General features: G+C 31.8%; 9 protein-coding genes, 2 non-coding genes and 1 pseudogene across 21 annotated transcripts; 8 read left to right on the top strand and 4 right to left on the bottom strand.

Moving 5' to 3' along the window:
• Positions 1–2,121: 2,121 nt before the first annotated feature.
• Positions 2,122–11,242, top strand: LOC102614855 (DNA repair protein RAD5A). Its single transcript, XM_006484903.4, has 20 exons — positions 2,122–2,873; positions 3,113–3,246; positions 3,443–3,584; positions 3,794–3,847; positions 3,924–4,070; positions 4,159–4,310; positions 4,394–4,478; positions 4,575–4,847; positions 4,996–5,142; positions 5,241–5,396; positions 6,520–6,587; positions 7,310–7,432; positions 7,516–7,615; positions 7,715–7,827; positions 8,139–8,417; positions 8,566–8,766; positions 9,476–9,569; positions 9,656–9,727; positions 10,328–10,426; positions 10,675–11,242. The coding sequence occupies exons 1-20, from the start codon at positions 2,382–2,384 to the stop codon at positions 10,795–10,797; spliced, it is 3,054 nt and encodes a 1,017-aa protein (XP_006484966.1). The 5' UTR covers positions 2,122–2,381; the 3' UTR covers positions 10,798–11,242.
• A 308-nt stretch (positions 11,243–11,550) lies between these two features.
• LOC102615160 (uncharacterized) lies at positions 11,551–13,823 on the top strand. Its single transcript, XM_006484904.4, has 3 exons — positions 11,551–11,810; positions 11,918–12,036; positions 13,497–13,823. Exons 1-3 carry the CDS (start codon positions 11,717–11,719, stop codon positions 13,608–13,610), a joined length of 327 nt encoding a protein of 108 aa, XP_006484967.1. The 5' UTR covers positions 11,551–11,716; the 3' UTR covers positions 13,611–13,823.
• A 4,270-nt stretch (positions 13,824–18,093) lies between these two features.
• On the top strand, positions 18,094–21,594 carry LOC107177784 (AT-hook motif nuclear-localized protein 11-like). The gene is made up of 5 exons (XM_015532221.1): positions 18,094–18,340; positions 19,709–19,776; positions 19,867–19,998; positions 20,736–20,897; positions 21,268–21,594. The coding sequence occupies exons 1-5, from the start codon at positions 18,094–18,096 to the stop codon at positions 21,592–21,594; spliced, it is 936 nt and encodes a 311-aa protein (XP_015387707.1).
• Positions 21,595–21,797: 203 nt separating this feature from the next.
• On the bottom strand, positions 21,798–27,039 carry LOC102620655 (GABA transporter 1). Of its 3 annotated transcripts, none has more exons than XM_052433031.1 (7): positions 26,812–27,037; positions 24,350–24,580; positions 23,296–23,393; positions 22,953–23,139; positions 22,730–22,860; positions 22,425–22,658; positions 21,798–22,345 (listed from the first exon to the last, which is right to left on the bottom strand). In XM_052433031.1, the coding sequence occupies exons 1-7, from the start codon at positions 26,933–26,935 to the stop codon at positions 21,965–21,967; spliced, it is 1,386 nt and encodes a 461-aa protein (XP_052288991.1). In that variant the 5' UTR covers positions 26,936–27,037; the 3' UTR covers positions 21,798–21,964. The 3 variants fall into 3 exon arrangements, with proteins under 3 accessions (XP_052288991.1, XP_052288992.1, XP_052288993.1); XM_052433032.1 differs by having other exon boundaries at positions 24,350–24,398; positions 26,812–27,036; XM_052433033.1 differs by lacking the exon at positions 24,350–24,580 and having other exon boundaries at positions 26,812–27,039.
• A 4,714-nt stretch (positions 27,040–31,753) lies between these two features.
• On the top strand, positions 31,754–34,015 carry LOC102620932 (GDSL esterase/lipase At5g63170). The gene is made up of 5 exons (XM_006485088.4): positions 31,754–31,973; positions 32,707–32,837; positions 32,976–33,209; positions 33,395–33,650; positions 33,822–34,015. Exons 1-5 carry the CDS (start codon positions 31,754–31,756, stop codon positions 34,013–34,015), a joined length of 1,035 nt encoding a protein of 344 aa, XP_006485151.3.
• A 3,069-nt stretch (positions 34,016–37,084) lies between these two features.
• On the top strand, positions 37,085–41,878 carry LOC102615434 (uncharacterized). Of its 5 annotated transcripts, none has more exons than XR_008051319.1 (3): positions 37,085–37,200; positions 38,842–40,887; positions 41,558–41,878. XR_008051319.1 is itself a non-coding variant. In XM_006484905.4 (2 exons), the coding sequence occupies exon 2, from the start codon at positions 38,859–38,861 to the stop codon at positions 40,767–40,769; it is 1,911 nt and encodes a 636-aa protein (XP_006484968.1). In that variant the 5' UTR covers positions 37,085–37,200; positions 38,842–38,858; the 3' UTR covers positions 40,770–41,035. The 5 variants fall into 5 exon arrangements, 1 of the variants encoding a protein (XP_006484968.1); XR_371285.4 differs by having other exon boundaries at positions 41,548–41,878; XR_008051317.1 differs by having other exon boundaries at positions 37,092–37,200; positions 38,849–40,887; positions 41,548–41,878.
• An 8,059-nt stretch (positions 41,879–49,937) lies between these two features.
• LOC102616038 (glucomannan 4-beta-mannosyltransferase 2) lies at positions 49,938–55,106 on the top strand. Its single transcript, XM_006484907.3, has 9 exons — positions 49,938–50,657; positions 50,777–50,875; positions 50,987–51,239; positions 52,653–52,763; positions 53,056–53,192; positions 53,313–53,426; positions 53,514–53,713; positions 53,815–54,030; positions 54,481–55,106. The coding sequence occupies exons 1-9, from the start codon at positions 50,328–50,330 to the stop codon at positions 54,632–54,634; spliced, it is 1,614 nt and encodes a 537-aa protein (XP_006484970.1). The 5' UTR covers positions 49,938–50,327; the 3' UTR covers positions 54,635–55,106.
• Positions 55,107–65,440: 10,334 nt separating this feature from the next.
• Positions 65,441–65,512, top strand: TRNAG-UCC (transfer RNA glycine (anticodon UCC)). Its single transcript has one exon. It is a non-coding gene; the product is annotated as a tRNA-Gly (tRNA).
• A 452-nt stretch (positions 65,513–65,964) lies between these two features.
• Positions 65,965–66,048, bottom strand: TRNAL-UAA (transfer RNA leucine (anticodon UAA)). Its single transcript has one exon. It is a non-coding gene; the product is annotated as a tRNA-Leu (tRNA).
• Positions 66,049–67,067: 1,019 nt separating this feature from the next.
• Positions 67,068–70,102, top strand: LOC102616318 (splicing factor U2af small subunit B-like). Of its 4 annotated transcripts, none has more exons than XM_006484910.4 (6): positions 67,068–67,459; positions 67,740–67,826; positions 67,914–67,995; positions 68,177–68,303; positions 68,433–68,880; positions 69,831–70,102. In XM_006484910.4, exons 1-5 carry the CDS (start codon positions 67,223–67,225, stop codon positions 68,860–68,862), a joined length of 963 nt encoding a protein of 320 aa, XP_006484973.1. In that variant the 5' UTR covers positions 67,068–67,222; the 3' UTR covers positions 68,863–68,880; positions 69,831–70,102. The 4 variants fall into 4 exon arrangements, with proteins under 4 accessions (XP_006484973.1, XP_024956704.1, XP_006484971.1 ...); XM_025100936.2 differs by having other exon boundaries at positions 69,755–70,102; XM_006484908.4 differs by having other exon boundaries at positions 68,433–70,102.
• A 603-nt stretch (positions 70,103–70,705) lies between these two features.
• Positions 70,706–107,411, bottom strand: LOC102618548 (histone deacetylase HDT1-like). Of its 2 annotated transcripts, none has more exons than XM_006484917.4 (9): positions 107,365–107,411; positions 72,683–72,753; positions 72,349–72,571; positions 72,197–72,271; positions 71,900–72,063; positions 71,723–71,812; positions 71,534–71,615; positions 71,052–71,169; positions 70,706–70,964 (listed from the first exon to the last, which is right to left on the bottom strand). In XM_006484917.4, the coding sequence occupies exons 1-9, from the start codon at positions 107,375–107,377 to the stop codon at positions 70,904–70,906; spliced, it is 897 nt and encodes a 298-aa protein (XP_006484980.1). In that variant the 5' UTR covers positions 107,378–107,411; the 3' UTR covers positions 70,706–70,903. The 2 variants fall into 2 exon arrangements, with proteins under 2 accessions (XP_006484980.1, XP_006484979.1); XM_006484916.4 differs by lacking the exon at positions 107,365–107,411 and adding an exon at positions 73,372–73,538.
• On the bottom strand, positions 90,632–93,735 carry LOC102618263 (gamma-terpinene synthase, chloroplastic-like; annotated as a pseudogene).
• Positions 107,412–109,716: the final 2,305 nt, after the last annotated feature.

Here is a 109,716-nt window from a genome sequence, read left to right as displayed (position 1 = left end):
TTATTCATTTTCTTTTCTGTATTATTCCGTTTAAAAACAAAAACAAAGACCCTTAAATTATTCTTTTGAGGCTTTGTACTGTTAACGGTCTAGAGAGCGTCTTGCAAATACAGGCCCATTTCTGCTCGAGCTGTGCTTCTCGACTCGTCGTCAATTTGGAATCTAGCAGTCACCTGTTTTCATAAAATAAACCAACAAATTCTCAAACACAACCTTTTGACGTCTCTTTAGCTATTCACTGCAGTAACAAATCCGAACCCCATCATTTTGCGGATCTGACCTTTGACGGCAAGAAAAACACCCGCTATCAAAGCATAACAATATAAAAATTTCGAACCACCAAAGATTCGGGTGAATTAACCCTACAATAAATATAGATTTATGAAGACAAAAACAGTCACTACATGTTAGGGTGGTAAAAAGCTCTAATTAATAATAATATGTGGAGAAAAATGAGAGAAGACTAAATGAAAAATAAGAAAAAGATGAAAATTCTCACCCCTCGTCGACAAATTTAAAGAAAATGAAAAATTTTGATAGAAAACATTAAAGTGAAAAAAAAAACATGAATGGTTCTATAATTAATAAAAATCAATAAAATTTCATTAATAATATCTTTATGTATTCGGCACCCAATATTACACTACATTATAATAATGTATTGTATCAAATTAATATAATATTATGTTTGACCAAAATTAACTCTGTATTAGATCACATAAAATTACTGTTATAATACACCAAATGCCGCAAAAAAAAACTCCTGGGTGTCATAATTACGCCTCACTGCATTAGAAGGAGAAAAAAAGGAAAAAAAAGAAAATTGAAGAAGACGGAGGAGAAATGTCCACAACAAGAAGTAGATGTCCACAACCACCATCTCCGACGACGAAAGCGACCCTGCCGCCGCAGGCGCCGATTCCACCATAAAAAAAAAGCTATACAAGCGTCGGAAAATAGCCATATTCTTCGCATTTTGTGGCATCGGCCACCAAGGTATGCAAAAAGAACCCAGGTGCCAAAATCATCGAAGGCGATCTCGAAGACCCAATAATCAAAGCCACACAACTCTCCGGCAAATCACCCAAAGGGAACTTATAAGAAAAATGAAGAAAAAAGCAGAGGAAAAGAAAAAGACAGAAAAAAAGGAAACAAAGGCAAAGAAAAAGAACGAAAAAGAAAACAGAGGAAAAGAAAGGAAAAGCAAAAGAAAGAAAAAGTAATACAACAAAAAAAAGGCTTTTAAAGGAGAAAGATAGGAAAAAGGGTACTGGCAAATGTTGTTTTATTGGACGAAGGAGTATTACTTGGATTAGTTAGCGCAAACTATTTTGTTGGTCACTATATTACAATTATTTGATCCCTTATTATTTTGTAATTATCTTATGTCTTGTATTATTTTTATTTTATTAATTTTATATATTTTATTTATTTATTTATGTTGTAATATTATTTTATTAAATTATTTATTTTGATTTTTGTTTGACAAGTTATATATTTAGAAAATATTAAAAAAATAAATATTATTTGACAGACCATGAACTTCAATTTAGCGAAGAATTATGATGTTTTTAATATTTAAACTAAAAAAATTATATTAAATTTTTAAAATTTAAGATTTCTATATTTAATTTTTTTTAAATATTAATAAATATTATCTTTTAAATATATAATTTAAATTAACCACCAACAAATGATACAGTATAATACAATGTCAAATATAATATAACTAAAAAGCAATACAATATAATCCAAATATTATATAATATTATTATAATATAATATATTTATATTAAAATAATATTATACAATACCGTATAGCACCCACATGTAAAAACTATAATCGCAGCGCATCACCTATTTTTTGACGGGTCCAGCTATGTTGTAGCAGTAGTACGGTATTATTGTTGCTTTCAATCATTTGATTTTATTAATATAACTGTATAATTATAGATCCAATAATTAATTACAATTGTAATACCGTACCTCTGTTGCAACATAATTTTGCCCCTTTTTGATATTCTGTTCACATTTCACGTATAATTTTTTTGGCCCCTTTCGAAAAAAAAAAGAAAAAAAAATGGCGGGAATTAGACGCGCCACGGTAACAATCACTCACTCCCTCCCCCTTGATATTATTTAATTATTTCCACACCGCCGTTCCATTTTCAAAGTCCGGTCGCTCGTTCTCAAAGAAACCACCGCGCGCTAACATGCACCGCTGCTCTCCGTAGCACCGGGCCCCACACTTCCGTCGGAACTCTTTCTCTCTCATCACGCATTTACAAATTACAGTTTCCGCATACCCTAAACGCGCCGTTTCAATTGAATGCGCACACTGAATTTCAAATTAGGGTTAGGGTTTTGTTATTGTTAATCAAATGGGAACCAAAGTTACCGACGAAGTGTTGTCCACTGTCCGATCGGTCGTGGGCCCGGAATTCTCCAATATGGACATAATCAGGGCCCTACACATGGCCAATCACGACCCCGCTGCCGCCATCAACATCATCTTCGACACTCCCAATTTCAAAACCCCTGAGATTAAGCCATTGGCTGCAAGACGGAAGCTGATAATCAGTAAGGAAAACGAGATCCGTGCTTCTAGCGAAAATGGTACATTAGCTGAGGCCATTGCTGAAGGTTACAGTGAAGGGAGCGAGTGGTGGTTCGTGGGGTGGGGTGACGTGCCGGCAATGTCCACGAGTAAAGGGAGAAAATTGAGGCGTGGGGATGAAGTAACGTTCACATTCCCGTTGAAGAGTTTTAATAGTTTGAGTTCTAAGTTCCCAAGTAAGAGCTTTGTGAGGGCGAGGCAAGCAGTGGTGCCCTGTTCGGAGATCGTGAGATTTTCGACCAAGGATGCTGGAGAAGTAAGTGAATAGAATGTGAACCAAGATAAGAATTTGCCTTGAAGTTGGACTGTGTATGACATTTTCATGCTATTTGAAAAAAATGCTTGGCTAACTTTCTGTATTTCGATGTGAAAATAAAGTAATTTTTTAAAATGTTTGGTTGCCAAATGGGCTGTCTGCGGAGTTTGATGTAATTTGGAACAAAATATGTTTTGTTTGATTATTTATTGGGTAATGATTTTTTGGGGTTGTGACAGATTGGTCGAATACCTCATGAGTGGTCTCGGTGTTTATTACCATTGGTGAGGGACAAGAAGGTTGAAATTCTTGGGTGTTGCAAGTCTGCTCCTGAAGTTCTGGGCATTATGGATACCATTGTTTTGTCAATAAGGTATTGATTTTGAAGAGTTTATGCAAACGATAATTTATTTTCTGTTATTAGCATTTGTCAACAGACTAAATCAAGTGGCTGTGCTTTCACTTGAGCGTTTGATATATTTTTGCACTGTTTACTGATATAAGTGTTTTTTTCCCCTCTTTTGGAGTTGTGTAACATAGTTGATGAATTCGAATTTTTTTTCTCTCAGAGTGTATATCAATAGTTCTATGTTCCGTAAGCACCATGCAACCTCACTTAAGGCAGGTAGCAATTCAGCTGAGGATTCAGTTAGTCTTTGTCATCCTCTTCCAAATTTGTTCCGGTTGCTTGGCATAACTCCTTTCAAGAAGGTGATGATTTGCAATTTTGATTTCTGAGCCTTCTTATTGGGATTCTGTTCCTTTGATTGGATTATGCAGTTGCCTACGGCTAAATATGAATTATTGATTTGTAATGCTGTTGTGTTCTTTCTGGTGAAATAAAGATTTTTACGTAGTCGCTTTCTTATCTGAAAAATTCTAGCAAACTCTTTTATTCAGCATTGCTTGTTTGTCTTTAGGCAGAATTTACTCCTAGTGACCTGTACACAAGGAAACGACCTTTGGATTCAAAGGTATATACGAAACCCTCTTCCCCTTCAATTATGTTTTTTTAAAAATGGAGATTGGATCCTGATTTCACATCGACAGGATGGTTCTGGCCTTCATGCCTCGTTGTTACATGCCAACAAGTCTAAGGTTCAGTCTGCAAAAGTAAATGATGTTGACGATGTGGAGCCCATTTCAGATTCTGACGTTGACAATATTGTTGGCGTTGGATACAGCTCAGAGATAGAGGTATTATGATGTCTGAAAATGATGTTATAGTGTGGAATTGGAAATGCTTATGGCAGGTTTAATTACTTGTGAAATTTCTATGTTTTAGGAAATGGTGCCGCCGAGTACTCTTAAGTGTGAACTTCGTCCCTACCAAAAGCAGGCCCTTCATTGGATGGTCCAGTTGGAGAAGGGGCGATGCCTGGATGAGGCGGCAACAACTCTTCACCCATGTTGGGAGGCATACCGCCTATTAGATGAGTATGGTGAATTATCATTTTATTTAATTTGATATTATTTATTTATTATGTGATTAGATTTTTATTGGGTGTTCATGATTCTAGGAGGGAGCTTGTAGTTTATTTAAATGCATTTTCTGGCGAGGCTACGATAGAATTCCCAAGCACTCTTCAAATGGCCAGAGGAGGAGTAAGCCTTTAAATGCTCCAATTTTAACTGAAAATCAAATACCAACCTGTTATTGACATATTCTTACTATGTACTGACTTGACCATGCATTTGAAGATTCTGGCAGATGCAATGGGGCTCGGAAAGACTGTCATGACCATAGCACTCCTACTCACTCATTCACAAAGAGGTGGACTTTCAGGTATTCAGTCAGCAAGTCAGCCTTCTGATGGGGGCATTGAAGGCTACGATATTTCAGACCAATCGCCAAATCTCATGAAGAAAGAACCAAAATCTTTGAGCATTGATAAATTGATAAAGCAAGCTAATACACTTATAAATGGTGGCACTTTGATCATATGTCCTATGACTCTTCTGGGCCAGTGGAAGGTATTTGCTTTGCCATTTAGGTTACACACATTCTCTTGCACTGCTTGAAAGTGGGTAATTTAATGAGCTTAAAAAAATTTCTTCCTGTCCTTCATAGAGAGTTTCTATATTTCTTATATTCAGTCTGGAAATTTCTGTTTGTTATCAGGCTGAGATTGAAACTCATGCACAAGCTGGGTCTCTCTCTGTTCATGTTCATTATGGACAAACTAGACAAAGGGATGTGAATGTTTTAGCTCAGAGTGATGTTGTAATTACTACGTATGGAATACTATCCTCAGATTTCTCATCAGAGGTAGTTTGAAAAACTCTTGATTTACATCGCTGGAACTTTCTGACATCATTTTGGTGTTTGATCAAGGAATTGCTTATCATTACTTGTTCACTTTATAGAATTCCGAAGACTATGGTGGGCTTTACTCGGTTCAGTGGTTGAGAGTTGTTCTTGATGAGGCGCACACCATAAAATCATCTAAAAGCCAAGTTTCCATTGCTGCTGCTGCTCTTGTTGCTGATTACCGCTGGTGTCTCACAGGCACTCCTATTCAGGTATACAGACTCACTTTTGACTTGAAATTTTTATTCAACCTTTTTTTTTCACTTAAAAATTATTTTATTCTCTTATTTGGGCTTCTTTCCTCCTGTTAAAACCTAAATCAGATTGTTTACAAACGAATATCAATTTGCTGCAGTGTCAAGTCTTTTCTGAAAAGAGGAAACCGTTCTCTAACAATTTTTAGTTTTTTCTGCACATGGGGAGTAATTTGTTTACTATTGCATGAGAGTTCTTGTCCCTTTCCTCATCACTCTTCTAAAGCAGGAGTTTTCAGACCATCACCCTGTCAAGCTACTGATTGAATTCTCTGCCAGGCCCCCCTGTTTAAGGGAGGTGGCTTGGGCCATCTGACCAGTATTTTTTAATCTGACAGGAGATGCTATTCCTGAAGGAAATTTTCATCTTATTTTGCTTAAACACAAAGCCGGTTTACTTGATTAGTCCATGGGCCTCTTCCATATTTTAGATTATATCACTGAGTTTAATTGTTTGATGATTTCCTGATCTCTAAATGTTTTCTAAGTACAGTTTTTTATGTTTGAAGCATACTGTTATTTTCACTTAAAGTTCATTTACCTTATTTTGTTGTGCCCCATAATGCATTTGAGATTGGTTGCATAATCAGACTCTTTTATTCTAGATCGGGTTTTTTTTTTTTTTTAAAGAATTGAGTTTGGTCTTATAAAATATTGAACAACCTTGAGGGACAGTTGTTTTCTGCTTCAAGGGCTGGCCTCATGAAACTTGGTTTCTTATAGATGGACATTCCCGTGCATCTAGTGATAGCATTATGATGTTTCTATGTTTGCTTTTCCTTCATTTTTATTCTTTTATTCTTTTATATGTGGTGCTGATAATTGACATGCCTGTGTGCTTGTGGTTTCTGTATACAAGTTCACCTTTTAACTTGAGTCTTTGGAGTTTGGACTATATAGTTTGTCAGAAAGTCCGTGCCTTGTTTTTGATAATAAGTTGATTCTTTTCTCTTCTGCAAGTCATCTTTATGTTGACTGAGTGCTTTCATATTGAGGAAACCTATGTAAATTTTCATGTGGTATTAGATCTTTGACTTCATGGTCTTGTATATTTACTGATATGTAATATATCTTTTGACAGAACAACTTGGAGGACATTTACAGTCTTCTTCGGTTCTTAAGGGTGGAACCCTGGGGAAACTGGGCATGGTCAGTTTTGCTTCTCTTTTTGTGGAACACGTACAATACAAGCATTAGATTTAGAATATTGGCTTGCATAAACTTCATAGTTGCTTTTGCTCATTTTTTAAAAAATATTTACGCTTATGTATGGACTGTAATCAATTATTGCTCTTGGTGCTGTCTTTCAAATCATTTGAGGTTGTGGAGCTAATTCTTTTCTGTAGGCTGAGAGCTAAAACTATCCTACCGAGAGGAAAGGAAACTGGTATCAAAAGACTAAGTTTTGAGGGGGTTTTAGATGAAGTATTTCTAGGTCACTTTCTTGTTGATGCTGGATTTTTGGGGAATCTCAAATCACCTGAGCACAGTTGATAACTAGCATTTCTGGACTATACTTAAGAAATCTTGCCCTTCTTCTGTCCCACTCATAGTGGTGGTGTGTGTACGTGTCTTCGTACATACGTATTTCCTAAAAGCAGATCAAGTGATTGGTGTTGTGAACCATATTGCATGCAACATCTACTCATCCTCCACTGAACTACTGATCACACAAGTGGAAACCTTTTTTTTTTTTTAATCATTATTTGTTTATATTTTAAAATTTTGAACAGGTCTTCTGAGTATTGGATAATTTTTTATTCCACTTATAGGTCCTGTAGTTTTGCAGATTTTACTTTTACATTCCTATTTCTGTTTGAATTGACGTACCATGATTAAGATATGTCCGCTTTATGGTTCATTATGAATAGGTGGAATAAACTTATTCAAAAACCATATGAGGAAGGTGATGAGAGAGGTTTAAAGTTAGTTCAGTCTATTTTGAAGCCAATCATGTTAAGGAGAACAAAATCTAGCACTGATAGAGAAGGCAGGTGAGAGTGCAAGCTAAGTACACCATTAGCAATCCTATCTCAGCTTTTTGCATATTGTGAGCCTAACATTTTATTTGTCACAGGCCAATTCTAGTCCTCCCTCCGGCTGACATGCAGGTGATTTACTGTGAGCTCACAGAAGCTGAGAAAGACTTCTATGAGGCCCTCTTTAAAAGATCCAAGGTATTTTCTGTTTCAGGATTGAAGTTTATCTGTTTCTTTAAATTTCAATTTATCTTCTCAAATTATTTTATGCGTAACATTTTGATGGGATCTTTTCAGGTGAAATTTGACCAATTTGTTGAACAAGGACGGGTTCTTCATAATTATGCCTCTATATTGGAGTTACTTTTGCGTCTTCGCCAATGCTGTGATCATCCATTCCTTGTAATGAGGTATGGACCTTGGCTTTTCTCCTTTGTTTGTATGACATTTTTTTTTCAAGTAAATTAAATCAGCCCCTTGTTTCTTTATGATGGCGAACAATGTGATGTTTGTATGCAAAAGTGGATAGTTGCTTGAGCTACTTATTTGAGAGTTGTTTTATCGATTAGGTATTGAAAATGATTTTTTTTTTTACTTTTTCTTTTCCCGATCGTCAAATTTCAGAGACTAGGGCACTATAATGTAGTTCTTTACATATGTATCTTTATTAAAAGAGACCAACTATAAACTGATTAATGATGAATGGCTTTAATGCATCCAGTCGAGGTGATACTCAAGATTACTCAGATCTAAATAAGCTAGCCAAACGTTTCCTGAAAGGCAGCTCTAATGCCTTGGAAGGGGAAGACAAAGATGTGCCCTCACGGGCTTATGTACAAGAGGTTGTGGAGGAATTACAAAAAGGAGAACAGGGAGAGTGTCCGATATGCCTTGAAGCATTTGAGGATGCAGTGTTGACACCGTGTGCTCACCGATTATGCCGAGAATGCCTGTTGGGAAGTTGGAAAACTCCTACTTCTGGTTTATGCCCCGTCTGCAGGTATTTGTCAAGTATTTTAGTGTTCTAATTTTCTCCTATTTTTCTCATTTTCATATTAAAACTTGCATTTAGTTATTTGTGGGATTTTTTTACAATGAAACTTAATGGTCATACAAAACTCAGGTATTATGTTTTCACCTTGTTTCAGGAAGACCATCAGTAGGCAAGATCTTATTACGGCCCCAACTGGTAGTCGGTTCCAAGTTGATATTGAGAAGAACTGGGTGGAATCTACTAAAATTGCTGTTCTCTTGAAAGAACTGGAAAATTTATGCTTATCAGGTTCCAAGAGCATTTTATTTAGCCAGTGGACTGCCTTTTTGGACCTCTTACAAATCCCTCTTTCTCGGTAAATATATTTAGTGACTTAATTTTGGAGGAGAATATTTGTGAGCATACTATGATAATTCTTCTGTGCAAAAGACTTAAAAATTTGTATATGCTTTTTGCAAAACCTTAAAATCTGTGGGTACCTTATAGAAATATTGTCCCAACTTGTGGTACATCTGGGTTCCTGCTTTTCCAGTTTCATCATTTAGAGGCTAATCTAGCTATGTAGGATCTAAAGAATCAGCAGAATTTAATATTTAACACACTTAATTTGTTAGTCATACTAAAGATGCTTGTGCATCGCATTTTCTTCTTCATTTCCCCTTAATGGGAAGCTTTGGTCTTTTTACAATGGAATGCTTTTACTTTCTTTTGTATACTTGTGGACTGAGGCGGAGCTAGAACTCAGCAACTCCAGGGTGCCATGCTGTATAAAGCAACTCTTAAAGGGCCAAAACAATAAAAACAACATTTTGATGGCTAAATTTGAAGCCCCTCTGACCACCCTGTTGCTCTGCTTCTGCTTACCACTGTCATTGTAACATGATTCTTTGATTTTAGTGAATGTGTGCACTTCAGCGTGGGATAGTACTTTTAGCACGCCTTCTATCTTTTGTAGTTGTACGTATTTGTTTTCATTTTGCCCTAGACGAATATAAAAATTTTAATGTTTTTATTTTGTTATTAATATTCGTTTATTATCAATGTAATTATCATTTTCTGTTCAGGAATAACATTCCATTTCTTCGCCTGGATGGAACTCTAAATCAGCAACAACGAGAAAAAGTACTAAAACAATTTTCAGAAGATAACAACATCATGGTTAGCGACTCTTCTTTTTTGAAGGATTTTTTCAGTTTGGTTGATGGATTGAATTAATCATTTGATCTTGGAGCTTGGAACTTTAGGTATTGCTTATGTCATTAAAGGCTGGTGGTGTGGGAATTAACCTAACAGCAGCTTCCAATGCTTTTGTCTTGGTGAGTGCTACATTACAATTACCACTTTCTAATCTGGACTATTTTTGCCTGACAATATCAACAAAAAAGATTTGTCTAAGCCACTTCCTTTCTTTTTGTCCAAGTTTCTTTTCTTTTAGTCTAACTCACTTCACAGTGGGTAGAATTTTGGCTTGATGACAGATCTCCAGTTTTTGATTAGGCATTCAGTTCTCAAGCAATATATACTTAGATTTTCTGTTGTGTTCTATGATAATGTATCTGTAATTTTTTTGAAATGTAATGTTTCTGTATTTGAAATCATTGAAGGAGTGAGTTTTGCTTTGACAAGTTTGAGTTTTTTTTGTTGGGGGTGGGGGGGATTTAGAAATAACACTCATTTCATTTCAAGAAATTTAGTTGAGAACTTGTTTGGAACATTATCTTCTCATGTACTAAAAGTATATATTGCTTGAGGAATGAGTGCCTGTATGTTCTTAATGGTATGTTTATGGAGGGGCCAAGGAACACACCTGTGTCTTTTTTTTTACTTTTTGCCATTCTATTTCCATGCTCAACATGTTTCGATTTAACAACCTGGGTATATAATTTTGATGTACCAATATTTTGCATCTGTTGTAGGATCCATGGTGGAATCCGGCTGTGGAGGAGCAAGCTGTTATGCGTATTCATCGTATTGGACAAACTAAGAGGGTGACAATTAGACGGTTCATTGTCAAGGTACATTTTGTTTTTGACTATGTAAAAAAGTTGAGTGATACTATTGCTACTAAGATCTAAAATTTTTTGAGTAGAAATGTAGCTGCTTCCCTTTACCCGAAAAAAAAAAAAGGATAATCATTTTCTTATGGGTACGGCAGACTAAGATTAAATTCTTGGCTGCATAATAACCATTAGTGCATTTGTCCGATCCTTAGAAAAGTTTGATGATGCATTTTTTCTGCTTGTTTAAATGTTCTGGACAATAGGGAACGGTTGAAGAAAGAATGGAAGCAGTGCAAGCACGCAAGCACAGATTGATAGCTGGTGCATTGACTGATCAAGAAGTTAGATCTGCACGAATTGAGGAACTAAAGATGCTTTTTACTTGAGAAAAGGGAGATTAATTTTTTTCCCGGTTGTTTGTCATGGGTAATCATTTTATTGGCTTCCTAACTTATTTTGATGAAAGATATCTCCGGGTCAGGGGATTTTGAACGTGGCATTGGAGCTTGAGAAAAAAGAACAAACTCACAACCACAAATTTTAGTTCTCATGGAGGACATATTTGAAGCTGCGAGTGATTATATTGTTATGTAAGAGAGGGTGTTGAAAGGGAGGGGATTTTTGGGTGATTGGAAGGAGAAGTGTGGTAAATTTTGTAAATAACTATTGTATATGTTGAAGGGGGGTTAAGAGGAAGAGTAATTTTATTGTTGTTCCTTCTTGTACTGATAATTTATGTCAAATCATTTGGTCTGTTCCCTAGACCAAAAACCTAGTGTGCATTTATCAATTCAAGCATAAAATTCATTTATGCATGTTATACACTGTAAACCCAACAATTTTGAATATTCTCAGACCCAGAAAAGGGGAAAAAGAAAAAGGCTAAAAGGATTATTGTTTTTGTACAATTGATTCTTAAAACCAAAAAAAAAAAAAAGAGAAATTGATGCTAGGTCACTTGATGGTAATTTGGAGAAATATAATAATTTTAAAAAATAGCTGTATTTAATATGCAATTGAATATTTGTGTAAGATTTATCAGGAAACACGGGCAGCTGAAGGAATTGGTCAGCCTGAACCAAAATAAATAAATAATATGGTTTATTTAATTTTATTTTCTTTATAGTAATAAAAATGTGGTTTATTATAATATTAAAGAAAAATATTGTGATTTATTTATTTATTCTTCTAAATTTAGTTAAGTCACTCCGATTAAGCTCCAAAAGCCGCCAGTATTTATAAGAAAAGAGAAAGAGCTCTCTCTCCTTTAATTCTTTCTGGTTTCATCAAGATTTTGATTTTCCAATGACTTCATTAGATACGTCAGTGAAAGAATCGTCTGCTCCGCGGCGACGCTTGTCCTGCTCTACTTGTTTTGACGCCCTCTGGTTCTGCTATTGTCTGTTTTAGCTTTCCCTTTTTCTCTTTCTTGTTAATTTCATATAATTACTAAAAATGGGTTTTAATTAATTAGTTAATTAGTGTTGTTTAACTATGGGTGTGCAGCTCCGGTGCATCAGATGCAGCAGTATTATCGGCTTGGAGTTCTTGATAACTGTACTGCTAAATGGAGCGCTCTTGTTGACTGCTTAACGCTCAAGACCAAACCCTCCTCCCAAGTTGAGGTCTGTCTTCTAATTTTATTTGTATATAACACTACTTGTTCAATCTTTTGATTTAATGCTTTCATTGGAACTGTTAGATTGTTTGCTTGGTTGTAATTTTGTTGTTGAATTGAGAATTTTTTTAGCCTTATGTCAAGGTAATTGGGGACAATAGAACAAACTAGCATAAGCGCATTATAACCGTTTTACGGCATGATAAATAATGCTATCATGGGTGGCTGCTAATTCGGGTGACTATCCAAGTGAGAGACACTTTTATGCTTGTCCGTGTTATGAGTTAGGCATTGATGTCAAAATTGACATGTTTCTGGCATTCGCTTCAACAATGGTGTTTTCTTGCTATTTGTAGTCATAGGTCTGTGGTGATATGAGCTTATTTGTCCATCTGGAGTCTGAATGCATTGTTTAGTGTATGAAGTTTTGATAGTGGCCGGAAGTTTCATTCAAGGTGTGCTCTTACAACTCTTATAGCTTGATTGATCCTACATGTTGCATTTAGAGTCTATAGGTCTCCCCTTCCCAACCATTATATGGGTTACTTCAATTCATTTTCTTTCTGCAAGCATTAAGGAGGTGTCGCCCCCCCCCCCCCTTTCTGTCTTCTCCTTCTTTCTGACTCACTCGCCAGTGATTTGATCGTTATATCTGATTCATTCATTTGGTATGGGAGTTCTTCAAGGAGCAGCTTCTTAAAAAAATCCCGATCCAATCATAATGCACATCAATATGCTTGTGTTTCTAATGAAATGTTTGGATTCTTCTAGAGATTGGTGATATTTTGACTGTCAAAATGAAGAGAAAATCTCATTTGCTTGAGGCTCGCTTATTCTTGGAACTTTTCCTTTTTAAGACTTGATTGGTAGTTTCAACTTTCAATCACTTGTCTTCCATTGGTGTTGATCCTAACCATTAGTGTTGATCGTAACCATTGTTATTGATACTATCTTTGAAGATTTAAAATGCACAATCTTTTTGTTTATTGCTGGTGAAAATTTCTGTTGGACTACAATTGATGTTGTTCTTTTTATACTGACAGGTTTTCGCAGCCAAAAAAAAAAATTAGTACTGTTTATATATAAAAACATTATTTTGTTGTTGGGCAGTTTCTGCTTGATATTGATTCTTGACTACGCTTCATTATTGTGTTGTTTGGTTCATTGATAAGCAAGATCTATTTAATGCATGAAAAGTGGGAGAAGGTTGTTATTATTATGCGTGTTTGTGGTCTCTTTTTCCAGCACGTCCTCATTTTAGAATGGTAAAATGGGAACACGCAAATCCTGATTGAACATACACAATGACATTGTAACTGCCATTACATAAATCTCTCTTCAGAAGAGCTCATTTCTTTCAATTCTTTTACTACTAACAGCATTATCTTTGTTCCCTCAAATTATGACTTTAAATTACATTTTTGGCTAGTTCCTTTCCTACTGTCCTCTGAAAGTAATGAATTGCAGGAAATTCTGGAAACTCGCGAGAAGGCAAAACCCCACATTTGGACTTTTCGGACACCGGAGGAAGCCAATTCTCACTGGAAAAATCTATTTGGACATTTGGATGAAATGGAATGATGAATTTACAACTTCTACAACTTCATTAATCTGACTCTGTTCTTCAGATTTTATTCTATTGGATCCGGAAAATCGGAATCTTACAATTGATTGATGCCTACAGGGAGTGCACTAGTTCTAGTTGTTGAAAGAGTGATTCGTGATCCATTGCATAACCAAGTCAAATGTAATAATAATTTTTTTATAAAAAAATTGTTCTGTTTATCATGATTATTTTTGAAGTCTGATCTGTGTATATGCTAAAAGCTCACTAGCTTTGCCACAAAGATGGTCACACATCTTAACTATGCTCCAAATTCCATATCAAATTCTAAACACAGGCATATATTTTTAGATTTTATGCCAATTAGTTTGTCATATCCAGTTACTAGTATATAATGCATGTATTAGAAAAGATTGAACTATATTGAATAGGATTTTGCTATGTTACATTGAATGTACCATACAAAATCAACAAGAACCACACAATTATGTGGGTCCCACAATTTGTGTGGTTCTTGTTGGTTGTGTATGGTACATTCAATGTAACATAGGGGCTCCCGATTGAATATGGATTAATGAAATCCCCGTCTCTTTGAAGATCCTAAACGGGAATTAAGTGGGAACGGGATAGGGATTCATCCAATTGTTAACTGGTATACTCATTTCTGACACACCTTTTATTTTTCGTTCATATATTTTTATTAAAATAAATTTTAAATTTCTTGAATTAAAACTCTAGATGATTAAAACGATGATTTAAAGAAGTTGTTGGCTAGCATATTTGTTTGCGGATTAAAACAAATGCTTTCGTTGCCGGTACTTCAATTATCTAAATATTATTGCTACAACTTACAAGGGCCTTACCAGTTTGATTTTAAAGTTCATTATTCTGCTTTCAGGATGGCTTTTGATCTCTTTGTTGAAAACGATACAACATTTTGTAAAGTGAATATGACTGTTTTTTTTTTTTTTTTTTTTTTTAAATATAAGAAATATAAAGCGGGGAAGCGGGGATGGAGCGGGTGGAAAGCCCGTTTTTCCCGCCCCGGCTCGAAGAATTGTCGCAAAGGGCAGACCTATGTAGTGGCTAACGAGACTCTAGTCTGTAGGTCGAAAAGAATATTTCAAGAGAGACAAAGGTCTTTATTAAATTTAACCTTTTTTTCAAAAAATTATATTTTTGCCACATTATTATATAATTTTGCAATCTAGCCTCTTTAGGTTTGTAATTTTTCATTCTGGTCCATATTGAATCAAATCATATTATCATAATTTTAAAATTGGGTATGATAAGTGATACCCAATGAGCAGATCCCCCGTGGTTCCTTTTTCCTGGGACTATTTTTCATTGTTAGATATTGCCATTTTAAAGCTTATCTTTATTTCTTTTTTTTTATGTAATGGTGAGATGCTTATTGTTAAACGATTTTTTCATAATTAGCCAGTGATAAAATGATATTAATTATGAAAAATTAAGTCTAATTTTTTTAATTATTTTGGGTTCCTAAAGTGTACAATTTATTCATTTTTACCCGTATTGAATCAAATTTTGATTACGTACTGCAGCATTTCTTATCATAAAAAAATAAGTATCATCCCCGTCATGCACGGGTCAAATTAGGATTAGGATTCTCTCATGATATAATCTCTTTTAGAGCAAAAATATATGTGGGTGATTAGTATTTAATAAATAAATTAAATGAATAAATTAAATCCTACCCATGTGTTATTACTTAAAGACACATGACACAATATTTTTAAAAGTTCATGAGAGTTCAGATCAAAAGAGAATCTTTATCCGTCAAACTATTGTGGGTTCCTATCCTTGCGAGAATCTTTTTCATTCTTAGGAACTACCATTGTAAACTTTTTTTTAATGTTGTAATATACTCTTTAGTTGATTACAGTTAATAAAGTTCTTGTAATTAACTGGTGACAGACGATATTACTCATGAAAATTCATATTGCATACATGTTGCATTAATTATTTACAACAAAGATTATTTTTATTTTTACTAAAATTGTCACATTTTTACTTTTACTAAAATTGTCACCGAGTTTTGTTAAATCTTGTACAAAATCAAAGTCAATAATAACCATCAAGAGCATGGGCGTTAATTATATAAATTCAATATTAAGGTCTACAAATAACAATTTTAAAACTCTTAAAATTTTCCACAAAAATAGTCTTATGGTTACTTGGGTAGTAAAGAAAATTAATTTATTACCAAATAAAATCAAGATTATTTTATAGTCTGACACAATAAAATATTTATACTCAGTTATAATTATTAAGTCAGTAGTAATAGATGGCAATATGTATGAAAAGAACGATAAAAGAGAATCTCTCCAGTCTCCATTGCATGAGCAGCAACCAAATGATCTTTTCTCGTGGAAGAGGAAATTTTATATTCAGGTCTACAAACAACTCCTGTTTTGCATTCTTTCTCTTCAACTCTCGTGGAAGAGAGAATCAACACACTCAGAAGTTAAAAGGCAATTTTACCCAATAGTTGTTTGATAAATTACGAGCAATGCCAGGATCCTAACTTTAGAACCCAACTGATTTAGTATTTATCTATTTGATGATAGAATAATAATTTTACAAGCTAAAAGATCATCATTTAAATGGACAAGTGATATATAGTTGTTGGTTGATCTTATGATTAATTTATCAGCTTATTTTTGCAATCCTCAAGCCAAATGTAATCTCTGATTTCTTTAAAAGAAAGCATTCACCAGAAACTGCACCCTTAGAGTAAAGCCAATACGGAAGTAGAGCCTGTCATTTTTGCAATAGAGAAAACTCGAATCCCTGGTGCTGATCAAATAAAAGACATCTTCTGATGGACTGATGCCGCTGAAAATGAAGATATTAGTCCTGCTGCGTCTCCATAATCTGTTTATGATATGACTTGTAGGTTTGGCAAATCCATATAAAACCAAAGCTTATTGTCCGAATTGACTCGGGCATCCTTGTTACTAAGCTCTCTCTCCAAAACTCTCTCACTCTCATATTGTGAGATAAAGTACTGTCTACTTTTTTTTTTTCTTTTTCTTTTTTTAAGGAGAGGTACATGCAAACTGACTTAGGAATTAGATGGTCAAATAAACTCATTAAAGCTTGCTCGAATTATGATCAATTACATCTATTAAATTAGACCATTTTTCACATTCAGTTCAGTATACATATCAACTTTCTATTCACCATGATAAACCACTCCTTATAGATTTTTTTTTAAGTTACAATTAATATAGCATAATAAAATTCGTATTTCATTATAATGGATGTGAACGATTTTTAATTGTGAAGAACTTTTGATTTGTATATGTATTAGCATATTAGTATCTCATGATCAATACATAAATCACATACTTTAAAATTAAGTCATAAGAATGTAATAAAACATTTTTACTAAATTCAAAAAATGTTATAACATAAGTTTTTCTTAATTTTTTTAAAACTATCCTAGATCGAAAAAAAAGAAGGGAGTATTTACTTGGACTCTGACTTGTTATATATAGAAAATAAGGATTAAATGGGGTCGAATCCCTCACTCTTCTCACACTAAGGAAAGGTCCTCTCAATACTCTAACGCGCGCCCATACCGGATATAGACCGCACGAACAGAGCCTTTGTGGGCCCCTTTTCTAGCGAGAATCTTTTTCATTTCTATATTTTACCATTTTAAGTTTTATCTTTATTATTTTTATGCAACACTGAGTTGCTCACAGTTAAATGACCTTCTGTAATTAACCGGTGACAGATAAGATTAATTATGAAATATCAAATTGTACAATTGTCACAATAATGATTTACAATAAAGATTATTATTATTTTTCATATTTCCCACTTAATTTGTATTATTATTGTTTTTCATATTTCCCATTTAATTATTATTATTTTTTAATATTTCCAATGTAACTTTGTTAAATCTTTTATAAAAAAAAAATCTATGTGAAGAGCATGAACATTCATTATAAGAATTTCATATTTAGTTCAACAATTATATATTTTGACACTCTCAAAATTTTCCATTAAAAAGTTTATCACTCTATTAATAAAAATTTAATACCAAATAAAATCAAGATTACTTAAATTCTAAAAAAATAAGAACAATGATATATGTATCGAAAATAGTATAAAATCTAGCACAAAAGACCAAAAAAAGAAAATCATCTTTTAGTGAATTTTTTTTATCCTGAAATTAATTTTAATTTTATTTCTAGTAATATTGGTGTGCTATCTTTTGTGCGGCTTTTTGTGCACATATCATTATTGTTTTGCAAAAATAAAAAATTATATATATTATTCAAATTAGTGATAGATATGGCAATATGTATGAAAAGAACAAAAAAAGAGAGTTGCATGAGCACCAACCAAGTTGTCCTTTCTGTCACCTTTTGCATATAACAGTCCTCGGAGTTCAATACTTCTTCTTTGCAACTTTATCAAGAAACAAACAACTCCTCTCTTGCTCTATTCTCTTCATCGCGTCACATGGAAGAGAAAATCAACACAGCTTCTCAAAAGTCTCCGGTAAGCCGAGAGGTTTCTGATGAGGTGACGGTTTCAGAGAATGTCGGAGGATCATCTGCTACTGATAGTGAACCTATAATGACGAAAAGAAAGAGAGGCAGACCCAAAAAACAAGAAACTAATGATCATGGAGGCCATAATTCTTCAATGAAACGTCCTAGAGGACGACCAAAAGGTTCCGGGAAACTCCAGTCTTTGGCTACCATTGGTAAGCTTTAGCTTTGTATATATGGTGTAGTTAGCATAATATTCGCTTGTTTGCATATATATTTCTTATTGGAGTAAAATTTGATGATTGTAATGTGTTAGTGTTGTAATATTTTGGTGTTGTTTTGCTAGTTTATATTAGATGAATGCCATTTTTTATTTATTATTAGAAAAACAAAAACTACCGCAGCTGACTACCTCTTATTGTAATTAGTCATTGGTTTTTGTTGTCTCTACGAGTCAAATTTGGTACCATTAGAATTTTTGTCATTGGGTCTACATCACCATACAAAGATCACAGATGAAGGGGAGCTCGTTTCCCTTTTGTCATAAAATTGGTTGGGGATTGTCTGCTTTCGTAACTTGTCACTGTTAAACACCAATCCGCCATCAACTTTTGAAATATCTGAGCGGTTGTGTAGTTCAAACCGTCGCTATTTAATCCAATGAGTTTTGAAGGCGGCCGGTTTTGGTCTATTTCCTCTAAATAAGATCTCATTTGTAGGTGAAATTTGTATGGTTGCATATATACCCCAACAAAGATTCTAACGATACCAAATTCAAACACAAGTTATCGACAGCCGGAAAAGATGGTAAATTGAGTGCTGAGGTGGTGGGGCTCAACCTCGATAGAATCTGCCAAATGACAGAGGAGATAAGTCCTATAATTTTTTCCGATGTAGTGGGTCCCACTATAAAAATTGAAACCCACTTACGCATATACCGTAAAAGTTTTTCGTTGGAATAATACTTTTATTATTTATTAAATAAAAATTTTATTTTAATAAATTTTATTCCAACTTCCCTGACATGTATTTAACACGTCATTTAATGAACATTATTGTAAGATCAAACCATTACTAATGATTAATGAATATATAGTTAAGTTACTAGAACCTAGCATTTGACAATTACATAATTTTAAGTGACACATTAGTAATAATACAAATTATTATTATTTTCAATTATGTAATAAATAGTAGTTTTATTGAATTTGATAATGTTATCTAGTATGTATGTATCTGTGTGTGTGTGTGTGTCTGTGTGTGTGTATATATTTTTGAGTAGATGCCACGGCATATTGTCAAAATTCGAAACAACATAGATCATAAGATTCAGTTACATTATATTCACTACGTACTCACTAATTATACTGTAATAATTTGACTTGTATATATTATTCATACATGCATGGGTTTCTACTTTTGATCTAATCTGCTATATTCTTCGACCTTGTTTGATTATTTATTAATTTCTTTTGCTTTGTGCTGGTACTTAATGCTAAAAATTAACTAAAATGTAATATTTGTATTTCTTTGTTTTCTGATATGCAAGATTGCAAGTCTAAAACATTGATCATTTTGTGCAGGTGGAATCTTTGCGGCAACAGCTGGAGGAGACTTTTGCCCTTATGCTTTGTTCATAAACCCAGGGGAGGTATTAATTGCTTGTAATATTGAGATAGAGTTTTCCTTGGTCTATTTCATCGATTTGTACTCATTTTGCATGATTTTGTTCTAATTTCAGGATTTGGTTCGTACGATAATGTCATTTGCCACAATTCCTCGGAGAGCTGTCTGCATTCTTGCTGCTACTGGCACAGTTTCTAAAGCTCTCATGCGCCTATTTGGTTCTTCCACTGCTAAATGGGTTGATGAGGTACCATTTTTTACCCATCAATTCTACTTCTGCTATGCCATTGATTAGTTAAGTTATTCATAATTATGCAAGAAGACATGAAAAAGCTTAGAATTTGACAAATTTATTGATTATACTGCCTTTTTTGGTATTAAGAGTTATAGCTGTTATGAAAAAAAAAGTTGTAATTATGAAATAAAAATAAATAATATGTAGTAAATATAATTTTTAAATAATAATTTTGATAAAATTAATAAAATAATAATAATAAATTCTCATCACACAAGTATAAATTAAATCAACTTATCTTTCAAATTATAGTAGATAATGTTTACCACACACTTTAATGTTGTACCTTTTAAAATATAGTTGCCCAACCTCAATCCCAGACAAGACATATATCTCTATGTAAATTTTATACTTTGACCCTTCATTTTTGTTGTTTCATCATTATCGTCCCCATTGTCACACTAAAATCCTGATTCTGCCACTGTTTACTAGCGACCCTACAAGTTTGTTTAGAGGCATTAACTGAAATTCTAACTTAAAAGAGGATATCTTTCTCCACCACCAGGCGACACATAATAATTATAAGTCCATACCCATTTTCTAAATAAATGTAGCTTAAGATGTATCAAGCCCAATAAATTTATTAATTTGATCATATTCTAAAAATGTTGTAAATTGACCAGTCAATCAAAATTGATTCCATTGTTAAGCATGCATTTAGTTCCTTGGCTTGTCTTTCTTTGAAACAGGGAGGCTATCAAATTGTAACTCTATCTGGATTATATAGATATGATAAAGTGGACAAAAAACTAAAAGTGATAGGCCAGTCAAGCATTATGTTGGCTTCAGCTGATGGGAAAGTTTTTGGTGGTTCTGTTGCGGGTTCTATAATTGCAGAGTCCCGTATCCAGGTATGGCCTTTCTTCTCTTTTTGTTCCTGTAACTCTTAGAACTATTAAAATACTAAACCCTTTATGCTTGTGTTCTTTTACAAATAATATTCCTTGACTTTAGGCTTCGCTGTAGCTTAAAGTTATGGTCACTTTTATTTCACGACAGTAGTGGCTTTTAAACTATAGCACCTTAATATCAAATATCAAATGGAGCCTTAATATAGGTAAAAAATGCCAATATAGACTTCAAGAGAAGTATATAAGATGATAGGTGTTATGTTTGTGAATGGAAGATATCCTGTTTGAGTGTTTTGCATGAAATAAAGCTCCTGTTCGTGATTGGAAGCGTTTTGTTTAAATTTTTTAATGGTTTCTAATAATTTGTCAGCTTATTATTGCTACTTTCAAGCTAAATGTAATCTCGGATTTCCTTAAAAGAAAGCGCTCATCATCAGCAGCTGCGAGAGTTCCAGTGAAAAATAAGTCTAAAGTTGCAGCTGTTCACAATGAGAACTTCGCTGCTCCAGGAACTGTACCCTTCGAACAACAATCCCCTATAGCAGCAGTGCCTCTCAGTTTCGTTGCTGTAAATGAAAACCCTAGCACTCCTGCTTCTCCCCAAAGTTTTGACGAGAGTTATGCCTTGCAGGTTTGGCAACCCAGTTATGATCAAAACACATCTTCTGGTACTGCTGCTGATCAAAGTGAAAATTAGAGTCCTGCTTCTCCATGAAGTGTTTAATTGTGGATCTTTGAGACTTTGACAGTGGATTTTACCCTTTGCTGTTGCTGCTAATAAAAATGATGTTCATCTTGTTTTTGAGACATTTGCTTGATGTAAAAGCATATTATGTTTTTTGTTATTTCATTTTAAAAAATTCAGACTGCAATAAGCTGATGCATTGTTTTAATTGAGACGATATCGAATTGCTGCTGCCCTTTGTTACTTGATGGGTTTGCTGTTGCTGTATATTGAGGAATCTCACTATCTCAGAACTGTTATTTAGGTACACATGTATATATGTAGAATGATTGGCTCATAATGTATTAATGTGAGCCAATGGCCAGCTCGGCCTGATCAATGATCATACATTAGCAAACAACTGATAATTTTTGGCATCGAGGCCCATTTGTCTCGCTGCTGCAATAGCTGCTATGACTCCGATTGCTGAGAAAACAACTGCAATGCTGAGATTCAACCAAAATATGGGGCTCGATTTCGATGGTTTGAATGTCAAGTTGAAGAAAACCACAGGCAAGATGAAGTCCAGTGGAATGAAACCAAAAGCTCCAAGGACTGAATTTATGCCTCCAAAGAATGGAAGCATTGCTGCTACAAATGTGGCAATGATTACGGATAGTGACCGAGAAATGATCCTGGGGATCACATTTCGGAGAGAAAATTCTTTACTCAGTGGATCCGCAAAGGTTTTTTCAAGAACTTCATTTGTTGGCTGCAAGTAAACCTGTAAGAAACAAACAGGCAGATTTTGATCATTTTCCCTTCAAAGATGTTTACACAAATGTTCATTGACTAATTCTTACCGCAGCAATAGCTGATTGTTGTAAAATGACCAAGAAATTGGTCATGAAAAGGAACCATTTTGGTACCAAAGGCTTTCCATCATCCAAAAAGTTGCCAAGAATGAGGCCTTCAGATTGGTTGCCAAATGCCCAATACCCGGAAATTGCAACACTGAAGAAAGTTACACCAAGTACTGCGTAGCAAAAACATAGTCCCTTGAACATCTTCCCCTTTACTGGTGGTGCAATTGTTGCCTGCAACAAGGATAATTTTACGCATAAACTACGCTGCCCCAGCAAATGTTGGAAAGCTTACTGGTTCATACCTGAATTTCAGGAATGATACCATTTCCAAATGTTGTGGCAATGATACCAATGGCATTGAACATCCCGAAAACACGACTTTCGTTGTCGCCAAGAATAGAATAATCTTTGTTTGGCCCCTTTGAAGAATTTCCTGAGAAAAAAAATATATCGGTTGTAAGTTCACAATTTAAATTTGAATTATCTACATGATGCAAAGTGTTTGTAATTTAGCATGGTTCTTACCAACATAAATGGAGCCGGCAGTGGCACAGGCACTGTATGTGAGGCAAAGAGCCAAAGCTATCATGTTGATGTGCCTCAGTGAGTGAAATGATGGGATTTGAGCTAAGATCAAAATTAGACATCCGAATATGATCACAAATTCATACAACTTCATGGTACCGTCTGGGTGTGAGAGTAAGTAAATAGCCTGCCAAAAAACAAAGATTTTAATTAAAATCTCGATTTAAATAAACCTGAAACATTATACCTATAACTTGTTTGCCGAAAAATGGTTTGTAGTAAGTTATTTTGTTTTCTGTAACATAACAAAATTCTATGTGAAATTTGTATAATTTTACTGAACCTTCATGCATTGTCCTCCCAGAAGAACGCCTCCAACAACAGCACCATAGCAAACCATGAACTGGATTGGACCCACATAATATCGGCCCCAATTTGGCCCTGCAAATCCATTTTTATCAAATTAATCGGCATTTTGGATTCTTTAAGTACTACCACAAAGGTTCATACATACATAATCAGCGGCGGAATCAAAATTTTGATTCAACAGGTCAAAATGAAGAAATTAAAGGACGCCAAAATAATAATAATAATAATAATAAAAAGAGTAGGTAAACTATGCCACTACGTTGACTGAAATGTAAATTTTTCAAAGAATTGCGCTAAATTTCAATTAAAAGTTAGGACCTTGATTTTATTTCTTTTTTTTTTTTCTCAAAATCTAAGGGTCTGGCCCCAGACCCCTCAGACAACAACATTGATCCACTTGGCCGCCACCATGATAAATAATTAAATATTATCCAAAATATTGACTGGTCTACTCCTGCCTTTTATTTTCAAATCGGCAATCAATTAATGTCCCATTATCCCTAAAATTGGTACGAGTTTAGCAGTGGTTCATACAATTGCCAGCGCACACAATAACGTATGGTGTATGCAAACTATGCATAGCTAATCATTTAATTTCGTGACAATCACTTGAATTTGTTAGGACACTTGCCTACTTGCTACATTTACTGTGAAAATGACAAGGCTTACAAAATTTGAATTGTGCAATAAAGAATAGGACATCTAGTTAATTTGATTTCACTCGCTATTTAATCAACTTAATAAATATTGTCCCCACGGACAATTTTAAGTGTTTTGCTGGTGCACAACTTTGATATTCAATGCATGTTAAGACAGTTTGATCATACATATCACACATCTTATGAAGCATAATTGCACAAAGTGATGATTATGTAACATTTTGGAGATGAAGTTGAAACTACGAATCAATTAAACAGTACTATTCAGTAGGTAGTGATGTAGTTGATCAACCATAATGTTAGTTATGTTCTCCACTACATCATTACTCTTAAATGAATTGAAATTGGCAATTATAGTATAGAACTTACCCATGATGTCATGAGCCATGTCTCTAAAGCGAAGATGGCGATGACCCAACTGAGCATGGTGTTCGAGAACAAGAGAGATTGAATTGTAAGAATAGAAAGTTTCCAGAGCTGCAATGGCGAGACACAAAATTCCGGTTTCCCAACCGAGAAAAGTGAAAGCATACGGGAGACTAAGGAGAGGTGGACACACTATTGAATTTGTCAAGTGATACCCACAGTGTAGCCATGATCCTACATTAAGTTTTAGCAATATATTTATAGTTAACAAGTAAATATAAGATATATTGAGGGGGAAGTTAGTAATCACTCAAATAAGAAGGGGGATGTGAGAGATTTTTCTATATTCTATTCCAAGTGAAATGGTACCTCTCCTTACATGTAAATTATGAAATTTATGATCATTCAATAAATGGGTAATTTTTAAAAACCTCCCCTGAGGTTTGGGCTTGTTGCAAGTAGATGGCGAGAATTGATTTATTTGTAATAAACACCCTACCGTCAGTTAAGTTTAACATTGACCGTTAGTTGACCGTGCAAAGACAATATTACCCTTAACAATAGTTTATAAACGAAAATAACTATAAAAAAACCAAAATTATTAGCTATTTTACACTTTTTAAATTATTGATATTTTCTTAAAGTTCTTATAAAAAATTAAAATTAAAAAATTAAAAAATCCTCTTTAAATTATTGATATTTCCTTAAAATTCCTACAAGAAAGATAAAATTAAAAATTTAAAAATGAAATAGTCATAATCTTTACCTATGATATTGTAAATTTTTAGAATTGACAAGGATAAAATTGTCAAAAAATAGGGTTTGTGCTTTTTGCACCAATAATTTTAGTTTTTTTTTAGTTATTTTCGTTTACAAACTATTGTTAAGGGTAATATTGTCTTTGCATGGTCAACTAACGGTCAATGTTAAACTTAACTGACGGTAGGGGGTTTTTTACAAATAAATCAATTCTCGCCATCTACTTGCAACAAACCCAAACCTCAGGGGAGGTTTTTAAAAATTACCCTTCAATAAATAGATAATACCTCAGTGCTTGAAATATAATGAATATTGAGATGTTATTTAAAGCCATACATTATCTACTTTATTTTATATTGGTCAATGGAATCAAAAGATTACGCAACTGTGAATTCGTATTTTATTTTATTTTATGTTTCTTTTTTTTTTTTGTGAAAGCCATTCGGTATCCGGCAACAGTATTGGGTCCCGACTAATCTGAATTCGGGGTATAGTCACAGTTAAGGCTCTTTACCCCTCCCAAATGGCGTGTTTAGTGGGGGATTGAACCTGAGAGCTCTTCCCACAAACTCAGCATGCGCTGTCAACTGAACCACAACCATTTGATATATTTTATGTTTCTTTTGCCCTTTATGTTATCTTATGTTTTGAATTTCTACAGTTTAATCAGCAAAAGAATCAACTTAATTAGTGTATTCAACACAAGGAAATGTCAACGTTTACGCAAGAAAAACAATTAATAAAATTGCTTAAATGGTTAGATTAGTTGGGAGCCGGCTGCACACGCAGTATATATATATATATAGATTAGAGAGAGAGAGAGAGAGAGAGAGACAGAGTTGTGTTAGGTGTGATGTTTGCAAAAAAAAAAATTATATGCGGAATAAAGTTAAAAGATTAAAAAGTACCAACTCACGGGATCCCCTATCTTACATGCATGTAAGATACATGCCTCTCACATGAATAGTGTGTGGGTCCCACATATATACTATTCATGTGAGAGGCATGAATCTTACATGCATGTAAGATAGAGTTTGCCCCAACTCTAATATACTAAAAGAAAAAAAAAAAAAAGTGCATTGAAATTCATATTTTTCTTGTATTTTAAATCTGTTCGTTTTAATTTTATGGTATATATATAAAGTAATTATACAAATTCTTTTGGTATAATATATATTTGTTCATTTGAAATGCGGATTTGAACTAGGCAGGTTTCTGGTTAAAATATCTAATTTAAATTTATATTAAAATGCGCAGACGGCATTCACGGTGGAGAACGACTATATGACAAATTAAAGAGTTGAAATAAAGATTGAAATAATTGATGAGGGCGGATATTTTTGGTTGTGTATAATTGTACGTATTAATCATTCTCAAACTTTAACGAATTTTGCGCTACCTAGAAATTATGAAAAATTGGGTTTAAAAAACAGTGAACATCACTGTTGAAACATACGATACACGTGGATCAAAACAAAAGAAAGATTTCGACGGTCGTGATGATAATCATGTCAAAAGTTTTTAAGTTGTATATTATTGCTTAATAAGGAGTAAAAAGAGAAGATGATGAATATGCATAAACAGAACACAAACAGAAACACACACGAGATCATTTTGATAGTGTATAAATGAAGAAAAAATATCTATAGAATAAATTAAAGAGTATTAATTTTACATATGTAGGGTTCATATGCTAATGTTATTACCTTTGGATTTAAGAACAAAGAGGGCACCAGCATCAAGTTCTTTTTGAGCTTCATCTTGATGGCGAATCTTTGCAATATCTTTTCCTCCATCAACTGCTACTGAACTTGGACTCACTGTGCTCATCTCTCTACCTCTATTTTATTTCTTCTCTCTCCGTCTCTCTCTCTCTCTCTCTCTTTTTTTTTTTTTTTTTGAAAAGCTCTCTCTCTCTCTTTAAATAGAAACATCAAACAAGAAAAATAAAAGATGGATTTGAATTGCTATTTAATAACTAGTTGTCCAATTTAGTGCCCATTCTTTTGATGACGGTGATGTCCATTCTTTTGACTCTTTTCAGAGAAATCATTATTAGGGAAAGTAGACCATAATGCCCCTAACCATTTTTCATTGGTTTCTGGTCTTTTCATTAATTCTTACACATCGACGACATGCATCTTTAAGCTCAAATGATAGAACAAAATTGTCTCTTCCAACAGCTGTTACAAGCAGCTAAAGATTTTATGATCATACGTATTAATAATGGTATACAAGTAAAATTTAATTATTTTTATATTTAATTCAATAACTATTATTTACTATTGTTGAAAGGAAAAATGTAAACATTTGAGCGCTTATAAGACCATGAAAACATGTTGTCTCAGTAAAAAACTTAATAAATCAATTAAATACAGCTACATAAAAACATAAGAGCACGTGCATTATACCATAAAAGCACGTGAGCATGAGAGCATGAAACTATAAAAGCATGCTAGCTCAGTAGGAAACTGAAAAAGTCAATTAAGCATAACTACATAAAAGTATGAGAGAATATGAACATGAGACTATGAAAGCATGGTAGCTAAGCTTAAAAAGTCAACAAAGCACAATTACATAATAGCATGTGCATGAGATTATGAGAGCACGCGGGAATGAGAGCATGTGAGCTTGAAAACACAAGAGCATGGAGTCAAATAAGCAGGACTACTGGATAACATGATTACAAAAAAAAAACATAGCTAAGCATGATAGAACTTAATTAGTGAAAATAAATATAAATACAAGAGAGTGCAATTGTAAAAGAGCACAATTGTGGGAGATTGGTTTAATTAAAAAAAAAAGCCCAGATAGTAAATCCAATAGCTAGGGTCCAGTAATTGGACGTGTTATCTGAGCCTTGAAGAAGAATTTAGAAGCTCATAAAGCAAAAGCATGTTTAAGAAAAAATATTCAATAGTGAAAATCAATCTTTCCATACTTATGGATGGAGGCCCAGTGTCAAATCATATAAATTTTCTGCCTCTCATTTTTTATATCATTTCATTATTTAATTTTTTAGTTGACCAAAAATCAGTGTCAACAACTATCTTATAATATACTAAAAAAAAATTCAAATGATGAGAAGATTGTATTCACATTTTCAAATAATCACTAACAATTATACTATTTTAATGAAATTATCCCACAAAATTATAAGATGATACTGAGCAACAATATGATATTTTTATAATATCAAATCAACTTTTTTTCTAATATAAAAGTAAACATTTTCAATACTTTAAGATAGCGTTTACTTTTTAGATTGGAGTGAGAATCACGAGGAGTGAAAATACTAGGATTGAGAGTGCAGAGTGGGAGTGGGAGTAGGTTGTTTACTTACACTAGAATGGAAGCATGGAATGGAAATCAGAATCTAATTTATGTGTTTACTTTATCTTGGATTGGGAGTAAATAGTTTCAAATTATAATTTTATCCTTATTTAAAGAATTATAATTTTTAATTACAAATTTAATAAAAAATATATTTAATGAATAAATATTTATTTTATTATATTTGTAAATTTATAATAATTATTAATATTCTTAATTATGAACATCACAATTTTTTATTAATTTTAATATAAAATGAAACATTATTTTATTTTATTTAATATAATTATATTAAATTTATTATTATATAAAATAATAATATAATATTATTTAGTACAAAATTAATATTTTCTTAGAATAAACTATTTACTATTATTAATTATTAATATTAAATAAATATAATAATATTATATTTATTAATTCTCTATTAATATAATAATATTATTTTTAAATAATTTTAACTTAGAATCAATGCAAATTATTATTTAGTTAAATATAATAATATTATTCAAATAAATATAATATTATTTATTTTATTTTATTAATTATAAAACATTAAATTGAATTAAATTTAAAAAAAAAAGGTAGAAGAGGGAGAGGTGGGAGTGGATTCCCACTCCTACTCCCCAGTCCAAAAATGGGTGGGGCCCACGGAATGAGATTCTCAATCCCTCCCAAATTTTGTGAAGTAAACACTGGAGTGGGAAGAATCTGCACTCCTCATTCCCACTCCAAAAAATAAACACAGCATAAATGCAGCCAGAACTACTATTGGGATTGAATCAAGCTAAATAGTAAAAAAATTTCTTCTTAAAGCAAATTTAGCAAACGAATGGACATGAGCATTATAAGATCTAGGAGTGTATCAAACTTTAATTTTTGAAAGTCTTTTTTTCTTTTGACTTTGGATTTACGAAATAGGTAAAAACTTGTTTAGTCTTATATTATGAGATTAGTGCTCGTTTAGTCCTTATATTTTTAAAATACCTTAAAACATCCTGCCATTAAACTTTTGATACCCATGTCGTTACTTTTTGTTTCTTTTGGCTTGCATTTACAATATTATCCCTTCACAATAATGTTTCCTTTTTTATTGGACATTATAAAAGGAAAAAATTAAATTAATAATTTAACCCTAAAATAAAATATAAACAAAAATAATGTATATTAATTCTTGTGGAAGCCGCATATGTCCAAAAAATTAATATTATAAAAAATTACCATTTTTTGGACATTTAATAAAAAAATAATATATTAACTTATCAACAGAGTGTTCCACAAAAATTAATTATTTTTTGGGGTTAAATTGATAATTTAATTTTTCTTTTTATTAATGTAAAAAAAAAGAAACATAATTGTAAGAGGGTAATATTATAAAAGCATGCCAAAAATAACAAAAAATAATGGAAGGGGTGTCAATAATTTAACAGTAGAGATATTTTAAAGAAGTTTTAAATATAGGAATTAACTGGAAACTAATCTCAAAATACAAAGGCTAAACGAGCTTTTATCTTTTATGAAATTATCCAAAAAATTTATCTTCTATTGTCCTTTGTGTTGTTTACTAAATCAGCCACTTCTTGGCAATCTGTCTCAATGATCGAAGAAGATATTAGTGCCTCTTTTGCCACCTGTAATCCCCACTCTATGTCTTTTTCTTCTACATAACTGACATTTCTCCTTACTTGAGTCTTCCCGATACCAATTACCACCTTATCATTTGAATCTTTTATAGTAGCTTCCAAACCTATCATTTGATCTTCAATACTGATATCTACATCAACATTGATTTTGAATTTTTGGGAGGAGGGATCCACTTTTGTTGCTTCTCATTTCTGGCATTGACAATGTCACTTATAAAGTTACATTAAAAGATCTAGGATTAAAATATTTTACAAGAATAATGTCACTCTTTATGTACCTGCAGATACTATTACTAACACACAAGCATCCAGAAATCTTCTACAATAATATATGATATTCTATTCTGATTCACGTAGTTGTTGTTCGACATTTAAAAATAAGGAAATTGTCAATTTCTTTCTTACTAAAATCAATATATACAACTAATTTCCTAACTATTTTTATAGTATCCAATGTTAGTAAATTGTTGGGTGGTGCAGACACGCAGCTAAAGTAAAATTGGTAGAAACAATAAAGAACAAGCACAATAGAGGACACCAGAAATTACGTGGTTCGGCTTTTAGCCTACATCCACGGGCGAAGACAGAAGGAAATATTTTACTAGTGAAAAGGAGTTACAAGTATTGTAGTATTTTAGCTCACTTTCCAAAAACCCCAATACACCCAAACTCTCTCAATCACTGTAATAAGAGCTTATAAATGCAAGCTCTTGAATTCTCTCTCGACTCCCTAAATTGCTCTCTGAATAATGGAATGAATAAGCTCTTCATTTGCACTTGTATTTATAGCAAAATGATGGCCAAGAAAGTCAAAGCTGTGGGTATCAAAACTTCTTCAAAACCGTGTTCATCAAAGTTTGGTGGGTGAAAACCGTGTTCAATTTTCAAAGCCATGTGCCACCATTATTTGTTTATGCAAAGCTTCTAGATGCAGTCGATTGACATCCAATAACTCCTCTAACATAAAAAATCTCTAACATAAAAGAAAAGAATGGTAAATGATTCATTTGCTTGATATTTGATCACAGAAATATAAAATATAAATTTATTATAAAAAATAATTTTTTTTTAGTATTTAAATTTTTTATTTTAATTTCAGTTTATATGATCGGTTTAATTAAAACCTGAATATCATCTTAATTCTTAAACATTCGTATAAAAATTATCACCATTAACTAATCTGTACAAATAGTGGATTAAAACTTTGTAACTATCATATGATAGTCACAATCACAATCTGTTGTGTAACGGCTATGCAATAAAGAAAAATTAACTTATCAAAAGGGGAAAAAAAATCAAAAGACCAGTAAAAGAAATTTAACAGAAACTACGCGTGTGTGTGTAATTATATAATTATCATTCAGTTTTGATGGAGATTGAGTTTGCTTTACCTAATTGGAATAAAAATAAATTTCCGAAGAATTAAGTATAGAGTTTGAAACATTAAAACGAATTAAAGTATTTAGAACCCATCGAGGACCCTCGATTGGTAATCAAGAACAAGAAAAAGCCAAAATTAAATACAAGTTTGAACAACCGTTTAGTCGAGAAACGGATTTTTAGAGGCCATGCAACATCATGTATATATGTGCATGTGTGTGTGTGTGTGTTTATGTATAAATTTAAAAACATGTCTTCGGCTACTTATAAAATTTTGTTGCCAATTTCTATAATGGTTTTGTGGATGTGTTGCATAAAGGCATCTAGAGAGCTACAGGAAAATGAAGAAATTCCAGCACTTATGGCGTTTGGAGATTCAATCCTTGATACAGGCAACAACAACGATCTGATTTCAGTAGTAAAGTGTAATTTCCCTCCATACGGAATGGATTTCATTGGTGGAAAACCTACAGGAAGATTTTGCGATGGCAAAGTTCTTACTGATTTAATAGGTATGTGATCAAAAGCTCGCCTATTTATACATGATGCTGGTATTTTCCAATTGATTGTATATACAGTATCCTTATTACACTGTGACATTCATTATTTATTCATATGGCATCAGTTTGTAAGAGTAGAATTATTTAATCAAATTTCAAGGTAACTTGTTGATTTTTTTTTACAACATTTGTGAGTATAGAAGATAAGGAAAGTTAATTAATACCTAAAATTTGAATTAGAATCCTCTTATGGTTTGAGGTTCATGAACTTTTAAAGATTCTGAACAACATGTCTTTTAATTTTGCTCTAAAAAGATAATAAAATCATGAAACTATTTTCATCAAAAAATTTAGAGCTCTAATTTTCTTTGAAATTTCCATAAAACTATCTCTAAAGAAACTATTTTCATCAAATCAAGAAGACATTGAATAACCGACATAAAAGTATATTTCCTAGAAACTCAAAAGCAAGCAGGGATAGGGACAGAACCTTGTCGAGTCCTGGGAGGCAAAAGTAACACTAAGATATCTTTGGGGTTTTAGTGAAATTTAACCCGTTTAGTGTGAATGTTATGTTTGCCCCCTCAAATTTCTAATTTTATGTTTTGGCCTTCATAATTTTATTGTTTTCATCACCGCCCTCGCCGAACCAAATTAAATCCTGGCACCAGCAGTCCAGCACTGCTGCATAGGAAGGCCTCAAATAGTATTTTATCATAGTTTAATCTCCCTGTCTTCTCTACAGCTGAAGGCTTAGGAATTAAAGAGACAGTGCCGGCTTATCTAGACCCAAATCTGCAAAGTAAAGATCTCCCAACCGGCGTATGTTTTGCTTCAGGTGGCTCAGGATTGGACACCTTAACATCCAGTTTAACGGTGCATATAAACTTTAATTCCAGTTTATTTGTATCTTTCTTTACAATTTAATGTCCCAATTGTTATGTGTCTCATTTTTGCTAAATTTTAAATTTTTTTCCCCTAATTTTTCGAATGTTACCAAAAAATGATGATCAGTCAGTAATATCGATGTCTGATCAATTGAAAAACTTCAAAGAGTACATAGGAAAGCTTAAAGGGGTTGTGGGAGAAGAGGGCGCAAACAAAACCATATCCAACAGCTTGTTTCTATTGTCAGCAGGGAATAACGACATTGCAATAATCTATTTAGACACTCCTTCAAGAGCTTTCCAATACGACGTTCCTACTTACACTTCTCTGTTAGTTAGCTGGACTTCCACTTTCATTAAGGTAAGAATCATGCTGTTATATATCCTTTTGTTTGCATCGACATATTGGATTCAGCATTTTACCCTCTACTCAACGTTGAAAAGACAATACCTACCTAGGTTTTCGTTGCATTGTAACTGTCGTACGTTATTTAGGGGTCAAGCAGTTGATATTTTCAGTACTATATTATGCAAATTTCTTTGAAGGATTTATATGGGCTCGGAGTACGAAAAATTGGTGTTTTGAGTACATTGCCACTGGGTTGTTTACCGATAATAAGAACTCTACATGGGGGGCCAATGAGGTTTTGTGGAGATAACGCTAACAGAGCAGCACAGTTATTCAACTCCAAGCTGTTGGCTGAGGTAAACAGTCTCAACAGCTCCCTTCCCCAAGCTAAGATTGTCTACGTTGATGTCTACAACCCTTTGCTTGATCTCATCAAGAATCCAGTGAAATCAGGTAAATCATTGTACATGCAGAGTTTGTATATCAAGTGATAATGTGATAATCTTATAAAACTTATTAATACTTGATATGTCAGATGTCACGTCATTTACAAAATAAATAAAGTGTCATTTACATGTTGCGGCACTTCGGCGAACGCAAGTTTAACTAACATTTATTTTCCAGGCTTCAGAGTTCCAGATAGATCATGTTGCGGCACTGGATTATTTGAGGCAGTGATACTTTGTAACCAGCTAACTCCCTTCACATGTGATAATGTTTCAGAATTTGTATTTTGGGACTCTGCCCATCCCTCAGAAAGAGCATACAGGATCATGGCCCCTCCAATTCTTCAAGATTTGAAGAAAACCTTTTCGTAAATCCTAGTTTCCAATTACTGGCCAGTCCCAAGTTTGAGTTCTAGTAATAATTTATTTATTAGAGATTAATTATATAATTATTTAAGATTTCCTCTTGTTATTGATGATTATTATAGGTACATGTATCACTTTTTAAGAAAGTAAAATTTCTCATTTAGAAATAAAAAGTAACAGAATACTAAAAATATAATCATGGCTATATCAATCTTCTCAACAAACATAGGGCTTGTTTGCTAAATGTCTAAGTTCAAATTTTATTTATTTTGGATTCTTTTTTAACATTTGTATGTTTTTTTTTTTTTTTTGTAACTTATATCTGATTTTTACTTATTCACATCTGAATAGAAAAAATAAATTTTTGTAATTTTTACCTAACCGAAAAAAAAAAAAGATTTGAATGGGAAGTAAATATTATATATCTCGAAAATATCTCTATTAGATATAAAACTATAATATAAAATATCTTTATAGTATTTCCTAAACTATAAAACTTAATCTTCTTTTTTGACTTACTAAGATATATATGTCAAATAACCACATTCAAGATATTTTTTATTAATAAAAACAAACAAATGTTGTTTATATTCAAATATTAAAAAAAAAAACAAATACATCTTGTTCAAACTCATTTAAACTTCAGATAAATTTATACTTAGTCAGATTTCAAATAAAAAATAAATACTACCACAATCTTGTAGTAAAATAATTAATGAAAGAAAATAAAAGTAGAGAGTAACTTATCAATAAAGAGTGCTCAGATTATTTTCATAGAGATTGATTTATTATAAAAAAGATCGATTAATAAACATGCTAGAAAAAAGAAGAAAATTCTAGTCTTATATAAAAAATAAAGCCCTCTTGGAAGTTCTCCCTAGCTCAATAATTTTTTTAATTATTTTATTTTATTATTTAATTTAATTGTAACTCAATACCGTCTCCACTCTTTTGAGTGTTAATTCGAACTCACATGCATTTTTATGAGTGAAATAAATTCTAACAGTAATTGTTTGCAAAATTATACCTCCCAAACAATAATTGTTTGTAAAATTATATCACTCAAACCCAGTATAATATTGGTGCGGCAAAAGCCACAACCAAACAATCCGGTAATAAAAAGGATTTCTCTATGATGCTGTATGAGTTTTTACAATATTAATATGGGATTGTTATGAACTTTTAAATTTAACTTTTTTAATCTCTACCATTTATTTAGTATAATTGATAAAATTAGTTAGTTAAAGAATAACAAGTAACCTTTAGGTAGTAAGTTAATATATATATTTTTTATTTTAATTAATTGATAAAAGAAAATTTGTATTATGTTAGGATAAAAATCCCATAATTAATAATGGGATCATTGGATATAAATATTAAAATCTTGACCATTAATTTAATTTTAATGGATAAGTAATTATGTAACTAGTAATTTGCAAGTTGTGGTATTTCTTCATACTTTAAATTATTTTTGATCCAATCAATTCATAAATATTTTTTAAGTCATCAACAAAATGAAAATTTTTTTTTAAAATTATTATGTACTACCTATAATTTTACAATTTCATATTTTTTTAGTTTTACATTTAGTATTAGAAAAATATATACATCAAAATAAATGTAATTAACAGGTAATGTTATTTCAATAATACTTTATATAACATTATTCTTTGAGGCCTTATAATAATTTGTATTGTATGAATTCAATTATAAAATTATTAATACTTAAACAATAATGATCATAGAAGGTATAGTAATTAATTATTTGATCAATGTTTTATTAATGATACTATGAGCAACAACAAAGTAGAAATATTTTATTTAACAACTATAATTGAAAAAAATATATATGCGTATATAACCACATGATGGCTTTGGTATATACTTTTAGAGTTAGGTTTTTTTAACTTAAATTTTTAACATAAAATGTAAATTATTAACTTCATGCAGTTCAATGATACTATCATAAAAAGTTTTTTTGACTTTCGCTATTAACCATTAGATTGTGAGAGATTAATAGCTCAAATTTTGTATCAAAATTTAAGTTAAAAATCCCAAACCATGTTTTTATAATGAAAATGTAAAATATTTAAAGAAATTTTTTCTTATTCTTTTCCATGTAAATATTAATAGAGGTAATATTTTATTTATTACTACCATTAATTATCATAATAAGAAGAGCAATGACTCTTAGTACCATAAAATTTTACAATTACAATAAAAGAATATCAATAAAAAAAATTCTGTCATGATTCATAAACTAAAGCTAATTATGAATATGTTATATTTAACTTTTATGAAATTAATAAAGGGATATTTAAACAGAAAATGAAAATATATATGATCGTGAAACTTAGATTTTATAAAGTTTGGATAATTTTCTACTATGTAAAAATATTTTGTAACATAAATCATAATTTCATGGAATAAGTATGCTAAATGGGTGTTAAAAACTATACATACCTTATGATCCACTATACAATGGTCCTTGATAGTATACTAAATAATGGGTATTTTATGCGATATTAAATTTACTAAAGTATGAGTGATCAATTATTTTTTAGATTACAAACAATCTTACCCATGAGTTTATTGAAGTAATTTATGATATTTACTTAAATATATGATCTTATGTTGTTTATTGGTGTTACACCGTATATAAATTTTATAATTACAACTTATTTATTTGATTTGTGTTAGATAATCTATTAGATATTATATCTTATACTTAGTAGTAATAGATTTTTAAACATTTATGTTAAAAAAAAATATCACATTACAAATGGCAAAGAGGAATGAAAAGTGATTTTTAAATAAAACATACCATTCAAGTGAAATTGTTTCAAACTCCAAGGTGGTAAGAGCTATTTTACAAAAATTCTCCATTTTTTCACTCCTTAACAAAGCGATTACAATTATTTGTAAATTATTTAAATACAAATATCATGTACCATTGATTAAATCTAATATTACATTATTGAAATATTATTAATGCTGTAAATAAATTACAGCATTATAGAGGGACCCTAATAAAAAAGACCGAAAGTCGGACTCTCCAAAAAAAAAAAAAAAAAAAACGAATCGGTACAGTCTGTACGCTGAAGTTTCAAGTTTCTTTTAACATAACAAGCGAAAGAAACGCGGGTTTCGACGAGCACAATCTCAAAGCCTTGGCAAAATCCCGCCACAAGGTAAATAATTTCAATCACTTAATGTTATTTAGCTCCTCATCTTTTTCAAACAATCCCATGTCAATATTTATCCATTCGCCAATCTTGTTATTTCTGGAAATATTAATTAAAATTATGTGAAAATTAGTAAGGGGTTCTAAGAAGTGATTAAAAAATTGGAGAATTTTCTGGAATTTATACTGTGTTTTTGAATTTTGGAGATTGAATTAGAATCTGGGTACTGATGATCGAACACAAAAATAATGTTAAAAGTAACATGGGATAAATTAATCAGGATTTTGCTTAACCTGTGGGTAGTCATGGAAATTAATTTTAATATTTGAAATAACTTTTAATCAATTTAATTTTTTTCCCCTTGTTGTTATCTTAGCAACATGTCACCTTTAGAACAAGAAAGAAGTGTCAAGTGCATAGAGAATCGTAAGAAAAGAAGTGTTATGTGTATAAAGGATCATACGAGCAAAGATAGATTGTAGATTTTATGTTTTAACTAATGTGTTGACTGGAGTAAAAGATGAAGGGGTGTTTTATGTGATGATCTAGTCGTATGCTACGAAAACATTTGTTCAATGCAAATGCAAAAGAGAAGAGATTGATTCAACTTTCAGGATACTTAGAAGGATAAGACAGGGTGAAGTGAGAATCAAACTAGTTGGTTTTGAGTTGTGTCAAACTGACAAGTATGAGAATTTGAAGAGAAACATGAGCATTGGAAAAGAGAAGGTGACACCTAGCATTAACGGATGGATGATGGTACATGCAATTTTGTGTTTCCTTCTGTTCTTCGGAGAGAGAAGAATTTTCTGTTCTTGTATATTTTAAGAAGAGTAAAACAGAAAACCTTTTAAAACTGTTCTCGGACAGAGATAAATGCTCAATTACAAAGTCAGATCATATTTGACTCAACACATGCTATGGCTCATATAACTTAAGAAGTGTCAGTGTTCTAGTATGTGCTCTGTGATGTGTCTGTTGAGATTCCCTCTACTCTGTAATTTGATGACAGGTTGCTATATTTGCCGTAGTAATCATGTGTTCTTGAGAAATTAAGCATATGGAAATTACTTGTCATTACACTTGTGATACTAGGAAGCTAATTGTGATACCCTATGAGAAGTTGGAAGATCAGTTAGGATACAAATCACCAAACTTCTAGTTCATGCTCCTTTTACTGCTTTATGCTTCAAGCTGAGTACAAGGTCTTGCTTGAGAAAGAGTTACAGAGTTCTTTACTTTTTATGGTAAATGTTTTTTTAATCTAGATATAAGCTTATTGGGTCAGAAAGGCCTGGACTACATTGATTGCATTATGCGTAACTAACTGTTCTTTCTCTAATTCTCCCCATGTTTTCCTCTCTTTACGATTTCCTCCTTCTGTATATTATTGGTTTATTATTTTATCTGTCAACTCTATTCATTACTTCTATTTGTATCCAAATCGATGGAAACTTTTTGGGAAATTGTTGTATGGCATAGTAGCTTTATGTTGCAGAAAAAGTGATTTCATTTCCAAGGGGTATCATCCCTTTTAACAGAGCTCTAAATGCTTCTGCTATAGTCCATATCTTGATTGCTGTACCATTCTTTGGTAGGAAGGATATTAACAGATGTCTCTTGCCCTTTTTTTTTCAATTCAAATAGTAATCAGGCTCTGGATCATGCCATCAGAATCTGATAAATGGGGATGGGAACACGTTAGTGTGTTTGGTGGGTTTGAGCGAGGAAGTGGTACTAAGAGGTGGAAATGCAACCACTGCAATCTACGATATAATGGATCTTATTCTCGTGTTAGAGCTCACCTTCTGGGTTTCTCAGGTGTTGGGGTCAAAAGCTGTCCTGCAATAGACAGGTCTATGAGAGAAACATTCCAGATCCTTGAAGAGGAACGCATTGCTCGGAAAAAGAAAAGGACTTCTGGGATTGCAAAGCATGGTAAACGCATTAGGGCATGCCAGTCAAGCATTGTATCAAAAGCCATATCTAAAGAAGATGTTGATGAGATGGTAGCTAGATTTTTCTATGCTGCTGGACTGAATGTCAATGTTGTCAACTCTCCTTACTTTCTGGAAATGGTGAGATCAATTGCTGCTTTTGGCCATGGATATGATCTCCCATCGCTAGAAAATCTGTCCGACTCATTTTTAAGTAAAGAGAAAGGAAAGATTGAGAAATTCATCGCTTCAGTCAGGGAATCTTGGCCTCACACAGGATGTACAATATTGTGTGTCAGTAGCTTAGATGGTAGACTTGGCTGCTTCCCCACTGGTATATTTGTCTCAAGTCCAAGGGGACTTGTCTTCTTGAAAGCATTAGATTTAGATGATACTGATGAGGCAGAGAATTTGTTCATTACTGTTCTCAGTGATGCAATTCTGGAAGTTGGGCCTAAAAATGTACTTCAAATAATCTCACATTTAGGTCACGCTTGTAAATCTTATGAATCCCTTGTCTTGTCCAAGTTCCCTCATATATTTTTGTCTCCTTGTACTTTACAATCTATCCACATGTTCATGGAAGAAATAGCTAGCCTTGAGTGGATAAAATCTACCGTATTGTGTGCTAAGAGGATTGAGCAGCACATAATGTATTACCAGCATGCCTATCCATGTCTTTTTCCTCATAATCTAAAAGAGAGCTCTGACCAAGTTTCCACAAAAATTGCACCTTCATACTGCTTTGTCCAGAGGATTATTGAGCTAAAGCAAGTACTTCAGGAGGCAGTTGTTAGTGAAGAGTTTAAGCAATGGAAGCTTAGTATGCCAGGGGACCATGGAATTGTTGAATCTGCTATTTTAGGTGATGATTTTTGGGGCAAGGCTCATTTGTTCTTGCAGTTATGTGAGCCTTTTGTGAGATTACTGGCTACATTTGATATTGATAAATCTGTCATGGGTGCTGTATATGATTGGCGGTTTCAGGCACTCGAGGCTGTTAGAATGAAAGGAATTGATGCCACTGCATTGAATCAGTTGGAAGTTCTGACAGAAAACAGATGGGATGCATTATTTTCTCCTCTTCATGCTGCTGGTTATATACTAAACCCTAGATATTTCGGAAGAGGTCAAAACAAGGATAAAACTGTAATGCGGGGTTGGAAATCTACTCTAGAAAGATACGAGTCTGACAGTGCAACCAGGCGGATTCTTAGAGAGCAGCTCAGCTCTTACTGGCGACTAGAGGGATCGCTGGGAGAGGAAGATGCTGTTGATTTTAGAGACAAAATGGAACCAGTTGCATGGTGGGAAAACTTTGGTTTTGAAATTTCGCATTTGCAGACACTAGCCATAAAGGTTCTGAGTCAGGTTTCAAGTGTTGCAATATGTCAAGAAATCTGGCAAGATAATGATTTCCCATGTCGAGAAGCAGCCAACAGGTCTGGTGTGGAAAGGCCTGAAGATCTTATTTTTGTTCGAAACAATCTCAGACTGCATAACCAGAGAAATGTGAATTTAAGTTCCCCATCTAGCCAAAGAAATATGTATTTTGGCTATCCGTCAGGAGTAAAGACATGGGATAATATGCATCTTGATCAAACAATGGAGATTGTAAATATCCATGACAAATTGTGATGAAGCATGTGCCACTTGTATACTTATTTTATAGTTGCTAGTCTTAGATATTCTTGGGTGATTTAGCGCCCAATGTATCATGTTCGTCAGGGATGGTTTTCTGCAGAAAGATTTCCAGGTTGGTCTTGTTTTTTATGATACGTTGTGTACATTATTATGATATATGTTACTGTGCCTGTGATGTTTATGCCTTCAAGATGCTAGGAAATCACATAGAGTTTCATTGTAAGTATGATTATAACTATCCATTCTTCTTGTTCTTCACACATTGAGTTGTTCTGTATTTTATCACTTCAAACAAGTGCTGAAACATGTTTCTTTCATTCGAAGCATCATGATAACATTATTTGCATATGAATCAGTCATTATAGAAGAAAAAGGTAAGACGTAAAACATTGAGAAAAGTAATAATAAAAAAACATTGGTAACATCCTGAATCTTACAGTACAGGCAAAGGTTTATTTCTTTATTTTTGTTTAGTTGGGTTAGATGATGTAAAAGCTTTTGTAGGACCTGGGAAAGATATTATAATCCATGCATGGGGAAAAGCTTCATCAATTATTTGCGGTATCATGGTTTTCACGGGCTTGCAATTATAGCAGTGGCTTTTCGATTACTTAGCTGAGACAGCAAGATTAAGTGTGTTATGTACTTGTGTTGAGTCCATAAGCATAAATGAAAACTATCAACGTAGTTGCAGCGGTTAATTATGATTTGATTATGAATTATGTATGATGCATACATTTCCTTTTCCAACAGAGGGTTTATTTATTTTTAGGAGCCAACAGTGTCTTGATGGTGGAAAAGCCTTATTAGTGGGAGGCCCGGCTTCGCTTTCAAAGATCAAAGTGGGGTATTTTCTTGGCTGATTTGATGATTCTGCTCCTCCAATTCTAAAATATATCTGACACGATGGCTTTGATGTGATTTTCGGGTTTCGCCACTTGTCTTTTTCATTCAATATCTTGATAAACTGTTTTATTAAAGAAATCTGTCGGTGCAAACGCAATTTGTGCAAATGCTGGTGAACTTCGTTGTTTGTTTATGAGATTCAAAATCTGATTCTGTATGTTCAAAGGGTCCGACCGTGGCACCCACCCTCATAGCCAGTGCATGGACGTTTCGTTAGAAGAAATGAAAAGAAAATCAATAATGGCATGTCTTGTTAGAAGAAACGAGAAGAAAGAAGAGAAGAGGAAATGAAAAAGGAAGAAAAAAAAATAGAAGAACAGATGATTTGAAGTAAATAATGAAATTGGAATTGATCTTTTCTTTACTCTTATTTTCTCTTGTCCTCTTTTATTTTCATTCCTCTTCTCTTTCTTTTTTTTTTTTTCAACTAAACATGCATTAAAAGTTTACAAAATCCGATTAATTATCTAATGGTTCTAAAGCTGTAGAATACGATATCTCTAGAGTAATTATAGTCATAACTTTGTGCATTATTAGATGATAAAAAAATCTGACCATTTGATGGTGCTCAAATCAGGGATACGATGCCCTTAGGTACCGCAATCACAACCCTGATTAAATCCATCAAATCTCAATTGAAAAGAATAATTTAATTAATTAAATTAAAAAAAAAACATATACTTTATTTAATTGGTGTATTAAAAACGTACTTCACCACGATGGTGCCCTTAGCATAAATCATGGAGGGGCCAAAATCGTACAAGCAAAATTTGCTGTTTATAATAGACAATTTAGCAGATTACAAGAGCAGAGGCATCTACTTTACTTGGTATTTAAGAAAAGTTAATTAAAACCTTGGAAACCGTAGATGGTCAAGCCTTATGAGCGGAAAATGAAATTGGGAAGATGAGAAAAGTGGTCGTACAAAGTAACAAAAGCAGCAAAGAGATGCAGAATTTAGGAACATAAATTCAGGATTCAAGGATTATGCATTATATCATGCTCTTTTAATGAATGTGAAGCATGCAATCAAAATATTATGCACTATATACTTTCAAAAGAAATTGAGCCATTATTATATAGTCAATCATGTAAATGAAAAAGAAAAATGGGAAATGATAGGAACATACACTAATATATAGCAGACAAAGCGAACATGGACCGAAAAGAAAAAAAGATAAAAAAAAAAAAAGGGCTTGAATTTTCAAAAGAGGATGCGTAGTTGGGTTTTTTTAGAGCAATATTTTCAACAACTGTATCTAAAGATGTAGCATATCTTTCTTTTCACTCTAATTTTTTCTCCCTCTTTTTTTTTTTTTTAATGTTAATAAAGAATATCATTTCCAAACAATAGAATCAAAATTAACTCTACTGTATAAAAAAATGTCATTACAAGTATCAACCATAGATATTCAGTCTGGATTACCGCATTTTATATTGCTGAAGGCCAAGAATTTCGTATTTTACTAAAGCTAACATTCAAACTTGACAAAAATTTCACATATCAAAGCCATTCTTATTTTTCAATATGTATACTCACAAGTAGTTACACATATAATTAAAAGTCCTACTAGTTGTCGAGTCCACTTCTATACCTCAAGTTTTTCAATTGAGTATGTTAATGGACTTCTCTTAATTAAGTGCTTGTTGGTATATATTTATGTCTAACATTAGATCATAGAATAGAATATTAATTAAGAGGAGGGTGGCATTTCTATTTCGCTCATTTTCCTAATACCTAAAGAATAGAAGTCTTATATAAAGGAACAAACAAGATTGAAAATATATTTTGTGATAAAACTGTCTCTTATAGATGATCCCAAGCTTTAAACCTACAATAATTAATCTATCAAATCAAATAAGAACAAGTGTGAGAGAATCTGCATCAGCAGCCCATGGCATCACCACCAAACACACACACACACACACACACATACACAAACACAAACACCCACTAAGCAAATTGAGACTACCAATAATATTAATTTGTTATTGATTTTGCTTTGTATACAATGATGTTTTAACAACACCCGTTATTCCTCTAATAAACAAGTAATGATATTAACAAAACCATAATGTTTTATCATTTCAACATAGCTCAATCAAAGATTCTTAGACCTTAATTTGCTCCTAGTAGAAGACAAACCATCTTTACAAAATTTCCCTTTTAATAAGCCTTGCGTCTAGGCTTCGCATGATTATTATGAATTCATGATATAGTAAAAAAGGCAAACCAAATAGGAAGTAAATAAATAAATAAAAGCAATAAGGAATAAGCACAAAAAAGTCATCTAATTATTATTATTTTTTATTTTACATAATCTTCATTTGAAATGTCAAACAAGCTACAAGTGAGGGATTATTGCGAAAAATGTGGAACAAGAACTGACTAGATCATTAACACTTTTGTAAAAATCTAGAAGTCAGAGAACAGATTTCCAACAATTGTTTTTTTTTTTTAATTAATAGATTCTTCTGAAAAAGAAAGAATTAAAAAGAAAAAACCTCCGTCACTGCCTCGGATAATTGTTGTGTAAATTTATATTTTCAAATAATATAATTATCATTATTATAGACAGAGTTATTGATTTCAGCAGCGTAGCAATCTCAACACTGAATGAAATTTATGGCATAAACCCATTTCTGATGATCAGGTCAACCAACTGCAAGACTTTGTTGGACCACAAACAACCTTTCAATTCATTAATCTTTATATATAGCTTAATAAATAAACAAAATCTATAATTCGTCTCAAATTCCCACATGGATTTCAAGATAATTTATCTCATGAAGAAACTGCATTAATTATTTGAAACATTTTTCCTATTATACAAAAGACATCTTGAATCTTGAAGATACAATATAATTTCTTTGTTTTTTTTTTCTACAGAACAAATTGCTTGAAGACATTTCCACACACACACTTTGCTACCAAATGGCCCACACTCCAAGTAATAAGGAATGAATTGTTACGTGATATTTTTCTCTTTCTCGTTTTTTAATTTATTTTCCGTTTCTTACAAATTAAATAAACGTCGGCAAAGTTTGTTCACCAAGCCCTCTCCAGCGCTCACTTTTCATGCATGATGACTCCATGATATGTGACAAAAATGTGTTAGTGTTTCTTTTTCGCAAGATTTTAATATGATTTTTAAAGAAAAAGTTGCTGCTTTTAGCCTTTTACTTTGACCACAAACACTTTTCCTTTTTCCATTGAATTTTTTTTTTTTTTGTTAATTATATTAGGGTTAGTGAAATTAAGACGTCGCACAAGAAACAAAATCCAAAATCAAAAGAAGAATCCAAAGGGTTGAATAATCGAAGTATCGAACCCTGGATAATTAAAAAATGCACAGTGTCGGTTGGGAAGCGTCTCCCTAGACTTGTTCAGACGAACAAAGTTAATGGTGGCATGTCAAGTAAATATCATATATGATAAAATAGCCATGAATAGAAGCTTCACCACACCAGTATCTAATTTCTGTATATATCTTTAACTTTTTTAACTAGGGTTTTGTGTCAATTATTTATCTTTGTTTTATTCTGTGAAAGCTTAAAGCTCAACTACTGTTTGTTTTTCTTTTGAGTTTTGGCTCAAAAAGTTTCTTTAAAACGAGCTTCATTAATTATCTCATATATATGTAGCATGAATTATTTACCAGGGGAAGAAAATTTTCTAATTATTGTGTTCTACAAAGTATGTGCGTAAGAGGGAAAAAAAATGATAATAATAACGAAGAGGAAGAGACTGGAGAAGAAAAGAAGAGAATTATTATAAAAGGCTCTAGGGCTCCACAACCCACAACTGAAAATGGTAGGTCACCATTGGTAACTTTTGTTATAGGCGGTAATAGAGTTAGTTCTTGAGTATATAGAAGCCAATAATATAAGATAAGTGTTAGTCTGGTTAGGTTAGCTTTAATTTGTTTATTAAACTAACTCAATATATATATACTTAATTAACCAAAACACTATTTCAAAATACCTGTTAATATTTTGCAATATGCTTCAATTTAGTTTTAAATAAGTTGAATCTATAAATCAAATTTGAACAGACGTTATCCAATTTGGATCATTGTATATAAAGTAAATTGTAGCAATATAATGTTGTTTTGAAGGTACTAATTTAAGCCTGCACTTGAAATATGCAAATCCCTATCTAAATTGGATAATAATTACAAGTTTGAATTATTAACTTCAAGAATTATTATGAGATCGAAATATTTTAACAACGTTTTATATACAAGTTTTGAATTCAATACATATAACATAATAGATATATGTTTACATTTTTCCACATAATTTATCATTCTTCCATGATTGGGTAATGATCTTTATACTTACTCTTTAAATCTCATATATAAAAAATCAATTTCAAGTGTGGCGATTCTTATTTTTTTCTTAATGTACACACACGTTAAAACTGTGCAATTTGATAATGTATTTATATTGACTCTATTAAATCGCACGATTTAATTGTGTGTTCTTATGAAAAAAAAAATAAAGATAAGGGTGTCTGTATTAAATAATAAACTAGGTAAATTGAGCTAGTCTAGAATTAAGTGAACAATGACCCCAAAATTAGGCAAAATGACAGACATGAGCCATACATCGAGGAATGGGCATGCTTGTAGGTTAATAAAAAGGTAAAAAAGAATAGCTTTCACATTAACGACACATGCAGACATTACTGAACCAAACCCTTAAAATAAAAATTCATGTCATTAAAGCTCTACACATGATTTAGTAACAATTCCAATGGGCTGTATCCATTGCTTTTACCAAATGAAATACTTCTTATTGCAATGCGTACTTGAATGGGTTATTATTATTACGCCATCATCAATTTGTCAAAGAATTGCTTATCAATTTTATTCTTTTTATTTAGTACTTACTCTACAAGTCATATTCTTTTAAAGTAATGCCACTTGCATTTGTCATACGATTGCATTTTAGGAATGAATTAAAATTGATAGCTATGCCTTAATCTCAAAAAGAGTAACAATAACAACAATAGTAAAAAATTTGCAAGAGATGATGAAGATGCCATAATGATATAATTAAAACAATCAATGAACAAAATATCATCTATTTCTTAATCAACTCTTCTTCATTTACACTTTTTGGTTTGCTATATTAATATTAGATCCGAATCATTTCTTTATTTTTCTTCTCTCATCTATTCTTTATTTTTTAAAATCTTATGACACATGACTTCAGTTAAATTGTGTGGCTCAAATATTTATTTAAAATAAAATATTATGCTGTATTTTTTTAGTATACTCCCTCAACACTTGAGTGATTCAAATCATCAACCCTAAGGATAAAATAAATAGGTGTCCACCAACTCAATAAAATAATTGTTAGCCACTACATTCATATTATTTTTTTATTTCTTGAATTTAAAATATTGCTGTGAGTTTAATGTAATTAAGTAATTAAATTAAAAGAAAATGTGACCGACGGATTTGACAAATATCACGTGTCATTAAATCGTTAGAAATCAAGGATATGTAGGAAAAAGAAAATAGGGGGGAGTATCTAATTCTTTGTGTGTGTGTGTGTGTGTGTGTGTGTGTATAGTATAAAAACTAAAGTGATACCAAAGTTTTGATTGGATTAAATAAAAGTGAATGTAAATTAAAAAAAAAAAAATTCAGGGCATGTGTCAATTATGCAATAGTGTCGCATCTGTTTTTATCCATTATCTGTGATATTACTTAAAACCATAACCCACATAATAATAAATATAATATAAAAAGTATGCACAGGATTGCATTAATGATAGGAATACAAACTTGTTTAATTATTTTTCGTTGTTAGAAATAATTAATAGAGCTATCTCCTTTGTGAAGATCTTTTTGTGATTTCCATGTAGAAGAAAAAATTAATAGGATTTGGTTGGAGGAGACAGAGTGTGGCTCACACTGCTCTAGGCTTAAAATACGCCACATAGTCCCCCCCATAATTTCTCATTGTAATAGCGATTCTCATGGTTTATACATGCACTTCCTAATTAATTAATTAATCAAACTTCACGTGTCATTTTTTTTTTCATTTCATAAATAATAAAAGTACCACAAAGTAGTCAAATTTTTGGACTCTAAAAACCTCCATAATTAGAATTTGTAGTCGGGTTCATGACTATTAAACGCCTCGAGTAGTGGCATCGCCTGCGGAGTGATTGGATGTAATACAGACAAAAGGCTTGAGAGCTGTTTCATCCGTTGATTATGTTCAGCTTCAGCGTCACTTCACGAGTATATATATGAAAATGAGAGAACATTTAAATTGATGGTTGTTGATAAGGGTTGATGATGTTGGACGGATTGTAAATTCAAAAGGTCAATTTGCACAGAACAACTATAGACAGAATTTTAAGTGCATCTCAATTGCAGTATTATATTGTCCACCAATTTTGATCTCGCAGTAGACACTTCGTTATCTCATTTTTTTACAAAATTTTTTAATCCTGATTTCTCAATAGAAAGAGTAAAATTTCTCTTAATTTGGAGAACTGAGAAAGTATATATATATTTTATTGAAACAAATTTTTAAACTGGACTTCAAATGCAATAATTCATAAATTCGATATAGTGACACGTCTACTAATACATTCAACTAGTCATTTTCGAGAGAAAAAAATGAAAATAAAATGATATAAAATATTCATAATTCCGTGTGTTAACACGATTTCATAATTTGCAGTTTTTCTTACCTTATTAATGCAAAGTCTGTAAATTATAGATCTGTCAAAATTGCATGCCCCTTATTTGGAAAGAAATGTTTATTACGGAAACATCTTATCTCTGGCTTGATTCATTAATGCTTCTTCAATCTTTAATATGGGAAATAATTAATCCTGCAAAAGATTTATTTGCCATTATTGGCTTCATTATATTTAAATCTGCTCTTATCCTTGTTTAGAAGAATAATTAATACAAAAATAAACTTTTCTTGTGAATTTAACCATCCAACTACCACTTCACACAACATGAACATTTTATTTTTGTGTCCTCTTCCTTTTCCACTGGTTTACTACCATTCCGTCCCACACCGTGAACCAATTCTTTCTTAATAAATTTAGTCAATTTGGAATCTTTCATTTTCATAGCCAATTTTTAAAAAAAAAAGAACAAAAAATGAAAATAAAATTTAATTTGCTTTCACAACAAAGAATTATACAGTTATATACAAAGACACAAGTTCAAGTAATCTCGTGATATCCAATGCACATTTTATTTACAATCACGTTTTGTATAAAGATTGTCAAGTCACCATTTAAATCTGAGAATTTTATATAAGAATAGATGCAATGTAAATTGATTAAGACAAAAGTGATGCTAACAATTTTAAAATATTTTAAAAACAATAAAAGTGTATGTGTATTTATCCAAATTAGATTTAAAAAAAAAAACTATTTTTAAGGTCACATACTACATCATAATATATAACTCAAAATAATATATATGTAAGTTTTTATCTAGCACAAATGTACCCATCTTTTTAACATTAAGAAAAGAACAAAAAATATTACGAATAAGAGAGCATGTTTTACTTAATTTTTAATTATATTCGTAATTTTTAAAGTCCAGTGTTTTTGTGTGTGTGTGTGTGTGTATATATATATTTTTTTTTCAAAGAATAAAGAAGCAAGAAGAATGCTAACAAGGTTTTGCTTTATTGAAAGGTTTATGAGGGAAGTTATGTAACAATTTCTAACATGATTCTTGCCTCATGTTGAAGGAGAACTCTTTATCTTTAGATCCTATTAACTCCTTCCACATGTGTACTTTTTCAGCTTTTAGGTACAAAGCAGTTAATGGAACAACCCTGAAAGTGAAAGTCATGTTTTTGGCTTCTTTTACTCTTTTTTTTTTAACATTTTTTTTATTTATTACAGCACCCCAGATCATAAAATTTTACTCATCACATTACTCAATCATAACTTCACAACCCGCCACCTCATCATTTTTACACAGAGTTAAAAAAAAAAAAATCATTTCAATGGAATCACTTGTCACTTCAGTAACTCTCCACTGGCCATGTGAGCAGACAGCAGAGCCTTCAACAAACACTTAAGACAGTTGAAAACGGAGGCACAGTTAAATTTACGGGCTTCTGTATTTTTTATTTTTTTTAATGGGCACCCAAAAAAAACAAAAAAACAAAAAAGGGAATTATTAGTGTTTAAAAAAAGAGAGAGGAGAGACCAAAGCTGACTATAAAATGACCTCTGTTTTCTCTCTCCATTGTTTATCATCAATTTCTCTTTCTTTCATAAAATCACAACCCTCTCCTCTTTCTTCTTTCTCTCCCTCCATTATGCCTCAATACTGCTCTGTCTCTGCTTCATTTTGGTAGAGGGAAAAAAAAAAAAAGAGCAAGTATTGGCTAAAAAACCAGAAAGTAAAGATCTTTCTGTTCTTCCCTTAACTAGGACAAAAAAAAGGAGAGAAAGAGAGAAAGTCTTTTAATTTGCGTTTTAATTTTCGCCCATTGTGTTCAAGTTTCCATGTAAAAGCCAAGATTTGTTCCAATTCAATCACATTGTGAAAAATTTTCCTTCTTGTTTCTTGTTTTTTATCCAGCATTAGCCAAAAAAAATCTCTTTATCGCCTCCCCTGTTTTGCTCTGTTAGAGAAAATGGCTCAAATTTCACCAAAATTTTTCATACCAGAGTCATTCCAAGTGTCAAGAGAGGACATTGCAGGACAAATTGGTTTGATTTGGGAACTACTCAAAGCCCCATTGATAGTCCCTTTGCTTAAACTCGGGGTCTACATTTGCTTGGCCATGTCACTCATGCTCTTCATGGAAAGGGTTTACATGGGCATTGTTATAATCCTTGTTAAGCTGTTTTGGCAAAAACCTGAGAAGCGTTACAATTGGCAGCCTATTGAAGACGATGTCGAATTGGGCAGCTCTAATTTCCCCGTTGTTCTTATTCAAATCCCAATGTTCAATGAAAAAGAGGTCTCAGTCTCACTATTATTCTCACTCTTGTTTAATTTGCTCTGTTTTTGTTTTCTCGTGTCTTTCATTTCAGCATCTAATACAAGTTTGTTTGCTTTTTTCTTTTTTTTTTGTAACAGGTTTACAAAATCTCCATTGGAGCAGCTTGCGGACTCTCTTGGCCGTCCGATCGTCTCGTGATCCAAGTCCTTGACGATTCAACTGACCCTGCCATCAAGGTAGTATACACCACCCCACCCTCCAATAATGTGTACATATTTTAATTTAGCTCCAGAAAAATTCAACTTTTTCATCATTCCGGTCCAATTTTTATGTGTTCGTGCTTGTAGCAAATGGTGGAGCAAGAGTGCCAAAGATGGGCGGCCAAAGGCATTAACATAAGGTACCAAATCAGAGAGAATCGCACGGGATACAAAGCTGGTGCTCTCAAAGAAGGGCTCAAAAGAAGCTATGTTAAACATTGTGAATACGTGGCCATTTTCGACGCCGATTTCCGGCCGGAGCCCGATTATCTCCGACGTGCCATTCCTTACTTAGTCCAAAACTCTGACATTGCCCTTGTTCAAGCTCGCTGGAGATTCGGTAAGCTAAAATTTAATTTAATGTAAAATTGTGTATTATGTGTTATCACTTATTCCAAAAATACTCGTTAAGAAAGACTCTCTGAATAAAATATTTTATATTATATTATCATTATTAAGCCCTTAATTACTAATTAGGCAACTTAAATGGCCTCATTATGTTGATCTCAATCTCTCAAAAATGAAGAAAGTGTCGGTGGCGTTTGCCTTGGTTTTCATTTTTGTATTAAAATTAGAAAATATATACACTTTTGTTACGGTTAGTACTGGTAAAATAGTAAATTAGTAATTATTGGTTCAGTTTTCGTCGGCGGATTCGGTTGCAAAACTGCTCGGAGTGAGAAGGGGTCCACTGGAAACCCACCAATCACGGCGTGGGTACCACTATCACCCTTTGTCTCATATTGGACCATCTTGATTGCGACACTTGTCTATCATCTCCGCCGTACGCACGCCACAGCTCACACCCGAACCCACTTCAATTATAAAAAAATAAAAGAGATTAGGAAAACAACTATCCTAGCAAAACCCCACGACAAAAAAATGTGATTAGGTGATGAATTATTATTAATTGATTAAACTTATGGATTTAGACATAATTTTTTATTTAATTGCCTACTAAATCCTATAGATAACTGCCTTAATTTCCCCTTTTTTTTTGCTAATAGAAAATCCGATAAATTTCGGACCTACAGATAAGAGTATAAATTGTTTTTTTATTTTATTTGCTTTCCTATTTTAGGGTCAGTAGTACTATAATATACTATTTGAAATGACGCCAATGACCTAACATTTGGCCCCGAAGTTGGTAATTATGTTCACCGGAGTATTAGATAGCATGGGGTAGTTTTGTCTTTCCGCGCAAAAGAACAAGAATGGCTGTTTTGTTCTTGTTATAGGAAGCTATCGGGCACCCGGATTGTACGGATCTTAATTCTTCTGTCAAACAGTTGGGTGCAATTACGCATGGGCTAACTTTTTGGCGCATTGAAAAATGGAGGATAAACCTGTCATTTAATACCATGACAATGTGGGACCCAATTGAAGAAAAAGTGTTAAAATGAGCGTAGGAGTTGCTAGTAGCATACTAGCATATGCTGAAAGGTGGGGACCACGCTGTAGTTACCGACACTTATTAGATTTACTTGGATAAAATATAAAAGAAAATAAAAATTGAAAAAATAAAACCAAGTCCGTTACATTTTATAATCAAACTCCCTCGTGCTCCCTTTGACGTGGCAGATTTTTATTTGAGTCACGTGAGGACAAGAAAAGTAAATGGCTCTTTGTGTGTGTGTGTGTGTGTGTATTTTGTCACATTGTGGTACATATATTTGCTGTCCAATTTTGTATAACATTTTATATTAATTGGATTTAAATTTTATGTTAATTAAGATGATGTGGGTTTTTGCAGTAAATTCAGATGAATGCTTGTTGACAAGAATGCAAGAGATGTCATTGGATTACCATTTTAAAGTGGAGCAAGAAGTGGGATCAGCAACTCATGCTTTCTTTGGCTTCAATGGTAAGCAGCCAGCTTGCCATCATTTTTAATCTCAATTGGGTCAATTTGAACCCCTTTAGTTATCCCGGTAATGCAATGTGTATTGCTCAACTACATCATGATTAATGGATAATCACAATCATGGTTTATGCCTTGTGTTACAAGCAAAATAAGCTTGAAAAATTTCGCAATGAATGCTGCAGCACTTAAAGTTCAAACAACTTTACGGCCAACTTCTACTGTCGAAGAAGTTGCTAAATCAACTTTGTGGTCAACTTTATGTTGTAATTTTTGTACAATGAACCAAATGCAGGAACTGCTGGTGTATGGAGAATTGCTGCTATCAATGAGGCAGGTGGCTGGAAGGATCGAACTACAGTGGAGGACATGGACCTTGCTGTTCGAGCTAGTCTCAAGGGATGGAAATTTGTGTACCTCGGTGATCTCCAGGTATGCTTAAAGCTTCCAATATGTACACGTACATTACACATTATGTGTATATTTTGCCATTGCTTTATTTCATTTTTATCCACCTTAGTTACTTAATTTAGCAATTATGCTTTTTAACAGGTGAAAAGTGAACTTCCTAGTACTTTCAAAGCTTTCCGATTCCAGCAGCACCGATGGTCTTGTGGTCCTGCCAATTTATTCAGGAAAATGGTGATGGAGATTATTAGAAATAAGGTTAGTCAGTTCAACATGTAAATATATGATTTTGTTATTTCAAATACTCTTAACATTGTTCTGTTCTGTTTTGATATTCTGCTGCAGAAAGTTAAATTCTGGAAGAAAGTTTATGTTATCTACAGTTTCTTCTTTGTCCGGAAGATAATTGCCCATATGGTCACATTTTCCTTCTATTGCGTCGTGCTTCCGCTAACCATTCTGGTTCCTGAAGTTCAAGTTCCAATCTGGGGAGCTGTTTATATTCCTTCCATAATCACCATTCTAAACTCAGTTGGAACTCCAAGGTCTGTTTTGCCAATCAATGGTTATTTCAATTTATTATCTTCTTCCAATTATACAATAATTGTGTATTAACAAATAATTTCTTATGTTATTACACCTTCAGGTCTATTCACCTATTGTTTTACTGGATTCTTTTTGAGAATGTGATGTCTTTGCATCGAACCAAGGCCACATTTATTGGTCTGCTCGAAGCTGGAAGGGCCAATGAATGGGTTGTCACCGAAAAACTTGGAGATGCTCTCAAGAATAAGGCAGCTGATGCGAAGAACAAAACAAATACCAAAGCTCCCAAAAAACCTAAAATCAAATTTGCTGACAGGTAAGACTTCATTTTTATATTCACTATTCATATTATTTGCATAATGACAAAATAGCCACACGTCCAATTTCTCATGTTATTGTATTATATTTGCTAGTTTAACCAAATCCCACAAGCCCTTTAAATAAATAATGAATTGGTGTAGTTATGCATCCTCTATCATAGCCGTTGAGATTCTTTGAAGCTTTATATTAAATATTAGAAGCAACAAAGGGCCAGATGTTATAACTGATTCAGATTTCTTTGTTCTTTCAGTTGCTTGTAGACAAGTTTCCTGCCCCTACCTAATCCATATAATTATTAAAGTTGCGTAGTCAAGGATTTATATTGTGGATCCAAAGATGATATTTTATTCTAATAGAAGACCACTTTTTCCTTTTTAATGGCTTAAATGATTTTTCAACCTTCCTGCATCTAACTTTATCCATTCACATGCATTTTCATTGACAGAATGCATACTTTGGAGCTGGGATTTGGAGTGTTCCTCTTCTTCTGCGGATGCTATGATTTTGTCCATGGGAAGAACAATTACTTCATATACCTCTTCCTCCAAACAATTACCTTCTTGATCGCAGGATTTGGCTACATTGGCACCATTGTCTAATGCTAGCATCCCTAAGTTACATAGATATAACACCGGCACAAGCCTCTCTGAGTTTGTCGTGCCATTTTCATTCAAATATATAAATAGATATAAGTCAGGTTCTGTGAGCAACATTAGACTGCAATTCTTACATTTCCAGCTGGTTCAAACAAAAATAGGTCATTCAACAAGCTTGGCACACAAGTCATCACTCAAGTGAAACCAAGAAGTAACCGAAGGAAAAAAAAAAAACATAAAGCATTTGGTTTAGGCAAAAAGGAGGGATGATAATGTTATTTTATTTGAATAGATTGCTTGTAATTGTGAGAGTTTGTTCTTTTTTTTCACTTTGGCATTTTTCCCTTTTCCCCCCCTTGGGTTCCCCATTGTTTAGTTTCCTTAGTTTTGAGGACAATAAGTTATGGATTGAAGGGTGAACTTGTAATCAAGTTTAATTTATCAATTTCCAATTTTTATGTTCTTCTTTGTCCTAGATTCTGATATCTTCATGAGTATAAACTGAATGAGATTGAAGGGATTTACTGACTGTTAAAAGAAAATTCATTGTAGACCCTTTTTACTGAAAATCTATCTTCATTATTCCAAGTTTAATGACAACTGCTTCATTATTCATGTGACATTCAACTACTCTAGACTTTTCATCAATAAAATAAGCTCATTACTTTTTGCCTTTAATTGGCTATATACTAAGCAAAACATAATCATAACCATTGTCCTTAAAAGGAAGATCATTGTATGCTTATAAACAAGCATTAACTCTCATCATTCTTGGTCTTTTCTATTACAATTTCATGTTAACTTTGGACATAAGGGAACATCTTCATGTTTCCTTTTCATGCTCTGTCCCAATCATTTTATAGACTGTGATATGAACTATGCTTTGGCATTTTGTCATTTCCATCCAATCTGGAGTCCTAGCTTACTGCTGTTTGTGTCATTTGTTCTTACTTTTTCGTCGTTACAAAGTAATTGCATGCTTCTATTTTAAAGATTTTTTTAACTTCCAGAAGGTTATATTTAATGATGGTTCCTTCAAGTAGAAGTCTCATTATCTGTCTAAAACTTTTTCTATTACCCTAAACAAATGAGAAACGGAAAGAGAGACATAGGCAACAATGTATTACAATCTCCAATGGGGAAACAGTACATATTATATAGGGTGCAATTATTTTGCTTGATTGCTATGGGAAGGACAAGAAATTTTTTAACTTTATTTTAATGCAAATGTCCATAGATTATGGAAACTTTCCAATCAAGTTAGGCTAGTTACCCAAAAAAAAAAAAAAGAGCAGAAACAGTGGGCTCATATAAAAAACTATTGGCCACTCATCGTGGAGGGAATGAGTTTGAGTCCATTCGTTATTCATCTTTCTTTTTAAAATATTTATTTGAAGGCGTGGGATAGATCTTATTTGTATTGTGTATATATTTCTGAGGTATACTCAATAAACTCTCGACTAAAATTTCAGTAGATGGTATTACAAGTTAAAGAGAAAGTCGGTAGCTACTGTGCATACTCTGCCTTTTGTTTGTGCTCTCTTTCTTTTGGTTCTCAGAGGCACATGCCTGCAGTGACCAACTGAAAAATAGAAAACTAAAGGTATAAAATTGGGCAAAATGAAGATGGATGCACGTTAGCAAAACCAAACAAAAAAAAAACGAGAAAAGAATGCATTGTACATCTTTGACAAGCTGGCCTTGTTTACCACAAAGCATGAACCATGATCAGTCTTTCCATGGCAATAATGTTCATGAGAACCCACCGACGGGTGGCGCTGGCCTGGCCCTCTCCATTTATGCACGTTTCAATTTTTCAGAAGACTTGTAACCATAAACCAAGTTGCTGCTATCAAAAAAACAGAAAATGAAAAAAGTTATGAATAAAAAACACAGAAACCAATCTTGCCAGGTTGTATAAATGCACCTTTCCAATAATGATAGGAAAAATTTTATGCTTGATTGAGACAAGCAGAGCAGAGCCTTCATTGTGCTGCACCCACTCCTCAAGCAACCCTAACAGGAACCCCAATTCTTAAGCAGATTTTTTTTCATATGTGCATGGGGTGAAAAAAATTAGCTGGCCAAAACACGGATCATCTAATTGGCAGGGGTTAAAGTCACCCATGTGTATAAAACCCCTTTTTTTTAATACGTATTTGGAATTAAATTTAATATTGCGCAACTTTATAGACAATGTCATCACAGAATTGGCCTAAAAGACTTCAATATGTTATTTATTGTAAATACGAGTAAAATTTCCAATAAATCTTGATTTATACGGACCAAATCTCCTTTCTAGTTCCATTTCATATTACTATAAAACTTGACATTGGATTATTTTAAGCTGGGATTATGATTTTTATAAGGGTTAGATTATTAAAAATGGGCTTTGTACATTGAAAGGATAAGACTGACAGAAAAGTTACAACTAATCTTGTAAGACAATGTTCTGGGATTTTTTTTTTTTTTCTTTTTCAAACATGATATGTTTGAGCATTTAGGGTTACTTAACTAACCAATAAAAAAAAAATCAAAAGTAAACATTTGTACTTAAACCTTCATTTAAACTTTAGGGACAATGAGCATGCGAGGTTGCTTGATTCTTGAATGTTAGTATGTTAACAATATTAAAATCCCAAAAGTGGTGATGCTTCTGGTCGTCGGTCCACACTTTTAATCTGCAGAGTCTGCCACAGCCATATTGATTTCTGCCAAGAGGCACATGCAGTGTGTCATGAGAGGCCTTTCCTTTGGCATTGTCTTTGTTTCTTTAACCACATGATGCAGATGGTAACGTGGGGTTCATTTGAACCAAGCACGCACAATTTTCTGCCGCGTAATTTGGGGAAATTTCGACTGCACTTTGCTTGCTCCTCCTATCTGACAAGTGAGCAATTCCAGGCTAGATTTTTCAAACAGTAATTATGTGCAATACATCGATTAGGAGTATATGTATAATTGCTTTGTTTTTGGGTGAGATATGTGAACTGCAACATAATTATAGCTTTATTTGGTATCGTGGTGCTGAAAAAAAAAATAATTATAATTATCAAATAAAGTTAATAATATATATTAATAAATAATATTTTTAGATAATAAACATATTATAATTTTTTTGTCATATAAGTGGTATATCAAATGAACATACATTTCAAGTATAATAATTAGTATTTATTAAACATTTTAATGATATAGTTTTTATTCAACAAATTGCTGAACCTCAATATTGAATAGGGCTTAAGTTTCTTTTGGAGTTCTGATAGATTTTTTATTAACATAATCAGATATTAAATAATAATTTGGTGAAAGAGATATTTTATGTATCTAAATAATTGATTGATAAAATTGTAAATATGATATTTTATGAAAATTTTAAAATATTGAATAGTGAATACGTTTGAAATTCTTAAAATTTCCCTTTCATATCTGAAAGCCAAGGTCAATTTTGTCCATTAAATCATTAATCTCTGTGGAAAAACTTTTAGAGTGCTGATTTCATTGTCCTATTTTTTTTTTTTGAAAATATTGTCCTCGTTAATTGATGGGGAGAATTAAAACATCCGACCACTTCATTTTCTGGATAATTGATTGAACAGGCAACCCCTAACTGTGGTTGATATCGCAAAATTAAGCTTAAATGGAACAAAAACATGTCCGTTGCAAATTTTTTTTTACTATAAAATAGATTTTGTAGATTTTTTTGACTATATAAGCCCATACGTCAACAAATTATTGACGTATATTATTTTTTCCGAACTATAAAAAGGAATACGTTGATTCACTTATCAATTTTTTTAATAACAAAAATAATAAAAAATTTAATAAGAAAATAAGTATTTTTTAATATTTTTTAATAATTCTTAGATTTTTATTTTACCATACATAATCTTTTCCATTGTCTACATGTTTTCGATAGAGATATATACGTCATGTCATGATTCATATATTTTTCAGGTCACAAATTTACATAATCTAAATTGATAATCACTAGGGGTTTGGTCAGTTAAAACCGAATGGTTAAGAAACTATGAACATATCGATTTTTTATTTTGAATTGACTAAACTAAAAATCGATCGGTTCAGTGTTAAAATTAAAAAAAATTCTCAATATTTATACACATAATAATTTTTCTCTTAGTATTTTTCACAAAACATGAATGAGTAGTGATTATAATTGAATTGGATTAAAAAAATCAAGTTTAGGTTAAAAAAAGTTTAAAAATTTCACTAATTTATTAAAAAAAAAATTAAATTTCATGAACCAATTCATATAAAATTGAATCACCAAACGGAAGTTAGAAATCAAACCGAATTGAACCAAAATAATTTGGTTCGATTCCTAAGTTCGGTTCATAAATTGAACTGATTAGTCCATTTTGGTTCAATTTTTGGGCAAGATTGAATCTGACTGGTTTATGCCCACCCTAAATTAATCACCGTGATCGATAAATTAATGCTTTTGCTTTTTCTATGATGGATAAATTTTTCCTAGTAGTTCTTAAAGTTTGGGCTAATTATTCAGTTAGTCCATAAGAAATAAAAAAAAAAAAGTATATGAACTACAAAATATCGATAAAAATATATGAATTATTGTGAATTATGCATTTTGCGTCACAATTTTTTTTAATATATATATGCACAGCATGTCACACTTTTGTTTTTGTTTTTGTTTTTTTTTTAAGGGAACATGCCGTATTAAATTTCTTCATAAATCCTTGTGCATTAATTTTTGAAGAAAATGGCAAAAAAATCTAACAGTAATACAATGATAATAAAAATAACTATAAAATTATATAGTATTATTTTTTAATTAATTTTTTACTTTATACTATAAAACCATATAATTTTACTTTTTTTTTTGTTACCATTAAATCAAACCCTTCAATTCAAATATCATCACTCGATTCTTAGAACAGTTAGTTTGGCATTTTGTAATGCCATGGCGGCTCTTATTCTTTGTAGATTTTCGTTGAAGCCAAACGAAGCATATATAATTCGAGGGCTGATTTGACAGATTACTGCCCCATTTGTTGGGCTAATATAAGGTCCGAACGGCAACACATATGGACCAATTATTTTCTTATCTATAATATTTTATACAAAAGCTGCCACGCACTTTGCTTTTTATTTTTTATTTTTTGTTACCTCACTGTGGATAACTCGTTTGCATGTGTGGCTTCTAATTAATTTGGCTTAACTTCATGCCTTCACTGCTTAATTGAATTCATCTTAATTAATTTCTCTTGGCTTATTATACCAAATTTCTAGTTGACCTGCAATCTAATTTAGTGCATATGATTTTCATCTCAATTGATGTATGACAAATGACGTGACAAAATTTTCATATTTCACATAACTATTTATCACGTAATATTCTACAATGAATTTCTACATGTAATGGAATGATGGACCCTCAACTTCCAATTCAATCGCGCAATCTTTAAAATAAATTAATATCCAACTTGCGTAGAAATTACCATTTCATGTTAATGTCTCTTATTGTGAAGTTTGAAATCTTAATAGAAGATTACTTTTTTCTTCTCTCTCTCTCTTCTATTTTTTTTATGGTAGTTTAGAAGCCTATCAAAACTGTTAAGAAGGAGAGATAGGGATTGAAAATCCCTAGTTGCAAGGCAACATTCAAGTCCACAAAAGAGACATAGTGATCAGCTCATTTATTCTTTACTAAAGCATTAAGATTGAGAAATGAATGGAGGAAGTTGGCCAAATTCTGAATTGAAAACTATTGAACCGCCGAAAAGTTGACGAAAATAGAATAAAGTCCCTTATTAGTGCCCTAACATTAGTAACAAACGTTACAGATAGCAAAGATATTATAAGTTTTTTATCATATAAATAGTAAATCAAATCAATATAATTTATAAATTACATAAATTAATATTTATTAAATATTTTAGTATTATAATTTTTCTCGACAGTTGCTTAACCTCAATACTAAACAGTATGTATAGATTTTTTAAATTCTAAATATTAGTAAAATAATCAAATATTAAATAATAGTTTGGTGAAAGAGATATTGAAAGCATCTTTTGATATCATGTGTCTCTCACATGCTTATGGGAACAAACAGACGGAAGACAATTATTTGAGGGAGTATAATTGGTTGGTTGAGCTGTCTTCTCATATTTTGTTTTTGAGCCACCAATTAATTTTGGAATTATATGCATCTTTGTTGTTGTTGTTGTTGTTTTTTTTTTTTTTCTAGCTTTCGTTCTTACTTAAAGACCCATCAAATCTAACGTTGATGCATCGGGTTCTCTCTCTCACTGCCCGTATTCTGGGAACCCAAAGGCCCCATGCTTCTTAAACATGGAGTATTCTCAATCTCATCATCCTTTGTTTTGTAATACTCCACACAGAATCTTGATTCTATTATTTCTATGATTTCATAGTTAGGGTTCTGTTAGAACCATAATCAGATAACTTTCGATATAGCACAGCTCTTACAATTGAGCTCATAATAGATTTAATTTACTTTAATGTAATTTTAATGGAAATGAACTTACACCATGCACTTGGGGAATCATATCCAAGTCGCGAAAGAATTTTAGAATATATAAGAAATAATACAATTAGTGAATCCATATATGCCTTGTATAATTAAATTTGATTTTTTAAAATAAATGCACACATATTATAATATTATTTATTTATTGTATGATTAACGTATCACTTCTGTTATATTTTAGAATTTGTTCGGTAAGAGAAACAAACCATAAGCCAATGATGTTAAGTATTATTACATCTTAAATTGAGCGCTAGGGAGTCTCAAGCTTGAATCAGGCTATTGCAAGATCTAAATTAGTTAGCTCGTGTAAGAAATAAGAATATAATGATGCTTACACTAAGATGAAGATCTCTTTTTTGCCACTAAAAATATATAAATAATAACATATTAGAAAATAAGATTATAGAATTTTTCATATAAAAAATAACGAAGCATTCATTAACTAGGATGGCTTAATAGCTAGTTCCATGATTTATAAAAATTTAACAGAATTTCATTCCCAAATACGCACGCACTCCAGATAAACAGATGAACTGCAAGTTAAGGGTTTGTGGGCTTAGGCCTCATTTATCACTTTTATTGGGCTTTCATCAGAACAAAGCTGTGCGACAGTACCTTGTATCGGGATATTATTATTTTTAAAATAATTATGATTTATTTAATATAATTTCAGAAATAATAATATAGATAAAATTTATTCATAAATTTGATTTGAATATTTCATAGTTGTTAATAATAATATAACTTTATAAAAAATCTTATGATTTGGACCGAGGTTTAATTTGATAGATTAAAATAATTAGTCATAAGGATATTTCAGGGTCTCATAAAAATCAAGCCACTGTTATATGGCAGAAGATTCTCAAAATATTCTCTCAATTGAAACTTTTTTCACACTACCCTTGATGCCCTCAACTCACCTATTTATAGGGCAAGCCAAGCCCAAAATATTAAATTTGGTTGGTTTTAAAAAAATAATTTATTTCGTGTTTATCAAAATTGGTGTGCTTAAAAATAATAATAATTTGATAAAATCAAATTATTTTAATATAAATAATTTGCTTTGTCGAAATTGGTTGGCAGTATTTTATTGCCACCATTTGACCATGTTTAGGCTGTAAGAATAGGCACTGCCTCTAAATGTCTTGAACAACTACTCTTACTAAATTACACATTTTCTTTACATGTTTTTTATCCGACAATGGCTGGCGCGAACTCTAAAAATCATGTAACACATCTTGTACTTGATCCTTATGTGTTGAATTGAGTTATTTTCCATAATATCAATTTTTAGGTAATAACAATCCCATTATCAAACTCCTACTGCTAGTTGATTTATAATGCAGGTGAATGCTCATTTTAGAGGCTTAACCGGTGAAAACCTAACCTTAATTAAGGAAAGCATGTACTTGCTAAATACTAAAAAAACCTTAGCCCTTAGCTCTTCGTATAAGATTTGTGAATATCACGAGAATCTCGAATCTACATTGTAAAAGAATTGATATGTTGTTACCTTTTAAAGATAAATTATTAAAGATTTTCAGGTATCCTTGGCCTTTAAACAATCAATTTTAACGTGAATGAGCTACAATGTGTATTAAATAGTTTATCGTTATTATTTTTTACTTGGTAGGTTCTATAGTGTAGGCAAGTATGAAAGATTCACTATACAAGTGGCTAAGCATATGGGCTTTGTTAAAGCCTTTAAATTTACCAAAAAATTGGGTTTCTCCAGTCGAGTGAGCTTTTTTACATCCCAAAAATTCTTATAACACTCATTTTAAATTTTATTTCTTCAAATACTTCAATTTGATTATAAAATATTATCCATGTATTAAAATCAACTATTTAGCTATAAAATTTTACTCTAAAAAGAATGTTTCTTTTAAGTTTTTATTCATAAAATTCGTAGAATCTTTAAATTATTTTTTATATTAATAATTTTTATCTTCATAATTCTAAATTCTTATAGTTTTTTTAAATAAATGTTTTTCTAATTAATTTTAAAATATAAATATAAATTATGAAATTGGATAGGATGGGTGTAATTTTTTTTAAAGAATATTTTATTTAAGTCTTTAAATGAATTTCTACAGAAAATAAAAAATAAATTATTTCATCTTTAGTTATTTAAGTAATTTTTATTAAAAATGGGTTTTATAACGAATTTTAAAGGGTGTCAAAAGCCCTATTCTCTGGACTACCCTGTATTAAGAGTAGTGATATGAGTCCTTCTGTTGGCACACCTCTAAATTTCTCAAGAAACCCATTTTCTTGCCCCAAATTAATTGACAAATGCAAGGTTTCTTCTTCCACTCCTAGTAAACTCTGTCCCTCCAGCTTTATTTGTCTTAATGTGAAGTTTGAAATCTTAACAAAAGAAAAAGAAAGTTAATTGTTTCCTCTTCCTACTAATTTTTACAAAAGTTACTTGTTATTATAGTTAACAAACTTGTTTAGCGAATAAATAAGAGAATGCCACGTGTCCAGGGAATGAGCAAAGTAACATAAGAAATCGTCAAGGAGAAGCTAGCTTACCCCAGGTATACCGCTAGATGATTGAAATGGTACGCGAGATACACCATATAAAGGCAAAAAGGTTAGAGAAAATAACCAAGAATGTCAATGCTTAGGGAGTTATTATTGCCCAAAAAAGAATGAGTAAATCTTTTGGACAAAATAAAGAATCAGTTAAAAAAATATTTTGTTGAAAAAAAAGGGATAGTAGGTTACCACGCCTATAAAAAAAGACAAAAAAAAGGAGCCTGGTAGGGTAGTTGGGACCACTCATCCTATAATGTCACACTTACACCTATTAAGCAGCCTTTGTAGAGACATGCAGCCTTTGTAGAGACATGTAGGACCACTGCCTACATCTAACACATGTATGTGTGGACAAACCATGAAAATGACCTCAAACTTATTCTCCAAGCATACTCCAAAAGACAGAAATAGTTATGAGCAAAAAGACATAAATTTCCTTGTCATAGTAGCAAAGAATGCCAACGAAAATGGACCAGGTAGTAAGATAGCCAAGGACCCAAGGGTACTGCATAAAAAGATGCTTAAGTTCTATTTTTCTCACTCATCACAAAAAATGCACACACAAAAGGATTGAGGCCTTTTTCAGCCTCCAACCACCATTGTTAATACAAGTTTTGTTTTTAAAAACTTTTGTTTGTGTCTTTTCTTCGCTCCAAAATCTTATTAAAACAAAGCCTATTAAAGTTGTAAGAGGGAGAGATTTGGGATTGACACTGTGTAGTTGCAACGCAACTTTCGAGTCCATAAAAGAGACATACTGATAAACTTTTCTCAATCTTAATGCTACAACATAGAATAAATAAACTTTGTGATTTCCCGACTCAGTGTAGGGGAGCATCGCGTGTTGTTTCAACGTTCAAATCCATTACATTAAAGTCCATGATAGCAATTAGCATTTTATTAAATTTTGATTTTATTATAGGATCGACTGTAAGGCTCGCCGAGCTTAGCCCATGCATCGGCGGGGTTGCGAACCCAATGGCCCGTGCTTCTGACTTCTAAAACGTGGGGTCTCAATCTCAGCCCTTTGTTTTGTAAATATTCCCCAGCATCTATATTCTATATTTCTATGCTTATTAAATTCTTATTAAGTTCTCTATTTAAGTTTTCATTTTAAATGACACAGCATTCGTTATTTTTGTAAGTTATTAAAATTTAACAAAACTCCATTCAAAAGATAAATAAAAATCATATGAATTTTTTTGGAATAAAGTAAATATACTCAAGAAGTATATTGCTTATGTAAAGGATTTGGGGGCAAAGGCCTTGGATCGTTTCCACATTAAATTGGGGTTAGTCAGAATAAAGTTGTGTGCATGACAAGCCTCGATGGCATTGCTGCATTCGTTACTGAAAGTTACTGAAAAACGAGGGAAATTTAAAGCAGTAAGAAGCAGATATTGATTGTTTGTAAATACATTTTTTTTTTTGGGAACAATAGTTTGTAGAATTTAAAGGTGGGTTAATAATAAAAATTATTTTTGAGCGTTGTGAGGGAACAAATATAATAAATAGAATATGCTTTTACTAGTTGAGGACAATTTTGGAGGTTAAAGGGTGTATCCAATACAAAAAATTAATTTTTAGATTTTATTAAATGGATATGTAGACCTTTATTTGCAGCCAACATTTATTCACCACTCATAATAAAAGCTCTAGTTTTAATTTTAGGTTGAATTTTGAGCGTTCTTTTTTTCTGTCTTAAAGTTTAGCAAAATTAAACAGGACACCCAGCGTTTGTAGTCCAACGGTTAGGATAATTGCCTTCCAAGCAATAGACCCGGGTTCGACTCCCGGCAAACGCATTTGTTTTATTCCTTTCAAAATTATGGCGGACTCTTAAGATATTTGAGATTGTTTTTGGAGATTAAAAATGATTTTGAGAATTTAAAAATTTATTTTTGATAAAATCATTCAATTTTATAGTACATTTTTAAAAATATAAAAAGGAATAACTTTTTAAAATCTTATTTTAAGGATCTATTTTATATCTCATATAATTTAATATTTGTTCTAAAAATCTTAAATTATTCACATTCAATTAGAAAATAAAATTATTAAACTTAAAAAAATTATTATTATTACTAATTATATTGAGATAACAAACTTAATTATCAATTATTATTTATACACAATAAAAAAATTATATATAAATAATTTTAAAGGAAACGGGATAACTATTTCTAATTCTAAAGGGGACAGGTTTGATGTATATGAAAAACATATGCGGCGAAGTGAAATTAAGTTAATTCACCCCTGGTGGCTGTGGGGTTCGAACCCACGCGCACTTAATGTGCAGAAGATCTTAAGTCTTCCCCCTTAACCTCTCGGGCAAACCACCATGCATTGACCAAATGTTCTAGTCAATATATTAACCTTTTGAAGAAAAATTTACTTTTTAAGAAAATAATTTATTAAGTTTTTTTTTTCATTTTAAATATTGGCCTACCTTCTAAATTTTTATGATATGGGTTCATAATTTAGGACTTCGTTATGTTGTAACTGTGGTACCGTGCTACAGTTACAATCAACCATCGGATCCACTTGAATGGAGGGTGTAATAGTGGATCTAATGGCTGGTTGCAACTGTGGTACGGTACCACAGTTGCAACATAGCCGGACCCCATAATTTATACAGATTCTTTTGAATACACTTTCATCTTTTTTTTTTTTTGAGAAGAAGCTTTCGTCTAAATTAATATTGAACTTCCAAACCATACTAATTTTTATTAGGAAAATTATCATTTTACTATCAAAGTTATTCTGACATATCATATCAGTACCATGATTTGCCGAAAAGTGCATTTTACTACCAAATATTTGTGCCGTTATCAATTCACTACTATTCCATTAAAAAAATGTTAATGTTTAACAGAAATTGAATTGAAAGTTAATTTTACCCCTTAAATAATAATTTTACCTGTTGTAATTTAAGCATCATATGTCAGAATAATTTTGGTAGTAAAATGATAATTCCCCTAAAAATTTGGTAGTAAAATGATAATTTATCTATCAAATTAATAGACAATTTTACTCTTATAATTAGAAATATCTTTGATACCCTTATGACATTAGTAAATTTTTAACGTTTTTAATGGTATAATAGTGAATTGATAATGACGCAAATATTTAATAATAAAATACACTTTTCGACAAACCATAATACTGACATGATATGTCAGAATAACTTTGGTAGTAAATGATAATATCCCTTTTTATTATCATCTCTCCCATATTCATATTTTAAAAAATAAGGATATAATATAAAAGGTCAGGGATTTCAATGATAATTTCTTTTAAAAAAATATTTTCTCGCAGGGACGAAGCGTCTAGAACTATTAGATCCTCGAAACAGCTTCTCTTAAATTAGCATCACAACTCTTAAAGCACTTTCCTCTTCATAGCGGAGAAGCCAAAACCACTGCTCCCTTCTTTTCACTACATTCCTCCAAACCCCACGTAAAAAAACGCTGTCGTATTTGTGAATTTGGAGAGATTATATTTCGAAGCCTGCGATGGCGGAGCACTTGGCGTCGATTTTCGGGACCGAGAAAGACAGGGTAAACTGTCCGTTTTACTTCAAGATCGGCGCGTGCAGACACGGCGACCGATGCTCGCGTCTCCACACGAAGCCGAGTGTCAGCCCCACGCTCTTGCTTTCGAACATGTATCAGCGGCTCGATATGATCACCCCCGGCGTCGACGCGCAGGGCAACCCGCTTGACCCGCGCAAGATCCAAGAACACTTTGAGGTATTATCGCCGTAATTAAATTTTGAAAATTAAATAATTAACGTGGAGTTAAAATTTAGTGCTTGTAATTATCTGGAGGTAAATATTTGTTTAAAAATTAGTTAGGTTCGTTATATCGTTGGCTGGATTCTCTCGATGGATGCTTTTAGTGATTTATTTGTTAGCTTTTTGGAATGATTTTATGAATATAGTTATTTTTTTTTCAAAAAAAATAAATTATGAGCTTTGCTTCTCTTAATTGTCATCATGACATGTAAGCGTTTTTCATATGAAATGGTAGGATTTTTATGAAGATTTGTTTGAGGAACTGAACAAATATGGTGAAATTGAGAGCCTGAACGTCTGTGACAACCTAGCTGATCATATGGCAAGCTTGTCTTCTTCCTCCCTTTTTGGTCTATTTTCTCAGTAACCTCTTATTTTGTATGTAACATTTAATCAAATCTTTATGCAGGTCGGTAATGTTTATGTGCAGTTTAGGGAGGAAGAACAAGCTGCCAGAGCACTTAAAAGTCTAAGTGGGAGATTTTATGCTGGTAAGACTTCCATCTTCTGATTTTTTTAATTTCTTGGTGTTGTGTGAGATATTAAAGAATAAGTTACGCTTTGAGTTTGACCGATGATGTTGTAATTGGTCAATGTTTGTTAATGTGGTGAATGCTTTGCCTCGTTTCTTTTATATTTTTCTTACTTTGGTATGACCATCAATAATGATAGGGCGTCCTATTATTGTTGACTTCTCTCCTGTAACGGACTTTAGAGAAGCTACCTGTAGACAATATGAGGAGAATACATGCAATCGTGGTGGGTACTGCAATTTTATGCACCTAAAAAGGATTAGCAGGTAACAGCAAAAACATTTCTTATTGGTTTTTTCATGCTAGCAGGAAAAATGGTTTGGAATGATATGAGCTGAAATATATATATATATATATTTTAAATCCAATCTCCATTTTATTTTCATTGTTGTTAGGGATTTGAGGCGCCAGCTATTTGGTAGATATAGACGAAGACATAGCCGTAGCAGAAGCAGAAGTCCTTACAGGCAGCGCAGCCATGAAGACCGCTCTCACAGTGGGAACGGTAGAAGGTATGATGACAGGGACAAGTATTATGAAAGTCGAAGCAGGAGGCACAGGAGCACAAGCCCTAGCCACCGAAGAGGGAGAAGTAGAAGCCCTGGTGGACGGCGGTATCACAGCCCTGTCAGGGAAGGCAGTGAGGAGAGACGTGCCAAAATTGAGCAGTGGAACAGGGAAAGGGAACAGCAAGAAGAAGCTTATAAAGGAAATACAGATGGTGGCAACAATGACCAGGGAATCAACAATGATGGGCTTATGCAAAATGGTAACGGATATCATAGTTATAAGCAGCAACCGGAGCAAGGAGGCAATGAATACTGATTCTTTCTCTAGTATCCGGTTCGTTTTCTCTCTTCTGTATGTTGTATGGTTAGGATACTTGGCTTTCTTCTTTAATCAATTTACATTTCGGTGGAGATTGCCCATTCAATAAATATAGTTTACAGCCATTTTCAACTATGCAGGTCAAATTCTGTGATGTGGCATGTGAATTAGGTGTAGGTGTGTGTGTTTTTGGTCTTTCTAACTGGTTCAAAACTGCTTGAATTGTGTGCTTGACTGCATGTTGGCTTTGCAAAATGCATTGATTTCCACTGTTATACATCAATGGAATATAACATAGAACAGACTCTACATTTCCATCATCTCAAGTTTTCTATGCTAGCTGCCAGTTTTATTTTCTTTCTTGGGTTATCCTTACCAAAGTCTGTGAAAACTTTAAATGAACAGATTGAGATTATTTCAGTAGCTATTTGAATTTTCTGTTAATTGACCAACTTTATTACTGTTATTATTTTTGTTTTCACTTTTTCGAAATAGTCATACCAGAGTTCGTAGGTATTAATTTCTTCACCTTTAATAGTAAAGGGAATTAGTAGCAATTGGACATTTCATAAAATGCAGAACATTGGCCTGTCTATTTTTTTCTCGAGTGGGTTTCTAGTTATGATATTTGTTGCTAGTGCAATTTGTGTGTGGAAATCTGTTGTGCTTTTAGAGTGTGTGTTTGTTTGCATGTGTTTTTGTATGAATTTTGCAGTCAGGGACTCTGTGACTGCTGCACATCCAGAGTAGCAAATGCTGAAAATTTCATGCTTCTGAGTTGGGTTTTGTTTTCTTCACACTTACCTCTTTTTGTTTTTTCCCCTCTCTCCCCTCTCTCTAAATCATAAATGAAAATTAGCACTGTTCTTACACATTGTGAGTTTTGCAGGTTCAGGTACCCTGCGTCTAAGGAACCAGCTGTTTTTCTTTCTTTAATTGCAGCTTATGATGAAATTTGTTTACAGGTTTGCTGGTGCAGTATCAGATGTTCGAAGATGGTTTCTTGCACATGTTATGGGAGGGCATCTTCGGACTTCCTGAGTTACTTTTGCAACCTGAACATCAGTGTCGTGTTTCCTTGGTGTTGCTAGGGTTTTGGTTGTATCTCTCAAGCTATAACTTACGGCAGCAATAACTTTGTTTGTTCTTCTCTTTCCCTTGTAATTGATAAATGTCCTTGGATTGTGGAAAACATTGGTGAGAAATGCTCTTAAATTGTTGAAAATCTATTCTATTATCAGCACTCTTGTGATCGGTAAATTTTTTCACTCCAATTTGAGCCTTCATCATTCTTATGCTTGATAATTATCATATAAGTTGATTTTTTAGAGCCTATGTGAATTCCAAACATGTTGAGAAGTAATTCTCACATAAGTTGATTTTTTTGAGTCTATATGAATTCCAAACATGACCCAAATCTGAAGAGGCAAATGCAAAACTTTTGCACCTGCATAGGACCCACAACCTCGCTTATCGTCGTTTATAAAATACTTTAAAGGATTATGATTCATAACCTGCGATTTGTTCTGCAAGTTTATCAGAAAGTGAAAAGTATATTGCCAATTGATAACACGAATGTTTGCAATTGTGTAGTGCGAAAGTCACTTAAATTTTCCTCAATTATATTAAAAATCACTAATTTACTAAATACTCGATGTTAAATCCACATTAACAGCCCAAATCAGCTAAGCTAGATAAAGCTTATTTGACAATCCAAACTCAAACATGTACCAAGACCTTGCGGTTACCGCCCATCTTTCGAATGAAAATGTAACATAAGAGCTCAGAAAGACGAACAAAGATAAGGTATATAGCATCATCACACATTTGACATTAGAAATCAAGAGAAAGCAAGTTTAAATATAAATTCACTAAAAGCAAGACATCCATAACAATAGTAGAAAGCGCTGCAGTACTAGCTCATTCACTTTCTGTCAAAAGCCTAACATAAACATTAACACATAGCTCTCCATATGTGCTCGCAAAAATAAACATGCCACAGCAACCGGCAGCAGAGCATGTTATAACATGAACCCCTCTATTTTGCAGAATGCTTAGCCTTTGTATGAGACTGTAGAGCATTCTCGGAGTTAAATGTCCTGTTCATATACATGCATACAGCAAGTCAGTCAAACAGATATAACAGTTTTATAAGTTTCAATTCAAAGCACTGTCAAGGAACATACTTGCTGCAGGATGAACATGAGACTTGTCCCCCAGATTTCGGAGTCTGTGCCTTCGCATTAGGTGTTTTTACACCCTTTGACGGATGAGGAGTAGCAACATGAACTCCCTTCTTACCATCTATACAAGAAAAATCAAGTTTGTCAACACAGTAATAAAGAATCTCAGTGAATGCTTCTGGAAAGCAAGAAAAACAGCAACTCAAATATGGCCACAGCAAATTATGTCCTAAATGAAGGGAAATTATGAGTTTGCCATAGGAATCAAAGAACATCATTTCAAACTCCATCATAATCCAACAGAATTAAAAACTGCAAAAAATTATAAAGTACAGGACCATCACAGGAAAAGCATGATATCTATGACATATATAACAAACAACAGAAGATGCCAATGTCACCACAACCCATCCAATCCATTTCAAGCGATAAACAAACAGTAATAACCATTTGCAAAAAGAAACATCATGTAGCTAGAAAATTACCAGACATGGGAGTTTTTGCCTTCTTTGCAGGAGCGGGAGTTTTTGTTGCAGATTCAGTGGGTCTCTTCTTCCCTACTTCAGGCTTTAAAAAAGAATACAACAAATTCATGTCAAGACAGAAGCAGGCTTATATTTCCAAAATCTGAAGATCAAAGAGCCTTAAATGTTAACCATAGTGCATGCATCTACCTTCTTAGGTGTCTCCTCATCTTCATCTGAGTCTTCATCATCTTCTGAATCATCCTCATCGTCATCGTCAGAATCATCCTCACCAGAAATCTAGTCAAGTAAAAAAATGCCATTAAATTTTCTGAGAACAAGGGATACTGATTAAAAGACATTTCACACCAAGAAAGTGATAGTTACCGCATCAGAATCATCTCCATCAACCATCTCATCATCTGAATCATCTGATTCATCGTCACCATCTTCTTCAGGTTTCACATCCTTAATTGGCTTTGCAGGCTTAGCAGCCAGGTTAGCCTTGGGAGTAGCCACCTTTGCTTTCTCAGCCTTTTGCCCAGCTTTTCCTGAAAAAAAAAAATAGTTAGCCAGAAACAATCAACAAAACATTCACATATACAATTGATAACATAAAGTAAATAGATATATATATATATCTAAAAATCATTCTGTGCAAGAAAGCATAGAAACAGCATTTACCGTTCTCTGCTACAGCAGTAATGGAAGGAAGCTCCTCTTGCTCTTCTTCATCAGAGTCCCCCATATCAAATTCATCTGTGAATATAAACATTTTCAGTAAAACTTAAGCAATCAAGGAAAAAAGCAAACATTCTAGTAGTCACAAGACTCACCTGAACTATCCATAGGCAAAGGGGTCTGGTAACCACAAAAGTAGATACTCCCGTTCTTCCAGTTGTGAGAAAGCTCAAACTCTTTCTCAAAAACTAGATCAAAAGATAATTGAGGGATATTATCAGGGATAAGTGTTCCAAGGACAAGCTTCTTGTCACCAAACTTCACAAAGAGGGGGACAGAATCGTGTCCTTTCTCTTTCTTTGACTCACCAAGTGATGCCTGCACAAGAAGCAGGGTTCAATACATCTCGCAAAATAAACAAACAACTATCAATTGCTTTAAAGCATATTTTCAACTCAACAATAACAAAACTACAAAAAGTTTTAAAACCTGTGAAAGATGGATGATATTGTCAAAGTTAGGTTTCACTTTAAGAGGCTGCCCAGCCTTAACTTCAACACCTAGAACAACAAAAAGAAAAGACAACCCATTGTCAGTGTATGCATTATCATCACAGAAGCTTATGCTAAATGACTAAATAATGCTATTGCTAAGTGGATTGGCAAACTTGAATAAATAGCAGCACAATGCTACAAGAACAACTTTGAAGACAATCTCTATCGAGAACCTAAGAAAAAATTTGAATCTAGTCAAAAGCAAAATGCAGCAAAACAAAAACATTAAAGAAAACAAAGACAATAAACAGACAAAGAAATCCACCAATATCGAAACCACAAGTTCAATAACTTTAACCAGAACTTATTACATAGCACAGGCTTAGTGTTCGTATTTAATGAAAATAATGAAACATAAACCCCTTATAAGCAACTAATAATCAAACTAACAAATGAGCAGAGGTGATGCGTCTTTACTGTGTCTAGTAAAACTTGTAACTAAAAAAAAAAAGAAAAAAGAAAAATCTTTTTGAGATATTTTATGGATCCAAACATAACAACACACATATACAAAACACACACTTAATATAAACAAGAAGACAAAAATCACGAAAATAGAAACAGAGACAACAAAATACAAGCTAAAGAAAAACAAAAAAGAGAAGGTGAGTGAGTGAAGCTTACCCCAAAACTCCATCGAAGATAACTGACGGGATACGTGTGTTAGAGTGAAGAGAGTAAGATAGAGAAAGCTAGGGTTTTAGCGAGAGTTAACGAAAGAGGCGTAAGCAAGAGGGCTTTGGAGGGAATTTATAAGGACCCTGCCGCCGATTTTTGCGATCTTTAGGGTTTTTGCTTTTTCCCTATTCCTTTTTTGTTTTTTACCCTTCATAAGTTTAGGGTTTCTCGTTTAGTGGGCCTGGGCTTGTTTTGGGCTAAATTTGTAGAAATCATGGGGTCTTCTCATTGGGGTTTTGGCAAACGAGTGGTGTTATTGGCACCCCTTTGTAATCCTCATTAAACCCCTTCTAAAGGTATTTTTTTTTTTAAAATGCACTTAATTTCTTCATAATTTTTTTTTCTCTTTTATCTTTATCATTCTATCTCGTCTTCTCAGTAGCTGAGTTCCTCTTTCTTCTTGCATCATCGGCTCTCTCAGGTGACAAATTTATATTTTAATATAAGTAGGGTTAAAAATTCTCATTTGAATCTCTAATGTGCCTGAGTTTCTCTATAATCATCGTCTTTGTTGCTTGTTTTCTTTAAAAAATAAACCCCTATATGGTTTCTTTATTTAATTTCTCAAAATTTTAAAATAGTTTAAGGGTCTTCACTCTCCTAAATAAGAAAATATTTAGTTGATCAATAAAATTAAGGAAATTAACCCAGCTTGTGTAAGAGTCAAAACTAAATTTCAGAGAAAGTCATTGAAATCCTTCTATGTGAATCATCATGACCCCAAACTCTTGATTTCCTTATTCTTATGGGAATGCTAAAGGAATAACGATTTTGAAAATAAATATGATTATGAGAAGAAATATGCAAGATTAAGGATTAGCAAGCCTTTTGCTATTATTATTTTTTTCATATACAAGTTTCATAGTTAAGGAAAGAAATATCTAATGGGAATAGTTTTTGTAGTGGGAGAAAGATTGTGGGTACGTTTGTAATTGAGATTAGACAGTTATAACTTAAAAGTTACAGCACTAAAGTGTTTAGTAAACACTAATTGTTATACCTTGAAAGCTATGTTGATATGATTTTTCACTTGTATAATGAAAAATCTATTATATTTTTAATAATTTCATCCAAATTATTATTTAAAATTTATATTTATTATATATTACTAACTTTTATTTCATAGTTATAATTTTTTTTCCACAGCAGCTGTACCTTAAAAGGTACAACACCTCAATCCCAAACGAACCCTGAATGTGTAAACAGTAAGAATTTATTTTTAATTAAGGGTAAAAAAATAAAAATAGATTAAAAAATGGAGTTTTACAGGAGTTATACAGGGGTGCCAGTAGCACCACTTTGTAAAATTGTAATGACAAATTTCAACCCTATTCGACGGCATGGATTCGAGTATGTTCGTTGACCCTTCACTTTCCTCTCTTGATAAAAAATTGGGTAGAGGTAGCCATCTCTACTGCTAGTTTGTGGGTAAGGCAGGCCCTCTAATATTTGTAAGATCAAAAATCTAAACTTGTCATAATAGAACTAATCTAAATTAGTTCTAGCAGATGTCTGTTGTAAATATCACTATACCTATGATTATATGTGCTGCACTTCTCAAATCCCAATAAATATCCTAATTTATACAAGAGTCATCTTACAGTGCAGGGTTGTATTTTATACAACCGCTACCAAAAACTTGAACAACCGGTATTTTACCGGTTGTTCGTTAAATAATTTTTAAAATTTTTTTAATGCTTAAAAAAATTATAAAATGAAAAAAATCATGAAATTTTTAAATCATAAGATAAACATTAATTAAATGAGAAAAATATTTAAAATTTTTTTAAACATAATTAAATGTTAAACAATTATAAAATAATAATATTCTAATTCTTTTGGTTAAATATCAATTTAATAGGTGGATGTTTCAAGTTTATTATGCATGTCCCAAAATTTTGGTTAGTCTTTCTCATTTATTGGTTCATTTATTTCAACTTTTTAGTCCACTAGTTTTGTGTTTAATTTTCCTACTAAATTTGTTAAATACTAATATTTTGGGTTAAATTACAAATAAATTTCAGTTCTCACAGGACGAGTTCTTAATTTTGGTTAAACTTTTTTCCTTATTGGTACATGATTTTCAACTAACAATTTTACTAATTTTGTGTTGATTGTTCTCATTATCTAGATAAGATGCAATTATTTGGGTCAAGTACCAAATTACTTTGTAGCATTTAATTTCTGGTTGGATTTGCATCAAATTTTGGTTAAACTTTCTGAATTATACGTTAATATATTTCAAGTTTTCAGTCCATTAGTTTTGCATTTATTGTTTTTACTAAAATCGTTAAAAATCAATACTTTTAATTAAATTCCAAGTAAATTTTATTTCTTGTCGGATTAGTTCTTGGTTTTGGTTAAACTTTCTCTATTATGGGTTCATGTATTTCAACTAATAATTCCAGTAATTTTGTGTTGAATGTTCTTATTATTTAGATAAGATTCTAATAATTTGGGTTAGAAACCAATTTTACTTTGTAAAATTTTATTTTTGGTTGGATTGATTCCTGATTTTGGTTAATCTTTCGTAACTATAGGTTTATATGTTTCAATTTTTTAGTCCACTAGTTTTGTGCTTAGTGTTCTCACTGAAATCATTAAACACCAATATTTTAGGTTAAATTCAAGTATATTTCATTTCTCGTTGAATAATTTTCTTGGTTTTGGTTGAACTTTCTCCTATAAGGGTTCATATATTTCAACTAATAATTCCACTAGTTTTGTGTTAAGTGTTCCTATTATCTAGTTAAGATTTCAATAGTATGGGTTAAATACTAAAGTTACTTATAAATTTTTATTTTTGGTTGGATTAGTCCCCAATTTTGGTTAATCTTTCTCAATTATAGGTTTATATGTTTCAACTTTTCATTCCACGAGTTTTTAGTTTAATATTCCTATTAAATTCATTAAGTATTAATATTTTGGGTTAAATTACAAGTAAATTTCATTTCTTATTGGATGAGCCCCTACTTTTAGTTAAACTTTCTCCCTTATTGGTACATGACTTTCAACTAATGATGGCTGAGGGGTCGTGTTGGCACAAAATCGGCCCACTCGAGTTTGTGGGCCGTGTCCACTTTTTTTATAAGGGCCCGACACGGCCCACGGCATGAGAAAGATTAACCAAAATTGGGGACTAATCCAACCAAAAATAAAAATTTATAAGTAACTTTAGTATTTAACCCATACTATTAAAATCTTAACTAGATAATAGGAACACTTAACACAAAACTAGTAGAATTATTAGTTGAAATATATGAACCCTTATAGGAAAAAAAAGAAAAAAAATAGAGGAACCCTTAACGTGCTATTTTAGGCACGTTAGACATGTGGGTTTAAAGAAAAAAAAAGATTGGTGAGCTTTTTTTGGGCACGGCCCACGGCATGAGCTTACATGCCTAACGTGTTTTTTTCAACCACACGTGCCTGACGTGTTTTTTTAAGCTCACCAGCCTAATAATAATAATAATAATAATAATAATAATAATAATTTCATAGATCATAGTAATGATTAATGAAAAATAAAATTACAATCCTACAATAACAATTACACCTAATTTTATTTGAACTACTAATATTATAATTGCACTTGAACTCCATTGAACAAAAATGCAAATTTTAATTTATCATAAAAATATTTTGTTCATAATTTTATTTTTTTTGTGCATAAATATGAAAAATATTTCATTCACAAATGAAACATATCTCCATTAACTATTCACTAAGTTATGATTTCATAAATCAAATATTAATGTCGCAAAATTTTTTATTTATCATTTATAAAATCGTGAAATTTATTTATCCATTTAATAAATTGTAAATATAAAAATTAGAATATTTATTTAAACTAGAACTTAAATTAATTTTTAAAAGCCTATACTAAAAAAAATATATTAAAAAATTTAATTGCAAGATATTTGTAAATTCATGATATTTTATATTTATTTTTCATTAAAAAATTTTATTTTGATATATTTTGGCCCACGTGCTATTGATGGCTCATGAGCCGCGTGCTTAGCCCACCAATGAAGCGTGCTTATTACGTGCCTATTCACGTGCCGTGCTTTGGCCCATCTCTAATTGTGCCGTACTTTTAAGGCCCGACACGACCCATATGCATGTTGTGCCATGCCTCGTGCCCTACTGAAACGTACTCGTGTCGTGCCGTGCTGTAGGACATGCGCCGTGCCTCGTGCCGTCCGGCCCATTAGCCATCTCTACTTTCGCAAATCGACGAACAAATGAGAAATTCACTTCTCCTATAGACAGAGTTAATGCCAGAAGCTCCTCAATAATGAGACCAAAGTCATTAGGGCCTGAAAAACCCTCAGTCAAAGTTTGAAAAACTTGAAGGTAATCCATCTCAACAACAACACATGGGAACTGTAATTTTTTTAACCAGCTAAGAGCCTCCCGAATGCCAAAAGCTTCTGCCTCTCTTGCACTGAACGTTCCAGGTCTGCCAACACACCTTGCTGCCAAAAAACAGCCATCTGAGTTACGAAGAACACAACCCAGCCCAAACCTTCTCTGTAATTCAAAAATGGCTGCATCTACATTGCACTTAACCCAGCCAAACTTAGGTCTTTCCCAGCTCACAACCCCATGAGCCAACCTATGCACATCATCATCAACATAATACACTTGCTTTTTGGCTATTTGCCATTGATATAGAAACTGCCCAGCAGAATTTAAAACCTGTTGGACAAAGCCAAACTTGTCGTTCCAGATTATGTCATTTCGATGGATCTATATTCGCCAGCAAATCATCATAGCTATATTGCAATCCTCCCTGCGGCAGCGAGTAAAAATATGCTCAAGCCACCCCAAAAAAGAAGCACAATAGCCAACAAAACCAACAGGAGAAGAAAACCAACATGACTTAGCAAAACTGCATTCTATCAATGCGTGCAGGACAAACTCCTCATTAGCACTACACACAGCACAAGTAGATGTAATCTCCACTCTTCTAGAGATTAAGTTAACTGCAGTAGGCAACATATTCTTTGTAGCCTGCCCTCCAAATAAAATTCTTAACCTCGCTAGGAATATTCAATCTCCACAGTTTCCGCCACACACCAGCAAATAAATTATGTGCAATAGGATTTAATAATTTGTAACAGCTCCTCACCGTATAGCAACCGCGAGGATCGGCCATCCAGTACCATAAATCATTATCCTGTCGGGAGCTAAGGGGAATTTGTAAAATCAACTCATTATCCCTTATATTAAAGATATCCGATACAACATCATAATCCAAAATCTGTTGATTAGGCACCATTAAACCACTTACAGGAGCTGCAGCAAGCTCCTCAGTGAGAGTTGTAGAAACAAACCCATCATTGATATCAGGAAGCCAATGATCATTGCCGATGGAGATATTATGCCAATTACCAACCTGCAGTCTACAACCATGCACCACCACATCCTTAAAAGCTAAAATAGAACGCCACACAAAGCTGGGGTTGTGCCTCAAAGATGCTTGAAGAACAAATTTTCGAGGATAATAACAAGCTTTAAGAACTTTAGCCATAAGCGAATCAAGGTGGGTTAATAAGTTCCAAATTTGTTTTCCTAGCATCGCAATATTGAACGAGTGAATCTGTTTAAAACCAAGACTTCCACTCCCCTTTGGGTTGCACAAATGCTTCCATTTCATCCAATTAATTCCTTCCCCCCTGGTGATTTGTTGCACCACTAATACGAGTTCATCATCCCCTCCAAATCTCTACACAACTTCTTTGGCAACAGATAAAGACCCATAGCATAATTAGGCATTGTTAAGGCAACCATCTTCAATAAGATCTCCTTTCCAGCTCGAGATAACATATTCGAACTCCAGCCTTGAACTCTCTGCCAGACCCTATCCCGAATATATTGGAACACCTCTTTTTTCTTCCTGCCAATGTAAGATGGGAGTCCAAGATATGCTCCATGATTAGTGGTAGCATAAACCTCCAGACGTTCGCACAACTGTTGAATATTGGAATCAAACATATTAACACTAAACGAAATTGATGACTTGTTAAAGTTAACCACCTGGCCAGAGGCTTGAGCATACACTGTCAACAAATTCTTAATTAACAAAACTTCATTGTATGTTGCCTTAAAGAAAAGAAAACTATCATAAAAAAAACAAATGAGATACCGTGGGAGCCCTTCTTGCAACTCGAACCCCATGTAGCAAGCCAAGTCTTTCATGTCTTCTAATCAAAGCACTTAAGCCTTCCGCACAAAGAATAAATAAGCACGAAGATAATGTATCTCCTTGGCGGAGACCTCCACAAGGAACAATTGGCCCAACTTCTTTACCCTCTCGGATCACACAATAGCGGACTGTAGACACGCAAAGCATAATCAAGTTCACCCATTTGACATCAAACCCCAATTTGAGCATCATCGCTTGAAGGAAATTCCACTCCATCCTGTCGTATGCCTTGGACATATCGATTTTCAGAGCAGCAACTCCATGCTTTCCTTGCCTCTTCCGCTTTAGGAAATGCATGATTTCGGCTGAGAGTATTATACTATCCGTGATGGCTCTGCCCGGGACAAAGGCACTTTGAGAATATGAGATAATCAAATCAAGAACTGGTTTCATACGGTTAACTAGCATTTTAGATATAATTTTATAAAGCACATTACATAATGCAATTGGCCTCATATCTGATACAAGTTCTGGCTTTGGTTTCTTCGGAATCAACACAATAGACGTGTCATTCAAGCCCGCTGGTGTTGTGAAAAATTTTAATATACTCATAAGCGCACAAATGTAGAAATAGAATAGTAGTAACGAGGTCGATCCCACATAAATTGTTATAAATTGAAAAGTCTAATTTAAATATAAAATTAACATTAATTCTAACCTAGTTGAGCAAATTGAGTTTTAAGAAAAATTAAACTAAGAAAATAATTAAAACAAAGGAGAATTCAATAAGATAAAAACTACCAAGGTTTCATAATCCACCACTATTCAACTAGTAATTATCTAATAATTAATTAATCCCCAATTTTAGAGTGACAACTCGAAATCAATCTATGTCATCTCATGAATATAACAATTAAGCTCAATTAAATTTAATCTAATGTAGGTTCTTTTTCTGCTTAATAGTATGATATCTAAGTATTCTATGTGAACATATTGAATAACAAAGAGTCAAAGTTTTCCTAAGCACTCTATGTAAACAATTTAATGAAAAACATAAAATCAAAGAGAATCATGTATAAACTTTATAAATCCAAGCATAGATTTAATCGAACATTAATCCTAACAATCAACAATGCATGACAAAATTGATGAAAAGATTTTAATAACATCCAATTAATCATGTGAAATAAAAACCATAATCATCAAAAAATATACATAGGGAATTAAATAAAAATAAAAATTATTTCATTGAATATGGTTTCATCCTTAACCCCAGTATAAGAAAATTAACTAGACATACTTGAATTGGGAGCAACAAAATAAATAAATTCAGCCATGGGAAGCCGAATTGCTGCTGCTATTTTTCTCCTCTGCCTGAATTGCGTCTGCATTCTTTCTTCCTCTATAGCGACTGCTCCCTTCTACAAAAGCCAAAAGCTTGCTTTTATATTATTCAAAGTGGGCCACCGTCCTTTTAATTCTAAAGCCAAAAGGCTTGGGCTTTTCCTTGATTTGCTCTCACACGTGATCACCCTTAGAATTGCTTTAGGATTCATTTTCCAATTATGAAAGCCTAGTGCGGGTCGCTTTAAATTGCTTTCCAAATATTACAATGCCATACACGTGCAACTTAACTAAGCTAAAGCCAATGTTATGCTTAAATTCTTCTTTACGTGCTGGATCAATTAATTTACTAGCTTTGGTTTCCTCGGCTTCACTTCCACATGCGTGTATGTCTAATTGTTTCTGAAATCAATTAATTAACGCTTCTGAAATTGAGCTCCCTTATGTCCTTTTTTATCCATAATCTCCAATTAATCCCCTATTCAATAAAATAATTTAATTAATTAAAAATAACAAATAAAAATAACTAGCAATTATATAATAAATGGTAAAATATGTATATAAATTATGCACATCAGCTGGAAAGGAACACTCATTAATAAATTGAAGGCAAGCCAAACTAACATCCTCACCAACAATGTGCTAGAACCTTTGGTAAAATGCTGAATTCATACCATCTAGACCAGGAGACTTGTCAGGATGCATATCAAAGAGTGCTTCCTTAACTTCCGTGGCAGAAAATGGTTGCAACAACATCGAGTTCTGCTCATTTGTAACTCGAGTTTCCACACATTGAATAACCTCTACACTATTACTCCCATCATATTGAAATAGGCTTTGAAAGTAATCAACAATTAGATCATCAACCTCATCCGATTTGGTACACCAAACCCCTTGCTTGTTTCGAAGGTTCCCAAAAGAGTTCTGTCTTTTCCGCGTTGAAGCAGAGGCATGAAAAAAACGAGTATTCTTGTCCCCTTTTTTCGGCCAAATCGATTTTGCTCACTGCTTCCAAAACACTTCATTCGCTGTGTAACAGCTCATTATAGCGATTTCTTGCCTTTGTGAACTCAGCCACACCCTCACAATCATGATGGCCCCTTAACACAGCCAATTGCTTTCTACACTCCAGCATACACTTATGAAAATCTCGGGCTAAATGACCTCCCCACTCCATCAATGCAGACCCACAAATCATAATTTTTTGCTAAATTGAGCTACTAGTAGGAGAAAACCAGTTGTCTCGAACAACATCACAACAATCAGCTTCACGCAACCAAACGTTTTCAAAATAAAATCTTTTTTGTCTCGAAGAAGGTACTTTCATATTAGGATCCAAAAGAATGAGAAGATTATCTGAGCAAGTAGATTCCAAGCTGTAGACTTTTACCTTACTGAATTACTTAAGACATGCCTCCAATGCAAATGCAGCCATTCTTCAACCCAATTATCAATTCCTCTACCTCTTTCTCAAGTAAACTGATAACCCATTACCCCAAGATCAAACAAATGGCAGTCAGCAATAGCGGTCTGGAATCACACCAGCTTCTAATTTGGGTGCGTAATTCTCCCCCGCTTCTTAGTGGTCGCCAGTAAGTCATTAAAATCGCCAATGCAGACCCACGACAGAGAAGAAGAGATAGAGAGTAACCGAAGCAAGTCCCACGATTCTCGGCGCCGGCTGGACTCAGGATAGCCATAGAATCCGGTCAACCTCGACTTTCCCAACCCATGCACTTCAACCTCAGAATCAATGAAATTATTCGCAAACTTTAAGATATCAACATTGCTAGGAGCTTTCCACAATAGTGTGAGACCACCACTTCGGCCCACTCTCTCAACCACAAAAAGCCCATCGTAGCCCAATTGAATTTTAATCCTCTCTAACTTACTTTTACTACATAAAGTCTCAATAAGAAAAATGAACGAAGGTTTCTTGCTACTAATCAAATCTGCAAGCATCCAAACTGTCCGTGGTTGGCCAAGCCCACGACAATTCCAGCTCAAGGTACTCATTGCTTTCAGTGAGCCTGGATTACAGGTCCTACTGCTGGTCCATTTTTTGACACCACTTGATTTTCCGCAAATTGAGTTGATTCTTCCCTAACATTACCCACATTAATTAGGAGCCCATCCTGTGATCTCCTCCTTTTAGCCTCATTGACTATAAACCCAATTTCCATTTCTTCCACAGATTCCTTGTCCCCGCTAATATGAGCTGGCTCCTCTGTTGACTTGCCTTTGAAATTATTCCCCTTTAGATTCTTCTCACCACTATCCTTAAACGGTACCATGATCCTCATATTTTTGCCAACAAACATGGTACTTGACACGACAACTCCGGATATGGTGGCATTAGCCGAATCAATAGTCATGGCAACTGCTTGATTCATGGAGTTTCCATCTTCACATGCTGACTGTTTTGGCGACATCGATCGCAGCCACCGCTCACAAGAATTCATTATAGCTCTCCTACTCAGAGCTTTCAACCAATGTCCATAAGGCTTCTCTATGCCACCATTCGGGAAGTCATACACCTTTGGACATTGTTTTTTAGTATGTCCCAGTAACCCACATATGAAACAGAAAATATTCAGCCGCTCATATTTGAAATCAATTCAAACCCAGTCACCTCATTCTTTCTTCATCTTCATTCTTTTTTTTAAGAGGTTTTCGCACATCGATAGTCACGTAGATTCTCATGTGTTTCTCCAAATGCCCATCAAATTATTCTCATCATATTCCACAAAAATGCCTATGTAGTTTCCAATGTCTTTTAAAATTTTCTCCGACATGAAACCGATGGGTGGATTATATACTTGAATCCAAAATGAGGTGAAGAAGAGTGGGATATTTTGTGGTTGCTCATTCTCTTCCAATCGTTTAATAAGTAAAATGTGTTGATCGAATGTCCAAGGGCCCGATTCCACCACCCGTTTAACATCAATCTCATGAAAGAATTGAAATAGAAAAAGCGTGGGGAATAAATCTCTGATACAAACCCCCTTACCAGGATGCCACAATAAAGTCATGGTATGTTTCATAGCAGCAAAATTAATCACTTTACCTGTGAGGAAACAACCGACCAAACAGAAGCGGGAATTAATTCTCCCCTTACCCTCATTCACCTCCTCATCAGCTGCCACAATTAAGCCACTTTCCTCCTCCTCCTCAATAGATATATTCGCAGCCCCTCTATTGATATCATGCTCCAATATGTCGTCAATAGTAGCCATCGTGAGAATGAAAAAGAAAAGAAGAATAGGAACCAGATGCGAAAAAGTCACAAAGAACTTGTCATACAGACAAGACAATTAAACTTGTCCTAGAGAAAAGAAAAATAAGTTGTATCATAGGTCTCGATAGACAACTCATTAGGTTAATATAGATCAGATTGTGAAGTTTACAATTCATTGTGAAGTTTGCAAATTCAATCATTATGGTGCCTTATCAGAACGAGAATTTTTGGGATTATGGTGCGACATTAAACTGCTCATAATAGGTAATCACATGCCGAAGAATAAAAAGATAATTTGTTCAATCTTTGTATCTAGTGAATTGAATATTCTTATTATATATGTGAGATTTTAATAAATTAGGTTAGATATCAAATTTACTTTTATAAAATAGGTTAGATACCAAATTTACTTTTATATTTAGTTAGATTAGTCCCATATTTTAGTTAAACTTCCTCACATATGGGTTCAAATGTTTAGTTAATTAGTTTACTACTTTTGTGTTTTAAGTTCTTCTTATTTCAGTAAATATCAACTTACTATAATATATTAAAAATTCATTATTGTAACCCCTATTCAATTTTCTATAAACTACAATCAACATTGTAAGGTACAAAAATTAGGAACTTACCTAATCTAATTTTGTTGGAACATTTTTTTTTTCTCTTTTTGATCTTCTTGACTTCTTGAGATTTCTTAAACTCAACTTATTTATACTTAATCTTTTGATCATTATAGACATGTCTATTTTATTATTTCAAATTAATTGTACTCATTTTCTTTCCGAAATAAATTCTTTGATTTCTCATCACATCAACCAAAATTTCATTTTTAACAATTGCATATGCAATTTGCACAGCTCAAATTTTTATTTTTCAAATGTTTATGATAATGCAAATTATTTATTTATTATATGATTTTCCCAGTAACAATGAAAATTAATTTTATATTGAAATTTTAAGATTTACAAATTAGTATTTATTTTAAATCCAATTCGGGTGAGTCATCATTTAATTTGTCTTTAATTAATGATTTAAGCACAGTAAATGCAATTCAAAGGGAACACTATTTTGTGAAAAACAAAACACATTAGGAAATCAATGCAATCAAGAAAAAAAAAGAAAACATATTAAAACATTAATTATCATGAAAACATGGGAGTTTACATGATCAATTTCCCAAATCTTGAGGGTGTAGATATCCCTTTTCCCTAAATTATTTAATTCTAGGTGTTGCACTAAAATTATAGTTGTCTAGTTACATTGTTAATTTAGTTAAGGGTACAATACAATGTCAACAACAACTATTTTCATAAAACCTAACAAAATTACGCTTTATATTATTAAAATTTTATTTTTTATAAAATTGTCCCTTGTTGACTTGAACGAATGGTTTTCAATTGAGGTCAAAAAAATAAAATTAGATTATACACACTTTAGAAAAACACATTCAGTTAGACTACATATGTAAACATTATTAAAACTTTTATTATCATAAAAAAAATATCGTATGCACTATACACACATCTCATAAAAATATATAATATCGTAAAAATATCATAAGTTGAATTTAGTTTAATCCTAGTAATAATGACTATAATAACAGTTGTTAACAATATGAAAAAATGAAGATTATCTCCTATTGTTTAGAGAAATTAAAATCCCTCTCGTGTTTTGAAATAGATCCAAATTCCCCTGCAGTTATAACAATGTTAGCTTTATGTATCATTGCACTATTCTACACATAGTCTTGATGTTAGCCATAAAATTTAAATATTTTTAGAATATAAATAAAGTGAAATGACTTATATAGCCCTAATGATTAAACAAATTTAATAATAAATTATAAATTATGGAGAAAAATTACTTCACACACACACACACACACACACAGTGGTCATATACCCAAATGTTATTCCAATTTAAATGGGTAATTTACAACTATTAGGAATATTTATGACATTTCCTTACCTGTAATTTTTGTCTATAATTTACAATTCATTATAAAACAAAAAATTTATCATTAAAGGTATATAAATTATTTCATTTGATTTGTATTTTCAAAAATATTTAAATTCTATGGCTAACATTAAGATTAGAGTAGAATAGTAAAATGATATATAAAGCTAACTTTGTTATAACTTTAAGGGATTTAGGCATACCTTAAAATATAAGGAAGTAGTAGAAAGTAATTCCCATTTCCCCTTAACTACCATTAACTATAGTACTAGTAATAACACAAGATCAAATATGTTACATGCAATAATTTAATAATGCAGCAAAAATAAAAAATAAACAAAGTATGGAATAATTTAATTAATTTATGATAAATTTGTATGAAGCAATTTGTGTAAGAGAATCTTTGTGTGTATAATCCAAATATCAAATATATGGTACATTATATATGCCTTGTATACAATACAAATTTATACCATTAATATTAGTCACTAGTACAACTAATATTGAAAATAACAATATTTGATGATTAATTAAGATATTTGGTACTCTGAATAGTTATAATTTTTTGAAAACTATTCAATAGTTAGATGGAAAATAAGAAAAAAAAATTGATCTACACTAATATAAATATTATTCTCATTAATACAGACATTACATATATAAAGTAAATATTTTTAGCCGTAAGAAAATGCAAATTTTTCATGTCAATTTGGGGTATTTGACATTTTCTTAATTTAAATTGATAATTTTGATATTTAGATAAAATTGGTGTAGCTGTGTGATAATTGCTCCTAATATTTGCCAGTTCCCAAGCCGGTTTCACGCGTAAAATATAGAAGCCGTTGGATTGCTTATAAAAGAAATCCAACGGGTAAGCAATTTTAAAATAAAAAATAAAAACAGCTATATGGCATGCAATGGATGTATTATAAGCGGATCCATTATACAATCTCAAGTGAGGTAACATTTATTTATTGAATGGTAAAATAAAGTGATAAGCAATTCCAAAAGTCATGTAAATTATCATTTAACTAGGAAATGGAATCGCACTTCATGCGGCTTTAAAAAAAAAAATAGTATTATCTTTTTTTATTACTTTGCACTTGATGAAATTGATAAAAAATATGAATTATTTTTTTTAAAGATGACGCAGTCTTATAAAACTAATGTTATTTATGAAAGTTAATTATTTTTTTATTAACATTAAAAATATATATTAATGTGAATTATTTTTTTATTAACATTAAAAATATATATTAATGTGTATAGTTAAATATATACAACCTTTTCATCAATAAAAATTATGTTCACACTAATCAACTCTCTATTTTTCTTGGTATTAACATACTCCCACATCTTACAAAGCCTAACCTTTATCATCCAACTATCTTTATCATTATTTAACTCATGAAGAAAAGAGTACTCCATGAAGCACACAATACTAAAAATTTAAATAAGTCAAAAAATAAAAACACAAGAACATTTCTAAAGAGGATATTGGTTAAATAATAAAAAAAATCCAAACATAAAAAATCTTAAATGCTTAATATTTATAGAGTTTGAAGAAGGCAAAAGACACTGAATAAAAGGTTGCATAATTAAATATGGGATTATGACATTAAAATTAAGTCCTAGTAGCATTGGTGAGGAAAGATGAATGAACCTTCCTTCCTATATTAATTAGTTGATGTATTTTAAACCACTAAAGTTTAGTTGTTGGCTTAATAAAATAAATGAATGTTTCAAAACTTATAATTAATTTATTATTAATGGTTACATATTGTTGAATTTAAATAGAAAGAGGAAGAGATATGTAATTTTTTGTAATTTATTAATTATTTTCTATTTTTAATATTTTGTAATGTAATTATTTTTTAATCTCAACCAATATATTAGACAATAGAAAATATAAAAAAGATGAGAAATAATAATGCCACAAATCTTAACTACTTAATATTTATAGAGTTTGAAGAAGCCAAAAGCCACTAAACAAAAGGTTGCATAATTAAATATGAGATTATAGCATTAAAATTAGACCCTAATGGCATTGTTGAGGGAAGATGAAAGAACATTCCTTCCTATATTAATTAATTAATATATTTAAGCCACTAAAATTTAATTGTTGGCATAATAAAATAAATAAATATTTCAAGATTTATAATTAATTTTTATTAATGGTTATATATTATTGAATTTAAATAGAAAGAGGAAGAAACATGTAATCTTTTATAATCTAATAATTATTTTTTATTTTTAATATTTTGTAATGTAATTATTTTTTTAATATCAACCAATTTATTAGATAATAGAGAATACAAGAAGATGAGAAATAGTGATGCCACATCACCTTCTCTAGTCCCAACTTTATATATATATATATATATAGATAGATAGATATAGATAGATAGATATAGATTTTTAATATTTTGTAATGTAATTATTTTTTAATCTCAACCAATATATTAGATAATAGAGAATAAAAAAAAGATGAGAAATAATGATGACACAAATCTTAAATATTTAATATTTATGGAGTTTGAAGAAGCCAAAAGGCACTAAACAAAAGATTGAATGAGTAAATATGGGATTATGACATTAAAATTAGGCTCTAATGGCATTGTTGAAAGAAAATGAAGGAACCTTCCTTCCTATATTAATTAGTTGATGTATTTTAAGCCACTAAAATTTAATTGTTGGTATAATAAAATAAATGAATGTTTCAAGACTTATAATTAATTATTATTAATGGTTACATATTGTTGAATTTAAATAGAAAGAGGAAAAGACATTTAATCATTTATAATCTAATAATTATTTTCTATTTTAATATTTTATAATGTAATTAGTTTTTAATATCAACAAATTTATTAGATAATAAAGAATATGAAATGATGAGAAATGGTGATGCCACATCACCTCTTATAATCTCAACTTTATATATATATATAGATTTGTTATGGTTGGATCACTGATTAGCTAATCCAATCACCGCAGGACATAGCTTAATCATATAATTGAAGATTTAGAATGTTTATTGACTCAATCTACAAGATACAACACTCAAAAACACGAATCAAGACCAAGAATAGTGAAATGGAAACAATTGACACAAGATTATTTATATTAGTGTTCTAGGTTTCTTGAAACAAAACACACAAGTTTCCTGCCACTCAAAGCTGTGCTACTATTAGGAAAGCAATCGTGATGATCATGTACTCCATTGTTTGTAATAATCATTGGATCTACTTTCTTTTTTGACATTGAATATTTATACATATTGTAATTTTGCTAGTGTATATACTTGACTTTCTTTGTAATCAATGTATAAATAATATAGCTTCTTGAGTGTTCACATCATTGAAAGCCATTCAATATTTCTTTGTCTCAATTCTCTTTCTCTAGATTTTACAGTTACCAATGGCACGCATACAAAGGGAGCTATCCACCTAATACAATCACTTTCTAAAATTAGTATAGACACATATATACATATATATATAATTATTTTTAAGTGCTAGTGCCTATAATTTTTTTAATATAGACACGTTCTTAAACAGTGTAATTTAAGAGATTTATTTTTTAATGAATTATAAAATCGTGTGGTTTAAAAAAAGTTAAAAACTAACTCTTTTAAAATCCATCGTTTAAAAACATGTCCCATGAAAAAAATAAAAGCATCTGCACTAGAAAAATGCTATATATACATATACATATATATAATCATTTTTAGTTGTGGGCACCTACATTTTTTTTTTTTAATGTGGGCATGCTAACAGTTTAAGAGAGTTAAAAACTAACTCTCTTCAACTGCAGAGCTTAAAACCATGACTGCATGAAGAAAACAATAAGAGAGTACCCGCACTAGAGGAATATACACACACACACACACAACTTGGCTTATGGTCACGCTTATGGTCACTGGTGTAACAACATACCAACATCTTTTGTTATTTAAATAACTCGGGGATTCTAACTCTGACTTCTTTCATTGTAGTTAAGCTTGGGAGCTAGCTAGCCAGATTTGTAGCCACAGCAAATTAATGACACCCTTGTTACATGTAGGCAGATAAACGAAACTACTAATTAATTTGGTCTTGGTCTAATTAAAGAATATGAATTGACAGAAAATTAAGGCACGTGTAGTATTTAAAATGATGACCACCAAATCAACAAAAAAAGATTCGGAGAAAATTCACCCAAGGGATAAAGAATGTTGATTGATCGTTATCGAGTTATATATATCGTCAAGCAGATTGAACTAAGCTTCTGCCTTTCCCTTCTAAAAAAAATTGAATAATGAAGGAAACGATTTAGGACGTATTTTGAATAACAAAAGTAAGGGCATTTAAAATTTTAGAGCATATTGGTCCTCAAGAAATTATATTTGGACATTTCTATCAAATGACAAAAATTTGGTATGTAGACAATATTTCTAGAGATATATTATTTTTGAATGAGAAATACTAAAGGGATTAAAGGATATATATTATTTTATTGAATTATTATTAACAGGAGCATCATCATGTTTTTCTTTTATTGAGGGCTTATTTAGGTATAATTAATTAAGCAATGGGCTCAAAAAATAAGGACAAAACACGAGCTTTAGTAATTTCTTGAGCACTGCCTCGGTGACCACCTCCAAATTGGTACATGCATTCAGACATCCTCGCCAAATTCATTGCAATCCCAACAAAAACGTCGGAAACGAAATGTGGGTTTCCAAATCGTTTATATGTTCACGAGCCTCTCCCTCTGAAACTCCAGCTTCATGCATGTGACATTGAATTGATTTATGAACATCTCCCCTCTTCAGCTCATCCTAATAATTAATTCAGTCAAACTTATTATACTAAAAATAAGAATATAATTGTGTTCTCAGCATATTTTCCATAGCACAATTAATATTAAAAAGTAATTAATTGTACCAATGATGTTCCCAAATCGTCTGCAAATCTTAGAATCACCGATGACCAACGAATTATATTGGGATAATCTTTCACGAATTCCACGCCCTCCTTTGTTATTGGATTTGCTGTAAAAGTGTATGCATGTACTAGAATTACAGTTGCTCCTATTGAAATCCAAGCATTTTTCATGTATTCTTGGAGAGTCGGCATGTAGCCGCTGTTGTACCACTTTGCCTCTACTAAATATGCTTTACATATATCTGCCCACTGAAAGTTTTATTTTTATATATCGAATACATTAATATTATATTAGATAATATCTAATACAAAAACACAAACTAAAGCAGTTAAAGGGAAAATAATTCCCAACCACCTCAAGAATATTAAAAGTATAATTAGCCGCCGCAAGTTTCTAATATATCTCTACACCATCTCAGATTTTAGTTTAATGTCAGCCAACCACATTTTTCCATTAACTCTGTTAGCTATTGTTAAATAATCTAAGTTAAATGACTAATTTACCCCTAAAATGAAAACATGTGATGAAATCGGAGGGCAAAATAATCTTTTATCTTAGATTGTTTTGAAAGTAGATGGTTGATATAAAATTAAAGCTTCAAATGATGTGGAGATAATACCAGATACTCATCGTAGCTATTCACATTTTTAGTATTCTTAAAGTGATTGAAAAATAATCCCCCTTAATTAAAATAAAAGGCTTTATTTTCTAGTATCACTTTCTTAAGATAAGAAATGAGAATGTCAACTCCTTGATCCCTAAGAACATCAAAAGTCATTTCATTTATGGAATTGCGGAGAGCATGAAAGCACAACTTCATATAGTGTGGAAGTTGCTCAACTGCAGTAGCGTCCCATCTAACAATGTAAAAAATTAAATTATGAGAGATGTATAAATATATAAATTCATGGGTAATGATCTAATGAACGACGTGCTCATCTTATGTTGGTTGACATTGCCTCATAATTTTTCTCTGAATAATCCACAACTTTAGTACTATTAATTAGGAATAACAAAATTATATCGTGTGTCCAAGTACTTATTATATGATCAGTACTAGTGCTCACTGTATCATGTTTCATAAACAATCACACGGATATAAATAACTATAAATAAAAGTAACCTCTCAACTGCATCAGTAAATATCTCAAGTTCTTCCAAAGTCCCGTAGACATCATAAACATCATCGATTGCTGTAATTAAGGCATTAACCATTGTAGACATCCGTCTAAAATATCCAAACTGAGGTTCGAATTTCTCCCCCACCGACCAGAAGAAATTCTCCACTATTCTGTCTCTTACAAAATTCAAATTCTCCCCACCAAGTCCTGTTTTCTTCCACCACCTGAACACATAATTAATTAGCATTAAATTAATTAAGTTACACATATGCATTCTCAGTTAAACTTAATCATTGTTAAGTGTGGGTGTCTGCCTTTTTACAACACCGTAAAGAGACTGTAAATGAACTTTTCAATGATATAAATGCTTTTTGTAATATTATAGAAAGTAAATCCGTATTTTATGAGAAGGAATCCAATGAGACTACATATCTAAATCCTTACCTTGACGCATATTTGAGATTCTCTTGGTGTACTGCTTGCACAATATTAAAGTCGACTTTAGCAAGCTCGAGCAAGATAGGGTTCATGTCTGGTCCATTTTCGTATACATCGATGAACCACCTTGCCTCCAGTCTTAGCATCCTCCAATGTAGTGGAAGTTCCAAAGCATGATTCACTAATGTACAAAGATGTTCATCATCATTTTTATTACTATCATGCTTGATTACCCATTCTTTGAGATATGCGGTGGTAAAACTTGTAGCATCACGAAAGATACTGCTTTCTTCTTCTACCAGGAGCTATGCAGCTTCATACAGAGCTAACATTCCTTTGCCGTCGTCACTGTGGCCTGATGACTTGAAGCGCCCCTTCTCATCCATGAAACGTGAAAAAGTTTCTACAAGTACATGTACATACATGTGCATGCATGCATGTATGCATTTCATGGATGAGAAGGGGAGCTTCAAGTCATCAAGCCACAGTGCTATGGCTAAGTATCATTGCACGAAATTGCGTGAATGCGTACCTTTTACAGGTGTATTTTAACCATATTGCCTTAGGACTCTAAATTTGAGTGCTGTGGCATATAAACTTTTATTAGTATTCTTGTTGTGTATCCTATCCAAAGTTCGTTTTATTTCATCCTCAAGTGATAGGATACTCCAAGTCTGTGCAGATTATCGATGAGCTCAAGTTGATGTAAAGGATCCAAATCCACCACTTTATCATCCTGCTGTAGCATCGCGCTTACTTGCTCCTTCGGCTTTTCCAATTGTTTGGCATACGATTCTCCCTGCATGGTAAATCAAATCAAATAATATGTTACTTAATTAGTCACATATATATTTAAACTAACTGCAGACAAATTAAACTAGTTAATTTATTATGTACCTTATATTTACTGTCAAGTGATTGAATATAATCAAAACTCCAAATGGTTGGCCCGTAATCGGCAGATCGCCTAATAATGGTTTGATCAGCAGGCTTAATAGGAGTGGTGGATGCAGCCATGTGATATTGGACTCGAGTAATAGGAGGAACAAAGCCATTAACTTTGCTTGATAATGGTAATGATAATCTGGTGAAATTGCATGCAGCAGGTAGTGAAGAGAGCAGATTAAGAACCATGACTTAGAATATAATTTCAAGGATTCTATATATGAAGCTTATGTTACATGGGATTCTAGTCCTTACTTCATTGCTATATTTATAGACGACCCTGGAGAGAGTCCAGAATACTGTACGTAAGTTCGATGGAATATTAATTGGTGCGGCAATATTACAAACTTGATTCCGTACAAAATTATTACAAAAGAACGAAAAGATGAAAATGAAACAAGACAACTCACTGACTTGTTTAGGAGCAATTCACTTCATTGCTAAATAATTAAGTGATACAAAATTGAAAAATCGAGCCCAAACCATAGGGAACAATATTGAGGACAGGCGATCGATTTATTTTCAAACTCATCCATTGAATATGTATAATATAATATATTATATAATTGACTATTATTTTATATTGGAAAGGGACAATTTCTATTAGTGGGAATTATTAAATAATATTGGGTTGTAAATTTTACAAATGTGTATGTATGTGCCGCACGCACACACATAATAAATTATTAAATAATAATTATGTTGGTTTTATTAAATAATATTATCTCTCTTATATAAAGAGGTCATCACTTAAAAGTACTTATAAACAAGATAAATGAGAATATATGTATATTGGAGGAGGAATATAACATGGGAGATTGTCACTTTCCCCCTACAATAATCAACATATATCATTTATCCCCTTACTGTTTTTATAATGGCCAAAACCCCCATGACAGCATAAGTTTACAATATTACCCTTATTTTTAACTTCTCTTTTATTTACATTTATTATAAATTAAATAAATTACATGAATAGAAACTAAATAAAAAAAATTCAATATTAAAAACAAGAAATATATGTTTTGATATGAGTAAAAATTAAGGGTAAAAGCTCGTATAGTCCCTATATTTTAAAGTTAGTGCCCGTTTAGTCCCTATATTTTTAAACATACCTCAAACCATCCTTACCATTAAATTATTGACACTCTTGCCATTATATTTTGTTCCTTTTAACTTATTTTTACAATATTACCTTATTATTATAATTTTTTAGACATTATTAAAAAGAAAAAAATTACCAGTTTAACACAAAAAAATAAAAAAAATAAAAAAAAATATTAATTTTTGTGGAACACTCTCTTGAGTTAAAATATTAATTTTTCTAAAAAAATTGATAAAGTAATTTTTTACAATATTAATTTTTTAGACATACGTGAGCTTCCACAAAAATTACTATATACCTTTTTTTATTTTATTTTTGAGTTTAATTTGATAATCTAATTTTTTATTAATATAAAAAAATTATTATAAGAGTGTAATATTGTAAAAACAAGTTAAAAAGAATAAAAAATAATGGCATGAGTGTCAATATTTAGTAGCAAAGACATTTTGAGGTGTTTTTAAAAATATATGGACTAAATGGACACTAACCTTATAATATAGGGACTAAACAAGATTTTACTCAAAAATTAATAATAAATTTTTTTTGTAATTATTTATTTTGTGAACATTTTCTTATAATAAACATTTTGTAATATTTTAAAATTAAATGTAAAAATTATAGGCAAAATATTTTATTATTTATCTTATAATAAATTTTTATTTGTCATTCAAGTTTTCTTATAATATTTTTTTTATCATTTTATAAAAAATTTCTTATATATTTATTATAAGAAAATTTTCACAAAATAAATAAGTACAAAAAAAATTATTATTAAATTTTTTGCTCATATCAAAACATATATTTCTTGTTGTTAATGCTTAATTTTTTATTGAGTTTCTATTTATGTGATTTATTTAATTTATAATAAATATAAATAAAACAGTAGTTGAAAATAAGGGTAATACTGCAAACTTATACTATCAGGGGGATTTTTGGCCATTAAAAAAATAGTAGGGGGAAAAATGATATATGTTGATTACTGTGGGGGGGAAATTAACAATCTCCCGATATAATATATTCCAAGCCTTTTCTCTTACTCTCTTTTCTTTCTCTCTCTAATTATTTATTTGCTATCGTATTACTCCTAATCTCTAATTTAAGCATCAGATGATCTACGTGAGTAACACTCTCGTGGTCCCTAATGAGTTATTCTTTTTGTAGGATTACAATCACCGACCTCGTCGCTCTCAACAATGGCAATCCTTAGGACATCAATCTCTCTCACAGCCAATTCCCCAAATAAAACAACTCTTTAATTTCTCAACTCTTATCATTGATTTAAATATTGGTGTCAAAATTTGACATTTTATTTGACATTCTATTTCTTAAATTAAAATGAAAAACAAAAATATAAATATAATTATTCACAAGCTGAGCTAATATTGTTTAATTTAGATCTGTTTTAGTGATGTTAATGAGACTTTAGGACTCCATCCATAAGACATGGTCCTCTGTCCAAATAGGAATCATTCATCAAAAATGATTTACTCTATATATTTTAACGACAACTTAGCTAGTTCTCTCTCTGCTGCTTATGTGATTATACTTTAAATTTCATACTTCTTGTTTTCTCCGAAGAGATTTTACTAATTACACTAGTTGGCACCTACATTTTATAAACCACATAAATTATGCATATTGATCAGTTAGGTAATTAAAAAGGTGTCTTTATATACCTTAAAAAATAAATATTTCGATGAGTTTCAATAGAATAATTTAAGCTAATAAAATAAACATTTTTGTTATATGATTTTTTTTTTGTTGGTTTATATCGAAATCAAAACTGGATTTCATCGATAAATGTTTGTTTTGCCAATACCATGAATTTAAGGAGAAAAATATTACATCCAAAGCCGACCATGTATTTCACAAGGCACTTGACTTGTTTAGGAGGAATTCACTTCGTTCCTAAATAATTAAGTGATGCAAAATTGAAAAATCCAACCCAAACCGTAGGGAAAACGTTGTAGGACAAGGATTCATTCATTTATTTTCAAATTCACCCATTGAGTATGTATAATATATTAAATTATAGTATATGATTGACTAATCCTTTACATTGGGCAATTCCTAAATGTGGGAATTACTAAATAAATATTGGATTGAAAATTTTACGAACTTGTATGAGGTACATAAATATTGGATTGTAAATTTTGCAAACTGTACGAGGTAACTCTATGTGTGTGTATGGAATGACTTTCCAATCAGGGATCTCTGTCCATATTAAAATCCGAGATGAAGTAAAAGACAAAAAAAAAAAAATTAATACATTACATGACAAAATACATTACATTGGAGTCTGTGTATTTTAATAAATTGTCTTATCTTTAACTTTAATATAGTTAGGAATCCCTAATTAGTTATATATATATATGGGTACTGTTCCAATCCGGGACAAAATTATAGTATATGATTGACTAATCTTTTACATTGAGCAATTCCTAAATGTGGGAATTACTAAATAAATATTGGATTGAAAATTTTACGAACTTGTACGAGGTAAATAAATATTGGATTGTAAATTTTACAAACTGTATGAGGTACCTCTATGTGTGTGTATGGAATGACTTTCCAATCAGGGATCTCTGCCCATATTAAAATCCGAGATGAAGTAAAAGACAAAAAAAAAAGTAATACATTACATGACAAAATACATTACATTGGAGTCTGTGTATTTTAATATATTGTCTTATCCTTAACTTTAATATAGTTAGGAATCTCTAATTAGTTATATATATATATAGGTACTGTTCCAATTCGGGAGTCCCGGATTGGAACAGTTTCCGGAACAAAAACTAATGGCTGCACATGGTGGGGTCCACCATATGCAGCCCACAAATTAAAAAAAAAAAAAGAAGAAGCCAACTCCCGGATTGGATCACTGTACATATATATATATATATATATATATATATATATATATATATATATTTGACATTTTATATTTAAATTAAAATGAAAAACAAAAATTTAAATACAATTATCCATAACTATGATAATATTGTTTAATTTGGAATTTTGGATCTGATTTAGTGATACTAATAGGATTTTGAGACTTCTTCCCTAAGGCATGGTCCTCGATCCAAATAGAAATCATTCATCAAGCATGATTTACTTTATATATCTTAACGACAAACTTAATTCTATCTCTGCTTACGTGAGCACTGAGTGTAGTTTAAATTCTAAACTTCTTGTTTTTACTCAAAAGATTTTACTCATTACACTATTTGGCACCCACATTTTAGGATAAATGCTCATTCTGTCCTTATATTAATTAATTGCTCGTTTAGTGCATATATTTTGAAAAATACTTCAAAACACTTTTGTTATTGAATACATGACCCTCATGCCCTTATATTTCCTTTGCTTTTATGATAATGCTCTTATTACAATTTTGAAGCAATGTTTGATAAATTTATAATTGTGTTAATAATTATTTATAAAAAATTAATTTATCAAATGAATGTTAAAAATAAAATAATAACAAAAAAATTCACATTTATTTTATTCTACCGCTAGGATTAATTTTTTTAGTTAAATTAATTAATTTCCCTAAAAATATTGTTGCAATGACACAATTGTAAAAGTGAAGAAAAAAAGACATGAGCAGATTAAGAGCCATAATTTAAAATATAATTTCAATTAGCGTATATATGAGACTTATGTTACATGGGATTCTAGTCCTTAACTCGTGGCTATATTTGTACATGACCCTGGAGAGAGTCCAGAACACTGTGCGTACGTTCGATGGGATATTAATTGATGCTGCACTGTTACAACCCACAAATTTGATTCCATACAAAAGAACGAAAAGATGAAAAATGAAACATGACACGTGACTCGCTGACTGGCTGAGGAGGAATTCACTTCGTTGATAAATCGTTAAGTGATACAAAATAGAAAAATCCAACTGAACCTGTACGGAAAAATGTTGCAGAGCAAGCGATTCGTTTATTTTCAAACTCATCCGTTGAGTATCTATAATAGGCTAAACCTATGTTACGTGTAACGTAACATACATTCAAGAATGTAAAAAATCTTTTAACACCCCTAACCTTTATGGAAACTACATTAATAGAATTGAAAGAGATCATTTTGAATCTCAAAGAAGAAATAAAAGACATAAAACAAGAAATAGGGAAAAAAAAATAGAAATATCAGTAATGCAGAAAAGTCAAAAGAAAAAAAAATTAGAAAGATTAGATATATTAAAAACAGGAATCATTAGAACAAGCTTTAAAAAACCTACACAAAGACCACAAATAAATAGTTATGATGCCTGGTTTATGGAAATACAGTACCCAAAAATATTGAAAGAATCAGAAGAATTAAAAGCAGAAATAAAGAAAGAAGAAAAAGGAAAAGAAAAATTAGAAATAAAAACACCTACTGATTCAAATTCGGATTAATGGAAGATATCTTAGATAACATAACTGAAAAGTTTAGTGATATAAATCTAAGTGATTTAGAAGACTTTGGAAACGAGTATAAAATAAAAATGAATACAACAGGAGGACCAGAAATGAAACCCAATGTAGCAGAACCAAGTCATAGATATACAACAAATAAAAAGAAAGGAAGACCATTTTATGAATACATACCTCAAGCTAAAAATACACCTTGGAAACAAGAATAGAAACCAAACCAAGATACTCTAATCCCTATCAGTAATGCTGGAACATTTTTAGATTTAGATTGTAAAATGGATCCCCGTAAAACACTAGCAGAATGGGGAATGCAAATGAAATTATTTTTCATATATAATGGTGCAAATGATGACTGGAATGTAGACACAGAAGAAGAAAAAATAAACGTTTTTGTGGACATCCTATTAGCTAGTTTTACAGGAAATGTGTTTAACTGGTGGCGAGGCCTAAGTGATGATATACAGAGATTAATAAAAGACTCAACTAAAATAGCTTTCAGAAGAAGTAAAACATTAGGAATTGAGAGAATAATAGAATATGTAGCAAGTGAATTTTTAGGGGAAGACTGGTTAGAAAATTCCGAGAAAGAAGCAAATAATGAAAAATTAAACGCTAGACTAAAATTAATAAACTTAACAATTTGTAATATGTGTTATGTTAAAGAATATACATGCGAATTCAATAAATATTATTATGAACAATACGTAAGTCTAGAAGACCAAGAAGTATATAAAAATTTGTATTACTCTAAATTACCTTACCCTTGGAATAATTATTTTGTAAATGAATATGAAAAATATAGCATGACAAATAGACTCCCTAATACATTAGGAGCTAGAATAAGATTTTTGAATACAAGACTTAGTGATATATGTATCCAAAGAAACTTAATAAAAAAGAGTAGAAATATAACAGACATATGCTGTGAAAAGACAGAAATGCCAACCCAATGGGGATGCTATGTGCCTCGTGGACATAAGAGGAGGTATAAAAGAGAAAAATATATAAAAAATATAAAAATTTTAAAAGAAAGTATAAGAAACCCGGAAGGAAATATTATAGAAGAAGATACAGAAACCATAGAAAACAATTAGATAAATCTAAGTGCAAATGTTGGAATTGTGGAGAGGAAGGACATATTAGCACAGATTGTACTAAAAAGAAAGTTAGAATTTTACAAGAAGATTTTAGAATAATACAAGATGATCTAGAAGAAATAACCAATTTATCTGATTATGAGGGAACAGAAGTCTATATGATAGAACGTTCTGACGATGAATCAGGATAAAAAAGAATTAGTAGAAAAAGACAATATAGAAGAAATTGATGAAATAGAAAGAGAAGAAAACAAAAGTGGATATAGTCTTGTTGCTACTTTTAACAAAGAAAAATACAATAAATTATTAAAACTAAGCGTAGAAAAACCAGAGTATGGAGTATTACAAAAACTGAGAGATTTATTTAAAAGAAAAAGAAGAGTATTACATGAATACTATGAACAAGAAAAAGCTGTAACAGTTACACAAGCTGAAGGAAACATTAGATTCAGTCTAATAAACAAAAAAACTATAGATCTAGCTTTAAGAAAAATAAAAAATGAATCAATAACAGAAAAAATACAATATGTATATTTAGTAGAAATACAAATCTTAATAAAATCTCTTTTTAAAGAAGGGATAGACAGCCCTATAGTTTTGTCAATACATGATCAACGGTTCTATGATCCTAGTATAGGACATTTAGGAACAGTAAAAGGAAATTTGTGTTATATTAAATTACTATTTACATGTCACCCTAGATATTGTGTACACATAAAGGATAAAAATATAGATGCGACATTAAGCTTACACTTTAAATTGTTAAAAAAGAATCTAATGAAAGAAGGAAATAGACTTATGACCATACATTATTCAGCATTATATAGCTTTTGTAATTCAAACTACGGAGAAATCTATGGAAATAAACCTTACATAGAAATAAATAAAGAATGTGAAAATATAACAACCTTTATAGAACCTGTAATTCAGGATTATAAAATCCCTATAACTTATGAGCTAAATATAGATGATAAAAAATAATTTTTAAATGAAAATAATGAAAACTCTATAATTCCTATAAGTTTTGCAGGAAGAACTTTAATAAGGGGAAGTTCTTCTAGAAGGTTAAGTACTGATAAACAATTAGCCAACATAGACAGACAACCAATTAGACCTATAATAACTAGTAATGTAGTAAAAATATTTGGACAATATTTTAATGGAATAGAATATACAACTAAAATACCTATTTTAGTAGACACTGGAACGAGCCATAATTATATGAATCATACTAAAAATAAAGGACTTTTAATAAAAGAAAAAGAAATCCCATATGAATATACTGATTTCAATGGAAATAAACATATCTGTAAACAAGAAGTAAAAGTTCCACTAATCATAGAAGGAATTAGAATAATTGTGTCTTGTTATATAGACTCTTTTATGACTACAGATCCAGAAAAACATATAGTGTTAGGAAATAGTTTCCTAAATAGTTTAGAATATTATAAAATTGAAAAACATCAAATCACTCTACAAATAGAAGGCCAAAAGATAGTCTGTGAGACATGTTAAAACAAGCCTATATAAAATACCCTATGTCAGTTTATATACAAATAAATATAACCGAAAAGGATATAGATACTTGTGCCTTGATAGATACAGGAAGTGAAATTACCATTATGAAATCTTTTTTCTCAAACCAATGGAAACCAAATGGCAAATTAAAAATTGTAGGGATTACAGGTGATAAACAACAAGTTAACCAATCCCTAATAAATTTTGAAATCCTTTTAGGAAGCAAAATGGTCCGTATTAACCAAGTATTCCAATATAATCAAATGGATTGTGATATACTTCTAGGAAATGATTTTATCCAACAATTTCAATATTACCAACAGACTCCCTATATGATCACTTTGAAAACCCCATGTAATCGTATCCTTCGTATCCCAAGAGAATTTAAGCCTTACAGAGTTCAGCCAGCTCAGCGTGGTGATAAGGTTATTTATGAAAAACATTATTTAATACAGAAAGGACAAATTTATAATATACAATTAGAAACAATAAAATCTCAACTTGAACAAGTTTACAAAGAAAACCCATTAGCATTATGGAAACCAGATCACCCTAGAGCAAAAATAGAATTAATTGAAAATAGAATAATAAGACTCAGACCTATGATGTACACAGAAGAGGACAGAGAAGAATTTAAAATCCAAATAAAAGAGTTATTAAATCTAAAACTAATTAGAACGAGTAATACTCCACATAATAGCCCAGCCTTTATGGTCAGAAAAATGGCAGAACAGGTAAAAAAAAAAAGCAAGAATGGTAATAAATTATAAGGAGCTAAACAAATATACAAAATTTGATGGATATTTTCTACCCAATAAAAAGGTACTAATAAATCTTGTAAAAAATAAATCATATTATTCAAAATTTGATTGTAAATCAGGATTTTGGCAGATAAAAATGGAAGACCACAGTATTCCTTATACAACCTTTAGTACTCCACAAGGACGTTATGAATGGTTAGTAATGCCTTTTGGATTAAAAAATGCCCCCCAAATCTTCCAAAGCCGTATGGATAAAATATTTAGAGATTATAAATACATCATAGTTTATGTTGATGATATATTAATAGCCTCAGAAACATTAGAAGATCATAGAATCCATTTAAAAGAATTTGTTAATATATGTATTAAGGAGGGGATAGTGTTATCTGAAAGAAAGGCAGTCATAGAACATAAGAAGATAGAATTTTTAGGAATGATTCTTGATAAAAAAGGAATAAGGCTCCAAAGTCATATAGGCAGAAAAATCATAGAGTTCCCAGACAAATTAGAAAATAAACAACACATACAAAAATTTTTAGGATGTTTAAATTATGCAGAAGGATTTATTAAAGACTTAGCCAAAAAGAGAAATATACTCCAAAAGTTACTTAGAAAAAATAATACAAGAGGATGGAGTAAAGAACATACAGAAACAGTAAAAAAATTAAAAAAAGAATGTAAAAACCTTTTATCATTAAGATTACTAGAAGAAAATGATAAATTAATCATACAGACTGAAGCATCTGATTTATATTGGGGAGCAATACTTAAAACAGACCTAAATGAAATTTGTCGATATACTAGTGGAACATTTAACCAAGCATAGGTTAACTATCCAGTTCATGAAAAAGAACTTCTTGCAATATACAAAGGAATAAAAAAGTTCTCATTATTTTTATTACAAAAATATTTCATTGTAGAAACAGATAATTCTCAAGTAGGGTCTTTAATAAGCAAAATTTTACCAAATGAACCCCAATATAGGAGATTACATAGATGGCAAGCTTATTTATCATATTACAATTTTAAAATTGTACATATAAAAGGAACTAACAATTGTCTCGCAGATTTCTTGAGCAGGAACATAGAATTTGGAGATGAATCCAGAAGTAAATAAAATCTTCAGCAAAATAGAAGCCGAAATAGTGAGGCTCAAAACAGAGGCATCTGATATAATTGATGCGATAAATTATATAAAAGAGGCTACCGAGTCTCATGAAAAAGGAGTACATTTATTAGAATCATACATAAGGGATCTAACAAAGACACTCTCTATAAACACAGGCCCAATAAACACCGAAGAAGGAAGCAGTAGTGGACCCTTCAGAGAGCATAAACCAATCTTTGATCCAATTGCAAATAAAACCATCTCCATAAAGGTCGAATCACCAAAATTAAGCCCTTCAAAAAAGTTTATCCAAATAAACAATCCCTGTACAGAAGAAGAGGAGAAACCTCTAAACCCAAAAGAAGAAGAGTATAAACAGTTCTCCATATGGGTATATTCCACTTGTTCCCATAACAATACAAACTTCAAAGCACCAGGAAAAAATATGTACCCCAGAATGATAGCCACAAAAGGAGCAGATCCACTCCTTATTGGAAGAATAGCAAAATATGAGTATTTAGATTTAGTATATCCACATATAACTCTTCAGGAAATAGCCAGTCTAGATGAAATGTTAGTTAAAGAAATTTCAAGATTTGCCTAAAAAAGGCCCATATACCTAAAGTTCTACACCATAAGCCCAGAATATTATCAAAATATAGAATACCAAGCCTTTTATATGATTTCTGTAGGCCATCTCACAAAAAATTTCAAAATAGAAGTAGGAACAGAATACACAAATGTTCCCCACATAAATGAAACTTGGATCAGGACCCGCAGAGCCAGAGGGATAAAAGCCATATGGAGCATAGCCAAGGATCTATACAAAAGAAATTTCATAACAATAATCAAGTTCCAGAATTACATCCTTATAACTGCTGAAGACAGTCACACGCCTTCAAATATACTGCTAGAATTCATCAATGAAATAAGCACTATACGTTTCCCCAGCAGCAGTAAAACCATGGAGCAGGCTTACCAACTCATGGAAATGAAACAACTCCAATAGAACGTGGCAGACAGAAATTCCCGATAAAGATAAAAAGATACAGGACGTGGCAGACAAAATAAAGAAGATGTCTGACAAGATAAAAAGCAGACGTGACAGACAGAGATTCCTGATAAAGATAAAAAGATGCAGGACGTGGCAGACAAAATAAAGAAGATGCCCGACAAAAGCAAAATAATAATGTAGTTACGAAAGCAATGATGTAAGAGCCCAATAATATAAGGGCAAGAGCATGATAAAATGATGATAGTGACGAAAGCAATGATGTACGAGCCCAATAATGTAAGGGCAAAAATGTAAACATTTTTTGAATAAATAAGAAAAAAGAGGAAAAAGCTCGACAGAGCTCATTGTCTCCAAAAACTGATCTATCTTTTCCGAATTAGATGAACAACTAAACAACTCCCCAGCTCTAAATCCAAAATCAAGACATCACAGATCAAAAACAAAATAAAACCAGAGAAAGGGAAAGGAAACCTAAACTTATTCGACGTTTCTAAGCACAACGATCAGGATCCACACAGTAAAGCCGCTCGAGTCCGCTGATCCCGTTGAGGCAAGGAGGCCGTTTAGGGTATAAGGACCACCAGGCTGCAGGTCACTGGAGAAAGGTCGAAAGGCAAGGAAATAAGGATAGCTTAGGTAATAATTCTTAACCCTTATCTGTTGGTGGAAGTTTGTTGATGATTTGATGATGAGGAGATTTGTGGAGGAAGAGCATATTTCTCAAATTGATCTTTAATAATATGAATCATAAGTTCTATTTAGGAGAATCTAAAGAATATATAATAAATCCAACTACTAAAATAACATATAACGAACATATGATGATAATAGATTTTGATCTAGGATCATTTAAACAAAGTTCGTATCTTTTCAGTAAACAAGAACTTGTTAGAACGGAAGACTTATTAGCAGTAGATAGTCTTAAATTACCCCAAGAAATAAAAAGAAAAATTATAAACAACATTGAAATAGATAACCTGAAACATAATATAATTATGTTAACTTTAGAAGAAGGAATAGATGTAATAAAAGCCTATTTAGAAAAAATAGATTATGAAGTCGGACCTTCATATATCTATAGTTCAGATAACGAAGAATTTGAAATATAAATTGTTGCTAGAAAACATAAAAAGTTTTAAAGAAAACCCTTTCATTTGAGTATATCGACGAGAAATCGACGACGTAAATTCCAAAGGTGATCCTGAACAGGCACTAGTCTAGTCTGTACTGTCGGATAACAAGTCACGTACTTCAAGTGAATAATTGAATATTATAAGCTTTAACATTTTTGCAGTCTTATATTTTTCATAAGTAATATAACATCAATATCCTATATCTTTTTAGTCTTAAGATTTGTTTTGTTTTGTTGTATTTGTTTTTTGTTTTTTATGTATTTGTTTTGTTTTTTTTAAGAGAAAATAAATGGTATCAGAGCCAAAGACCCTATGGACCCTATACGAGCAATATTTGATAGTTTATATACTTTAAAAGTGTATGAAAAAGAGGAAATAAAAAATTTAATAAAAACATTAAAAACTGATTAAAATAATATCAGGAATATAGAACTTGAATTAACTGAGGAGCTTAGAGAAAGATTAATAGACACAACAGGTGGTGAAATTTTGATAGAAAAGAAAATGAAATTCATAGATAAACTTATAACATTTTTGATATATTGGTACAAAACAGAAACATTACCATGAACCAACATGCATTTAATGTAATACATGAATTAGCAGATAGTATAGATCACATGATCTTAGGATGGGAAAATGTGATAGATACATATATAAATCTGTTAACCCAAAAGATAGATTTATTAGAACAAGAGAGAATAGGAATAGTAAATTTAGGACCAGAAATTTACACTGAAATCACAGACTTATATGAATTTGATAATCACCTATTATTATTTAAAGAAATATTAAAAACATTAGAAAAAATGAAGAATAGATGCAGAAGGGATGGGAGAAGACAAATGCACCCACAACCATAAAAATTGACAATATAAAAAACCAAAAAGACTCAAATGATATTTGTCAATAAGAAAAAGACAAAAGCCGTAAGTTACGATAAACATAACTTAGTGGCTCTCATCTATAATATAATATATTATATGATCGATTAATGTTTGGGATATTATCATTTTACTATTAAAGTTTTACTGACATATCATGTCAGTACTAAGATTTGACGAAAAATGTATTTTACTATTAAAGTTTTGCGCCGTTATCAATTCAATATCATTCCATTAACAACGTTAAAAATTTGTTGATGTCATAAGGGCATCAAAAACATTTCCAGCTGTAAGAGTAAAATTGTCTATTAATTTGATAGATAAATTATCATTTTACTACCAAATTTTTAAGAGAATTATCATTTTACTACCAAACTCTTGGGGGTAAAATCGACTTTTAACTCAATTTCCGTGAGACATTAATTTTTTCTTAACAGAATGGTATTAAATTGATAACGACGCAAAACTTTAGTAGTAAAATGTACTTTTCGGTAAATCTTGATACTGACATGATATGTCAGTAAAATTTTAATAGTAAAATGATAATTTCCGTTAATCTTTTATACTGGAAAGGGACAATTCCTAATGGCAAGAATTATTAAATAATATTGGGTTGTAAACTTTACAAATTCGTACATATATATATACATATGCATTTAATAAATTATTAAATTATTTACAGAGACAACAAAATACAAGTTAAAAATAAAAAATAAAAAACAAAGGAAACGATTAAAATAAAAATAAGAGAAGGTGAGTGAGTGAAGCTTACCCCAAAACTCCATCGAAGATGACTGAAGCGATATGTGTGTTAGGGAGAGAAGAAGAGTAAGAGAGAGTAAGCTAGGGTTTTAACAAGAATTAACCGGGGAGGCTTAAGCAAGAGTGCTTTGGAGGGAATTTATAAGGCAGTGCTGCCGATTTTTGCGATCTTTAGGGTTTTTGCTTTTGCCCCTTTTTATACTTTTTTTCTTTTTTTTTCCCCAGAAGCTTAGGGTTTCTTGTTTAGTGGGCTTTCGCTTGTTTCGGGCTAACTTTGATAGAAAGACTAGGGTCTTCTCATTAGGGTTTCAGCAAACGAGTGGTGTTATTGGGACCCTTCTGAAGTCCTCATAAAACCCCTCCAAGGGTATTTTTTAAAAATGTACTTAATTTCTTCATTAAATAATTTTTCTCTTTTATCTTTATCATTTTATCTCGTTTTTCTCCGTCGCTGAGTGCCTCCTTTTACTTGCATCATCGGCTCTCTCAGGTGACAAATCTATATTTTAATATAAATAGTAAAAATTCTCATTAGAATCTCTAATGTATTTGAGTTTCTCAATAATCATCGTCTTTGTTACTTGTTTTCTTTAAAAAAATAAACCCTTATATGGCTTCTTTATTTTGGGTTAAATGAAATGACTCGCCCCGAACCTCAGGGTGAATCTATCTAAACTCGTTTAACTGAATCGATAATAAATCTAATATGTAAAGATTCTACAAAAAATTCAACAGAGTCTCCTATATAATTATGACATTCCCAAACTTGCAATTTATACAATTAACACTCTAAAAAATGATACAATATTCTAGGGGTGGGCACGGTTCGGTTCGGTTCGAAATTAAGTAGAACCGATTTAAATCGGTTATTTTATAAAAAGAACCGAATAAGAACCGAACTCAATAAGAACCGAACTCAAATGGTTCTTTTCGGATCGGTTCGGTTCGGTTCGGTTTTTTCGGTTCTGGGCCTATTAGGCCTATTTTGAATTTTTAAATTTTTAGCCTATTGGGCCTCATGAATGTAATAATTTTTTTCAACAATTAATTTATCCTAATTTTATTACAAATATTAACAATAAATACAAAGTATTCAAAACACATTTTATCACTAATATCTTACTAACTATTAATAAGATACTCCCAAATATATTAAATATTAAAATTTCAAAATATATAACCAAACTCCAATACTCCATCTATATAAACATAATCATAATGTTATAAAGAGAAATAACACATGTTTGATTTGAATAAAATCATGTTTGATTTGAATAAAATTATTAACATATGTTTGATTTGAATAAAATCATGTTTGATTTGAATAAAATTATTAACACATGTTTAATTTGAATAAAATAAAAAATAATTCGGTTTTTCGGTTCAGCGAAGTGAACCGAATACCGAACCGACATTTCGGTTTTTTTTACAAACGGTATATTCGGTTTTTTAAAAAATAAAAACCGAACCGAATTAGAAAAAACCATCGGTTCGGTTCGGTTTTTTTAAGACTACGGTTTTTTTGCCCACCCCTACAATATTCAATCAACTTCCACAACCAACTTCCTCAATCAAATACTAGTATCCTTCAAACATATAATTTCAAGAATATAATAACTTATCCTTAATCACAAATAAGTAATAAATTATACAATTCAAAATGTCCTAACAAAACATCTATGATTCCTAACACCATCACGTGGCCATAATTTCAAATCTAATTATCATTGTTGGGTAGGGTTGGCAATGGGACGGGATGGGATGAGATTTACCAATCTCAGTCCCATCCCGTATATGCAAATTGGATGAAAAAACGTCTCAGTCTCGTCCCTATATTTTTTTTGAGACAAAAATATGTCTCAATCCCGTTCCAAAAGAGATGAATCCTGCGGGATCCCATCCCAATTGAAAAATTTTTCATTCTTAATCGGTAATGAGACGGGATGGGACAAAATTTTTCAATCCCACTCCCGTCCCGCATATGTAATTGGTATAAAAAAATGTCATAATCCCGTCCCTAAATTTTATGGGACAAAAAAATGTCTCAATCCCGTCCCAAATGGGATGAGATCCCGCAGGATCCCATCCCATCGGAAAAAATTACCATCCCTATTGCTGGGTCGACTGATGTACCTACAAATCTCCTGTGGGGGAGGGGATACAATAAAAAACGAGATGAGTATAAAACTCAGTGAGCTCAGTGAGTGGATAGTAGTTTTTGAAAAAATAAATTTATTTAAAATGATTTAATCTTTTACAAATCAATTTCATCAAAATATCATAAGAACTTACATAAACTTATTTAATTCAAAGCATGCACGGAAATAACAATATCACATAAATTTGTATAAAATCAATGAAA

This window comes from Citrus sinensis, chromosome 8, assembly GCF_022201045.2.
Source record: "Citrus sinensis cultivar Valencia sweet orange chromosome 8, DVS_A1.0, whole genome shotgun sequence".
Classification (NCBI taxonomy): Eukaryota; Viridiplantae; Streptophyta; class Magnoliopsida; order Sapindales; family Rutaceae; genus Citrus; species Citrus sinensis.
The sequence above is the reverse complement of the archived record's forward strand: the minus strand, read 5'-3'. Positions and strand labels throughout refer to the sequence as shown.

What these genes read in the sequence shown, in the direction of transcription:
- LOC102614855 (XM_006484903.4), top strand. Translation starts at nt 2,382, where the DNA reads ATGGGAACCAAAGTTACCGACGAAGTGTTGTCCACTGTCCGATCGGTC. An exon ending in GGTTTATGCCCCGTCTGCAG is followed by an intron (nt 8,418 to 8,565) that starts GTATTTGTCAAG and finishes ACCTTGTTTCAG; the next exon opens with GAAGACCATCAGTAGGCAAG. An exon ending in TTAGACGGTTCATTGTCAAG is followed by an intron (nt 10,427 to 10,674) that starts GTACATTTTGTT and finishes TCTGGACAATAG; the next exon opens with GGAACGGTTGAAGAAAGAAT.
- LOC102615160 (XM_006484904.4), top strand. Translation starts at nt 11,717, where the DNA reads ATGACTTCATTAGATACGTCAGTGAAAGAATCGTCTGCTCCGCGGCGA. An exon ending in CGCCCTCTGGTTCTGCTATT is followed by an intron (nt 11,811 to 11,917) that starts GTCTGTTTTAGC and finishes ATGGGTGTGCAG; the next exon opens with CTCCGGTGCATCAGATGCAG. An exon ending in AACCCTCCTCCCAAGTTGAG is followed by an intron (nt 12,037 to 13,496) that starts GTCTGTCTTCTA and finishes AATGAATTGCAG; the next exon opens with GAAATTCTGGAAACTCGCGA.
- LOC107177784 (XM_015532221.1), top strand. Translation starts at nt 18,094, where the DNA reads ATGGAAGAGAAAATCAACACAGCTTCTCAAAAGTCTCCGGTAAGCCGA. An exon ending in TGTTCATAAACCCAGGGGAG is followed by an intron (nt 19,777 to 19,866) that starts GTATTAATTGCT and finishes TTCTAATTTCAG; the next exon opens with GATTTGGTTCGTACGATAAT. An exon ending in CTGCTAAATGGGTTGATGAG is followed by an intron (nt 19,999 to 20,735) that starts GTACCATTTTTT and finishes TCTTTGAAACAG; the next exon opens with GGAGGCTATCAAATTGTAAC.
- LOC102620655 (XM_052433031.1), bottom strand. Translation starts at nt 26,935, where the DNA reads ATGAGCACAGTGAGTCCAAGTTCAGTAGCAGTTGATGGAGGAAAAGAT. An exon ending in TGGGAGGACAATGCATGAAG is followed by an intron (nt 23,140 to 23,295) that starts GTTCAGTAAAAT and finishes GTTTTTTGGCAG; the next exon opens with GCTATTTACTTACTCTCACA. An exon ending in GTATCATTCCTGAAATTCAG is followed by an intron (nt 22,659 to 22,729) that starts GTATGAACCAGT and finishes TCCTTGTTGCAG; the next exon opens with GCAACAATTGCACCACCAGT.
- LOC102620932 (XM_006485088.4), top strand. Translation starts at nt 31,754, where the DNA reads ATGGTTTTGTGGATGTGTTGCATAAAGGCATCTAGAGAGCTACAGGAA. An exon ending in AGTTCTTACTGATTTAATAG is followed by an intron (nt 31,974 to 32,706) that starts GTATGTGATCAA and finishes TCTTCTCTACAG; the next exon opens with CTGAAGGCTTAGGAATTAAA. An exon ending in CCTTAACATCCAGTTTAACG is followed by an intron (nt 32,838 to 32,975) that starts GTGCATATAAAC and finishes AATGATGATCAG; the next exon opens with TCAGTAATATCGATGTCTGA.
- LOC102615434 (XM_006484905.4), top strand. Translation starts at nt 38,859, where the DNA reads ATGCCATCAGAATCTGATAAATGGGGATGGGAACACGTTAGTGTGTTT.
- LOC102616038 (XM_006484907.3), top strand. Translation starts at nt 50,328, where the DNA reads ATGGCTCAAATTTCACCAAAATTTTTCATACCAGAGTCATTCCAAGTG. An exon ending in TCAAGCTCGCTGGAGATTCG is followed by an intron (nt 51,240 to 52,652) that starts GTAAGCTAAAAT and finishes GGGTTTTTGCAG; the next exon opens with TAAATTCAGATGAATGCTTG. An exon ending in TGCTTTCTTTGGCTTCAATG is followed by an intron (nt 52,764 to 53,055) that starts GTAAGCAGCCAG and finishes AACCAAATGCAG; the next exon opens with GAACTGCTGGTGTATGGAGA.
- LOC102616318 (XM_006484910.4), top strand. Translation starts at nt 67,223, where the DNA reads ATGGCGGAGCACTTGGCGTCGATTTTCGGGACCGAGAAAGACAGGGTA. An exon ending in AAGTGGGAGATTTTATGCTG is followed by an intron (nt 67,996 to 68,176) that starts GTAAGACTTCCA and finishes CAATAATGATAG; the next exon opens with GGCGTCCTATTATTGTTGAC. An exon ending in CACCTAAAAAGGATTAGCAG is followed by an intron (nt 68,304 to 68,432) that starts GTAACAGCAAAA and finishes CATTGTTGTTAG; the next exon opens with GGATTTGAGGCGCCAGCTAT.
- LOC102618548 (XM_006484917.4), bottom strand. An exon ending in ATGGAGATGATTCTGATGCG is followed by an intron (nt 71,813 to 71,899) that starts GTAACTATCACT and finishes TTACTTGACTAG; the next exon opens with ATTTCTGGTGAGGATGATTC. An exon ending in ATGAGGAGACACCTAAGAAG is followed by an intron (nt 71,616 to 71,722) that starts GTAGATGCATGC and finishes TCTTTTTTAAAG; the next exon opens with CCTGAAGTAGGGAAGAAGAG.